The sequence below is a fragment of the Thunnus thynnus genome, chromosome 17, assembly GCF_963924715.1.
Source record: "Thunnus thynnus chromosome 17, fThuThy2.1, whole genome shotgun sequence".
Classification (NCBI taxonomy): Eukaryota; Metazoa; Chordata; class Actinopteri; order Scombriformes; family Scombridae; genus Thunnus; species Thunnus thynnus.
Window position 1 is genome coordinate 25,629,743 of NC_089533.1, and position 144,179 is coordinate 25,773,921.

The following is a 144,179-nucleotide window of genomic DNA, read 5'->3' on the forward strand; positions in this document are numbered from 1 at the left end:
GGTCCATCCTGCAGGTCTGGTGGGCCGATACCACTTCAGCCCCAAATGTTTTGAGCCGAGCCCCGCATATTTTTGGTCCTCAAAACTGGTATTTTAATCTGACAGAGCAGAACTTAACATGGAATGTCAGAGGGAGGGGGAGAATTAATGTGCTGCACATTACCAGTGACATACAGGCAGTGGATGTATTACAGGCAGTAAAGTTACTGTTTACAGTGAGCAGAGCGCTTTTCAGTATTTCAGGCTTTCCTCCACCTTTCAGCACAGATTGGTCCGTAATGGAAACTGCAAAGAGTAAAAGCCTCAGTTTGTGTATCTTTAGTCAGCAGAGGTGCACACACACAGAGCTCTCCCAACACCACAGATTAACTTTCATGTATTTTGCTTCGTTTACTTCTCTGGTATTTTACATCTATTACATAACCTATTGAAATGTCAAAATACAGCTATTAATATGACTCAGGCAATTCTGTAACATGTCAAATTAATGTCTGAATCTTACCAATAATGTTGTTCAGGTGTCACTGAATGTGACCCCCGAATAGCCACTTGACCTCACATGAAGAATTGATCACATTAACAGTCCAGCAGATCCTTATGTTTGGTATGTTAATAGCAAAGAGGATAATTTTCAAGGAATGGAAGGCTGCCAGCGCTCCTTGTTTCTCCAGATGGTTTGGGGAACTAGTCTTAGGGATCTCAAGAGGCTTCAAAGCAACACACAAGGTTTTCATGAAAAATTTGAGAGTATCTGGGGCCCAATTATTAGACACCTTAACTCTTCCACTTGTTATCAGAAGTCCTTACTGTATGATATCTAGTTCTGCTGCTTTTTTTTTTTAGCCATACACTTTTTTTAAATGATATAGGCTGAAACGTTGTATTTTTTCTGTCTGGTCTGACTTTTTGTGTTTGTTTTATTTTTGCTAATTTTACAAAATTTTTTGTGTGATGAAAATTAAATATAATTTTAAAAAAAAGAAAGAGTTCATTCATGTTTTCCACAGTTAACACCCACAATCTCACCGCCACCAATCGCCACCAGTGTTTTTGGTCAATGGAGAAGAGATACACCAGCTTTACCTACAGCATCAGATCGCGTTGTAAAATCTGTATCATTGTAGCCAACTCATGGTAAAACATAAGCCTTGTCTCTGGAGTCTGTCCGAAGGAGGAATACTCCGGTGGATGTGTATTTCCGAAGTCAGAATTAAAAGGTAAAACAGGTAAAACCCAAGCAGACTCTTGAGTTGTCTTTCTGTTTGTGGTTGTGAACTGGATTGAACTGAACTTTTTTGGGGTTATGGGGAAAACAAACAGACACTGTAGGACAAGTTCCACACACATCAATATTGCTTTGCTTGCTTGATTTAATACACCTATTAAAAACTGAACAGAAGTTGTGGTCTATTTGTTTTTGCAGTGCTGGCACATATGTTTCATTACTTGCTATTGGCTTTATTGTTTTGTATGGTTTGACTGAGCTATTTTCTTTCTATTTTATAATTATTATTTGTCAGATATGACTCTGACTGGTACCACTCTTCATTTAAAAGTGTCAAACCCGCTACACTTAATACTGCATGTGTTGTGTTCATTGATTCACTTAAGTTTATTTATTCATGTTCATAAAAAAACTTGTACTATATATAGTTCCCTTACTCTTGTGATCAAAACCATTGACCTGAAGCACAATTCTGAGGCTGTTCTGTAAATAGTTTTCTAATAAATAACTATAGCAACTTCTGATCAACATAATTTTAGGCTTAAAATACCAACTTTTGGTTAGAACCACCCATGTCCAGTTTAAATCCCACCCATCCCAAGTATGGATATGGATACAGATAATTTAGTTGGTTGAACAGATACAGATAATGGTGTACTCGCTCATCTCATGTCAGTACTCATGTTAGCATCTGGCAAGTACCCTAAAGTGAGTACTGAATACTCATACTCAGTCTGAAAAAATGGTATTGGTGCATCCCCACTCTTCACTACTTCCAACCTCTCACAGATTTAGGAGTTGATTTTAGAAGTAAAATGCTTTGTGAAATGCTCTGTGTAAGAGTTCTAAAGTTAGGAGTGACATGCCCATGATTTTATGAGCTGCTCCTAAATCGGCAAGTTAGGAGCTACTTATAGCCTTAAAGTGATAATTAGAATTCTTACAAATATATCTGTAGTTACTGCTCCATGTGAGTGTAATATATCCACAAGGTTTGGTCTACTAACTCCTTCCCTGTCATGAGAACAAGAGCTTCACAGGGAGTTTACCGCTCCAAAATGAATGAATACTGACCGGAAAAGAATTATACAGTAGATTCTACATATCTACGATATCTACATTGTCCATTTTATATATCCTAGATTTAGTTTTTACTGGTCAGAATGACATTGTATATATCTTGAACTGAAATTATAACTAGTCAAAATCATGTAGATAACTATAATCTTACTTCCGGATAGTCCAGTTTAGCAAATATATATTAAAACAGCTTGCCATAGGGACGGAGTATCCAGCAACCACAACAACCGGTGCTGCTCTTGTCATTCCCCATTCAAGTGCATCATTAGTGTTGTCATTTTGTTGATGAAAGCAAACATGTAGCCTAAGCATCTATTAAAACCTCGGGCTGTCTAGTCTTTTAATCCTACAGCTACAGCATAAATTTACAAAATCTAAAATAATTGATTGCACAAAGCTCAGAGTCTGAGTCAGTGGTTCTCAAACTTCTCACCCCCTTAGATACTATTAAAATTTTCTATTACATATTTCTGTCCTTTCAAGTTTTGGTAAGTTGGCCATATCAACATAACAATATTGTTATTCTTTTTCAAGAGCTAGGTACTGTTTGTTATAGCCTGATTTCTTAAAAATAATAATCGATTCATCATAAACATTATTCATACAGACAAGTGATAAAGAAAAAAATCAACATGAAGTGTCTTAGTAAGGTGTTGGGCCACCACAAGCTGCCAGAACAGCTTCAGTGCTCCTTCGGGTAGATTCTACAGGAACTGCCCATTGGTCCGAAAGCCCATTATTCCGTAACCCCATTAGCTCGAAAAACGTCCCATTAGACCAAAAGCCCATAGTGCTACAGCCTGTTATCCCAAAAACAGAAGCTCACTAATCCGAAGGCCCGTCGCTCTGAAAATACACACTCTTGATTTGAGTTCAGTGATTGCCGGTCTTACTACTTCCCAGACTCCGTTAACATGTTACACTGTTTAACAGATAATGTATAAATCATAACATACGACTTTGTATCTGACTCCTAAAGAAAGACTTTTCATTTCAGCTGATATTTAACTTTAACAGCTCTTCTGTGAACTAAGTTAAATAAAAGTAAGATGTGTAACGTTTCTGTTTGACATTCCGAAAAACCTCCAGTCAGCACATCCACACAAGTTTTATAATGTGGTTTCATTAAGTCAAGAGTTCTACTTTGTGAAACGTGACACCCAATTCATCAGAAGAACCGAGTAAATGGGGAAAAGTCTGTTTGATAAGTTAATTTACACTTTAAATGACCGATGATGAGGCAAATAAAGTCTAGAAACTGTTTCCTACTGTTAGAAGAAAATCTCCATTAACATATTGTTAAATTTAACAGAGTCAAGCTTAATGGTAAACATCCACTCCGAAAAGATAATTTATGATTTCTTACCACTCGTGAACAGACGCTAACTCATTTGGCAAATATTTAACATTGGTATTAATTTCAGTTCCATGTAAAGTGAATAAATGTGATGCTCATCTGCCTTATTGACACAGTTTACACATTTTTATAACTGCTCAGTTATTAAATCAAGAGTTCTACTGAGTGAAACATGACGAAATTTAGCAGAAGTCTTCAGTAATATATAAAAGTCTGTTTTTCAGGTCACACTATCAGTGTCTGACAACCAATAATGATGCACTGCTGTTATTTATGTTTAGGTGTTCTGATTAAGCTACCGCTGTCATCTTTTTCCTTTATTATCTTAGTGTATTTTGACATGATTGTTAAAAATTATGTTTTATAGTGTGACAATGCTGTGATTAAGATTTAGTTAGGTTTAGGCACAAAAACCAATTGGTTACGATTACAGAAAGATCATGGTTTGGGTTAAAACTTGCACATCAAAGGAGAGTGTGTCAGGGTGGAGGGTGAGTGGAGCAGGAGGACCCAGATGCAGAGACGGCAGGCAGGTTGGATACGATGCTGAATATTTAATGAATAAACTCAAAAGTCACAAGAGACACTGGGACCAGGAACAAAGACCATAAACACAGGAAAAAACGCAGGGAAAAAAAGTCGGCACATACACAGCACGAAAGCAGACGACTTGACAAAGACCAAACTGAAAACTGGACTATAAATACACAGGGTGATCGCAAACTAGACACAGGTGAGGGAAACGAGACACAGGTGAAACACATGAGACAATCAAACACAGGAAGTAAAGGTGACAAGACACAAGGAGAAAATATTTCAAAATAAAACAGGAACTAAAGTAAATAGGCAACAGGTGACACAACAAACGGGCAGACTGGGGGCAGATAAACTGGGAAGACACTAGGAGCAGGGCTAGGCTAACCAGGGTAATGCAGGGCAGGTGAGAGGAGGTGCACATAAACACAGGAGGAACACACTAGGGAAACAGAGAAAAAAACACAACCAGGCAATACAAATGCAACACTGAAATTCAAGAGAACAAAATACACAAGAGTCCAAAAACCACAGAAAAAGTCCTGGTAAGACGTGACAGAGTGTGTATTTTCAGAGCAACAGTCCTTAAAGGATGTCACCAAAGAACTAAAGAAAAAGCTGTTGATGTCAGTCAATGTGCCTCTGTGCTTGAGTCAATTGATGAAGTGCCAAAATCTTGTGGAGAATACAGCAGGGGAGAAAGTCAGCTAAGTAACATAGCGGTAGGAAGAGAAGATGTGTCGTCTATCTTTATATACAGTTAATAGGTTTAATCTTCACGCCCCATCACCCAGCCCTTTTACCTAGACTTAGAACTGTAACTCAGAGCTCAAAAGTTGGAGTTCAGGAGGAGCAAAGGCAGCATAACTGACTCCCAGAGGCAGTTTTCAGTTTTATAAACTCAATGTAAAACAATTTACTTTGAAGATACAGGATCTGCATTAACCTTATATTTACCATTCATCAGTTTCCAAAAGGATTAGATATACCTCCTTATGCTGAAAAAACCTTTACACAGCAATGTTTCTTGTATCTGTCTCATCCAATAGATCTATTATTGCCCTCATTTGATCAACAGCACCACCTGTTGGTTAAATGGTCATGACCTGTAAGCACTGGAGCAAGGTTACTGAGGTTTTTGTAGCTTTTTTCCATCCATCAAAATCCACATTCAGTACCTGCTCGGAGCTAAAGTTAACACCAGGCCTGAGGACAGGCAACAAACCATTTATTATGTTAGACAGATGAAACAAACTGAGCCATGATAGCAACAATTCAACTATTGGAATATATACACTAATATATGTAATCCTTCACAATGTAAACACATCATACAAAGACATTTTGGAATGCTAGAAAACAAGGTGATATATCCACCAAAAATGAAACAAAAAGAAACTTGCTTTCTGCAGCAGATGTCTACTTGTACAATAAAGGGTTCACTCACTGAACATTTTCAAGTTTCCACAGGTAAATGATAACAGAGTTGTTTCTCTCTCTCACACACACATAAACTGTGTTGTAACTCAGCTAGAGAACTATGAGCCTGACAGTGAATGTGAAAACAAAAGACAAACCATTAGTAATAATTGTCCGAAACATAATGTGACATTATTTTTCAAAAATGAGATTTTAAAAAGGTGAGGAAATAGAAGTACCAGGCTTGGAATTTCAGCATTTTAGGGGCAAGGCCATTTGGCTATTTATGCCTCTTACTAAAACCTACCTACCCTACCCAAGTAGTCTGATTCTTGGTGTGGCATTTTCAATGAGCTTGATGCTGACCACCTCTTTCTCTGATATGCCTTTGTTTGTGCTTCCATCAAAGTGCACCATCAAGGTGCAGTAGAATGGCTAACACTTTACCAGGGCATGAAGATGGTCTCTCACGGTCATGGATTGTGTGTATTGGCAGTGTCTTTTTTTAACATTTGTAGTGTGTGAAATATATGGTGCTGCAAAGTTTTTCTTCACCTGTGTGCAAAAGGCCCTTTCCGTGACCCCTTTTATAGTAGTCCCTACATATGATACACCCGACTTTGTAAACGACACCATTGTCTTTTTTTCATAGCAGAGCCAGTCATATCCCCAGGAGTCCACTGTATGGGCTCTTGCTGTCCTGGTTTTGGATAGGTCTTTTGATGTCAGTGGCACTGGCTCATCTGTTGGTGTCACAGCCAGGATTATCATTTGGCCTGCCTAGGTTCCTGTCTTTGCCTCTTGTTGTGTCTCTCCCTGTGCTTCTTGTTGCATCTCCATACTCTCCAACTGTCTCTCTCCCTGTGCATCTACTGTCTCTCCTTGTGGCTCTTGTCTCGCCTCCCTGTGGCTCTCATCTCTCTGTGCCTCTTGGTGTCTCTGCCCTTGTGCCTCTCCCTCTGCCTCCTGTTGTCTCAGTCTTTGTGCATTTCCTTGAGACTGACTGGCCTTACTTTGACTGCAAAACATTGAGGGATATATAAATCAATGGAATTGTCTGGTTTAGTGATATTCTGTATCAATCTAAATAATAGTTATATTGGTTTGTAATATGGTATGCTCACTCACTCATGCACCCTTTCTCTCTCACACAGACACGTACACACTCTGAGAGGGAATTTAGCTAGGCTACCTGCAACCTAGAATATATGGAATATGTCCCAATGTTGCTGTTCAGCAGATAAAATTGGTAGCAGTTTAACGTTAGCTGAAAAATGGATGAAAAAATGAGTTCGACCTGAGTAGACAACCATAGTTGAACCATGCAACTCTAGAACCCACCGTTTTACAAAGTCATCCATTTGCATGCACTTTGCTGCCGAATCTCACAAATGTTTTTCGTTAATTTGCTGCAATCTCTTAAAACGTGGTATCGTGGAGCACCGCATCTTTACCAGAAAAGGCCCACATTTGACTTGGGACATTTGGGCCACATTTTCTGTTTTACATGTGGGCCATTTCAGGCTCACATACATTTTGTCTGGGCCAGAAGAACGTCAGCAGTGTTGCATCATTGCCTGAAGTGGCCCACTTCCGTATGCTATCTGCTAGCGTTAAGTGGTATTAAAAACGGAGGTTTGATTCAGTTAAGCACTAAATAAGCCAGCCATCTATCTATTGATAATAGCTAGCTTGCTTACCTGCATATAGTCCATTGTCTGTTCTTTTCAGTTGCACTCCGTTTTCTTGATATTCCAAAATGAATTCAATGTAGAGTGCCAATGTATTACTACTATATTTGTACATAATACAAGTATTGTATTTAGTGAAGAGTACTTTTCACAGAAAGTCTGAAAGCTATGCCAAACCATTTTTTCCCTCAGAAATTCTGTTTGTCAAATTTGTTTCTTATATGGCTTACACGTAACATAAGCAATTTGGTAAATTTAGCCAAAGTGAAAAGTGTGTGAATATATTATAATTCAATCCTTTAACACAAATTTTAATACAGTTATTTGTACAATGCTTGAACAAAGCTTCAAAGCGCACCTCAAACTGATTTTTATCTATTTCCAACGTCCATTCCTTGTAGGTCATTTAAGAGTTCACTCATTATTGAGAGTGATAATAGATCATATGTTAGCTAGCTAGCTGCATATTCAGACCAAATCAGGTGTTGCTGCGCACTGCTGCAGGGTTGTACGTGGTGGTGTGCGGGGACCCATCAGGCACCCATCAGACAGCAGTTTGATGTCAAATTCAAAGAGAGAGTTTTGTAATATGCGGAGGAAAATTAAGGAGCGAAAGCTGCGAGAGATTTTGACACTGACCCGAAAAGAATCAGATACTGGAAAAAACAGAAGCATGAGCTGCTGTTAGCTGACAAGAGGAGAGCACGGCTAGCTGGAGGTGGGAGGAAGAAAGTTAGCTTGGAGCTAACGTTAGAGAGACAGCTGATTGATATTTCACTGTGCTGTAAACTGGCTATTAATGTATATATCCAGCGTAACGTTACCTCAGAGTTGTTTAGTTTTTAACTGACACTGGCCATATTTCCCCTCCGGTACTTGACCGGTCATACTTCACACAAGTTAAATTGAAATGTTTGTGTAATGTCTCACAATAAAAGTCGGGAAATGAAGGCTTTTATTAATAGCATAATGCAGTAACAAAAATTTAACAGAGCAAATAGAAGCAGATCAGAAAACAGGGAGGCTTCGTACTAAAATATGAGCAAATGTACTTATCAAACAAGGGAATTAGGAATAAAGGCCTCTCTCTAATATAAGCCTGCTTCCAATAAAGGCCTGGTACCCCCTGCAGTTGAGGTAAATAAAGGCCCCAGTCACTATTAGAGAAAATATGGTATATCATTTAACCCTGACTTCTCACAAGACAATAAAGTTGGTTGGAGCACATGCAGTAACTTACAATAGTTAGCCAGTGTGATAATTTTGTTTTTTTCTGATAATCATATTGTAACAATTCAGCTCCTTGTCATGCATAACAAAGCACTGTAAATTAGACTAAATAAGAGATTCTGACCTGTTAGTGACTGTGAATTTAGTCTGAGCTCATTAATCACGTGGTCGTCAACAACAACCTCCATAGCTATTTAAATTTGTGACTTTGGTGACTCCTGGTGGTGGTATCAAAACAGACTGAAAAAAACACATAGGTTGCACCACTTTTCACTTGCATTGCTCTATTCTTTTCTACAAAGAAAAACAAAGAAATTCTACACATAGGGGCATTAAGGTATGGGAACTATTGCTTAAACTGAAAAAAGAAAATGCAAAAACTCAAACCACATGCCTTCAGATTTTCCAGACATATAGTACATGTCTTTAAATTTCAAAAAAAAAAAAAAAAAGGAAATTAGTACATTTCAGTAATCATCCTTTTGAGGCAGCCATCTTCGTGCTTCATGCTGCAGGCCTGTTTTTCACAACAGGAGGCTGGGAGTTCACGCTTCAGTCTCAGTGTTTCCATACTGTCAGGTCCCCTCCTCCTCTCACTGGTTTAATACAGGCTCTCAGGACGGGGGGCTCTGTGACTCTGTTTCCCATTTCTTTCCATGGTTCCTCTTCCTGTTCCTTTCTGCCATCACCAAAGCCGCCACCACAGTGACCAGCACGGTGACAGTGATAACGAGTACGGTGGCGGTCTCTGCGATGCAGAGCTGGCTGTCTACCCAAGCCAGCGAAGCCCCGGCCAGCTGCGGTGGGTCCTGGCACGTCACATTGCGGTAGTCAACAATGTGAAGATGGCGAACGTGCAAGATTTTGCTAAAGACGCGATGCAGCTCACAGTCACAGCTCCATGGGTTGCCTGGAAGGACAAGAAAAGTTCATGAAAAGGTCAAAAGGAGCTAAATAAAAAAAATGCTAGTGTAGGCTCACAAATGTGCAGAGTCAAAAGGTGATCAGTCAAAAAAGAAGGCAGCATTCACATACAGTAAGTGTGTCAATATCCTGAGGTGTAGTGTCCCTCGAAATCAGAAATATACTTTTTTTTAGTTTTTTCCCATCATTGTATCTGGTTTCCTGCACCTGGCAAATACAGGATATGCATACAACCAACTTTCTGCTATTCTAGCTACTCTACCGTACCACATTCACATTACTCTCAATTCTAGCAGTATGCAACTTTTCAAAGTCATTTCTAAGACATCACATCACTGCATTTAAATATGACTACCAATGGTGATGGTGAAGGTGGAAATGTAAGTACATTTACTCAAGTACAAAATTGACACACAGTTTTGAGATGTAAGACGTAGATGTTAATTTACTGCATTAAGATGTAATATGTCACATGATATGATTTAACACAAAATGTTCATGACAATGAGTAAAATTTACAATATACTGTGCAGTACTACTCTGATTTAGCATTGCACTCCTCCACACTCTATGGATTTGACATGGAGAAACTAAGATAAATGGGCTGAAAGCAACATACAGACCAGATCCATTTTTACCAGAACAGTTTCATTTTTCTACAAACAGATTTCTATAATCACATAAAAATCCTCATGACAGTCACTTCAAGTACATATTTGAATGCAGGACTTTTCAGTTTTTTCCAGTATTCTATGTCTAATCCTCATACAACTGAATAATGAAAAAATACATATTTTAAATAAGAGTAGTGCATCTCCACAAGATCAACAACAAAAGTCAAAAACAAAAAGTTAAAAAGGAGGTGATTAAGATAAGAGTATTAGTGACATTAGAGACCTGACAGCTGGATGTGTGTAGCTGTTGTATGCAGGCTGATGAAAGTTTTAAACTTGAGGTGACGCAGGTTGTTTCCCTCCAGAGCCAGAACAGCCAGGCTGTAGAGAGGAGCCAGAGCATCACTCTCTATCTGAGAGATGTTGTTATTATTCAGCTGGAGCACCTGCACAGACAGACAGGTTATAGACAGACAGGTATAGAGACAACCTGGTGCATACACAGAGTCATTTCAATAGTATTTTATTCACCTCTAATCCAGGCAGCATATCCAGGCTCCCCTGCTGCACCACAGACAGTCTGTTGTTGTGCAAGTAGAGCTGTCTGAGCCTGGAGAGGCCCCTAAACACACCAGGGCCGACCGACACCAACTGGTTATGACTGAGGTCCAGCTTCTCCATGTTGTCCAGATACTCCAAGCTGACAGCAGGAGGAAAGGACAGGGTGAGACACAGAGACAGGCAGGCAGACAGGAAGCTCAATCCACATGTGCTGAACGCTGTTGTCTGTAGCTTCATCTACTGATGGTTCAACTTGCATGGCACAGTGGCCCTGATACACCCATAGCAAACTGGTGTGTTGGATGAGAGGGTGGATAAATAATAAGGAAGTGGGACAAGCAGCTGGTTCTGAAAGTATTTTTTACTCACTTGAAATCTGCAACCGTTTTTTCCAGTTTGGTATGATTACTTACCCTGAGACATTTACTATCTACAGGCCCTGGTTTACTTTGCTTAAGTACCACGCAAGTATTCTGCAAAGTGGACCTGGTGCACCACCTTGTATCAAATGGATAATGGGTTGTGAAGTGTGATAAACATAAAGTTCCTTTGAAATGTAATTCTACCAAAATCTCATCAACGAAAATAAATTACTTTGAGGGCAAAGACTGTCAACATGAAAAGAAGAGGACATTACATTTTTATGAGCAAATGTGTGCCAGTCCCTGTTCTGAGGAGGAGCTAGAGGAAGCTGATATCAATATGGAGTATGATGGTGGAAGATGGATAAACTTCTGAGGGCAGACAGACAGACAGCTACCTGTATCCAGATATATGACATAAGTTGTTGTGCTCCAGTCGAAGCTCTCTGAGAGCAGACAGACTGGTGGAGAAGTCGACAGGGAGAGATTTTAACTGGTTCCAGCTCAGATCCAGCTTCTCCAGGAAGGACAACGAGAAAAATGCCTGGAGAGAGAGAAAAACAGACAGACTTTCTTTTTTACATTCCTCCTTCCCTCTTTCCCTCCTTCCTTCACTTCACCTCTCCCTCTTTAATCTTTTATCTGAGCAATCTTTTATCCTCCATTCTTTTTCCCACCATCCATTCCAATTACCTTCTGTTCTTTCATTTAAATTGACATTTCAACTGCGTTCATAAAATACGGTGGCACTTCAAGCCGCACTTAACTAAACTTTTTGAATCTTGGTCGTTTTTAACGGTATATTTTAATCAGACGAAGGATTTTAGAGAAACAAACAGAGCAAATAGTTCACATATGTGCTGAACTGTGGGGGGCGATCTGTAGGGATCACAGATCAACTACGTTCCGTTACCCAACTACCGAACAGTGTCACAGAAACACTGATTTTTATCGTGAAACTGCTTTAGTCAGTGTTTTTACTGGTTTTAATCACCGGGCCTGTTTGTTTTGGAGATGAGACCTCTGCAGGTAATTTAGCTCCTGGTAAAAATCTGCTGAACAATGATGGAATCCTAACTGAGAGAAGCTGGTTAACAATTAAGACAACAACTCCCATGATCGCACGTTGCTTCACAATGTCATCAAACTCCGTCTTTGTAATAGTTTGATTGAGAGACCCCTAGCAGCAGAAATGACATATGCGTTTAGTGTAACATGTTTACAATACAATTTTAAAAAGAGACAAACATAAATTTTCCTCAGAAGATTTTGCCTTCTATAGTTCTCCATCCCTCCATCCTTACCTGTGGTTGGATTTCTTGTATCTGGCTGTGGGTGAGCACCAGCACCCGCAGGGACCACAGTCCAGTGAAGGCTCGGGTGCCAATCTCACTCAGATTGTTTCCTCCCAGCTCCAGCAGCCATGTGCCGTGTGGGAGGCCTCTGGGAACGTGCTCGAACCCACGGGCACGACAGTCCACTAGTTCAGCGTGCTCATAACAAATGCACTCGTGTGGACACAACCGCAAGCACTCAACCGATGGAAAAAGGAATGGGGGGGAATAAAAGGCAAGAAGGAGGAAGAGTAGGACAGGGAAAATGAGACACATACTTCCTCGGACAGCAGGAGGAGTGAGGGTAGCTTGCTCGGAGGAGTAGTCAGCAAGTCAGCGTTGAGGAAACTGGAAATCAAAAAGCAAGAAGAGTATAATTTTTAGTTTACATTTAAATAGTTGATCTGATAAAGGTTTGGTGGATCTAATACATGATTAAAGCTGTATTTAAGTTTGGGGTTTTTTTGGCCACTGTGGGCAGCAGAACAAACTGAAAACACAACATTCGTTCATTAAGGTAAATGTATTTGCAAACAATTACATATTTACATGTCAAGTAGACACATAACAAACTTAACATTTATTTGGAGTTGAGTTTCTGGCCATCTGATGAATGTCCAATATTCACTCTCCTTTTGGCTCTATTTTGGTCTCCACCAACTCCTGAGGCAAATATCTGGCTCTTTATCTGCTAAATGCTCCACTATGTTCACCAGCTGGTTGCTGAATTTCTCTGTGTGCAATTTGGTAGCTTACAGTGTATGGAAGCAAATAAGGGTCATTAATATTTTAAGCTTGTGAAATGGTTTGTGAATGTGTAATAAAGTTTTGCAACTGTAGAAATATTTTGTGCATGTGTGAAAAGGTTTTGTGCACACAGATATAATTTGATTGTGTTATAATGTTTTGTAGCTGTAAAAATATTTTGTGTATATGTGATTAAAATTTGTGCAGGAATATTTTCAACAGTGAGGTTTCACAAAGTCTGAGAGACGGTCACACAAATTTCCCACTTGTGTGTACAAAAGTGAAATTACATGAGAGATGGACACACACATTCGCTACCTTTGTGTGCAACACTGAAGTTACAAGCTACAAATTACGAGTTACGAGTAGTAAAGTTTTTACAGCAAACGTAGAGTCAATCTGTCCAATCAGAGGGCAGGTGGTTCCGTTGCGTTCATCCCGCCGCAGGTCCTGAATTTTAAGATGGGCGATGGTGCGGGCTCTCCTGTGACCCAGGTGGGTTTAATTGTACTTGAGGATGCTGTAGATAATAATGGTAAACATTTGATGTGTTGTGTATTTAGCTTGCAGTTAGTTTGCTGTTATTGTAAGGCAACAAAATTGTCCAAATGCATATTTTCAAGTTCAGGAAGGCTGCTTTATGTACCCAAAATAGAACAGTAATGTAGCTTTAGGATGTTAGCAAATGTCCACTAGACTTACCAAAGCAGCATCAACACTGGCGAGGAACTTTTCAAGCTGAAGGCAAACCAAGAATAAAGACATGTACCCTAATTATACATAGTTAGACATGAACACTGGCCCACCTCTTTGTATTTACAATTTTGTGGATTTAGGACAGTCAAGCTCCTGTGGGATTATAGAAGATTCATTGTAAATTTGACAATAGTATCAGGTTCATATTGACTATTAGCCTCATGGTTGTATACAGAGAACTGGATACAGCGTTGGGCGTGGGACTCCGGTCATTTCTATGAATGTTACTCAGTGGTGTATGAAGCCAAAAAGGTTTGACTTCCCGGCTCTTCCGGGATCATTGGGCCTACAGCATGGATGTATAAAGAGAACTGGATACAGCGTCGGAGGCGGGGTCCCGTTCATTCCTATAAAAGTTGCTCAGTGGCGCATGAAGCAAAAAAAATCGACTGAATGTACTTTCATACCCGGATCTTCCGCATTGTGCAGCCCATAGAGCATGCGCACTAGTGACTTTTGCTGGTTGAGTCGACTACTTCCAGTTTAGCCCTCCGGCTAACTTGAATGGGGATAAAACTATTCAATCATGCTTTTGAAATGTGATCGGACCAAATGGATTTAAATCTGAAAGTGAGACAAGTCATTTCGCGGGGGTTGTGACGCTCAAAGAAATTTATCCACTGATTTACAGACGTCTCTTTCACAATGTAAGTCTATGGGGAGAGGTCTTTTTGGGCCAGTGTGCATCATGTGACATTGTAATTAAACGGTTTGGCCGCTATGTCAAATTTGCTTCAAAGCCTGGCACTCTTCCTGTATCCAGTTCTCTTTATACATCCATGGCCCATAGAGCAAGTGCACTAGCATTTCCTTTAACCCCGCCTCCCAACTGTTAAGGTTGGGAACAGCTCAAACATAAGAGGTTGGCTCATTCACATGAACAACAGTTTGCATGCTCGTAGCACCACGTGTTCATGAGCTTGCTTGCTTGTACCATGGCTCATACTAGTAGCCACAGCAGCTAGTATTTGTTTATTAGGCAGCAGCACTGCCTAAATTATGTTAATTTAATAATCAATCTTTATGTACTATGTCAGATGTATTGCTAATGTCCATGCAAATTGATAATAAAGCCTAATATTGCACAAAGTTAACGTGTATTAACGTAATATTGTGCTTTATTACAAGGTAATGGTTGTGCGGTCTGAACTCTTTAGCGTTTGTGTGCAATGGAAGTGGATAGATGCCATGGATGTATGAAGGAAAAACCCACTTCTCAACTGGCCAGCTGGCTATCTTCTCGCTTCATGGGTTTGTCTTTGACATTATATGTTAATTATGTGGTAACACGATTGGCGTGATTCCTCTTTACCATTACTGATGCTAGATGGTTAATACATAGATTATACTTAAAAGTTTGGTGGCCAACTGTATGTTTCACTTTTGCTATGTAATAGTGCTTTACTAATCCTGGACATCCATGTGTAACAGTACTGCATGCCCAAATATCAATTTGCACGGTCGCATGTGTAGACTCATGTTTTAAATGTGATTGACAAGCCTAACAATGTAGATCATGCATTTTATTTAATGTTATAATAATCTGTCTTTGTCAGTTTGTTTCCCAATATTGTCACTCTCATTGTTTTGTTAAATGCTGATTATTTTTCTCTTTTTTCACTGACATCCCAAAGCTTGGTGGCGTGCAGTTATCAACAGCTCATCCATGCATCCATCAAATGAATTTATCTGAGTCTCTAAAGTGGCTGGGCAATATGTTAAAACATAAATCTCACAATGAGTACCTACCTTCTGGTAAAACTGTATACATCTATAATGTGTGATAAGAATCGCCAAAACAAGTACAATGGGTAACAATCTTTACTGATTTTACCTCTCAGTACATGTATGATCCAAAGTAGTGGTGATGTCATAAATCATGCTCATATCTACACTTATAAAACTCAAACACAAGATAAACTCCCCCCCTTCAGTGGTTGAAATTAAAAACAGCCTTCTAGTGTCAAACTCTGCACATACATCATTCTGCACAATGAAGCTCAAACATCTAATGGAGACAACAAGAAAAATAACACTTTTGTCTTTTCAAAAATATTCTGTACTCATTTTCTGACATTGGGGAATAAAGAGAACAGACACACCACCAGTTGGTGAGGCTGGGGAAGATGAGTGGAGGCAAGGGAGGAGAGGCAGGAGGAAATAAAGGAAGAACACAGAACATGAATAAACAGAGTGATGAACACATATTTAAAAATTGAAAATATATATAATTACACTACATACAAGAGGTGGAGACATATCCTCACACAAAGAGGACTGCCCTGTCTTATTTACAAGTTCTTTTATTGATGAAAATACACATCCTGTTGAGGCTACAAGCTGGTATGGACAACTGGGACCAAATTTATACAAAGAAAACTTGAAATACAAACTTTACTCACTTTGGATCATAGCCTCAAGAGACTGTGTGATGCTACTTAAAAAAAATAAATTTCCCCAATTGGTGAAATGAACTCCATCTTGCAGAAATATGCCAGGGCAGTGAAACTTTATGCAAGGATGCCTTAACACGGTCTCCACCCAAATCCCTGACAAATGTGGCCATCACTCTGTTCACCCACATTCTGGCCTTGTTGAGCTTTCCTGGACCTGCTTTCCTCCAGTGATGTCACTCATTGATGGAAGATAGGATAGTTGTCATGGAGGAGCAGCAGGTCCTGCTTCATCATAGTGACAAGCTCCACACCTTTGATGTTGCCAAAGTTGTTGCCGCCACAGTGGATGAGCAGAACAGCTGGAATTGTTCTTCCTCTCAGGGACTGATAGAAAAAGGGGAGAAGGTTCATCCATCTCAGACCACCTCAACCAAACCACCACACACAGCCATCCAGCCCCTATAAGCCACACTTTTGGACCTAAATAGAATTAAATACATTGAAATTATTCAATTTATTATTACGCATTAGTCGTTAAATTTGGTTAACGACTAATGCGCTTCTTTAAACAAAAGCGGTACAACAAAAGTTGTACTGTTGTACTGTTTCAAAGACTACAAAATCTTAATTTTTTAAGGCTTTAATAAAAAATGAAACAACCCCCCCCCCCCAAAAAAAAAAAAAAAAAAAAAAACTGTGAATACTGATAGCTGCAAAACTTTAATCTGAACGTTTGGGATGGAGCTGTAGTAATATGAGAATGACAACTCATGTCTACTAGCAAATGGGTTTTATCATCAGGTCGCACAAAGCTGCAGAAATGTCTGCTAACACAGCGCTGCTTCTCACGGATGTATTTAGCAAATACACACAAGGTGAATTATTTACTTATTGGCACAAGGGAAGACTGGATATTACTCATGTTTTAATGGTTATTCTAGCAATGCTTACATTATTAAATCAAACAAACTGAAGCAGAGCAACAGTATGTAATAAGGCCGAATGATTGGTTTGCCTTGATTGACAAGTTGCTTGCCAATGTTGATGCTGCTAGGGGACATTTGCTAACATCCTAAAGCTACATTACTGTTCTATTCTGGGTACATAATGCAGCCTTCCTGAACTTGAAAATATGCATTTGGACAACTGCGTTGCTTTACAATCACAACTAAGTGCAAGCCATATACGCAACCCATTAAATGTTTACCGTTATTATCTGCAGCATCCTCAAGTACAATTAAACCAACCTGGGTCACAGGAGAGCACGCACCATCATCCATCTCAAAAATCAGGACGTGCAGGGGGATGAACGCAACGGAACCACACTGCCCTCTGATTGGACAGATTGACTCTACGGATTCAACTGTAAAAACAGTCAAAATTCGTACTCGTAACTCGCAGTTTCTAGCTTGTATCTTCACTGTCCTACACACAGGTAGGAAATTTGTGTGTCCGTCTCTCAGACTTTGTGAAACCTCACAGTTATATTGTGCAATATTCCTGTACAAATTTTAATTACACATACACAAAACATTTCTAAAGCCACAAAACATTTTTACATGTGCAAATGATATCTGTGTGCACAAAACTTTTTCACACATGCACAAAATATTTCTACAGTTGCAAACCATTTCACAAGCTCAAAATATTAATGACTGTTATTTGCTTCCATAACAGTGGAGCTTTTTAGCTGAAAGCAGCTGCCTACTCTGGAAATTGTGACTGGAAACAAGAGGATGGAATTTGGGGGCTGAAACACCAAAACAATGAGCTAAGAGAGTCAAAATAGCTCTGCACAGATAAAAAGGACCTGCATTGTTGGGTGACAAGCAACCTCTGTTACATTACACATAGTAATTTTATCAATTGTAATAAGAGATTATTGACCAGTGGAGCTTTAAAGTTTAAGTGAGACTAAATTTTTCATCTGTGGTTTGATGTGTTTCTATAGATGTTGAAGTGTCTTCCTTCACTTCAGGAGGGACTTGATTAGTGACATCATTATACTGTGGTACTTTGTTGACATCAGTGGTGACGGTAATAGTAAGTAGACAGTAGTATATTATTGTTATTATCATTATTATTATTATTAGTTTTTTCTTTTATTCTGTTATCTTTGAGGTTTTTTGGCAACACACACCACAACAGCATTTCCAATTTCCCCAAAATAATTTCTTCGCTTTGTCCCTTAGAATGGCCCTACAAGCACACATGATGTCTACACATGCCTACATTAGAAGAAAAAGTTCATCATTACATAACCAACTTTTTTCAGATCTTTCTTGTATTTGTTACTCTTGTTTTTGACACAGGATTTTCATCAGATTTTTCCTGCCTTTCCAATCCAAATGTACTTTAAGTACATAATCACAGTCATTAAAAGCAGAGCAGAAGAAGGGATTAAATTCAGCCTGATGACACGCGTTTCACACACACGCACACACACACACACACACACACACACACAGTGACATAGTATAAAAGCAATATAGCATTTATTTCTTATTGACTGGAAAGCAGCCAAAACTTCATAACACAGTCAATACAAATGCATAAATAATAAATAAAATAATTTTAAAAAAATGTGTTACATAAAAGACAATATATTTGTTCCTGATAATACATTTTTCACACTCATAAAACTGGAGGAAAACCAAACAGACTGTGAAAATTATTACATGTATTATGTGCGATTTTTTTTAAGACAAAAACTGCAACTAACTACAATTACAATCCAAATCACAAAGAGTAAAACCCAACTGAAACAAAAATCATTTGGTCTGATTCCATCTCTGATGTCTCAGCCTGCTGTTTCCAAACTCCTGACTCACCTCCTCTACTGATGAAGAACCCAGACGTCTCCATCCTGGATCACAAACCTCTACATGTCCTCTGACTTCATGGGATGACAGCTACACAAAGACAGATTGGGGGTTGATGGACAGAGAGAAAAACAAAGACAGAGTGATGATGGCGATGATGATGATGTTGGGAGACTCTCAGTGCGGTCAGCTGTGTCAGTAATCCTCTAATCCCTCTCCAATCACCAAATGTTTCCTCTCATCCCCTGAACTCTGGCAGCTTGTCTTGTTTTCATCTGCTTTCAGTCTCTGTCCCCCTCCCTCTCATTTCCTGTTAATACCACCAGGGAGACTTGGTGTCCTTCCATCCGTCTGTTTCACTGACTTTAATATTATATACAGACTGTTAGCATCTTGTTGAGTTAATCTCCTGGCCCTGTCTTATGGAGGGGCTCCATATCAAAATTTTCTTTTAAGACCATAATATTTTAATTCATGGTGTGCCCACATTGTCCATTTTCACTTCAATTCAGGTTTAACAACACTATTTATTCCTGAGAGAGCAACTGTATACACAATAGCTGGGAGAAGAAAGGAAAAACACTCAAAATCACAAAACAGTCAAATGCTGAGATTAAAAACTATCAATAACAGAGGTGATATTGTTCCCAACTTTGCGTAATTAAGCAATTAAGCATTGCTTGATTCTCGTGCTCTCACAAATAATAAATAACGCTACAGATTCTTCTTCATTCTATTTGGGTTTTTTTCTATAGATTTATCAATATTCAAATGATGTAATGTCATGAATGCAGACACTCCGACACAGTAGGTGGCGTAACAATACTTTTGACGTTGGTTTGCGACCCGCCAATAAACACAGAAGAAGAAGAAAACGAAGTGCGGAAGTGGTGGTTGTTTTGGGCACTGTGCCATCCACGCACAGTACACAGTAGTACATGGAAAAGACATGGAAAATGAGCAGTCTCCTCTGTTTTTGTAATGTTGGCCGTGACATGAAGTCTTTTTCAGGGAGTGTGTGATGTTAACGGAGCCTGAAGAGAGGAGACGTCAGTGACGCAGTCCTGCTAACTTTCAGCTAGCTTTAACTGCAGAGGAAGGTATGTTGTCCAAGTTTTAACCACATGACTGCATAAATAAACCGTGACAACACCTCCTTTACCATCAATATAATGAATTTAAATTAAAATATCTTTATAAGCAGTGGTTCAGTTCTTGTTGTAGTTGGATAAAACGAGAGAACTGCTTCTACCTGCAGTCTAGCTCAGCTTTGTATTGAACCTTCGGAAGTATCTTTCTCTCTTTTATTAACACTTCATTCACATGTAGTTTCCCAAAGCTACTCTCTTGATAAAAGAGCTAACATTTCATTTCACAACTTCAAAGGGGGACTTGAAGTCACCTGTTTTCATTTTGACTGCATTAATACTGCATTTATACTGTATATTTCAACTAATATTTATTTATTTATGCTATTCTTGATTTTTTTAAGATATTTATAGATCCCATTTCTCAGCTTTATTATTTATACTGTTGTAGTATGATGCACTTTTTTTTTTTTTTTTTTTTTTTTACATATTTATTATCTTTATTATTTTTCTCTTTTTTATATGTTATTGTTCTATGTTGTAGTATGATGCACATAGTTTACATATTTCTTATTTTCTATTCGTTGTTATGATTTCTCTATGCTTAGAAAGTTTGATAGAACTTAAACCTTTATTGAGGCGACATTACAACCTTCATTATTCCATACGTACATATTAGAACTGTGGTGAACACGCCCAATTTCAAGAAGAAAAAGTTATTTAAACATTAATGAATATACAATTGAATTTCAATATTCCATTAAAGAAAAATCGCAAAAATGTTTGTGTATGCTGTCAGTTATAGTTCTTAGAAAGAAAGGAAATATATAAAGAAAGAAATCTTTCTTTCTTATTAAATTCTTATAAAGGAAACAAAAGGAATCAGCAAGTCAGACTTTTAAAAAAAAAATTGGAAATCGGAATCAACCAAGAAATTTGCAATCAGTGAATCTCTAATTAGAATCAAAAGTTCTGTTGAAGGACGGGTTCACAATTTTTCAAGAATGTCTTATAACAACAGTCAGGTGTCCATATGAACCGTGAAAGAGGTTTTCCTCACTGTAATCATTCCTCCTGTTCATACTGGCCATACTGGGCGCCAAAATCCACAGTTGATCTAAATGAAGCTTCATCAGTCTGAGTTAGTCATATCAAGTGGATATCTGACACATTTACAGTCTTTTTAGCATCAAATTCCCTCTTTGTGTTTCCCTGTTGAGCTGTGGTGCAAGTATAGTAACAAAAAGAGGAAGTTTGGCACTAAAAAGACATTGAAAGATATCTACTTGATTTGACTCATTTGGATGACTGAAGCTTCATATTAGCTTCAGATAAACTTTTAAATACATTTTTGAACAGACTGTGGATTTTGTCCTCCATCACTTCCATTGTAAGTGCATTATGAAGGGATCTTCTAATGGTCAGTATGAACAGGAGGAATGATTACAGCAAGAAAAACCTAATTCAATGTTTATTTGGGCTTGAAAAATTGTGAACCCGTCCTTTAACCTTTACCTAGGGGCCACTGTGACCTCCATTCGTCCATATGTACATATCAGAATCAATAGTTTTTGTTAATAATAAATATATCCTATCTTCATAATTTTGCACAAAAAGACTTTTGGAAGTCTACAGAAGAACAATTGAAGATTTGTAATGTTTATAACATTTTTAATATATTTTAAAAGAAAAGAGCAGGAAACATTTAGGTTTCAGGTTCTGACATTCATTCATTTGACTGTTTGTTTCTCCCCCATCACTGACTCTGCTGAATAGTTAGCAGCCATACCAGCACTAGATGTTTGAAGAAATACAATATCATATAGCATATATAATTAAATGTTTAAACTAGCAATTACAGTAATAATCGATCACTTTAAAATATGTTACTTACTTAGCTACAAAGCTACTCAGGTATGTCAAATACATTTCTATAGGAAATGCATATGGGTCATTTTTTAGGCACTTATGGGAAGTTGGGTTGATGATGAAACAAAAACTTATAAAATTGTAAAATTTTGATTGTAAAACTTGACTGCATAGTCCCAGTTTGTCTCTCTCATGCGTTAACATGACATTCAGGATAACATGACAATCCTCAAAGACTCCTCTGTTAATCTGGATGAAAAAAGTTCAGTCTGCTGCACAATGAAGAATATTTTTACTCCATTGCTCAAGTTGCAACTCTGTTTCCTGACCCAAACAAAGATGGTAGCTGGAAAGTCAAATTGTACAATGTGAATCTAAAGTTTTGCTATCTTTGTCTATTCTAAAGTTATTTTCCATTCTTATTTAATATTTCATTCATATATTCAATTAGTGTTTTAAACAACTTTATGTGTTTTCTAAAATATCATCAGAGATTTATCTGTCACACTAACTGATGCTTCACCTCTCGACTTAAATATAATATTAAATGAGAGACAAGACCAGGGCGACTGTTTGCCATGTCTCCAGTGGATTTCACTATTTGTCCACTTGCGCTTAAAAGTAACATGTAGTTGTGTTGTGGTTGTGCAGCAGCCATGGCGGAGGCAGGAGCCCACCTGACCTCCACAGCTGTGAACGAGCAGCCGTCAGTGTTTGAGGTCCTGGCACAGGAGTCTCTGATGGAGGCGGTCAAACCTGCACTGAGACACGCCGTGAAGGTGAGCGCTACACCTTCACCGTTGAAGTGACTGTTCACTAAACCCCTCCTCCAAACAACGATTGTTCAATCATAGCTTAGCGACTGTAACTAGGCATGGCAGGCCTGTCAAGCTTTGCAGTTCTCCTCATGTTGAAGTGTTGTACATGGAACTTGAAGGGTGGTGTCTATTTAAACAAAAGAGCTAAATTGTAAGGAGTAAATTATACAGTATGTTTATCTGCTGTAAACATTAGCAATAGCATGTCTGGCTATTTGGTGTGGGGAAGTTTACGCCTTAGTAACTCCAGCCAAACTTGCGTTCGATAGCGTTTCATTTGCCAAACTCATTTCCTCATCCTCAATTTAAAAAATACATGTACTTATATTAAATATATGTATGTCAAAGTATATGTCTAATCACCTTTTTGCTAGTATGTTTTTCTATAGAAAGCATCCAAAATTGTGTTAAAACAAACTACATTTGATTTAAGTTTTATGTATTCTACTGTACTATGATACTGTGGCTAACAACAACGTGTCTACATGGACAGTCAGATGATGAGGATGCTAACGTTTAGTCTGGGACACGCAGCTTTAGCTTCAGTCTTTTCGCACAATATCATAAAGCCATCAAGTGCGTATTTATCTTTTTACAGGGTTCTTATTTTAAAACAAATAAACTGGAAACATTTAAATAGTCAACCAAGTTTTCCACCAACTCATTGAGTTTTAGCGTTAGCTTACGCTAGCTGGCTACAGCTAAAATCTGTTAGTTAAAATCCTTCATTGTCAGCTAGAAATGACGAGCTACTCGTGCTAACCTCTGTCTGACATCAAGGATTGTGACAAAAATGTCAACTCATTTCATCTGCTGCTGTTCTCAATGTAAACTGCATATGTGCAGCGTTTGAAGGAAAAGCTTAGCAACAGTAACTAACTGACAGTATCAGTCAAAAATACTGTAAAGCTTGTCAGTGTGCCTGTTTTTACTTTTGAGAATGTTTTGTCATTGCGTAAAGCAGTTTAAACTGCATTCGTATAAAATTCTGCTTCACAAATAAACTTCAACCTTGACTTTAATCTTTTACCTTCTCAGGTTCTGGCAGAGTCCAACCCGTCCCGCTTTGGCTTTCTGTGGCGACGCTTCGATGAGCTCTACCTGCTGCTGGACCTCCTTCTCCAGAACCACTTCCTGTCTCACTGTAGCGCCTCCTTCTCTGAGAACTTCTACGGCCTGAAGAGAGTGTCAGGCGGTCGAGGACTTCCTCTTCACCTGGGGTTGCACAGGAAGTCACACTGGCGCTCTCTTCTTCTTCTGTGCGTGATGCCGTACCTGCGGGCCAAGCTGGAGGCCACGCTGGCCCGGCAGAGGGACGAGGAGGACTTCTCCATCCGGCTGGCGCAGACCAGGAGCCAGAGGCTGTACCGGGCGGCCGTGGCGGCGTACCCATACGTCAGCTCAGCCTGGCAGGCCTGGGTCTTCTGCCAGCAGCTGCTCTTCGTCTTCGGAGTCGCCAAGACCCACAGTCCTCTGCTGTGGCTGGCCAGGGTCAGACTGGCACGACTTAATGCTCAAGATATCAGAGACATGGAGCTGAAAACCAGCAGAACTGGAAGCCCAGCTGGTGGGAGGTACATCTCAATTTCAAGCAATTCTAAATGTCTGTCTCTTATTAATGTTAAAACAATAGTTTATCCAAAATGTCAAACAGCTGTAACATTTCAGTATCCATCTGCAAATGTACAATAGACTGATGCCCTGCTTTCAGTCTCACAGGAAGCACTCTTTTGTCCTTGATCAGTACTTACGTTTATAGATGATAATGGTTGGTGTTGGGTCATGGTTTGTTTAGAGTCTGCCATCCTACTGAAGGAGGCCAGATTTGTATGTAACCAGAAAGCAAAGCCGACCTAAAAGACTGAATTCAGGGCAAAAAAACCTCCTACTTTAGTCCCAAACAGTCAGAAAATGCTCACAACTTGAAAACACATTTTTATCCTGTACTGCAATAACTAAAACCAACAGCTGCCTGGAAGGAAGAAAAGCAATAACTGTGTGCTTTGGAAAATAGTGAACAGGAATTGGAAGTGTATATGATTTGTACTCATTGGGCTCAGACATGCAAATTCACTGGCACTGCCAGTTTTTAAATCTGCCAGCTGAATCAGAAGTCCTGGGCAGAGAAACTGACATGATGTCAGATGTGCCCCTGAGCAAGGCACTGTTATGAACACTGTTATACAGGCTAACAGAGCACCATGTTTGCACTGCAACGTATTGCGCAGAGTGACTCAAAAACATTTATATACTTGTGCAGATTTGTACTAAAGTGAATTATTAAAGAGAAATTAGACTATTCATGTAGTTGTCCTTTCTGCATAGGGGGAAAATCAGTTAAGAAATATCAAAAATATCAAGCTGAAATCAATTAAAATGAAAATAAACAATTAACATATACATTTCAGTAGTTTTTAGGAAAATTCTTTCACTCTTACATTTTTTAGCATCTAACTATATAAAACTATTCACTCTTTATGTCTTCTACTGTTTGGTTGTATGGAGAGATTTGGGTTAAGAATATGAAACTCTTGTTGAACAAGGCTTGATGTCAGACAAAGACCTTAAATCCTTCACCCACAATGCATTGTTCTTCTTTTTGCAGCCTGGTGCAGAGAGCGTGGTGGTTGATGTCACAAGCAGCGAGGGGTGCAGCCGTCTCCCTCTCCACCTCCCTCTCTCTGGGTGTCTTCTTCCTGCAGTTCCTGGAGTGGTGGTACTCCTCTGAAAACCAGAGCACCGTGAAGACCTTGACCTCCCTGCCCGCACCCCCACCCCCCCTCCACCTGCAACAGGAGGAGAGCTGCTGGGATTCTCCGTCCATCTCCTCCGATCACAGCGAAGACGCTCAGCTCAGCGCAGCCCGGCCCGACCCAGACAGCAGCAACTGTCCGCTGTGCCAGAGGCTTCGTACAAACGCCACGGTGCTGTCCACCTCCGGCTTCGTCTTCTGTTACCGCTGCATCTACACGTATGTGAAAGCCAACCGCCGCTGCCCAGTCACCGGCTACCCCACCGAACTGCAACACCTCATCAAGATCTACTCGCCAGAGAGCTAGACCACATGTTCAACTGTGACCACATATTCAGGTTCAGCTCCAGCATGTTTGGAGGATCTTTTTCAGAAACCAGTGGCCTTGTTTTTAAAAAGTGAAACTTTCAGCTGGTTCAGGAGCTGCAGCTTTTTCTAATATTGAAATATTTCTGTTGGAAAAGCATAGTGTGATTTTTTTTAGCCATTCTAGCAGCATGGCTCTAGAGATGGAAATGTCGGTCTGCTGGTCTGTCAGTTCTCCACTTTGCTTCAGACTGAAATATCTCACCAACTACTGGTTGAAGTAGAAGGTTTGTACAGACATGTCCCCTGATGCTGCCTCTGGTGCCTCCAGCAGCTCACGATTTTAGTTTGTCCAACACTTTGGTTTATGTCCAAATACCTGCAAAACTAATGACATTCCCATCAGCCTCAACTGTACTTTTATTGCTAATTAGCAAATGTTAGCATGCTAACATGTGAACACGGTAAACATTATACCTGCTTAGCATCAGCATGTTAGCATTAAGCAGAAAGCACCACTGTGCCTAATGGCTGTAGACATGTTCTTTTGTATTGACTTCACAGACTCACGGTTTTTGATCAATTGTACAGTGATACAAGCTAATTTAGATGTGATGCTAAAATTCTATTTCAGCTCACATCACATTGAATATTTTAAAAATCTGTATTAAATAGATTCCTCAGTGGTATTAGGGTATTGATTTTTTGAAACTACTGTAACAGTACAAATGCTGCCTTTGGTGTATATAAGGGGAGTTACCTTTTGCATTGGCTGGGAGCAGTTGCAACCAGGGACACTCCAAGAAGTAGGCAAGAAATAGTGCAGCACGTATGCTCCTGTGAAATTTTCATTTTTGTACAAATTAAATAAAGTTATATTGTTTAAGTGTTAATTACTGAGCTTTAGAGGTGCCCTTAGGTGTTACCTTTGAACAAAGCCACGCTAGCTGTTCCCACCTGTTTCCAGTCTTTATGCTAAGCTAAGCTAATCGGCTGCTGGCTTGAGCTTCATATTTATTGCAGACATTCAAATGGTATTTACCTTCTCAACTAACTCAAGAAAGTGAATCAGCATATTTCCCAAAATGTCGACCCTATAAGAATATTTAGCTGAATTTCACATTGTGTGTGGAATAGGAGAAAAACTATCGTTATGAGTAATGGGAAATGTAACAGGCAGTCAGTGAATTGCTTTATTGAGTTTCCAGACAAGTTTAACAACAGGCCCACTTAAAAAAACAACAAAGAAACAGATAATCAGGATCAACGTCACAACATTACAGTGAGAGTAATAAAAAAAAAGGGCTTCATTAAAATGTCCACAAACCCCTGAAATAAAACAGAGTGTGAAGAATCATAAAGAGTCACCTTCCCTTTTTAAGCTCCTGGCTGCAGCCGAACCAACACAATTCATCAACAAGAAATCAGGACAAGAAGAAAAACGGGGCTGAAACAAGTATCATCATCATTATCAATAATAGTCACAGTAATAGATTGCTCGAATAGCGTGTATTGCACATGTGTACACATATATGCACTTTATATACATGTGAGTCAGCAAGAACTAGACACATGTTGTATTGTTGCAACAGGAAAGATTGGAAAAAAAAGAAAAGAAAAACGACAGCACGGACAGAGAAGAATCAGGAATGTGCTTGTGATCAGTTCCAACAAAACAGCGTTTCGAATTTTCAGTCACGAGCCGGACGAGAGAAGGGTAACACAGCGAACGACTCTCCTCGAAAACAGGAGGAGGTAAAAGAGAGAGAGGAGGTGACAGTCACACTGATACTGAACCTCCTCTGTCCCACTCAAAAGTCCAAAAATACCCAGAAAGACCCCTCCCCAACGCATCATAGCAGGACACTACATTTACACCACAGTATCAAACATATCAAGAAATATACAGTATTAAGTCATATAGCAAAATAGTCTTGAGTGTGTGTGAAAGTGTGCATTCCACCTCAGTGTGTGTGTGGGTGGGAGCAACAGTAAAGCTCTGGACTGCGACGGCGAGGTTTTTGTCACCCTGACGACACAAACCATCAAACTCTGTCAATACTGTCAATATTGTATTGTTAAGAGTTTTTAATGTACACGATATAAACTCTGCTGGTGCCCCTTCTTTTCAGTAGGCCTCAGGACCAGAGCCCAGACGGCCATGGTGGCCCCTCTGTAACGCAGAACTCCAGTCAGTCTCAGGACAAACCGACCAATAACAGCCTCTTAAAGCTTCAGTCCGCTATCTGTGCTTCTGTGTGCCCACTGGTAGCTGTGCAAAATCAAGCGACCACCACCACGTAAAGGATAACTTTGTTTGCTACAGCTTGGGTGTTATTTTTGTAATATTAGCCATCATTTCTTATTACACCATTGTACCCGCCAAAGTAACTGCTGAAATCTCAGAGCACAGCAGCATCGCTACAGCTTTTTTAAATGATCTTTCCTTAAAGGCGTTTGCAGTGTTGCAGTTGTGTGAGGAAAGGTGCGGGGATGGAAGGGGTTTCAGACGCTGTTTGATGATCCAATGAGCACTTGGGTTGAAACCTACAGACGCCTCGAGTCCAATAGGGCAAGAAACATGAGCGATCAGACAAGTCAGATTGTAAGCAAGCCAACAGTTAAGGCAGATTATCTAAATTATTGGTTTAGATCATCTGGGCATGGCAAGCCATGTTGCCTTGAAGTTCCCATCAAGTACAGCACATCATAGAGACCGAGAAACCAACTAGTACTCCTGTAACTCGAAGACTATCTGGCTCCAGGTATTCTGTATGTCAGTTAATTTTGGCAATATGATGAAACATAACTTTATTTAGGAAAAAGCACCATGTGAGCACAATACAAACTATAATGATAAAGGTGTTAGAACCAGGTTTCGACACAGACAGGGCCATAAAATGACAGCATGATGCATAACCCAGTTGATATTGTACTCAAGTGGTGCAAATTCACAAACAAGTTAGCAAAGTAATCAAATCACCAAAAAGCAACTGAGACAGTGAACCTTGGGCTTTTGGGGCCCCTAGAGATCTCTGGTTCCAGAGGGGTCACCAGATAAATCTGTGTGATAATAGACGAGTTAGAAATTAACAAAAACAAGGAATTAAAGATTGTTCTCAAATCTTTGCTTTTTATTGTGAAATTTTGGATCATTTCAGACCTCTAATGATGATTCAAATGAAACAATCTGAAAATCACTCTTTGGTTGAACTGCTTGCAACTCATAGACATATTAAACCTACAAATGGATGTAAACATACTTAGCTTCTCTTTAAAGGGTCACAAGCCAAAAAAAGGTTTGGGAACAAATAATGTAGCACTTAATTTGGCAGGGAACGTTCTCATTATGTCAATTATCCCTCATTGTGCAGTGCACAACAGTGTGCACAGCTACGGCAAATACAGTAAGTCTACATTGAACTGGGAAGTTGGTTTTGTATACTGATGGATGTTTACAACAGACAATGGGTATTCACTTAATTTTTTTCTTTCAAATAAACTGTGGGGTTCGATAGTCTAACTACTTGTGTTTCTTGACCTGGAGAACTCTTTTTTTTCTTGCATTCTGAGATCTCAATTATTAACTTGGTGAGTACAGTGTTCTTATTACCTGTGGGAATGATGGCCAAAACTACAAAAAGTAAGGCCCAAGTTGTAATAAAACCAGAATATATTTTAAGCTGCAGTTCCTCTCATGGCCACTAGATGCTGCCCAAATGACTGTGAAAACATCACAGTCTTCACCAAAAATAATCTGAATTCATTACTTGTTGGTGGTAAATTTTAAAAAATATTGAGAGAATATTAAGGCATTTTTAAATGGGGTATAAATTGCATGATGGACAGGTTTCTCAGCTGTGGTAGTTGCCGCTTGCTGGTCCCACCACAGCTGTTTGTTTTGTTCCTTTGTGCCTGCAGGAACTCCACTTGAGCTCAGCCGTCAACTCTACCACACCATCCAACACTACCGTCTGTGATGGATCGTTTTTGTCTGTTTTAGACATCTTGAGTTACCAATCTGTCTTAATTCCACCATTAAACCCCCCAACGCAAGCCGCTGCCATTACTGACTACAGCTTTAATGGATAAAATGGCCTAAGTGTTTACATTAATACAGAAAGACCACATTGAACCACCTGGAAACACAGCATGATAAATCAATCAATTGATCGATCAATACTTGCTATCCATTCCACCTGACAGGTAATACACACAAACATCACTCACCCATGTGTGTAAAGGTAGAGGGAGCTCTACGAACAATGTAAGCGAGTGAACTGGGAGGCCGTGACGCTGTCTGCTGTGTTACCATGGCAATGCTGAAGCAGGACGTTGAAGTCTCTCTCTCTGATCCCGTCATTGCTGTCCTATCATTGTATTGCTTTGAACAGATGAGACCCAGAGGTAGCAGCGTAAGCTACAACACTCGCTACACCACAGAGGGTCCTGGGTAATGGAGTTTAGTGAGGTTGACGATTGTGTCCGGCAGAGTTAGCTTACTGACGTCACTCATTAGTGTTTCTGAGTTGAGTTTCTATAGATGTGGTCCAGTTCTGAGTCCTCTGTGTCCACTGGGCATCTTCAATGAGCGCAGAAGTAGCAAAAGGCAGCTTACACCTCCAGCGTGTCAGTTTGTGAAAAGTGATACCGGAAAAGAAAGCACATCTATCAAAAAGTTGAGCTGTGCTTTAAGGTGGTCAAACTGAAAATGCAAAATGCTCTTAAAAAGGAGCTGGAGGTTGGAGCACTCAGTGAAAACCACGAAAATGGTGCTCAGAAAAAGAAGCCTAGTGAACACACAAACTTTACTGTAGTTAGCATGTTTGAGCCATGGTTCCCAGCAGTGAATGGGATATGTATGGAGGTCTGGCTGTATCTTTGTTAGCTTGAACAAATCTTTTAACATTCATTTAAAGCATTGATGAGTTCTGATAAAACAGGTTGCTAAGAAACGGTCCTCAAAGTTTAACTGCAGTGGTTTGTTGGACAATTGTAACATCATTTGTCAGAATAGTCCTTTTTAAAGCCTTAAAGCGCTATGACAGTTTTCAATTGAATGATACTTTCTAATATAGTTGCCAACTCAACTGTAGTTTTTTTTTTTTTTTTTAAATGTGTGGGTTTTTGTTGTTGTTTTTTTTGGTTGGTGTAACAGTGTTACCAACCGCTCAAAAAAGTTGAGTGTAAATGGCACTGGAGCAATAAGACCTCGAGTTCAATTTTCAGTATTCCATCTGACGGAACAATTACTCAGTCCTGTATCACCATCTCCCAGACATTTCAGTCACTGAATGGCTCATTAGCCCTGATCCAGGTACAGCAAACAATATAACATGGTCACTGAGTGGATCTTTAAATCTGTTACAACAACAATTATGAAAATATGAACTCACTGGAAGGTAGGCAATCTTCTTAGCAACTTAAAATGTCAGGTGAAAACTAGATGGCTAAAGAAGGTAGGAAAGGCCGAATTTACCCTGACCAAGAAAGGTCTCATCTATTAAAGTCAATACAAACCATCAAGGATTGTAGGACGTCTTCCTCACTCACTGGCTGGAGTGCTGCTTAGCAGTGGAGCTCTCAGTGCTGCCACTAGTTGCATCCTGAGCACACTGCAACTTCCTGCAGCATCTTTGATTTTTGACCTTGGTCAGGGTAAATCAGGTATTTTTGTTATTTTAAAACTACCTGATGTTTTTTCTCACCTTGTAAGTCATTAAGAAAATTGCAGACTATCCAGACAATTTGTATTTTCAACATTCTTGCTATAACAAATCAGTGAACTGCACACTGACTAAAACATCCGAGTTACAGGAGATGATGATTCGGGGCCGTGATATGCAGAACACAGTCAGGGTAATGAATATCATTAGCCATAGAGGAGATAGTTAACTCCTTGTTGGACTACAAAAATACATCATTACTGGACCAACCTATTTACCCAGTCATGACCTTTGACCTTAATATCCTCTTATGTGTAGTTGCTGCTGTTTGCCTGTGGAGGGCAGCGCTGCATGCCTGGTCCTACCAGAGGAACTGGAGCTCGCTGATCACCTCCAATAACAACAACCACCATGACAACAATATCCAGCCGTCCTCAACATCTGTAAACAAACAAACAGGTGGCGGTCTGATGTCATTAGACCGTGTGCTTACTTCCTGTCAAACAGCCAAACCTTTAAAACACCAAATCTCCAAATAGAATATATTCATTACTCCAATCTGATTGGATAAAACACTGTTTACATATATATGTAAACATATAAAACACTGTTTATATGTATATGTGTGTGTGTGTATATACATATATACATATATATACACACACACACATATATACATATATATGTATATACACATATACATATATATATACACACATATATGTATATATATATACATACATATATATATATATAATATTATTTTTCTTTTTTATACAAAAAGAGAAAGTATTTTGTGTTTTTATACATATATGTATGTACAGATATAGAAAAGAGACCACACCGAGTCCACTGTGACGTAACCGTGGGCAACAGGACAGGAGACAGTATTTACACCAAACAGGAAAAAGTACAACAAAAAAAAAGGAGGGATGTGGTGGTCGTTGTGGTGTTTCAAAAACGTGCCACAATCCCACAATTCCCTTTAGAGAAGGGACGGGGCTCAGGTCACATGACTAAACCGAAATGAGTGACAGAGAGAGAGAGGTGGTGGTCTGAAGTGATGCAGTTTCATTAATTACATATTTAACAGAATGAATACTGTGTAAAACCGACCTGATCCTGAGACACTTTCACCAGATTCCATAAAAGTCGGCTTGAATATTATTATTAATGTTACCGTTAATATTCAATGGAGATTTTTACTGGAGATTTCTAATGTGTGATGATGGTTTTAGAGGCTTTTCTCCCTCAATAACCATTAAAGTCTGTTGGGAAACCAGGGAATACCTGGCATGAACATTGTCAGATTTGAAAGAAAATACAATTCTTTGCCACTTTAATACATTTCTGAATATACAGTATATATATTCATATAATTCTCTCTCTCCGTCTCTCTTGTGGTTGCTAAATAGTGAGATAAGGACAAATTAAGGCATCCAGATGAAGAGACAAAGAATGAACTGACCGACTGAAACAACAGCTGTATATGTGTGTGCGTCAGTGTGTTTCTTCAGTCCTGATTGGCTGGTTGGTTTGCTGAGGTGCTGCGGTGGTGGAGTTTTGTGGTTTCTGATTGGATGGTTGGTTTTTGCGGACAAAAAAAAGGCACCTAGTTCCTCCTCCTCCTCTGCTCATTCATAATTGTTTATTCCTCCTCCGCTCAGCCTGTCTCTCTGACACACCGGCAGACCGACAGGCAAGAAGACAAGTCGTCTGCTTGGTGTCTGACATTTTATTGGGATTTCAAATCCGGGTTTGCGACAGCCATCGTCCCTCTGTGGTGACAGAGGAGTGGGGACAAAAGAAAAAGACAGAAGGATGATGGGCGGGTGGAAGGGAACAATTCAGTGGTGCTGTGTGCTAGAGAGGAAAGAGAGGACGGCCTGGAGTCACAGTTACACTTGAGGTGTATCCTTGCTGACCCTCCCCTCCTCTGGTTGCCATGGAGATGCTAACAAGTCGTCTGCTCCTCCTTGAGGCTGATGAACCAATAGAAAAAGAGATGCTGTCACAGACCCCGCCTTCTCCTGCCTCTATAATGTTCTCCTCAGCCAATCGAAGTCCTCCACAACGGCACAGTTCCACCCTGTGTACGTGCGTGTGTGTGTGTACCGACACACACTCCGCGGAGGAAGAGGAAAAGGAAGAGGAAGAGGAGGTGCCAGAAGGAGGTGAATGTGGAGTTCTTGTGTGCTTCTTGTTTGAGCTCCTCCTACAATACAGGCTCTTCTTCCATTGGCTCCTCTGTGGACCTGCGGGCAACAACATGAAACAACAGCACTTGTTAGAATAAAAAAGAAATAAATATTTGTATGAAGCTGTCAGGAAGTGACCGTCGCGCCCCGCTGACCTGCTGGTTTCAGTGTTGTCAGGAACAGAGCCTGGCTGATCAACGTCAACACTGAGGGACGCCATGGCGCTGACCGTTTCTGCCTCGTCCTTCTCTGATTGGCCCTGAGCACCCAGGGGGCCATCCAATAGCGAATGGCCGCTCGTCTGGAGACATGACCAGTGTTTACCTGGAGGGACACAGAGAGAGACAGACATACACAGGGAGTGAGACATGTAGCTTCTCATCCTGTGTGGTCACTGTATGTGTGTGTGTGTGTGCGCGCGTCTTACTCTGGATCTCTATGACTCTCTCCAGCGAGGAGCAGGCTTTTGGACATGGCTTCTCCTGAGGCCACTGAAACACGGAGTCACACTGAGAGAGACAGAGAAAGTGTGTTAACTGAAAAGCATGAAATCAGCTGTTCAAGAGATTCAAATACATCCAGCAAATAAAAAGCTTATCATTGAGGAGTCTAATACCTCTGACTGGAGGCTTATTTACCTTCCGTCACATCTCTGACTAGTTTACCTTTTTGGGAAAATCAATTATTCTCTGTATGTTGGAAGGAATCTCATGTCTGTGTGTTAAATGTGGAACCGGACAAGGACTGGAAGCAGGGGGAAAAAGCTACCCTTACTCTGTCTAAAGTATAAAAACACAATGAATCTTGTTTAACTGTTCCATTAACACAACATGTAACATGAGGTGGCAATGTGTCATGTTGTGTAGGCTGCTGCTTGTAACCACCATACACCAGCATTTAATATCTGACCAGTTTTACATTATAACATACAGTGTGAAGGACTGCCAGAGCTGGAAGGCAATGAGAGACATTCTTCTGCAGCTGTTTAACAAACATTGACCTTTATTAGCTGCTATTGGCGCTGATTACAGTACAGTAATAACTAATTCTTCCCCTCAAAGTCAAAGCTGACTGGTCATAAGAGAGTGACTGTGTGCTAATACAAGATTTCTTCATGCACCAATGGAGACCATTTGGTTTTTAATGTAGTTACACTACTGCATTAAGCAGGATTTTCATATGGACTTCTGTCTTGCGAACAGATGGATCAACCACACAACAAAGATCAGAGGGTCTTTTAAGAATGTAAATAACGTTACTTAATAACATACATCATCATACCGATCAGTCGAGTATCAGTGCTCTTGGAAATGATCATGATAGAAACATCTAGCGACTGCTAGAATAAAACTTTTGGATGCTGTGCATATTCACTAACAGCACCTAGCTGTTGTTTGCCAGGAAATAGCTCCCCTTAACCCACCAACTGTCAATTTTACATACATATCAAAACTAGTGAGCTGTAGAGGTGTTGGTAGGTGTGTTTTTCCACTTTGGAAAGAGCAAGGCAGGCTAACTACATCCAGTTTTCAGTTACACACTTAACACACAGATATGAAAGTTGTATCAATCTCCTCCTCTAGCCTCAAAAAAGAGTCATATTTCCTAAAATGTGAAACTGTTTGTTTAATCAAATGGATATTTCCATATTGTTGCACTGAACAGTTATAACAGCTTTAGTTGGTCACCTCAAATGACCACAATAAAGACTGTAGCACTTGTCTTTCTGGCAGTTTAATATTTCCAGATTGTTCACAGGGATGAGAGAGGCTGGCGTGGTTCATGTTTGAAATGAAAACATTCATAATTATTGATGATATTCTGACTCTCTCTCTTTCTCACCGGGTCTCCGAGAAGCGCCGAGACACAGGCCTCTGATGCGTCACAGATGGCGGTGAGATCATGACCGCCCTCAAGCGCCATGACAACCCGCCCACCTGCCAGACCCATCAGCAGCTGCGTTAGCTGACCGAAACCTGCAACACACACCAGTCACAGTTAAGATACGCTAATCAACTGTTAGCCAGTCATATCAGTGAGATATCAATCAAATCCTCCAGCTCTTCAATGTGAAAAATGGTGGTTGGCTGGTCACCACGGTAACCAGAATGGTACTCACACTTGGCAGAAACATTGTAGCCTCCCAGAGGAGACTGGTGACCTTCCACTGCATCAAAGCCTGCGGACACTAGAACCACATCTGGACTGAACTGCTGGGCGATAGGCATCACCACACTCCTACACACACACACACACACACACACACACACACACACACACACACACACACAGTAGAGGTTAAGTCCCATAACAACTGCATTTTTAAAGGCATTTCAAAATACATTTAAAAAGATAAGAATCTAATAAAAATGTTTACCTAAAGGCAGTGAGGTACTCAACATCACCCATAGGGGGCTCTACTCCTCCAGTCCATGCTATGTTCACATTAAAACCAACACCTGCACCTGATCCCACCTGAGGCAAGAGAGAGAGACAGAGTTGTTATTAAGCGTCTTTGTTGTTCTTCCTCTCTCTCTCTCTGATCTCTCTCTGTTGTTGTTCCCCTCTTCTTGTCTGTGCAAGTCGGCCATGGGAATGTAAAATATGAAACACCAAAGAAACACCAATATTTGTGGATTAAATAAATGACTTTGGTTGTACTGGTCGTTTAAAGTCACCATGTGAAGCAATGTTTTGATAAGCAGGTTCTTGTTTTGTTCGTTCCTGTTGTGCTCTACTAGCAAACGCTCATGCACATGTATGTGAATGTGCACACAGAAGAAGAAGGCAGTGTATGTGTATGTGTGTGTCTGCATACCTCCTCAGGTGCTCCACTGCCAGGAAAGAAGTTTCCGTCATCGTAGCGATGGAGGGAGATGTAGAGGACATTGGGGTCACTGTAGAAGGCCTGCTGGGTGCCGTTGCCATGGTGAATGTCCTGCAGTGACAGGTCACAGCGGCATCAGAGAGAAGGTCAGTGGGGTGATAGGATACAAACACTCTGAACACACTGGGTTTGGACAGCATTTTAGTGAGATTAGTTCTCTTCACCTAGATCATAGAAGCCTGTGTGGGAAATGACAGAGTGATGACGCAGTGAGCGCTCGGTTACACTGACTGGCTGTTTGTTCTCCTCTGTGTGCATATCTCTGTGTTGTGTAATAACAAACAAAGGGAGCAAATCTGGTCAAAACAAAACTGATGTTGCAAACTAGCTGCCAGCTCGGTTGTCAATCCTTTTAATGTCTTCAATCCAACTTCAATCCCTCCAGGATCAGCCACTACAAACTGAAGCTGTCTGGCCAAACACTGTTCAAACCCACACAACTTTATTTTTTTAACTCTAGTGTGGATCCAAAGATACCAAATGTGTCAGGCTGAACTTTGAGGGGAATGTGTTTAAAATGATGCTGTCAAATGATGTCAGACAGGGCCAAATAAGCTGGTACATGTGTATTGTGAGCCAATTGGCCTCTCACAGCATGGAGGAGGGAATAAACCAGCTTTAAATTACACTTATTGTAGTAGCGCACATCATCTTTCTAATCTGCAGAGTTTTAAAATACTAACTAGACACTCAAATTATGAGGAAGAACACTTGTTTCTGCTGTTATATGGAAAATGAATCAGCTGAATTTTAATGAAGTGGAGGATGTGAGACAAGTGAGAAAACAATCACCTGGTTTAAGGTGAGACAGTTCATTTGGACTGTGTGTTCATGTTTACTGCCGGTTTAGTTGTGTAACAATTTTGGCAAACTCCTGTATAACAGTTTGAAGTGAGATGCTTGGAAGCTGTCAGTCAAAATTAAGTTTGACACATTCTGCAGCGCAGTTATGACTTTAGATGGAAAATGCTGCGTTTATGAGTTTATTCTCTGAAGGAAGTCACAGTTTTCATGCTGTTGAGTCTGATTTGCTGTTTCCCCGCAAGTGATAAGCTGGTTTTATACAGCAGCGACACATACAGTACAGCAGGTACTTATGAGTGAAACACTGTCTGTACATTGTAGTCAAATATCTGCAGGTGTGACAGCAAAACAGCGAGAATTTCATTAAGCTGCATGTATTGAAGGTTTCTGGCTTCTGCTGCTTTTCATGCATTTGACCCCTTATGATAATAATCATATTAACTGTGTTTTTACCTAAGAATAAAAATCACATGAAAAAAAAGGAATGAATGTTGGATCATGATGCAACAGTTAAAGCCTTATACTGTTGTTGAAATATAAAAATATTGTTTTTTGTGAATAATGAACACATTAAAAAAATGTAAACAAGAATGTTTACTTCTTTCCCTGCTACAGTTGGAAATGCTGACAGACTGTGTGTGTCTGTGTGTGTGTGTGTGTGTGTGTGTGTGTGTGTGTGTGTGTGTGTGTGTGTGTGTGTTGGTGCTAACTCACCCAATCCACAATGAGGATCTTGCCAACTCCCAGTTTCTGCTGCAGCAGCTTGGCAGTGATGGCTACTGAATTGAAGAAGCAAAACCCCCTGTACACACACACACAAAAAAAATAGTATAAACTGTTAGTCTTCACCAAGATGTGAAACAGTATAATATGTTGCTGTGTAATAATAAAAACTGTTAATACTATCTTGTGGGTGTACTGACATGGCAGTGGATTCCTCAGCATGGTGACCTGGTGGACGCACTACTGCAAAGCCATTCTGTTACAGAGACGGAGAGACAGACACACAGAGTGAAGGATGGTTCAGTCGAACGTTTATTTTCAGTAAAATGTGTGTGTGTGTATTTCCATGTGTGCGTTACCTTCAGCTCCCCTGCCGCCACTCTGAAGGCCAGCTCGATAACTGAGCCGACCGCCATGCGGACCGCCGCTGACGAGTGCATCTCATTCCACACGGTGTCACTGTCCACCTGCAGGGGGCAGCACAGAGCTCAAACCAGGGCTCAAACACTGAGTATTTATACTGTGTAGAGAGATAGAGAGACAGTCTCACCCCTATTCCTCCACAGGGAAGAACAGCGTACATCTTCTGGCTGATTGGACCTGAAACAACCAATCAGAGTCCAGGTTACAGGTATTCTAGTGTGTGGTGACTAGGATGCATCACAGAGAAGCCAAAGAGACCATGTCACACATAAGATAACCTGATGCCATTAAATATGACAGATATTTAATATGAAGTGAAGGTAAGAGAGGTCAAACAGACAGACGTGGTCTCTAGGAGGGTGCCATAATATCTTGCTAATGATAATTTTGGTATTAATACAATTTTTTCACATGATATTAACAATGATGCCAGCAAGCATGGCTGGTAGTGATGCCAGACAGACAGACAGACAGACAGACAGACAGACAGACAGACGGGTACCCAGCAGCTTCTTGTGGTCCAGTTTGTGTCGATTCAGCGGACTGGTTCCATAGAGCAAAGTGTGGAACTCTGAATGGACAGACTGGATCTCATCCAGAGACGCTTTACGCCCACGAATCCTCTGCTCACACACAGACAGAGAGGGAGAGTGAGTAAGCTTTTTGCACATTTTAAATTTGCACGTAAGAAAATAATAATATAATGGATATTTGGCTATTGCTGGAAATAACAAACTATTGTACAAAAAAAAGCTCTTATACATGAGATGGAACATTGGTGTATATATGCAGAGACGATGAGTTTACAGTAAATGATGATGATTAAACAAGATCAGTATGCGCCAAACCAGCAGGACACATAACATGTGTGTTAACTGCCATGAAGGTTTGAAATTCACTCCCTTTTCTGGAAGGTGAATATTAGTAGTGTATTGCAGTGCATGCTGGGAAAGCCTACAGTGTGCACCAAGCAGGTAGCTCCCGGTCTGAAAAGTGAAGCCAAAGCAGAAGTGCCTTAAACTTGCATTCTTTCTAATGGCCAGCAGGGGGCGACTCTACTGGTTGCAAAAAGAAGTCAGACTGTATGGAAGTCTATGAGAAAATGACCCTACGTCTAACTTGATTTATTACCTCAGTAACACTTTCCTAATGAGTTTATGCTCTCAGTCTCCAGTTCCAAGTCTTCTTCAATACAGCATGATGTTCATTTTGTAAATTGGAGTATAAGCATAGCTGCTGCGATTTCACAGTTTGTTTTCAGTTTATGAAAGTTAACTCTAACATCATGGTCGCCTAAAATAGTCTTGTTCAGCGTTTGGTTGTGCTAAAAGACCCTCTAAAGGAGTCAGCTGTTCAGTTTTTCCAGTAAATACATTTAGTTTTAACAGCAAAGTTTAGCATTAATAAGCATTAGTATAAACATTATCACAGCAAACCATAGACTGTAATTGCGCTGTGCTAACCGGTGCTAACCAAGCTAGAAGCTTGTGTTGGGGTCAGCTCCACCCTCTCATCCAAATATGGTCACTTCTGACCCAAAAATCAAAGATGGCGAAGGTCAAATTGCTAAACTCATGGCTTCAAAACAGCAGTCCACCAACCAATGGGTGACGTCACGGTGACTACGTTCATTTTTTTTTTTTCTATGGTGTGCATCAACCATTACAATACAGCATTGTGGGTGTAGCTCTGCACTGAGTACAAACATCCTGTTTGCTAACTTTTCAATGTGTGTGTGTGTGTGTGTGTGTGTGTGTGTGTGTGTGTGTGTGTGTGTGGTCTAGTTATTCCTCATGTTGCGGGGGCTCACATCCCTTGTGGGGACAAAAAGCAAGTCCCCTTGATGTAAATCATTCATTTTAGGGTGAGGACTTGGTTTAAAGTTAAGGTTAGTTTAGGGTTATGATAAGGTTAGGGTAAGGGTTAGGGTTAGGCATGTGGTGGTTATGGTTAAGACACCAGGAAATGAATGTGAGTCAATGTAATGTCCTCTGAAGTGATGGAAACATGACTCTGTGTGTGTGTGCATATACCTCGCAGCGGCCCAGCAGGCCTGTCTCCTGCAGTCTGGACCAGATGCTCTGCACTCTCCCAGCATGCTCTGGGTGGATGTGAGCGTTGCCACACACACACTGATGCTTCAACATCAGACTGTCATATACAAGCCCTGGAGTGAGAGAGGCAGAAAGTGACAGAAAGGCAGAGAAAAGGACAAGTTTATCATATATTCTCAATTAAAAGCAAACGCTACGCTAACAGCAGGAGGTGTGGCCTCGCAAAAAAATAAATAAATAACACAGGACTGAAAAACTTTACATGTAATGGTTTGCATGGTAAATTATCATATGTTCCACAGCATCAATTACCCCAGTATAACAACAAATGTGTGTCAATGGTCCTCCATAATGGGATTGTGTTTTGTAGTAACACACAAGCACCACAAGATGTCAGAAGCTACAAGTGAAATATGTGTGAGACATGCAGGATATAGACTTCACCACATACATTTAGTAGCCATACTTCTGTAAGACGTACAGTATATATGGCCTTTGAAGGAGAGTTTTGCTTAGTTTAGGCGGAAATAGACAACTTTTTTGCTTTAACTTATCATTATGAAGTACATGTTGATTGCACAGTGTAATGGCTATAGAATACTGACACAATCGGCGTTTAGATTGGTTCCCTATGAGCCTCGCCTTCACCGTGCAATTCTGTCTGCAAGCGGGTTCCATCTCCTGGGAAAAAACGAAGGCTCAATTTACAGCACAAAAGAAGTGCGTCAACCACTGCTCACCCAAAGGAGGAAGAGGATAGTGCTTTTGTTTTATATCTGCGTATGTTACGTTTTTGATCCGGTTGTCTTTGCGACAGCGGCGTAAACAATAATACTGCTTGGAAATTACATTATATTACAAGTATACAGCACTCATAATTTACAAATGTTATATGTATTCTTTGACACTTTTGCCGTCTGTCTTAACACACACATATTGTTTGATTTTGATTGTCTGTGTAGCTTTACATACCGTACATGATAATAGGCTGAGTACAGTATAGTATGTTACTGTAATATAGTTACATGTTAACTATAAAATGATGTCATATGAGAATTTACATGCAAATAGACTTCTTGGATGGCTGAACGATTATTTTCTTTGACTGTTTAAACCATATGTGTTATATTACTGCGTGTTTTCCAGGCGTCAAACAGAGGCTAAGGTGGTGTTTTAACATCCTGGTCCAATCTACTTTAATGATGTTTGGCTCACGCTGGGCCGTCCTGGAGACCTGAGGGTTTACAGTGCTGACCACACAATTCCAACAGCCCTGGTTCAAGTTTGGCCAGGGTTGTTTGTTGCATGACACATAAGCTTTTTACTGTTGACTCTCTAATAGAGGCATAAAATTCCCCTGAAACTACTTAAAAACACAAAGTTTATGATGATAAATTAGAATAAATGATGTAGCTCATGTTCATAAAAGCCTGAACTCCTGCAGGGCTTTTAATGTGAAATAAATGAAGAAAATGTTGTGTTTGTACTGACAGCAAACAGTAGATAAATACATCAGAGCAGGGGTTTCATACTTGAACATGAACCTATATGCTTATAAAAAAAGGAAATAAAAGTAGGATAAACAGAACACTACTTGAACGTATTTCAGTGAAATCATCAGAACCGTCAGCCAACAGAGACTCAGCTCCCTGTTGCTAAGCAACTAGCATGGTGGTGTATAGTAGGCGGACTGACGCCACTGATGTAAAACTCTCGTCCAATCGCAAACCAGATGCAAACACGCGAAACTGACCGGTGGTGAAGAGGTGTTTGATGGGATTGACAGTGGCCGCAGGGGAGGACTGCGCTCTTCCCAGAGGTCTGTGGGGCAACGACGACTGGAACACACCCAGCTGCTGCAAGGCCTGATGGGAAGGAGAGAAGGGGGAAGAGAGACGGAAGGATGAACGAGAGACAAGAGAGGGAGAGAGAAAGTTATGATTCATAGAAAAAGGATGAATCAGAGATCGGTCCATTCACTGCGATGACGGAGGAGAGTGTGTGTGTGTGTTTATAAAACAGCAGCCTGTCTCTTTCTCTGTCAACACACACACACACACTGAAATTACTATAATTCTCAGTAATGTATGATTTCATAAAAATCAGTGTGTGAAAACATGCTATACAAATTAAGATTGACATCTTGACTTATTAATAGACTGAAATTGGCTGACTGATTGATGGAAAAGGCAATACTAGACTTTTTATGAGGATGTCATGAACCATTACAGTCTTAGAGTTTAGTTTTCTTTAAACTTTAAGCAGTGCACACACACACACACACACACATACACACACACATTCTGTAGTGTCTATATATAGGGAGTGTTGCTGTGCTCCCTGCTGCGAACTGGGTGACTCATCATGTGTGGGTGGGCACTAAAACACACACACACACTTGACATATACAGGCATACGGGAACACACACACACACACTCACACGCAGCGGTGAGTCCAGTGGTTGAGTCATCAGCTGGTGATGTCACTGTAACGTCAACATACACTCACCGGCCACTTCATCAGGTACACCTGTGCAATCTAATGCCATCCAAAACAAAAGCTCTGCTGTCAGTTCTACTTTTATGAAGCTTCAATACATTTTCAGTTTTTGTTGACGTTGTCAGAAAGGTGATAATTCTGCTTTATGTTTATTACTGAGGTCATAGTGGGTTGAATGGTGTTCCTAATATTTTGTCCACTCCATTAACATACATAAGGGGAGCAAAATATTAGAAACACTTTTCAATATGATGCATTCCAGTGCACCACCACCACCCACTACAACCTCAATATAAACAAAGCAACATCATCACCTTTCTGTCAATATCAACAAAAACTGAAAATGTATTGAAGCTTCATAAAAGTAGAATTAATAGCAGAGCTGTTGTATTGGATTGCATTAGATTGCACAGGTATCCTAATAAAGTATCTGGTGAGTGTATATATACTATATATGTTGTGTATATATATGTATACACGTAAATGAGAAAATGTCACAAAATATGCTGTATTGTACAGTTTTATATTCACATCCCAGCCTTTTCTGTTTCTGTAAAATGTCAAAGCTTTCTTCTGATGACTCATCCTGTACTTGTGTGCTTCTAAAAAAAAAAAATCTATCCAGTTAAACGTGATCAGACATTTTGGACCGATCCATTCAACCCTCCCCTCCAATAAAAGCTGCTTCATCCTTGAGCACAAACACCACCCACGATGAACACGGGTCAGAGGTGTGTGTTTGGGTGTGATGAAGCAGGAAGAAAAAAGATCATTGAAAAAAAAAAAAGCAGTGAAGTGCGTCAGTTAGGGTTGGAGGACAACATGTGACTGCACCTGCTGATGTTTAACGCTCCTGACACACCGAGACAACCTCAACCTAAATACATTTCCAATAGCATGAAATGATGTTACGCTGTAACACTATTTATAACAGCACTGATTGATTGTGTGGCCACTTGGGGGAGTTGTACCAAAATATAAACACAACACTGACACATTGACCTTATAAAGTAGTTAGGGTGAACGTGTTAGCAAACGCTTGTCTGGTCGCACATCCAGCAGACACAAAGCCACATTAGCATTCGTTTTAAGTCGTACTTCTGATCACCTGACTAATATAAGTCCAATATTCACTCTCTTTCTAGCTCTGGTTGGGTCTTCACAACTCCTGAAGGAAATATCTGTCTCTTTTGCTGCTAACTCTCTCACTAACTTTTGTCTGTCTACTGTTTGGAGCTCAGCAGATAGGGTAAAATAGGTTTGTAAGAGCATTGTCACTAAAAACAGCCTCCTACTAGTGCTGTAAACAAGGAAAACAATTAACTTGCAGGCTGTAAAACCAAAACAATGAGCTGAAAGAGGCTAAAACGCTCCATAGCGCTGAGGGGAACTGCAGAGTTGGGTGTTAATTCTCTGTGAATTTGTCACTATGAATGACCTCTTTGACAAAACACGTCGTTTCATCCACTGATAACATAAAAACAGTGATGAGTGCAGCTTTAAATTCCAACTTAAATTAAGTTTAATGTTTTTTTTTCTGCTAGAACACTCATATCTGCTCTGTAAATCACACGTCCTGTGCTCTCTGTTGAGAAAAAACATCTGTCTTCAGTTTGTCAGTGTAGTGGAAGGAATTCTTTTCACACAGCCAATTAAATCATTTCATTTTACACCGTATTTGCATAAAGCGGTGACCTCGCCGGTCTATGATTGGCCGACGGTGACGCTGACTACCAGCCAGACAGCAGTCTGAGACACAACACAACAAGAGCCGCAGACTTTGAACAACAATTTCATACGCTTTCCAGATAATGTCTCTTTCACAACTGCCAGCGTGAAATCGCCTGATTAAAATATCAGAGTGACACCAGAGTAAATAGGAACGGGTTTATGTGGAGTGAATCACACAGTTCTCCATTGGCGAGAGAGCGTTACTCGATCTTTAATAAGGTTTATATGCTGTATATCTAAAAGAATAATATGTTAACACCATTAAAAGTAAAAAGCTTTTAAGCTCAAGTTTGAAGAAAATATTTTGTCAAAACTAAAATTGAAGACACAGATGCACATTAAACTAAAGTTTGGCCCTGAATCATATGTTTCATGTCACTTATACTTACTAGAGACTGATTATAAGCCAAAAGAAACAGTCAGTGTTCACCTAACGAGATAAGCCCTCGTCAGACATAACAGAGAAATCTCAGATCACGGATGGAGTCCACGCATAGTCCGACACCGCTGTTCAAACTGCATACACACTTCAAACTGGTCAGAGTACAACATTATTAAGACAATATGACAGCATATTATTCAAGCACACTAAGTCTAGGAAAATATGCTTTTGTTAAATTTTGGTAAATTAAATTAAACGCATGTACTTTTCACTGAGGGAAAATAATAGGAATGTTATGTAATGAGCTCACCAAATCACAAAGTGTTGTTTCTCAGAATGAGCAGCACCATAAGAGAAAAACCTAAAAGGAATTCTTATGAGTGATACACTGCAGCTCACGACGTCTACGCGTGAAAGTAATCGTGGGAGGGTGAAAAACACCTGAAGTCAAGTAACAGGCTGACCATTAGCTGCAATGAGTCAGATAACTAACGCACAGCAACATCTGTAGCAGACTGAACACAGTGAGATAAAAACAGCAGGAGGTATGTTGATGATGCGTTTGTGTGATTCATTCCTGTGTGTGATGATGCTGTGCAACCAAAATGGTCCCGGTTTGACACTGACCTGGACCCTTCCTTTCTGACGTACCCCCATATCACTATCACATGAGCTCAAAAACCCTTCAATGAATGAATTGAAATGTGTTTATTTCAATTCATTTAAAGTGGATTAGTTAAGTAACACTACAAAAGAGTGGCTATTGTTACAATATGTTTTTCAGTTTAGTTTTTCTCCTGATCACAATTATATGAATATGTTTCCTCCACAATCAGTAGCAGATTCAGCCTCTGTGTTCAGACACAAACCTGCGTGTAGTTCCCCCTCTCGTCTTCATCCTCCCTCAGCTGGATGACATCGTCATCCTCTTCCTCTTCGTCCAGCTCGCTCTCGGTACTCTCCCCTTTCACTTGCATGGCCCCGCGCTCCTCCTCACCCTTCACGTGCACACCAACTCGCTCAGAGGGGGGTGTACTGTCGTCAGACCCCTCTTTCTGAAGCCTGATTGGTGAAAAATACAGAGCTGACTTAAAAACAACATTCAGATGTTTACATTTACATATATAGATAAAGATTAATTAGTCATTGATTCTGATTGGTTTGTAGAAATGCCACACCTGTGAATACCCTCCCCTTCGTCATCCTCCTGCATGTCATTGGTCTCTGTTAGCTCCTCCTCTGTCTCCTCTGGGTGAGTGGGCGGCGGCCTGGGAAGGTCTGCCCCCTTTGATAGCATCTACACACACAAGGTAATGTTAGTGCATGACAATGTGCACTTGTAAACGTGTGTATGTGCATGTGTGTGTGTGAGAATATTTGTACCTTGTAGTGTTTCTCCAGGAAGTGCTGGTGTTGCTGCTGAACCACCAGCTGCTGCAGGGCCTGTGGGGACTGGGGCAAAGGTGCACTCTGGGTTCGAGCCAGTGGTCGATGGCGAGGCAGCTTGTTGACGGCCCGCATGCCACTGGACACGCCTCTCTCTGCCGTAACCAGCGGCGACTGGCTGTACATGGGGACTGCGTGGGTAGAGGGTCATAGCATAAAGACAATGAGTTGGACACTATGGGTGGACACTACTGTGGATGTTTACTTTAGCGCATGTGTGTGTGTGTGTGTGTGTGTGTGTACGTGTACCAGCTAGCATAGCAGTCTGTTGTCTGGCCTGCTCCAGCAGTAGTACGTGTTGCAATAACGAGGAATGGGAAGAGTGAGAGCTGGGAGGCGGAGTCTCCACATCATGCCCCACCCCTGCAAAGAAAAGCAAAGAATAAAGAGAGTCATTATTAGTTCCAAATAATACAATATATTTTAAAACTAATTACAAGAAATTAGTATTTTGTTTTCCCTTCATACATAAATGACACTGTGTCACATGTAAATTTATGTATTTATATGTAATACTCTATATATAGTTATGAACTGTTGTAAAGCTTACCTGCAGGTAATGACGATGTGGAGAGAAACTTCCCTGTTAGAGCCCCGCCCCCTCGCAGTGATTGGATGGCTTGCCGCTCAGCCTCTTGCTGGTTAGACAGCTTCTGGGGAGGCTGTAGGGGGGGCATTACCATATTTACCACACAGATAAGTATAGGTCACCACCACAAAATCACTAATGTGGCAAATTTTGTATGGTGTAATGGTAACTGCCAGTCATGTGACATCTTTGGTCCTAGCCTGTAAAACTAAAAAGAAACTTTCCTGAGAGTTTCTTTCCAAAACAAAAACAGTCTTATTGTTTTCTATGGGAGCTAGTGTCAGATATGTACAGTATGTTTGGGCCTAGTGTGTGTTGAGTTGACCCACCGTGATGTGTGTGTTGGCAGGGAGGCCCAGGGAGATATTCGGCAGGGATGGCGAGGTGTAGAGACTCAGTGGACTCAATGTCCCATCAGCACCCAGTGTCTGATGGAGAGATCGCAGCTACAGACAGACAGACTGGTTAGCTTAGGTGTCTTGCTCTGTGGAATTTTAGCAGTAGTTGGGAGGGTGGTTGGATGGTTATACACTGTAGATTGATCCAGGTTGCTATGGTAACTTGTTTTTATCATCTACTGTTAGCACTGACTAACAATATCTCTCTCACATCGAGTCAATTCACTCTCTGGATCCTCTTTGTAGTATTGCCTTCTTGGGGCTTAGCTGTTTATGTGCAATAACTATCGAATATTCCGATCAAACACATCTGCCAATTAACAAAATTGTCCAGCTGTTTGGTCCCACTTCATGTGTACACCCCACTTCACTTCTTGTGAGCCAGCATTTACAAGTTTCATTATCTATGTTAATATGGACAGAACATTTCCCAGAAACAATGATTCTGTGCAGCAACAAAAACAGGACACCTCGACAAGAAAACTTCCACAACACTCCAGAAACTGTAGATTTTATTGCTAAGATGAACAGGAATGAGAGGAGCATGTGTAACAAATGGATGCAGCAATAGCATGAAAAGAAATTAAATTAGTAGAAGGATTACTTTTCTTAAGTGACCGCTCAAATTCAATATGATTACTACTGACTACTGAGTCTTGTTAGCTTCGAGGCCCACTACTTGCTCACTGGGCATAATTCCATGTAGCCTTCTTAAGTATTTGAGTATTTGATACAGTATTTTATCCATAATTAACATCTCAATAGTCAATGGTTAGGTCTCATCCTCCTTAAAGCATCATTTAACCTTTAATCAAAAACTGTACCTGATAACTTCTGGCCAGTCATGAAATTGTCATTTTTATCTAACAGCCTGCATGGAGTTTCCTTCCCACAATTTGTCCCTTTTTTTAGATCGCAACAACATTTTGAACAATGGTTTCAGGATGCACCACAGAACTGAGTCAGCTATGCAAAGCTTTCTTGTCTCAAACATGTAGTGTGCATTGAGGCATTAGATTGGTTTGTTTCATATCTACAACGTAGATCAGTTTCTATTGATCATTTTTCATCTTGTTCTGCTCCTATCTCTTGTGGTGTACCCCAAGGTTCTATTCCAGGCCCAATTGTAATTGGATGTAAAATGCTGGATGGCTAGAAGTTTTTTGCCATTTCCCTCTAGTGGTTTAGCCAGTTTTCTTGGGCCTCTATCTTCAAATATCCATACACATGCACACAAGAAATCTGGGTGTCATTTTTGATTCTGCTTTAAAATTTGACGAACTTTGTCATTAGTAGTAGTTTTTCCCACATGTGGTCTATAGTGAAAGTAAAGCCTTTTCTCTCTGTCAGCTATCCCTGCCATGTATTTCAAAATGCATCAACAAGGTTCCTTTACTGATACTAAGAGGAGAGACCAGGTCTGCACAGTGCTGGCCTCCCTTCACTGGTTACCTGTGAAATACAGAATTCTTTTTTTTTAAGATTATTTTATTTGTTTTTAAAGCAATACATTGACTGGCACCAGCTTATTTCTTAAGATCCACCTTTTTAAAATTACCTTTGAGTCCCCTTAATTACTTATAGAACTATACAAGTGCTTTAATTTTGTCTGTTACAGTTATTTGATTACTTATTTTCATTTTAATTATTCAATTGTATTTTAAATTTATCTGTAAAGCCCTTTTAAATGTGCTCTACAAATAACCTGACTTGACTTTCCTTGAAGCACAGTGAACTGTAGGTGGCAAACTCGAGCTGCGTGTCCAGTATGAAGACATGGATGGATGACTGTGAAAACGAGACCAGCCCATATACTACATGAGTTGGTGAGAATAAATTATTTTAAATTAAAGCCTCTGTGTGGTTATGTGTGTGTGTGTGTGTGTGTGTGTGTGTGTGTGTGTGTGTGTGTGTGTGTGTACCTCTGTCTGTATGTTGGGGACTGATCCCGTGTTGCCATTGGCGATAGCTGTATTGGAGCTGTTGGGACTGCTGGGACCTGAACCTGGAGCGCTATTACAGAGAGAGGAGACTGGTCGAGAGACACAGACACACAGAAAGAGAGAGAGAGAGAGGAATTCATTCAAGTTAATTCATAAAATGTAATATCACAGAATGTATTAACAGTTTACATACTAAACACACTGCTACAAAGTTATCTGTTTATTTTCAACTTTGTATTTCTTTCAGTATGAAAAACACTGTCATTAAGTATCTGTGTGTTCACCTGATATCTCTATGGCTCTCTTCTTAAAAGTGCTGATGACGGTGCCATCCTTCCTTCGCAGGAGTGGAGAGCTCCGCCTCTCTGCCACCTTCTGCTTCAACCGTGAACGCACTTTCAGGTTAGGTTCTGAGACTGGAGAAAAGTCCCAGAGAGACAGAAAGGAAGGAGAGAATAAGAGAAAGGGAAATTTAAAAAGCGTAACCCTACTGTCTTATATTGCAGTCTGTTTGGAATATAGGAGAAAGAAGAATACATTTTATGTCAATGTGGCTGCTTTTGTGTTTAGTTGAGTTTGCCTTTTTGTGTGTTTAATCTGTTGTTATTTTTATCTCTCACTGCCATGTCATTTGCATTTTCATCTCTTTTGTAACATGTTTCATTGCAAAGCAATCTGTTAAGTGCACATTTTGTTTGGTGGAGTATTTTGTTGAGGTACTTAAAGGTGCCTGGTGATTTGCCAACAGGAAACTATCAGAACAGATACAGGAACACAGGGTGCCTGGTAATCCTACATTAAATTTTGGCTGGTTAGGTTGCTTGCTGGATGAGCAGCTAGGTGTATTTTAAGGCAGCTTCTGTCAAGGTGAAGAGCAAAGACTCATGCCCAGTTTACAAGTTGGACATGGGCATTAAAGGATTTTGCATAAGTGGTTTAAATATCAATGTTGTAAACCAACATCTCAGGACACATTGGAGGATATTTACTAAGTTTGCCACAAATTACCATCAGAGGGAAAATTTTTAGAGGGAATTTTGTACTAAAAACACAGTAACTTTAGAAGTAACTCAAACCGCTGAAGCCTCATATTAACTTCAGATAAACTTTGGGATACAGCCACACAAATGAGGACTTTGGATTTTGTTTCCTATCACAAAGTACATTGAGAGGGGATCTTCAAATGACCAGTATGACCCGGAGGATGATTACAGCAAGAAGAACCTGTTTCAGTGTTCAAATGGGCACCTGATTATTGTTTTAAGACCTATCTTTTAAGAGGAGTCAGCTGGAAACATCTAAAAGTCAGCTGAAGTCAGCATTTTAAACCAACTAGCAGCTAGAAAGATAAATCAACTGTTGCTGGCTAGAATTGAGAAGCTGCCTTTTATTACCTCTGTCTGAAATCAAGTACCCATCCTTTCAAAAATGACTATGAATTTCATTAGTAAATATGCCACCGCTACATACCAGTGGACAGAACCAGTAGCCCCTTTTACACAGCGTGTTCAAGGCGGGAATGTTCTGCCTCATCATTCTGTATAAAAGGTACGAATACGGAATAGGGAGTCATTGTTGTTCCGCCAATAAGCCAGCAGTGGAGATAGTCACATTGCCACGTTTAGATGGAAGTCTGTGTGTAAAAGGGACAGCCGGCATGCCAGGACAGGGGTGTGACATTTTGATGATGCGTTATGTGTGCGACCCGACACTGGGGGGATTTAAAGATCTCTGAAGAAACAATTAGCGGCTAACTAACAGCAACCAAGATGCTAACGCTAGCGGCTGATGATGCTGTTGTGTTACACGTCACACCCATGGGTCACGCCTCTGAATCCAGAACGCAGGCATGCTATCTAAGATCACACACGGAGGCAGCATTATACCGGTTTTGTTTGGTTCAGTGTAAAAAAAAGCAAAGCCGCCATAATGATGGGTCTTCTTTACGGCAATATTGCAGGATCTCTGTGTAAAAGGGGCTGGTGAGTGTCTGTTATCTCTAAGTTTGAGCTACCTCTTCCCTGGTGAGTCAGACTGAGTCACCAAAGCAGGCACACACACACACACACACACACACACACATATATATATTTATATATGTAAAAACACACCAAACTCCACCTCCGCATAGTCCTTCATCAAACCTCTTTTACATGACAAGTGACAAATCTCACACACACACTTCCTCCCTCTGTCTCTATGTGTCTGTCCTACCTGTCTTGCGGAGCGGGAAGTCGTCTTTGCCCTCGTAGTTCCCCAGCAGCGGGGGCAGTTTGTAGGAGGGAGGTGTTCCTGGGGTGTTACTCTGCGGAGGAGAGCTCTGCTCCAGGGAGGTGTGCTGGGCTCCCCTGCAGACACACACACACACACACACACACACACACACACACACACACACACACAAGGACAAAGCAAGTTAGCTGGCTGATGAAACAGTTTCACAATATTAAGTGATAAACTCTTGCAGCAAAGTCATTTTCTGGCAACCTGCTGCTTCGTGTATTTCTGGTTTCATTTAGTCATTTCCCACATTTCCTAGAATGCCTTTCCTGTTATTCCCTGTTATTGTAAGTGTGGAAATATTTTCTCTGTCCCTCTTCTTCGATTGTTTCCCCCTCTATTATTGCTGAATGTTGACACAGAATGGATTTAGGAAATAGCTTCTCAAGGACTGACACTGAAACCTGACATTTTCTTTTGATGTCTTAGATCAGTGAAACATTTCCAGCTATGTTTGGCACTGCTGAAATTAACTGGACATGACATCATGTCATCTATAGCCCTTTTCAGACAAGGAATCTGTTACAGTGATGGCTTTTTGTCATTCAGACATAGGTGTCTGATATGTAAATGTGTGTTATGGCTTAATTCGAACATGACAGGACTGTTACGGAACAGCTACGATGAAAACCTTTTTTGCTCTGCGCTGTGAGGGAGACTGATTCGACATGAGAGGAATCTCCTAAACAACTTAACACGTTCACAGTGTTTCCTCCACCCCACCCATAAATAGAGAAATCAGCTGCCGGATTGAATGGATTTTTTTCATTTGGGAAGGGGGCATGTTCAAGCTAAAACGGGGTGTTTTATTTTACACCTCTTTAAGGAGGTGTAAGACGACGGCACTCAATTCATACATGTCACATTAAAAGTGTTATGGAAGTGTGGAAGGTCCACTCTAGTAAGATCGCTGTCCTCACTTTCAAACAGAAGTGACAGTAATGCTTTAGATTATAGCCTGCATACATCCAGCCTAATTATTCCAGTCGTTTTTTCTGTAAAATGGGAATAATTCGGCTGTATGATGAGGGCTGTAATCTAAAGTGTTTTCAAAGTGACTCAGGAGCTTATTCAGACATGAGACCAACATTTAACACTGCCATCACATGTATGTAGCGTGTTTGAAAGTTTAAATCTCACAGTTTAAATTTGGATAACTGTTCAAGCCTCATTAACTGGACAGATTGTGCCTAAATACTTACTGTCCTGACAGTAAACTGTCACACCAGGCAATGAGGAGAGATCACACTCTCTGTGATCTGTGACTGATAAAACATGTTCCCATTCATACAGCGCAGTTTACTGTAACTGTAATTCTATAAATAGCCGTTAGCACAGAAGATGCAGCTTAGCATTAAAAAAGAAACCTACACCATCATAAGAATAATGCAGAGTAAATAAGTTTGACACTGACTTCTATATAATTTTACAATGATGTGACTGATCTGTCTGAGGACATGTTGTGTTCTCTGCAATCCTCACCAGCACTTTGGGGAGAAGGAATGGTTTAGTCCGCAGGTACCGGGCTCTTTCTTACTGAGAAGGAACTCCTGCAGCTTCAGCTTCACCTCTGTACTGGCAATGGCACCTTCCAAATCACAAAGAAGCACACAAACGCAGTAAGAAAGCGAGTGAAGGCAGCTTTTCCGGACACTCCGCCGTCTTGTGCAGAGCGTGGTAGTAACAGCAGAAGTACGAGTGTAACCTACTCTCTTTGCCTTTCTCCTTGTTCCTTAGCAGTAGCAGCTGTTGCTCCAGTCGCTGTTTCTCCTGCTCTTCATGTCTTTGTTGCTCCAGTTTCCTCTTCTGTTCGAGCTCCTGCTGCCGCTTTGCTGCCAACAGCTCCTGTTGTTGCTTAAACACACACACATACACATTTTAATGAATGACAAATAAACCAACTGACTAGCTGAATCATTATCAGGCTCTTAGCCAACAATTTATACAGTAGATAACAGCCGGTATGGATCTGTTGTGAATACCTGACTTAATACCTTCAGGTGCTCCTGCAGCTGGACTTCATGTTGTCTTGTTAGTACTTCGTGTTTTTTCTGGAACTCTGCGAACAAAAGTTGTTTCTGGAGTTCCTGCTGCTGTTTCAGTAGCACAAGTTCCTGCTGGAGCTGCTGCTCTCTCAGGGCTGTGTCCACCCCAGCTGCACCCCCTGACAGAGACCCCACCCTAGGCTCTGTCCGCAGGTCCACTGGGCCTCCTCCTCCTCCTCCTGGGCCTTCTCCTGGACCCCCACCTGGGAAAGCAGCGATGGACTTCACTCATCCTGACTCGATTGCTGATTTTGTTGTTCTGTTTGTGTTTTTCCATATCTATCTGTCTGTGTGCTGTCTGTTTTTTATACTTGTTTCAACTTTCATAACTCTGCTTTGTAGTTTTGACTGCAAGCTCTGGACTTTATTTTTCTCTGCATCACGTTATCATGTTCTAATCCTACCTTTCTTTTCTACCAGCAAATGTGGCTTGAGAAAAGCACTCCAAACAATGGTTGGTTACCCACTTAACCGGCCTCTGAGGTAAACTGACACAGTGGCTGTCTACAATATGGAAACTAACCTTGCTGGAACCATTGTGAAACCATGTCTAGAGATCAACCAAACCATTCAAAGACCACAGGAACTTGCTCAATTGACCCCTACACCCAAAAAAAAAACAAACAATACAAAAAAAACTTCATAAAGGACAATTAATGGATAGGTTCAAAATTGCTAAACTGGCTGTTAAAAGATCCCCCTGTGGTGTGTGGACAAACTGTGGATTTTGGCCCCCATCACTTATACTGAAAGCACATTTGAAGGGGATCTTTTAATAGTCCGTATGAACAGGAAAACAGCAAGGGAAACTTCTTTCAGTGTTCATATGGACACCTGACTGTTGTTTTAAGACAGACTTGAACAATTGTGAACCTATCCTTTAATGTCAGAGAGGTGTGGGGGGGTAGAGGCTTTCGGACGTTGCTTAATGATCCTACAAGCACTTTGCTTGAAGCATACTGACACCTTAGCACTCTCAAAGACCCCTGGGACCCCTTCAGTTGCCCAAGAGCCATTTACTCAAAACAACTTACAGCACCACGAGATACCAAAAACCTAATTAAGAACCTCTTTCTAAAGCTGTATACTCGTGTATAAAAGGAGTTACGGCATAGCTACAGCACTTACGCATTTAGCCGCCTTCTAAAAAAATCAAACCACCGATCAGGTATATCACGGCTACAAGGGCTGCTTGTGTTTTCTCCAACTAGTTTCTGATGCCGGTGGAGATTGTTGAGAGTGATGAAGACCATGTTTAAAAAGTTGAAAACGGACTCAGTAGTCTTCTCGTTTTTAGTAACATATCTAGCGAAGCCATCTTCACTGCAAACCCTCTGTTCACCTAAACAATTGCAACTGCACTGAGTAGTCTCCCATTTGCAATATTTTTTTTTTCCAAGCACCTGATAATTTTATCCTAACCATCTCACTCCTCATCTCACTCCCCTAAACCTAATCAACCTAACCAATGAAGGCAACAAGCACTAGCCAATCAGAGGCAGAGTGAGGCAGAGTAGGGTGGGTCATTCTGTCGCCATCCTAGGAACCACCCACCCCGCTCGCTCTCACCCATTTCCAACAATGGAGGCCATCCTGCTAAATCTTACAGTCGTATGTAAGTTGGGAGTATGTATGAGTAGTTTTAGTGGGTTTGGACTTAGAGATACTTGCAAAGCATGTTAGGTAATTTTCTTGCCAGCAAATTTGTAAATCATTGTGCAATGTAAATATTTAAAACTAAGATAGCAGTCAGTAGGAGTGAAAAAGTAGGAGTGTTTTTCAGTTAAGAGTTAGGTTAGAGCTTTGTCTTTTTATTTCAACTTTATTTCTTTGTCAGGGAAGTTTAGGATTGGGATTAATGGATTTTTGTTTGTTGTTTTAGGCATAGCTCAACTCTGAAGCTTTTGAAAATAAACTGCTACATTGAGAACTTTGATTGCTGAGAGTTCTTGGGATCGGCAAGAGCCGGGGCTCTAAGCATGTTGTGTCCAGGTTATGTCCCTTATACCAGGGACATAACTATATGACACATCGCTCTAGTACTGCCAGGGTGCTATCAGTGAGTGAAATCTGACGCTGAACTATAGATCAAAACCAACGCTGTAGGTATCTACAGCGGGGCTCCAGTTAACCCTTTGCAATCATGAATTCTAAATAAGATCAACTATTAGCTCCTTCTGTAGCTCCTGTATCTACTGCAATGAGGTACACTGAAGGATTTATTATTTAATCCAGAGATGTTTGATTGGTTTCATGCATTCTGTGAAGTAGCTCTTGAACCCATCCAAACACCCTTAGAATCCCCTAAAACCTCTTAAACTGTCCGCTGATCCACTTTGAGGAAGCCTTTGACCCACTAAATCCAACCCCTCCCGGAGACATGGAACCCCCCTCAAGGACTCTTAGAGGACTCCCTACTCACCACCTTCTCCACCTCCTCCTCTCTGCTCACTTGCTGTTCCTACTGGGCTCTGCATGCCTGATGGGAGGCTGCTCTTCACCTCCACTACTGCAGGAGAGAGAGAGAGAGAGAGAGAGAAAGAGTGATTGATTAGTCTGGATAATGTTGTGAGGGACATAGCAGACTATTACGTCATTTACTGCAAACACACACACACACACGGAGAGGCAGTTCCCATTTCATTCAGATGAGCTGTGATAGTGTTGTAAGAAGTGAGGAACACAGCGTCCTGCTGCCTAAAAATAGCCACAAGCCTAGCATTAGCCTAGCATTGGATAGCACTGACTTAGAATTACCCCAGTGTTACCTTGGCATTAGCATAGCCAATATTCTGCATGGCTAGGCTAAAGGACACTGCAGAAAATGTTAACATGTGCCATACATACTAATAGAGACAAATTATTAGAGAAGCCTGCTGTTATTTATAGCAATATGGCGGAAATGAAGAAAAAACAAAAGAAAGAACAATGATAAGAAAGAAAAGATGATTACAGGAACAGCTAAGGCACTCTTGCATTACATAAAATTGTGTAATAAGAAATGTGACCGATGTGGGACAAATTTACCACCTTGTATTGATCTGGATTTGGCACCAGAGTGGCGTTAGCTGACATTTCACCTTGTGAAATAAAAGATATGGTAACTGTCAACAGAATAAGAGCTTTAACCTGTCAAGTGTAGTGAGGTCAGGTGGGTATATTTGCCTGATGGTGACCTACTTGGTTGGAAAATAGCAAAAAAAAAACCCACCATGTTTTGGGAAGGATTGGCAGTTATTATCAGTGTTGGGCAATAACAGGTCACAGTAATGGGATTATTTTCTCAGTAATGAGTAGTGTGAAGGATTACAATTTGAAATTCAGTCATTACATTGCAGTTACTAATCCCAGTAACACTACTTTACTTCAACAGTTTTGGGGTCGACTTGTTTGCCATCTTACTGGCAGTTTCATTTAGGATTGATATCAGCTTGGTCTCTGTGAGTTCGGTGGACAGACTGGTCCGCTACTGGTTGGTAGCTGGAGCTGTGGGGACACTGTGAGGAATGGTGTTTATCCCTCCAGAAGAGTTCCAGAGACTTGTAGAATCAATGCCAAGGCTGAGGAACACCACTCTTCAAAAACATATTCCCTCATTTGGTGTTTTGGTGATGGTGGTGGAGAGCGCTGTCTAACACGTCCAAAATCTCCCAGAGGTGTTCAACTGGGATGAGATCTGGTGTCTGTTAAGGCCGTAGCATATGATACACATCATTTTCATACTCATCAAACCATTTAGTGACCCCTCGTGCCCTCTGAATTGGGGCATTGTCATCCTGGAAGAAACCACTCCCATCAGGATAGAAATGTTTCATCATAGGATAAAGGTGATGACTCAGAACAACTTTGTATTGATTTGCAGTGACCCTTCCCTCTAAGCGGACAAGTGGACCCAAACCATAACCGCAAAATGCCCCCAAAAGCATAACAGAGCCACCAGATCCAGGAATACATCAGGAAGATGGCCCCCAAAGATCAACTGCTAAGTGAATACCTCAAGGAGCAGAAACCTGATGATGCAGAGGAGAAGGAGGTACCATCATGGAGGGACAAGCCCCTACACGGCATGTACCACCGACAGATAGAAGAAGTGGCTGATATCAAGAAATCCTACCAGTGGCTGGAAAAGGCTGGATCATGACAGCACAAGAACAGGCACTTAGTACAAGATCAATAGAGGCAGGGATCTACCACACCAGACAGGACCCCAGGTACAGGCTGTGCAAAGATGCTCCTGAGACAGTTCAGCATATAATAGCAGGGTGTAAGATGCAGGCAGGAACAACGTACATGGAACAACATAACCAAGTGGCTGGCATAGTGTACAGGAACATCTGCACTGAGTATGGGCTGGAAGTCCCAAAGTCACAATGGAAGACACCTCCTAAGGTGGTTGAGAATGACCAAGCCAAGATCCTGTGAGACTTCCAGATCCAGACTGACAAGCTGGTGATGGCTAACCAACCGGACATCGTGTTGATTGACAAACAACAGAAGAAGGCAGTGGTGATAGACACAGCAATCCCAAGCGACAGCTACATCAAGAAGAAGGAACACGAGAAGCTCGGAAAATACCAAGGGCTGAAAGAGGAGCTGGAAAAGATGTGGGGAGTAAAGGCAACAGTGGTACCAGTGGTAATTGGAGCACTGGGGGCTGTAACCCACAAACTGGGAGAGTGGCTCCAGCAGATTCCAGGTACAACAAAACTCCCAGGCCTCTGGTAGAAGACCCCAGCTTGAGGAAGACACACTACCATCCCCCATGGGAGGGGGGTGAGAAGGGGATTATATATATATATATACACAATATATATGTGTATGTATGTTTTCTCTTTTTTATACATTTTTGTCTTTTGTTTTGTTTTTTATGCTTTTTTTGTTCCCCCTATTTCGTTTTACTTTGTATGTCTTGACTGTATGTGTAAAAATATACATTTTAAAACCGATAAATATATTCAAGCAAAAAAAAATGCAGTAATTTAGGTTTTTTCAGTATTCATGTACAAGCTACGATGCTAAGACTCAACAGCTTCAAATCGGAAGCTCCCAATCAGCTTAGCAGCTCCAATCAGCTTACACTGATCACTGGATTTGTGTGTGAGAGTGAGTAAGTGAGTTTGTATGACGTCATTTGGACTATTTTCTTAGGTTGGCTCTTAGTAGGGCAGAGAGCAGGTCAAGAGACAGCACGTTAACATACTGCCTGATAGACAGACAGGGGGCGCAGAGAGAGAGAGAGAGAGAGAGAGAGAGAGAGAGAGAGAGGAGGGAGGGAGGTCTCAGCGTCTCTTCACCATCAGAGCTTATCGATGTGCGCCTGAACGGGGCAGTGACCCTGACCTGCCACATGCCTGGCTATGGTCTCCTGGCCTCAGCTGACCCCTGCTATTGGATCAGACTACTTCCTAGAAGATGCCACACTGCAACGTGTTGGTGCGTCAGGATATTTCCTTTCTGCTGGCCAGGGAGGAAATTCAATTAGGACCTACCTACGGTGTAGTCTGACCTTCGACCTTTCTAGATATGAAGCTGTGGGAGGGAGGCGGTGCGCCTTGCTGCAAGGCTCCTGCTTTGTTTTGCTTGATCCCAGCTGGGATTGGTATATTCAACCTGCTGCTGCCAAGCTACTAAAGCTTCTGATTGGTCCCCTCCCACTCTTTCGCACACCCTTTCAACCAATCGGCTTTTGTGTCCCACGTGGGTTGTAAGCTAATCAAACATCAACACACAAAGTATGGCCAAGCTTATTAGCCCTGTCCTGGAGGACTGTGACTAGCTAGAGGAAAGATTTCATCATTTCAAATCTTTCCTGTCTTTAGACCCGACCTGACCTTTGACCTCAGACTTTGACACAGATAAAGAGAAATGTACTGTATATATAGTGAGAATTAGGGTTGCATTACTCACTCAAATCCATTGTTGTAGCTTGGTGCAAGCTCAGATTTTATTCCTGACAAAATCTTGTGGAATGAATATACCCCCTTCCCCTACACACATACACACACACATACACACACACACACACACACACACACACAAAGAACCAGTCCAGTTTCGGGTTTGTGACGGTTTAGTTAGCTCAGTCACAGTGGCTACTGCATGAAAAAGTAGGTTAAAAAAAAAGTCCAAAAACTGCGAGCTGATGGATAAACAAGGCCGTGTGTCTCTGTGTGTGTGTGTGTGTGTGTGTCTGTGCATATGTGTGCAGCCACTCACATCTAAATTACCTAAACAAATATTCTGGCATTTCACTGTGACGCACGTGTCTCCCCTTCCACTACAACACACACACTGTCCCTGTGTGTGTGTGTATGTGAGAGACTGGTCTGTGAGTGTGTGTACAACAGTCCGTTTGGCAAGAGAGCAGCATTCCACAGCAGCCAGCGTCTGACGTCAAACCGAAGACATTTATAGTCTGGTAAACACACACACACACGCACGCCCGCACGCACACGCACACGCACACACACACACTAATGTACAGTCTGACAAAGAGGCGGGGCTGAGGTAACATTTCAGTCAATCATATCAGTCTCTTACTGAATACGGCTCACTGCAGTTACACACGGTAATTCATGCACCAGGACGGATGCAGTAAAAAGAGTGAAAGACAGACTGTGCATCCAGTTTGTCCAGTCAGTGAATCCTGGTGGAAATCAACATAGACTTGTGATTATACCTCGCTGCTAAAAGGACTCTATGAATCACACAAATGCAGCACAGAGGACTTAAAATAACAAAGCTTTTTCACATAGTTGGCTAATACTGATTATGTCAAGATTATGAATGAAGCTTAGAGCTGCGTTCCATGTTTGCACTGCTCAGGTAAACTCCTAATGGCACTCATTAAGGCAATCCTCCTTAAACTGGTACCAAAACAATACTTTCTTAAAGGGCTACGACAACTAGTTTCATTCCCAATTCATCTGCCAAAAATTGTCTTGATTAGTCGATTAATCATTTGCTCTATAAATACAGTAAAATAATATAAAGTAATGTAGTAAAAAGGTCCATCATAATTTCTTCAAGCACAAGGTGACGCCATCAAATTGTTTGTTTTCCCTAAACCAACACTCCAAAACTTGAAAATCTCATGTTGATTATAACGTAAGACAAAGAAAAGAAAGCAAATCTCCCCGGTTGACAAGCGTGAACTGGGACTAAGAGTCAACAGACACGCTAGCAGCTCTGTGAGGCTGCGCTGCTCTGAGCTAAATGCTAACATCAGCATGCTTACAGCGGTGACAATACTAACATGCTGACCATCTTATTTTAGCGTGTTAGCACGCTAGCATTTGCTAGCTGAGGTTGATAAGAATTTTATTAGTTTTTCACATATTTCGTCATAAAGTGTTTTGACCTGAAGTTGAAACTAAATGAAAAGTCAAGAAGTCACCGGCGTTATTACAATTCATCCTGAGGGGACATGAATTTCTGCACTAAATTTTATGCCAATCCATCAGATAGCTGTTCAAGATACTTCTACAATTACAATTTACAATTTAATTTAGCAGACACTTTTATCCAAAAAAGAAAGCTTTGACCTGCTGGTGGCAGGTGGGTCACTAAATTCATTAAGATTCATCCTCTGCAGACTATGAATGCATGAACCAAATTTCATGGCAATCCATCCAACAGTTGTTGAGATATTTCAGTCTGAACCAAGTTGAACAAATAATCAATTATCAAAAAAACTGTAGATTATTTTTAACTACTCTTTTCAGATCTTTCTGATCCCTCACAAACAGTAATATAATAATGTTTTTTCAACACAAGCCTTTTTTCCCCGTTCAACAAAACAAGCAAAACTTCTCAAATGAGAAGAAATCAGTATTTAACTTTGTCTTGACAGCAGCAGCGGCACAACTTTATCTAAATAAAAAAGTCTAAAAAACAAAATATCAAAGAATACATAAACAAGACTGAGAATCTGACAAAGCATTTGATGCATGAAAGTTATTAATACTCATCTCTAGAGAGACATTGCAGTCAGTGACTAGAAAGTGTGGAGTTCAGGAAAATGAACTGGCAACCATTTTAATAATCATTTCAGTAATTTTTCAAGCAAAAATGCCCAAAATTCACTAGTTTCAGCAACTAAAATGTAAATATTTGCTGGTTTTCTTTGTCATTTTTGCTAAAAAAAAAAAACTGAATCTCTGGTCTGACTAAACAAGCAATATAAATGTGTCAACTCTGGCTCTGAGAGATTGTGATTTTTCAATATTTTCTGACATTAAATAGATCAAACATTTGATCCATTCATCACAAAAACAATTGTCTTCAAAATAATAGCTTAACTAATAACGAAAATTGTTAGTTGGTGTATTCAACCAATGTCCTAAACCATTGGAAAAGGCTAAAAATGATGGTTTTATCCATGTCTGGTGAAGATGCTACATAATGCAGCTCATATAGGCTGATATAAACATCACTCATCACAGGTCAAATATTGTCTTAAGTCCTAGCTTTTCTTAAAATAATCAATGTGGACAAAACCAAAATGATCCAACACAGCTCAACTATAAATTGACTAATGAAGAAAAGGCTTCCACATAATCTTCCACTGGCGAGGTAAGACTTTTTTTTTTTGGGACTCTGGAATGCACCAATTCTGCTACAATCCCCCAACTGGGAATTTCCAACTTCTGCCTTTGACAGGAATGCTACGTGTGCCTGTTTTAAAGCAACTGTGATCCAGCCTATATGCAGATAATGAAAGCTCTTTCCTGCTACACAGGAAGTGCTTTATGTGTCCAGTTAGTTTGGGATAAACACAAAAAGAAGAAGCGAAGAGTTAGCATGAAGAGACAAAGGAAAGCAGTCTCGGCTACAAAAAGTTCAACTTCATCGACACAAAATAGAAACTGTGACATTTATTTGATTGACAGATGATGCAAACATCACAGCGATGGAATAAGATGGAGACTTATTGGTCCTATAGTCGACCAGATGTTGCCTGTTGTTTTTGCAGATGGTAAAAGCTTGATTTGAACGTGTGTTTTTGCTCCTTTATCTGTTTCGTATGATTACATTTACCATCTATAGCCATCATCCCACAATGTCAGCCAATAAAAACACAAAGATGTTCCACCGTGTGCTGGCAAACATGAGTCGCTGCTAATATTTTTTAAAAAAAGCACAGTTCAAACAGACACAAAGGAGGAAGACAGAGGTGTCCAGTTTGGATGACCTTTCACTCTTTGTCTCCCTCATTCTCTTTTTCTGTTCCTATTTCATATTACTGCCACTGCTGCTGCTGCTGCTGCTGCTGCTGTTGAGAGGTATTTCTGGAGACCAATATTCCTCTTTTTTTTTTTTCCTCTCTCCCTCTCCCTGTCTTGTTCATTTTGCGTTGCTAAAAGAAAATAGGCGCTATGATGTCAGCCCTGCAAAACACTCTAAAAAAAGCCAGCGGAGAGAGAGACAGCGAGGGAGAAAGAAAAGACAGAGCGAGGGAGAGAGTGAGGTAAAAATAGTATAATGGCTGTGTGTACTTTAGACAAATTAGAAGCTTAGAGAGAGAGAGAGGAGTCACATGTGTAGCGTTGCCATAGAGACTGATGGGTGGGTCAGAAGTATTATGGGCTGGCAGACTGTAGGTCATCCACAGCGGATGCTGTCTGTTGTGTTGCACCAGGCTTAATGCCTTTGACAACATCTGGTTCAATCAATTACACAGTAAGTATGCATATTTTCAAAGCTGCATGAATCAATATTTTGATATAAACAAAGGGTCAAGTAACCGTGTAATATGAAAGGAGTTGCTCATAGTGACACACCCACCGAAAAATTATCAACAAAACTGCAGTTTTCCTGTGCTGTGGGGAGAGTTTTGGCATCTTTCAGCTCATTGTTTTGGTTTTACTGCCTGCAGTTTTACTGTTTTGGCTGAGTCTCACTGCTCTCATCAACCTTGTTTACAGCAGGAGCAGCAGCAGGCGACTGTATAATGAACTGATTATAAGCTACCTGTCCAGCACCAAACAGCGGACAGACAAACTTCAGCATGGACTTCCATTCATCAGGTGGCCAGAAACACCACTTCAAATAGATTCTAATATTGTTCCATATCAGCTGGATGTGTAAACAGGAAACTGTTTGCTAATACGTTCACCATATCAACTCTATAAGGTCAAACACTTGTTGCAGCAACTCAATGAATTATCACTGCTTTAAAGAACAGAAACAGAATCATTAATAGAACAAACATACATCATTTGAATTGTTTCATTCAGTTCATTTGAAAGATTTGTAGTTTTTATGCCATTAATGCAATTGTCAGCCTCACATGAGATGCTCAACGCTGTGAGATTGCAGCACTGCTTCTGCTCATCTTGAGTTGAGTAGTAGATTCAGTTTAATGCTGGATCTTAAACATGCTAATTTCTTCTTTTCTAGTCTATTATCAACAAATGATAGAAACAAGGTCAACGGTCACACAAGGGGAAAAATAATCCTGGTTCTCTCTAAATGCCATATTACTCAAAAATGATGCCTTTCCCTTATGAATATAAGTCTCAGTGGGCCTGTTAAGCCTAAACACACACACACACACACACTGACCTGGGTTTGCCAGTCAGCCAATACTGTAACTGCAGCCAAACAGAAGATTAGAGTGATTGTACGTCTTTCTTGCGTTAACTAACAACCTGTTGGCATCAAGAAGTGGCACGGAGCCACGCTCAAACCCAGCTCACCTCACTGGGACCTTCGCAGGTCATCCCCCTCGTCTCTCCTCGTGTTTCCTGTCAGCATCACTAGTGTCACTACCATAAAAAGGCAAAACAAATCTAAAAGATTTGACAAAGCACAAGAGTGGTCAAAAAAGTTCAAAACATTCTCAAACAGAGATTAGCAGTAGTTCCTAAAATGACTAATAAGGAGCAGTCTATAGTAAAGTATTCTGAGGAGATTGTGACTTATAAAAACAGTGTCTGGGGCATTCTTGCTCTTTTTCTCTTGAAAAAGTGAAGAAGAGCTCCTTCTCTTTTCCAGATGTGCTTCATGGATCCACTTTGCTTTAAGACTGAGGAATTCCTGTAATATTCCTTTGTATTCCACGTTAGTGCTGAAATATTTAGTCTTTTAAAACAATTAGTCAACTGAAAACCAACCAGCAACAACACTGATGACTGCTTCATCATTTATGAATGAAAAATATCAAACGTAAAGATCTCTTGCTTTTCTCTGACATATATATCAGTAAACTGAAGCTCTTCAAGTTTTGGAATGTGGATTGGAGAAAAGCAGACATGTGAAGACATGAAGACATGGGAAATTATGATTTTATCAACTGAGCTATTAAGTTATATTGCATTAGGAAGCATCACAATCTAAACAACAACAGATCCGACATCCTCTATCGTCTGACCATCGAATAAACTAAGTAAATAAATTCAACACACACACAAAACAACTAACACCTGAGGCAGAGCTACAGACACAGAGTAGATATAGTTCAGACAAATAGAATTAGTAGAATCATAATGTAGAGAAGCAGAATGACAATATTAGGTAAATATAATAAAAGTAGAAGTGTAATAATAAGTTAAAGAGTTTCAGGCAGATTGTAAAAGTGTTTGATTTATTTAAAAAAATACTTGACAGATGAATTGATGATGAAAATAATAATTAGTTGTTCATGTATAAATGTGATTTGTGTGCTGCAAAGTGCTGTAAAACATCAAAGCATTCAGTGGAACTTAGCATGTCTGCATGAACAGCTTCTGTGATACACCGAATGCATCATGTGAAAAGGTTCTGAAGGTCAGCGAAACCCTATTGACAAAAAGTTCTTAACAGACATAAACAACATCTACATCTGTTACGTTTCCATCCGAAAGCTTTTATTCTGACGCCCCATCAAACCTCCAGCGCACTCCCCTCCCTCCCTCCACCTCTCCTTTCCCAGAGATGACTCACCGGCGGTGGGCATGGCAGTGCTGGAGCCCCTGTTGCCACTCAGGAGCTCCAGAGGCTGGTGGCTGTCTGTGCTGGCGGAGGAAAAACAGGACTCAGTCTCATAGATGGTCTGCAACATGGCGCACAATCCTGACACCGTGGGATGTAACAGCATGCCAAGACAAGAGGCAGCGCTCTATTTTGTCACAAAAAAAACACCAGTCAGTTCCTCTTCAAGAATACCGGCATGGCTTCTTTTTAGGGCTGAAGAAACTGAAATGCTTTCAGAAAAAATAGGTAATCATGGGTTACTCATTCTGGGATGAAATGAATGAATCGGTTCGAAAACTTCCAAACTTCCAAATGTTTTCTGTGCGATCTTTAAAGTGATTGAAAAATGACTGTGAACTCCAAAGAAAATTCCACTGTGCTTTATTAGTGTAAACCAGCAAAGATTAAAGCCTGATTAGGCTCCGGTCTGGGTTTGATTTGCAGGTAGCTTCTGTCTTTCAGTTTTTCCTGCAGCTTGCGGTGTTTCTGGCTGTTCAGCTCGCGGTGTGATGACCAGTCACTGACACTTAGAACAAAATCCTCTTTTCTGATGCTGTGGCTCAGCTGCAGGTTCCAGAAATCCTCCCCCTCTGCTAGGCTTGAGGAATGAATCAAAGTGAAAAGAGAACAGCTTCCAGAGTCAGATTTAGGGAAATACTGCCTTTCTTCAATCACCTGGAGTCCTGATCCATGCAGAGGACTTTGCTGCTTTGGCTGCTGAAATAGTGACAGTTGCTGGTATGTTTTAGGATGTCACTGCTGCAGACGGGAGAACAAAAAAGTTTGTTTCCTCCGTTGCACTGAACCCTCTCAGAGTCTCAACCAGATCGAACGAGCAAAACAAAACCAGGAGGGAATAAATTTAATCCTGTCACTTAGCGCAGCCAGTAAAACTGCATTTCCATAAGCCGAGGAGTGATGGAAGGGATCGGTTCCCTGTGTGCCGTCAGCGTGCTTCAGGACGGACGGGAGCGGAGCCGCTGCAGACTCTTTCACTGCTTCCCACAGCTAACAACACAACACAAATACAGAGACGAGGAGAGAAGCCGAATTCCCCTGCTCGGTGCATCAAAGGATCCTCATGCTGTTCTCCTCCTGGCGGACGAGAGGGAGAGGAGAGGAGGAGGAGGAGGAGGAGGAGGAGGAGGAGGAGGAAGAAGAAGACGAGGAGAGGCGAGGACGTAAATAGCTTTGGGAGAGCGCTCCCCGAGGTTCCATGCTTCCAAAATTAGAACGAAGCGCTGAGAGAATGACAGAGAGAGGGAAATGGAAGGAAGGAGGGAGGGAGAGGGAGAGAGAGCGGTATGATAAAAAATAAAAAAAATAAAAAAAAAGAGAGGAAATGTGAGGAGAGGGCTGGAGAAGACGAGTAAGAATCCTCCCAGAAAAAAAAAATGAACAGCCGGGGGATCACACGTTGTCCTCTTATCCTTCGCTCTAAAAACAAACGAAAAAGACAAGCTGCTGCAGAGTGGAGCTCTGTACAGAGACCAGAACCAGCTGCTGGTCAGACGGCTAATATTCACTGTCTGACAGTCATTGGCGTGTGTGTGTGTATGTGTGTGTATGTGTGTGTATGTGTGTGCCTGTGACGCTCTTTGAGCTGCTGAATGAATCGAGAGAGAGAGAGAGAGAGAGGGAGAGGAGACAGGAGGAGGAGGGTGAGCGAGAGAGAGAGAGCGAGGGAGAGAGAGGCTGAAAGTAGATCACTGGGTGGAAAGGAAGTTAGACGGATAAACAGAAAGTCAACAATTTCAATTTAGTGAGTGTCTCAGTATACACAAGCAGAGATGAGAGAGAGAGAGAGAAAGAGAGAGAGAGAAAGAGAGAGGGGGGACAAGTTCCATCCTTCCATTTACCTCCATTCATTACTATCTTTGCTGCATGTTTTTTGTTGTTTAACTGGTTGCTTTTTGATGATTAAAAGGACAAGCAGGGGAGAAGAGAACACAGAGAAGAGCAGAGAAGAGAACACAGACAAGAGAAGAGAAGAGAAGAGAAGAGAAGAGAAGAGAAGAGAAGAGAAGAGAAGAGAAGCATTTACTAACACAGGAGATGGGGGGTTGATGGAGGGACTATAGCTGAAAATAGCCTGCCAGGGAGGAGGAGGAGCTAGAGATAAAAATAGACAGGGAGAGAGAGAGAGAGAAGTAAGCCTACAGCTCTGGGGTGGGGTGGAGGAGGAGGAGGAGTGGGTGGGTGGGTGGGGGGGTTGGGGAGGAGGGGGGGAGTGAGACGCACAGCGCTGTCATGTTTCTGCACCGCACTTCCCAGAGATCACCCGTCAATCAAACGGTGTAGGCGGGATTGTGACTCTTCTTCCTCTGATTTTTGTGTTGATGCAGTATGGCTCCATGTAGCCGCTATAATAAGGGCTTTTTTTAACCTTCGCACCTTGATGAAGAGTGTCATTGGGGGTTTTTTTGGAAATACTTTCCCCTTTTTTGCAGATATTGAAAAAGAATAAAATTGAAGCGTATTAAAGAATATTGAAGCATGCATTAAAAGACATAACATGTTTTTGATACTCAGTGCTACAGACACGTTTTGATTAGTATATAAAAGATATTGAAGTTCAACACTCTGCTCTATATGTTGTAATACAGCTAATTTTTTGGACATTCGATTAAAAAACCATTTATAGATAAAATAAGCAAATAGCAGGGTAATTAATGTTTTTTTTCCAGGCACAAATCTACTTGCCCAAAGTCAATTTTTTCTTGCCTCTATGCAAATAGTTTGATTTATTAGCGGTTATTAAACCACAACAAAGACTGAAGTTAATTGTCATGTTTATTTAAGTAAATGAAACAGAACAAGGACTGAAAATTCTTGCATATTGAAAATGTTATGACCCATCCCCTGTATTTCACTCAACACTAAATTCTTTTGATCAGTTTCTTTCAAACAGTGGAACAGACTCTCTAACCTGATGGCGGATACGTTTTTTTAGACTCATTTCTTCCACTGCAAGCTTCCTGATTTCCCTCTTTAATGTTTCTGGTTCTCCAGAGTATTTATGGCAGTGAAACATTACATGCTCCGCTGATTCCTCTATTTGACAGTGCTCACATAATCCTGGGGGATGTTTGTTTCACACATCACACTACTGGCCTACTCAATTCTTGCGCCAATGGGGCGTGCCAATATTCTCTGATGCCTGCGAGGGGAGGGGGGAGGGGGGGGGGGCTATGCTGTGTGCCAGAGGACGAGAATATCATTTATGATATGACGATGATTGAAAAACAATGATTGAAACAGTTTCTTGGGGGGTTTTTTTCAACTTTTTTTTAGCTCGAGTTAGCCCGATGTGGCGTTTTACTTGTCGCAGGCAGTCGGGTAAGTCTTATTGTTGAAGCATGCAAACTGTAATGTCTGTTTTTGTTAATCCAATGAATTGAATACCTGACAACAGATCAAGGTACTTTGTCACATTCTCACAAAAATCCTGTCCAATATTGCCATAAAGCAGTCACTACTCACTAATTAGCAACGGCCCAATACAAGCAGAGATACAGATCCAGCAGCCAGTAAGCCCGGCTCTGTCCAAAGGTAACTAAATCTGCCCTCCAGCACTTCTAAAGCTCACTAATTAACTTGATATATCTCATTTGTTTTGGGGTTTTTTGCCAAGGAGTAGTCGATTGTGAAACCACAATCTATCATCTTTGAATACTTCGGTTATATTTTTATGAAAAGTTGTTTTCATCCAACAGCAGCATTTTTTAGAGGTGTGTTGCACCTGGGAAATGTCACGGAGAATCACAAAAAGGAGGCTTTATAACCGAAAGCTGCGCTGCTCACTTCGCTGCTGTCAGTGTGGATATTATTAATTGAAACTGCTGGCTGCTATTTATAGTATTTGTTTGTTCCATTCAGCAGTTCAAGTCCTAAGTGAAGCTGTGTTTCAAGCAGTAGGTTCCAATGTTTGAACGGAGTGTAATGGGATGTCTCTGGCTGCTGGCAAACCCAGAGTGCATGGAATATAAAAAAAAACAAAAGGATCAGAATGGATCAGACTTTATGTAACGGCTGCTAATACATTAAAAAAAACAAACTCTTGAATGGCTCCGGTACAGATGCACTTCTATTAGGTATAATGCGGTAGATGATTTTGTCAGCTATTCATCTCTCTCTGCTCATTGTTGCTGCTGTAATGACAGTTTCCTTTCCAGGACTGATAATACTTCATTGAATCATTTTATCATCACCTTCATCCCCACCTCCTCCTTGTCACCTTCATCACCCTCATCATCGTCACCTCCTGTGTAAACAGCTCTGTGTGGCCTCAAGCAGATTTAGGTATGCTTCAGTATGACTCACAGGCAGAGAGACTGAATACATAGAGAGAAAAGAAAATGTAAATGCGCAAAAACACATTTCTAATGTCCTGTATTGTCTCACGTTGACTTAAGCTGCTGCTTTCCTTTTCTATTCTCCGGTGCTGAGATTATTTATTAAAGACATGTTCCCTTATCTGACATCATCCTTTCAAATCACTTTGGGCAGCAGGAGAGACAGAGAAAGATGCGACTGACCAGGCAACATGTCTGACATCTCAATGGTCTCACATACTAAACACATCTGCTGAGGGTTTGTATGTGTGTGTGTGTGTGTGTGTGTGTGTGTGTGTGTGTGTGTGTGTGTGTGTGTGTACTGCAGTAGCTCAGTGGATGACTCATCTCTGCGTTTCTATTTGAGGCGCATCAACCCCTGGAGTCACATTGCTGTCTGTGTGTGTATGTGTGTGAGTGTGTGTGTGTATGTGTGTGTGTTCGCGTTATGTACTATATCTGTATCCATGACAACCAAATTACAGTCAGTCAACCAATCACTCGGTCCGAGACAAAAGTGTCAAAAAAAAAAAAAATATCTGAGGAGACCTTACAGGTGTCTTAGTGAATTCATTAATCTGCTGTGCGTTGACTGTCAACACCAGAATACAGCTGAACACATATGTAACATGCTGGATAAGGATATGTCTGTATATCATGAACCTACCGCACCGCTTTATCTGTTTTAAATGTATCCACCAATACTCACTGACTGCAGAACAAGCACAAATCACACCCATGGCTCAGTTGGGACATACCTCCATGTTTTAGGGCTGCTCAATGATTTTTAGCATCATGTTCCCCTAAATAATCTTATGATCTCCTCTATGGTGTCTTTGACTCCAAAAACGCAAGCGATGTAACATTTTTGATGTGTGATAAACATGACAGAAACCACAAGGATATGCATCAGTTTTTAAATCCCCGTTGGCTCCTTTAAATAAAGCTAAAGCTAAAGCTAAAGCTAAAGCTAAAGCTAAGCTAAATGCCAACTTCAGCATGGTAACATATTCAAATGAAAATGGCTGTGTCAGAAATTCTACTATATAGTATGTTTTATTTTATTTGCTCTACAAAGTGTCCTCAAACATTCCAACAGTGGAACTAAAAAAGAAAGTAGTGAGGCGAGTAAACTACTTTCTGCTAACAATCTCTCAATGCAATGCATCACACTTTATAGAAGCAAAAAACTACAATCGTGCAACTCTGCACCTGTCACTGGTTACGCAAAATGGTGATGATAAGCGTCCGAAATCTCAATTTACTGCTCAAAGCAATACGAATAAATACATTGAGTTTCTGAGGACCTTCCACAGAGGAACGGACGAGCAGATTAAAGGATGGATGCAACAGAGAAATTTACAAAAACATGTTAAGAATAGCCTCCGCTTTTACCAATAACTTAAAAGCAACACTGAAAAGTGAATGTTTATGTTGTGTATCATGTTGACATATACACTCACCAAGGAACACCTGCGCAATCTACACTGTTCCTAAAGTGTTCCTAATATTTTGTCCACCCCATTTACATACATTAGGGTGACAAAATATAAGGAACACTTTCCAACATAATGCCCTCCAATAGACCATCACCACCCACCATGAGCTCAATAATAAACATAAAACAGAATTATCACCTTTCTGACTGAGAATGTAGAAGCTTCATAAAAGTAGAATTCATGGCAGAGCTGTTGGATTGGATTTGATTGTACAGGTGTTCCTAATAAAATGCTCGGTGAGTGTACATCCTGTTGTTCCACTAACATGACATCATCAGCGGCCGAGAGAAAGAATATACATTACATGACATTACGTTACATATACAATATACATTACAGGGTCCAGGTCCTTCACGTGAAACAGTTCTGTTGCCACAGCAGCAAGTGACATTCAGCCATATCACACACACACACACACACACACACACACACACACACACACACACACACACACACACACGCACACACACACACACACACACACACACACACACACACACACACACACACACACACCTGCTCATCATTTAAGTGTGACAGAGAGGAGCAAGATACAATATAATGATATGACTGATTGTGTTATTGAGCATGCTGCAAGCTGCTAAGTGCTGCTTGACAGCTTCAAATATTTCAGACATTCACACTGTTAACCCTCGGTCAGTACGCTGAGCTGCTGGCTCAATAAGGTTTCCTTTATAAATGACTTGGCTGACAAGTGCAACAACAAACCATACAATAAAGTAATCCAACCACAAGAAAAAAAAGGCCAAAGCTTGCATTGCTCATATGGATTTTCACCCCAGGGATTCAAACTAGCAACATACAATCACAAGCCAGTCTCTGACATCTCAGCGACCATCACCACTACTATCATAAACTCCATCATTAGTTATAGTATTAACCACAGTAGCTGTCTGAGATTTATAGAGACTTACCGGAGCTGTGTGATGAATTCATGAAGGTTCAACCTGGACTTCCCTCTCCAATCTTCTCTTGTGTGTGTGTGTGTGTGTGTGTGTGTGTGTGTGTGTGGGTGTGTGTGTGTGTGTGTTAAAGTGGGTCCTCAGAGTCAGCCATGTGTTGGAGGACAGACGACGGACAGACAGGCAGATGAATCAGACTATCTTCTCAATGTGGGCTTTTCTGCAAAAGAGAAAATTGAGATGTGATTTAGCCACAGAGATTCATCTTATCTGACCAATATATTGCCTTTATAAAAATATAGTCAGTAATGACAGTAATAATGATATCATAATGCTAACTAGCTTACTACATACAGCAGTGATCTAACCCAGCGTTACTTCCAAGGCTATGGATCATTTCATTCTTTGTGGAGTTACAGGTTATGTTTATAAGAAGCCCTGCTCATGATAGCACACCCAATGTGTAGCTGGTCCTGGATGCTACTATATCAGAGCTGAGGATAATGTTAGCAGCTTTGTCCTTCTCTTTATTGGATTTGAGAATGTTTACACTCCTACAACACCAGCCAAACTCGTTATCTGAAACGGCGTTATGTTCGCCAGACATGTTGGTTACTTATCATCCTAAACACCTTTTCTGTAGTAGCTTTAAAAGTGAAACATACTGTTAGAAAATACAAACAATGAGGCGTAAATATAACCTCTGTCTTATATTTCCAAGTATGTAAGCCAAGCAATCACACGGTTACTTTACCATGAAATAATTTGATCTTACATATTCCCTTAACACTTATAATACTAGGACTAACACTGTAATGTTTCTTTATTTCTGTGTCTTCTACATGCATCATCAACTGGTGAGGGTGTTGGCTTTTTGTCTGGGACGTGCAGCATTAGCCTCAGTTTTTTAGCACGATATATGCAAAGCCAACAGCCATCAAGTGCATATTTAGGATCCTTTTACAGGGTTCTTGTTTTGAAACGAGTCAGCTGGAACCTGTTTTCAAAGGACTCGCAGAGCTAACATTAGCTTATTAGCTTAATTAGCTAGCTAGCCACAGCTGATAAAATCATCTAGAACGGTTGTCAAATCGACGGTAATTGGCTAGAAATGAGAAACTGCTTTCGTCTATCTCTGAAATCAAGGAGCCATTGTTTCAAAAGTTACTATGAATTGCGAGTGGTAACCATTATCATTATAACTGCATTGAGAGAATGGAAAACTTAGCTCAAGGTTTTCATTCCTACAAGGGGAAATATTAGGACAGGGTTTATAAAGCCCATATGAGTACTGCTGTCCAGCCATTAAAATGTGTTTCCTGGTGGCTCGTCCTCACTGTGTGTTCTTGTTTGGCCAATGGACCAGGATATGATGGAGGGAGAAATGTGCTTTAATGAGTGACCAGTATTCTGTTGTGGAGTCAGTAAAGGTTTTTGGTTTCAGATGATAGGATCATATCCAAACAAGTCTGATCTCTGATCAGAACCAGGCACCTGAGCAGAGCTGGACGACTGATTACAGATAATCACGTGTTAAGATTTGGGTTTTCACTTGAGTCTGGGCAGGTCTGCAGGGTTCAATGTTTAAGAATAACTGATGGAACTCTAGGTTTTCAATTTTTTTGAATCTATACTTTATTACAAGAGTGCACAAATAAAATTTCAAGCTATATGTTTTCATTTTAAGAGAAGGTTGCTGATCCATACTAATAGATCATTTCATCTATTTAACATTTAATCTAATTACACATCCTACTTCTCAAGGCTGGATATCTATTATTTCCTACAGCTGCCTGAGTGTAATGTTATATTGTTATATTATTAATTGCTCATTCTATTTCTGTATTTATTTTTTCAACTTCTTAAATCCTGTTTTCTATTAACTTCCAGTTTGGAAATGAAGATAAATGGACTTCAACCAGTTCCTACTGTAGTTATTATATTATTAATAACTGCAATAATCTCCACTACAATTATCTAACAATTTAATCTAATTTCTTATTTATATATATTTGTTTCATCCTAATAATTATTTATGTTTTCTTACCTTGTAGCCTGTCCCTTGTGTCACTCTAACATGTACATTTACATCTGATGTGATTTTATCTTACGTTTTCTCTGACGTTTTGTTAGTTTTTATAATGTTACTGAAGAAATTATACTTCATTTCAGCTGTATTTTTCTTATAACTTAGATCTTATAATCTTAACTTATAACATGAAATAGCTCTCTGACCTCCTAAGGAGGCCTGGAACCATAACCATATCTGGTATCTCACTGGTCTTCATTTCTGAACGATCCCTCCCTGCGTTGTGTCCTGAACAAACATGTTTCAACAGGAATTACATCACATTATGGAAACAAGCTGCAGTTTCTGGAGCTCCCTGATCCTCTGGCACCACCTTCTGGTCTTGTATTGCTACAGTAGACAGTATGTGCATGTAGGTATGAGAGAGGAAGAGAGAGGAACAGGATACACCAAAAAAAAAAAACGTCACTGACTCCGACATCCTGAATCATTGTCTGGAATTAATGTCAAAGGACCGTTGGGTGTGTGTGTGTGGACGTGTGTGTCTGTGTGTCACAGATGAGGCTCAGGCCACTTAGTTGTAATGTGATTTAAAGGAACATGTTTAGCACTGATCCCCACCCTCTGTTTCCACACAAACACACACTTGTTTGTTCTTCACACCACACATAGAGTATACACTCACACAGACAGCAGCAATGGCTGGTCTGTCTGAGGTCTGTTGGCTCTGAGTTGAAACACAGATCAGAGTCGTGTAATGTTTTTATTTAAGAACGGTGGATTCATCATCATCATCATCATCATGCCACCTCAAAAGACCAGTGCACAGAGAGTTACCCACCGTTTACTGGCCTGTAACTGCAGTTGAACTACTCTGAAATGGTTTACATGTGCAGTATAATGACCCACATTTACAAGTAACTGGTTACTTGTAAATGGTTGCTGAACTGGTTACTGTTCTATGGTTTCCTTGCACAGTAAACTGGTCTACACAGTTTAAAAAAGTCCACTTGTACAATGTAATACAATCTAATACAACAACCTGCAATAAATGGTATCATTATTGCATGATGGTCAGGGGTTTTTTTGGCACTACACAATAACCTCCTTACATGAAGGTTGACACTTCCTGTGAACATTCTATCCTCAAACTATCAAACAGGATCCAATTATTCAAAAACCTACCAGATATTTACAACTTCACTGTTTTGTTTCCTTCTCCCTGCTCTCGTCACATGGTTTTTGAAGCAGGCAGCTGTTTTTCAGATAAAAAGCTCTGAAAAAACACACTGTTCACTACCTGCTCAGCACCAAATGGCAAACAGACACAGTTAGCAACTAGCTGGTGAACATAGTGGAACAGCTAAAGAGCCAGATATTTCCCTCAGGAGTTGACGGAGACCGAAACAGAGCTAAAAGGAGAGTTATTATTGGACTTACATACATTCATCAGCTAGAATGGACTAAATGAATGCTACTGTTGCTCTTTGTCTGCTGGATGTATAAATAGGCAACCGTTTGCTAAGTTCACTATATCAACTTAAGAGATGATAATATGTCAGTGTTGTGGTCACTGTCTTGTTTCTGCTAATTGCTTATTGCAGTTTTAAAGGTTTTATTTGATGGCCCTTAACAATATAAAAACACTGAAACATCCCAATCCTATTACACAGTTTGTTAATACTTATAGCCTACAGAATTTAGAAAAGCTGTCTTAACATTGAACCCTGAGTATTGCCACACTGGTGCAAATGCATTTCTTTTAACAAGCTGATTTTCTACTATACCCTCGCTGAAAGCACAACATCTCTACAAATAAAAACATTTTAAGTGGTAGCCTACGTAAAGAGGAGGGATGGCAAAACCCTGGAGGAAACAATACAGTCACTATTTACATATTATATGCCATTAGGGTTGCAACTAACATTTATTTTCATTATTGAGTTCATCTGCCGATTGTTTTATCAATTGTTGGGTCAATAAAATGTCAGAAATTGTGAAAAATACACACACACACACACACACAAAATCACAATAACAATATCCTAAAGTCCAAGATGATGCTTCAACTGTCATGTCTTGTCTGTCCAACAATCCAAAACCCAAAGATAATCACTTTACTATATGTATATTATACTATGTTTACACAAAGAGCAACAGAAAATCCAGAAAAAGCAGCTGAGAAGCTGCAAGTTTGTCAGTTTTGCCTTAAATATGTATGATTAAAGGATTATCAAAGTACATTTTTTTTCAATGAAGTTAGCTTGGACTTATCTCTGTCAATGGACTAATTGATTAATCTACTAACCAGCTCAGCTCTATATGTTATGGCTAACGTCCACTGATGTTATTAATAACAGTAATATTTTTAATTCAGCTCTAAGCTCTTGTTTTGACAATATCCAGTTGAAACAGACTGCAGGTGCATTTAGTTTAATAAAAATAGACTGAAGGACAGTCTGGTTGCTTGTGAAGGTGAAAACAGAAAATAGAATTATACATCGTAAATGCACACTGTAAACAAGCTAAACTTTTAAAACATTTAAAACTATAATTAGCCTGGATCCAATGGGACGGTCTATCATTGGCTCTGGTCCAACTGGATTTATGCTGCCTTTACAGTATGTGGCTCCTCTCCAACTCTGCTAAGTCCTGAAAGAAGTCATAGGAAGTCAGTGTCACTACAGCAAATGAGCCGGGTGCCGTGGTAACAGTGTCAGGGCCCAGATAATGGGATGAAACGCTGTGGGTGTGCGCATGTTTGTGTGTGTATGTGTCTCCCTGTGCGCATTCAGTACTTAGGTTATGTCGCTAACTAGCTGTGACAGACTAACCTGCTGGCCAACTATTCCATTAGCCTAATGACATGCATACACACACAAGAAGAAGAAGGAAAGAAAGAAAAAAGAAAGAAGAAAAAGAAAGAAACAAACAAAAAAGAAATAATCCAAAATAGAATAGAACAACACTTGAGTCATGTGTCTCTGTGCTTCTCTGGAACAAGTTCACAATGTTGCCAAAGCATCAAGAAATATAAATCTCTCCCTCTCTCTCTCTCTCTCTATCTCTCTATCTGCCGCCTCCTCCTCCTCCACTTCACACCATCATTTCCTAAAATACCTGGCCCCTCCCATTCTGGAGAGGAGCAGGAAGTGCTGCCTGGCAACCAGGGAGCTGGCTGCCGTGGTAACGGTTCACCTGAGCACCTCTTCCCTAAACAAACAGCAAGAGTGAGCAAGAGAGAGAGAGAGAGAGAGAAACGGGATGTAGAGTCAAAGTCATAGTCGGTCTCTTCCAGTATTTGTTTATAGTCTTTTTCTCACTTGCTCTCACTTGTTTTCCATCACACACACACACACACACACACACACACACACACACACACACACACACACACATACACACACACACACACACACACAAAGCGGGTTTAGTGAAAACTCTGAGTCTGTTAACCCTGAGATGGGTTGTTTTCAGTTCCAGAAAGAGAGGTAACTTAAAGTTGGGGTCAGTTACCGTGGTAACTGACGCTGTGAAGCTAACCTGCTTCACCCAGGTTTTCTTTAACAAACCTGAGTTTCTCTCCGTCTCCTCCCTCTTACAGAACTAGACACGCTGTTTCATGTCCTCAGTCATTCAGTCCGTATCAAAGCGCATACAGAAGTGCGTTCATTAGTGGAGGTTTACTGTATGTTAGTTTGTTACTGAAGAACTAAAGTTACCGCTTTTATGCACATCAGTTATTCCTTAAAACAGTGTTTTTTGCTCTCACATTCAAATATTACACAGTGAATTCAGCCTCGGCTCAGAATAAAACCTCTGCTTGTCCTTCTTTTTTGTGAATGGAAGTTCTTTCTAAAATCGACTGTATTTTAACCTTGACACCTTTTCAAGTGCAAATCACCAAACACATTAATACTGGACCAGACTGTGAGCTTACAATCATGTCTCTCTACGTCTTTGAGCTTTTTATTTTTTTAAAGCTTTCACTATATTTTTCATCTTCAGTTGCTGCATCCTGTGTTTCGTCCCTGTTAGATTAAAGATGAACAAATATATTTAAAATGTAATGTAGCTGCAGCCTGATACACGGTCAGATCCACCACGTTACCGTCCGTTAAGGAAATGCAAGTCTGCACCGTCCACATATACATGCATTAATATCTCTACGTCCATTGTATTAAAATGGAGGCTCTGCCTTTTATTTACCTGTTGCCATGGTGAATCATAGTATCGCAGCTCTATTGATGATGGCTTTTTTCATTCATCATGAACGAGCTTAACTCAGAGTGAACATACTCACAGTTGATTGAACTGACTGATAAGACATTGTGGAACTGAAAACCCAAAGTTTCCCATCTCAGGTTCATGCAGAGCTCCAATGACCAGTCAATTCATCGTCAGAAAATGTAGCATTTCAGTCATTTTACAGGCAAAAATGCTTGATTTGGTTCCAGCTTGTCAAATGTGAGAATGTGCTGCTTTTCCACGTCTTCATTTTATAATAAACTGAATATAAAAATGAAAGAGGGGATTATCACACAGCGAGGAAACTCCGCTCTAGACCAGCAAAAAATGAACTGACATTTACTGAAACATTTTCTGCAAGTGGGGGGAAATCACACTTTGGTTAAACTGGCCAGTAGACATATGGAACAAGTGACAAGTGATCACATGCATAATTTTAGCAAGCCAAAAGGGTTTTTAGGGGGTTTTCTATTGGGAACCCGAAAGTAACCTTAATATCTTTGGGTTTTAGACCACTGGTCAAACAAAGCGAAGACATTTGATGATGTATTTGAAGGAGGAATACTAAAGGACTGATACAATACTCACATACCTTCTGTATGTTTAAATTCCAGCGAGTTACTGCTCGCTGTAATCATTCCTCCTGTCAACACTAGCTGTGAAGTGAATCCTTCCCAGCAATATGTGACAAAATCCCTCATCTTTTACAAATGGATTCAAGTTCATCCAAAGCTTAAATGAGGCTTCAGCAGTCTGAGCCAAATGAAGTGGGCATCTCCTTCCCAGTAGTGGTGTGGAGGTTTATTCCTATAGGATTATTGTCAGCCTACATCTGAGTATCACCATGTACTCCTCTGCTGCGCTCAGCAGGGAAACACTATCCAGGAAAATACAGAAAACTATCTAGTACTGTAAAGATTGTCACAATGGAATATTGACTGATTTTAGGCTATTTGACTATTTTGTCTCCTATTTCTTACAGTGTAGTCACATTAGGGGTTTCATGGCCCTTATAGACAGGCAGCATCACGTCATGGAGAGGCAGAATGATTACAGCTAAACAGCTAGACCTTGTTTGTCAAACTATTTCCAAGGAAATTAACTTTGACACTTCAAATAGAAGTCGGTCATCGTGAAAAAAATCTGGACACTGGAGGTAAGAGTCGGTGGCATGGCCCTTAAAGCTCTTATGTAACTAATGGAGTGACCTTTGATCTTTGACCTCTGGGCTTTAGTAAAAACCCCAGTGCATGATCGAGCTGCAAATCCCTCTCCACAGTGCTTCAGACCAGACTATCAGCAGCTGGAATGATGTGAGGGTCCTTCAGGGAGGAGGAGCAGCCATGGATGTATTAAACTGGATGGCGCCCCATTCATTCCTAAGAAGGTTGCTTAATGGCATATATGCTTAAAAGAGTTCTTCCATAGTTTTGGACCCTTGTCTGGTTAAACCTACTGTACCAACTGGCAGAATGACAATAATATCTCAACACAGCTGTCTGTGACCTTTTGTTGTATAGTGGATGTAATGGCTCAAACCCTGATACAACAAAGAGTCATTCATGAGACAGAGAGCAGATTGTTGTGAACAGACCTCTACAACAGCTATCACAACAGATCTATCTATCTATCTATCTATCTATCTATCTATCTATCTATCTTATCTGCCTGGGTATGTGGAGGTTTGGTGCCTCACAAAATGTCAAATCTTGGCAGACTGATGTGCTGTGATTCAATGCAGCATTTTAAAGGAGAGGATTCACTGATTAAATGCCACCTACCCAAATATAAATACTCTGTAACTGAACATTTGCTAACCGTATATCAAGACATTGCTTGTCTTTACATCTGGTTTGTCATCTTTTACAGTTTTTCTACTATGTAATTGTGAGATAACATTTTTAACACTTCATATGCCGGGAATCCTGTGTAGTGATGTCATGAAAGTGATGTATTAGATATCAAGAGCATGTTTGTTTTCTGACACAACATACTGTATGTTTAGTTCAGATAATAGCTAAAATATAAAAATAGATGTATGTTCCCAGGAATGACAGTAGCCTGGAGTTGTGTGACAACAGAAACAGAAGATGTACTGTATGTCAGTGACAGAACCTGAACTGTGTGACAGATTACTGTACCGACACATAAAAGATCATAGGCGGCGTCAGAGGTGACAGGGCTGGTAGTGGTGAGAACAGAAAGTGTGCCAAGACAAAGCAGAAATATTCAGCTATGTTTCCAAAATTAATAAACATTTTATTTCAGTGTGATTTTTTATGTAGGGCTGCAACTAACAATTATTCCTATTATCTATTAATCTGTCAGTTATTTTCTTGATTCATCGATAATTGTTTGGGGGGTGAAATGTTAAAAAACAGTCTAGAATCTTAAGATGCTCTATTGCCTGTTATGCCGGAGAAAAACAGCAAATTCTCACATTTAACAAGCTGGAACAGGAAATATTTGGTTATTTTGCTTGAAAAATGACAGAAACAATTAACTGATTATCAAAATCGTTGCCAATTAATTTCCCGTCAATTGATTAATGGACTAATTGTTGCAGCTCTGTGTTTATGTAAAGAGCTGAGATTAAAAACTACCAACGATAACCAGTATACAGAAAAAAGCAAAAAAAACAAAGATATATGAAAATACCTCTTTCTGTCAACATGTTCCATCACAACAAAATGTACTTTTTAAAATCCCTGTAAATCCCTGTGTGGCCTTCGACTGCAGACGTCCCAGAGTGGCGATTTTTGCAGTGAATCGATTATCAATCTGTCACTGTTGACACTAGGTAATAATACATACGACCCATACTGAACTGTGGTTTTGTTGCATCATTGCATAGTGCCCCTTTCTGTTTGATATGTGTGCTGCGTCTCCAGAGCAACAAGTCGGTGCGTGTATGATATCTATATCCTACCACTCATGTATGAATAGAGAATGTAGTGCCATTGAGGCATGGCATTATGGTGGATGAGTACTGCAGAGTAAAGTAACACTGTGGAAATCCCCACCAAGCTGTCATCTGTTGGCTCCCCATGTTAGCTATCCATTCTGAAGCCTTATTACCAGCTTCAACACCATCACCCCGCAGTAGCACCCTGGAGGGTTTGAGGGGTTGCGTGTCAGACACAGAAGTAAACGTCCACTGCTACAGTTCGAACTGTCATCGAGAAAGTTTTCTAATCAGCATTCCCCTCCTCTGGATGTCCCATTTCCTGGTCAAGGTTGAGAGATTCGTTGGTGCTGGCAAAGTTACAGTATTTGCTAGGAAATTTCCCCTAATTCCCAGTATATTGGTTTCACCTGTGCCTGTGTTTGAAGTACCGGACAAGCTACGGTGAATGAACTGTGCTAGAGCTGAAAATTAATTGGCAACTATTTTGATGATCGATTTGTTTTTAAAGTAAAAATGACAAATACAGCCCCATCTTTTCAATTTTGAGGGTTTACTTTTCTTTGTCTTGAGTGGTAGTAAACTGAATATCTTTACAAATATTCTATACAGGTTCAGGACTGTCGGTCAGACAAGACATTTGAAGAAATCATTTTGTGCTTTGGGAAATTGTGATGGGCATTTTTCACCATTTTCTGACTTTCTACAGACCAAACAATTAATAAAAAAATAATCTGCATTGATAATGAAAGTCATCATTAGTTGCAGCCCTATACTCACCTCTGATGATGTAGCAGAAGCCTAAATATTTACTAATTAATATAACAATTAGCATCAGGCTGCAGCCCTTTTCACTAATACAAGATGAATTTAGGCTTTGTTTAAAGTGCTAGATCTAGCACTTTTTCACTGGCCAAACTGTGATTGTAGGCATTTTTAAAGGTACACTATGCAGCAGAATTTGTCGGCTGGTGTTTGTAAACACACCAAGCATTCAAAGTTGGCCCCTCCTCCTCAGCCCAACGAGCAGGTAAGTGAGAGTGAGAGAGAGAGAAAGTGAGCAGTGGTGGTGAGAACACAGCCGTGTATCAGATAAATAAAACGTTATTTTCTGATTGTTTCACGGTAGTTATGTTCTAAAGCTCAAGTTAACCTCCGCACACCTCTGCAATACCCTGTGGGAAGGTGATTTTGTGTGAATGCAGAGCTTCATCCTGTCCGCTGTGGCCTCTCTCTCTCTCTCTCTGCTCTGCGTGTGTGTAGCTCAGCTCTGCTCTCGGTCAAGCAGACACACAGACCTGCAGCTCTTTATACATCCATGACACAGAGACAGAGAGCAGAACAGAGCAGAGAGGAGAGACGGAGACAGCCATGAAACCCGGACACTATGCTACAAGTCCCGATTTCACACCCTGAGCGCTGGAGGCTACACACCCAAGTGCCCAAAGGTTGATGCCCAGAAGCGACCCGAACACAGCAAAATAATAAGAAAATAAGAAAATACAGGCAGTGGGCAGGGTCTCTGAACATATATATACCACCACACACTTCTAGTGGCTCATAAGTTATGATTGAGAGGGATTACTTTCATATGAGTCTATACATTGTTTATTAGGAAAATCCTGCATATTGTACCTTTAAAGCAGCCTCACAGCAGTAGATAACCGTGCTGACCACAAGACCTGATTCCTCTTCTTCAACCAAGCTGTGTAGATGCAATGAACATAAATTCCATCTCTAAAAGTATCGCTATGCTCAACTTTTCATACTTTTTTCAGTACAAAAGAGTTCTGTGGTTTGGGACCACTGGGCACCCAAAACTTTGCTGCTATTGTTTAATAAAAAAAAAGTTTTTAGCACTTTTTTGTTAGTGGATGAGTTTCAGATATTGTAAGGGAGGAAAGGTAAAAGAAGACATAGCCACAGTAAACTAGTCAAACCACAAAACCGCCTACAAAATATTGAGAAACGAGGTCCAATTTCAAAGCAGGATTTGTCAACCTGATCAAAATCGCAGAGACTTGCAAAATGATATTTTGGTTGTCTGTGGATATCTTACTCATTTGACTTTATTACATTTTACATTTTCATTTCCAGAAACCCGGTTGGTTGGTAAATCTTACACAGCAATTTCCATTACATGTTTTTTTTTTTTTTTTAATACATGATGGCAGATGCTGATTGTTGGGTGTTTGCCATTCAAGTGGGAGTAACAGTTGCAACTACACGTACGTCATTCTCCTCTGCATACCCTCTTTGAAAAAATTTGGGCTTGTTTGTCTAGAGAGCTGCTGTAATAAAAGACACCACAGTCTATTTGCAGTTTGGGCTTCTTGTCTTTTTACCTGCATCTACCTTTTTCACCTCATTTCTCTCTAATTTATTCTACAGTAATAATCTCAAGGGCCATACTTGTGTGGCTTTTTTTTTGTAATTTAAAAACATGACAAAATCAGCAAGTATTGCTTCGCTGGTTTGGGCTTTTTTAACAGTCACTTTGCCTCATTCTAGTGGCAACCCAGGTAGGTGGCAAGTGCCAGACAACATCGCAGTTCAAACGCAGCTTGACAGCAAAATGCACAACACTGTGCTAGTGATATTTTTAAGATGGCAGACCACATGGAGAACAATACCAAGAGCACACCATAAGGTAAGAGCAGTATTTCATACTGAGCATTAAAACTTCATCATTTAGAAACTGCTGCTGCCCTCACTGACATTGCAATTCCAAGAAGAGTCATCAAAATGCCAGACAGCTTCAAGATTTGCAACGTGAGAGCAACGTACCTGTATGTCAGCTTCTTATAAGGACCCTCATTCATAAATGTATGTGTAGATTGGAAAAGGTAACATAATAATAATGATGTATTATTTCTATTATAATACACTGATTTATAGCCACTTTTGAAGCTTGGAAGGGGAGTTCTGGTGCTGGTACTTGCTACTGGTAGTAGCTATTACAATGTCATTTGGTTGGATGTTCTTTACTGGTAACCACTGGCAAGTAAATGCTGTCTTCTAGCCATCCACTAACCATCAGTGCATTCCTGTCTGTTCTCTGTTAGCTTTAGGCTTGTACTGTAGATGGTGGCTGGTTAACTTTTAGTTCTCAGCTAGTAGTTGTACCCTAGTTAGCTGCTAGCTATTAACTTAACGCCTGGCCAATAACTTCTAGTATACAAGTGGCTGTAAACTGTTACCTGTTTGGTTGCTAGTTAGCTGTTGTATTTCTCAGCTTTATGTCCTTTAGCTAGCTGTACTGACTCTGCAGCCATTCTTCAAGAAACCTTTAACTGTCTGTCGGTTGGTATATCCTTCTTGGACGGTGACACACACACATACATATACACATACACGCACACACACATACACACACACTCCCGTAAACCTCACGGTACCGTGGATGTCGGCGGCTCCTCCTGGAACGAGTATTAGCGCAGAGGTCGCTTCCTCCCGGCTTTGGTTTCCGCCGAGGCTCGGTGTGTCCCCCCGTAGAGCTTCTCTGCGCGTTTATTTCACATGAAAACGGGTAATTTAACGAGCAGGACGCGTCTCACCTCCTACCGTTTCACCTCCTCCATATTTACAGTCAGTCTCTCTCTCTCTCTCTCTCTCTCTCTCTCTCTCTCTCGCTCTCCCTCTCCCTCTCTCTCTCTCTCCCTCTCTCTCCCACCAACAACAACATTATTGACGTCCTCCTCCTGCCACGTGACCAGTCTGCTGGGGCTAAAAATAGACTCAATAGAAACCAATGGAGGCAGACAGACAAGGCAGAGATAGACAGACAGCAGACCGAGATACAGTTTAGTTATAGTCTTGCTTGCCTTACTTCACCTCACTATCCCATGTTTCCAACCTGCAGCTGTTGACTTGAACTAACTGCTTGCTGTCCGACCTACAGATAACAGGGCAGGACAGCACACGGAAAGACTTCCAATAATATTCCCAATAACTTGAGCAATACAAGTCATTCAGAGACAGTTAGTCGATTAATCAACCGGCCAATCAACAGACAATAAAAACTATTTTAATAAACAATATTTTTTGCGTAATTTATACCCAACATTAAACTTTACAGCCCCTCAAATGTGACAATTTTCTTCCTTTCTATTATCAGCAGCCCATGTCTTTGCCTCTCATTTATTACCATTAGACTACCTTCGTGACACACAGCTAAGCATCCGATTTTATGAGAAATAAATACCCAGGAGGTGGTTCAACATTTTCCGGCCATTTTGGGGGTATTTCCAGAATCCTCAAAGAAGCTTCTTATCATCTAGATTAAAACATATTCTGTTTGATGCACAATAAAAGATTAACCCGTTTCCCAAGTTACAGGAGTATTTTCTAATCCATATAGGCTACTTTATGTCCTTGCTCTTTTGGCAAAAGACCAGCAAAGTATTAATGCATTTTTTAGTATGAAAATATAATATAAAATATTGGGAAACTACACTCCGACCAACATAACTGATAATAGAAATGCAAATTTTAGATTCAAGCTGCATAGGCTAAATAGAGGATAGAGATTTCATTTCTGTTACCATCTTTGTTTGGATTAGGACAAAGATACAATTTGGGTTAAAAATCATGAAAAAGATGGAATATTTTTCACCCAGATGCTTACAGTCTGTGAGGTTTCTAGAAACACCAGAACAGCTGTAACTACTCAAAAGACTTCTGGGTTTTTCAGGGATTGCCTGGTTGTTAGGTGGAGCAGAGCAGGTGGACCCAAACACAGGAGACTGCAGGCAACAGGAACTTAGAATAAATCTTTATTGAGATGTGAGTGCAGGCAGAGCAAAACTGAACTGAACCGAACAAACGACCCAACAATGACTGAACAGAAAACCAGGACTAAAATACAAACTGAACTAATGAGGAGAATGGAGAACAGGTGACTAGACAGAGAACAGATGAGGAGCTGACTGGCTGGGGAAAACACTGGGAGCAGGGAAGGACTAACGAGGCTGATACAGGGCAGGTATGAAGGGAAATGCAGGACGGGGAGGAGTACATGAACACAGGAGAGAAACAGTGTGTGTGGGGATCAGAAACTTAAAGCTAGTGTGTAAGGGAAAACGTGATTGTCAGCACAGGACTGAAGTTTCTGAACCAGGAGTCTTTTAAACTCTGAGAGACAAAAAAGGGGAAATGGGTGAGGAAACACAGGTGAGGGTAATGAGGTGATTGCAGTGATAGCAAGGTCTGGAGAGAAGTCTGAGGGCATTTGGTGAACTGGTGGAGAATGGCAAGTCTGGGGAGTAGGAAGAACGGACATGGCCAGGGAGCTGGGGATGGGAGTGTGTGGCTGCAGAGAGGGACTGAGGAGCAGATTGTGACGCTGGTATTTATTGTTCTGAAAATCTAATGCTTATATTTATGACCTGGAAGTCCCTAGGGGCTTCTGAAAGCCCTATGTTTACTGTGTGACAGTTTTTGCTGATCTGATAACTTTGTTTGGGAATATGTAAGCATAATAAGGGCCATAAGGTGGGACCTGCTTACTTGCTCTTAAGGCCCTATCCTGAAGAGGGTCTCCATATCAAAATCCAATTTTAGGACCTTCATTACTATATTCCAAAATGAATGTGGTAATATCCAGGTAATACCTGCAGACATTACACAGAGAGTGGGAGGACCAAGGTTAATCCAGCCATGGCTTTTATTTATTGTATATCAGAAGTTGAGTATTTGAGAGTTTGAGAGAGTTTGTTGACCAAAGCAACTTAAAGACAGAGTAAATGATTCATCAAAAAAAGAAAAAAAAAAATCAACACACTGTCAACAATGAAAGCACGGTGCAAATCCCAGGGAGCCTGCATCCAGATAGAAAGCTCCACTATGCATTCAAAGGTCACATTGGCTTGACTACTGGGCTGCCTGTTGAGATCAAAAAATGTTGTGCACATTCACAACGGCAAACAAGGAGGCTGAGAAGTAGAGAAAGAGCCTGTCTGATACTGTATGTATGTTCACAATAGAATGATAACATAAAATATTATTTACAACACCAACAATAAGCACATTTCTAACAACCAATGTGTCTTAAGATGCTGTAGAGATGAGCAGTCTATGACTGTTAAATATTTACACATTGGAATATTGTGTTTCTAGTGTTGCTGTAATGCAACACGCCTCTGTGATCACCATAGTCAGATTGGATTAACCTGTTAAGGGGCCCCTGTTGACCCCTCACCCCTACTGTCTATGCAACATGTACAATTATTCCATTTAAATAAACACAGGAATATGAAAGATATTAGCACTAACTGACTATTTAAGACCCTCATCATGTCAGTTGAGATTCTGTTTTAGTTCTGTAATAGTCTGTGGTATATACGTTGATATTTAGAAAGAACTGAAGGGTCGTATTGGATGCCAGATTTCCATAATTTAACAATGGTATTCATTTTTCTGTTCTACAGTCTCACTCAGAAGAACACTCAGATGGGCATGAATCTTTCCCCGCTGTAGCATCGTGAGCAACTGTGTCGAAAATAATTCTGGTCACTGAGAAAAAGTCAAAGGGTACAAACTGTGCACCAAACAAGTCTTTGCTGAGAAACAAAAATATATCATGGAACAGAGCCTATTGAAACAGTAGCGCGGTGGGACTTCAGCTCCATTTGGGAATAATCCCGTGAGGTTTAGCAAAACTGATTTAAAAATATTTTTATTGTGACACGTGCAGGTGAAAATAACATAAAATAAGTGACAAGATTTACGACGGAGAAAAAAAAAGCTCAATCTCACTTTCATTTTCACTTTGAATCAAATCATTGTTTACAATATAGGGAGAGGAGAGGAGAGGAGAGGAGAGGAAACGAGAGAAGAGGAGCGGCACAATCACAGCTGACACTATAAATATTTTCACTCTTAGCACAGATACAGAGAGATGAGGAGGAGGTGGAGGGAACAGAAAAGACAGAGATAGGGGAAAAGGAGAAAGGAGAAGAGAGAGAGGAAAAGGTAGGAGAATGCGACAGAAGCAGGGAGGTTGGAGAGGAGATGAGGGGGAAGGAGAGACCAAGGAGGGAAGGAAAGGAAGTTAGGGGGTGGAAGAATGGGAGGGGGATGACAGAGGAAAGATGCAGGAAAGGAGAGGAGAAGAAGAAGAGAGGAGAAATATTCTGCATGAACAGAGGAAAAGAAGAAGATAGAAAAACGAGAGAGAGAGCGGTGGAGGTGGAATGAAAGGACAGAGAGAGAGTGAGAGACAGAAATAGAGAGAATGAGAGAAAGAAAGGGCTATTCTGGTAATGATGTTGTTGCCATGGAGACGCTGTCCTCAGTCAGACTACTCCACAGGTGCCTCGTGGGTATTTTTAAAGGACTTCACTGATTGGTGGAGGTCTTTAGAACAGAAGGCTATTGATTGGTTGACAGAGGTGAAAGTCAAAGGTCATCTCATTGCATCCCATTACCCTCCAAATGCTTTCTCATCTCCTCCCGTTTTCCATCACAGTTAAACAGTACACATACTCACTGTGTTGTGTTTAAAGCAAAAAGCCTTATTCTCCTGCTTTTTATCCTGTGAAAAGAGAAAGATGCCGTTGTTTTCAACAGATACCTTAAAGGGCACCCTCCCTCCCAGTATATTTAAAAAATGCAACGGAGGAGTGGAGGGGAATGAGAGTAGTGGAGGAGTATAGAAGACGTGGTCTGGTAGCTACATAGTGTTTGATGCAGGGGGTGCAGGGACACTGACTGGCCACTGCTCAGTGTACCATTAATAGTGATGTAGTAGAGCTAACTAGCCATGAGGAGCTAACGTCTCCACTCTCTCAAATCCAAACAGACTCATACAGTTAAGATCATTCTGTGCAGAAAAAGCAGTTTTTTCATTAGTATTGTTTGTAAAATCACCTGTATTAACATGATATACAAACAAGAAGCTACATGATGATGTGTACAGCACAAAAACAGTATGTAGTTCCTCTTTAAAGCAGCTATAATCTTTTTTTTTTTTTTTTTAACATTGAATCGCATGTGTGAAAGCGGTTGCTTGTAGTGATGAACCCACAAAGAATTATCACATCATCTCTGCAGTTCCTCTCAGCTCTATGGAGTGCTTTGGTGTCTTTAACTTTAACGTTTTGTAACATTACTCTCACCACTCTCATCAGCATTGTTTTTGGATGTAACAGGCTGTTGTGTTCAATGACAAAGCTCCAAAACCTGACTGTAACCTACCTGACATCAAACATCAGTGGAGCATGTAGCAGCTAAAGAGTCAGAGCTTAAAAAGAGAGTGAATATTGGACTAACATTCACCAGAACATGACCCCTCAAAAATACCAATGTTGCTCCGTGTCCCCTGTGAACAGGCAACTGTTGTGTTGTGTTTGCAGCTTGTTTCACTTGCCTCTAAATCACCAAAAATCTTGCAGCTTTTAAGAACACATTAAGCCTGAACAGAATTTTTTTTTATATGTGTACATTATTCTACAATTAAAAATGAATTCCATCAGAATTATCTGAAAGATAATATATTAGTATTACAATTAAATATTAAAAAATGAAACTGAATATTATTAAGTCTGCATTCGTTCATTCATTGATTTTATTGGTCTCTTGGGTGTAGTTGAAAAACTACAACGTATTTCCCAAAAGTTTCTAAAAGCCCTGACTCTGTTTTAACCCTTGCTCTGCCTGGGATTCTGGTACAGTCACCAAATTCTAACTGGTCCCAGGTGATACAGGGTGGACAAATAGAAATGTATAAAATTACACACTATTTCTGTCCTGAAATCAGTGTTTCTTTAACCGGGACTTGATGCTGCACCAGTGAGTGGACATAAACTCTCAGACTAATACAACTGTCACAGGTTCAAACCCACACAAGTAGAAAAGTGTCCAGTCATACTGAAGGAGGACAAAAGACTAATTATTATACTGGAAATAAGGTGGGCAAAATGAGCCCACTGGTGCTATTAAAAGTTCTTAGTTATTTGTTAAAGATAAGGAGAGAGAATGACGAGAAAAGACGAATGAATAACCTCAGTCAGTATCAGAATCAGTATGTGGCACACACACACACACACACACACACACACACACACACACACACACACACACACACACACACACTCACACACACACAAACCACAGCAAAAGGAGCAGTGGTGAGTCAGCCCCCTATGAGTCACAGGAGAAATCAGAAATGTCAGACAGAAAAGGAGTGTACGCACACAGCAAACACACACACATACACACACACGCCTACAGCCACCAATTTCTGACATTAATGAAGATAGCCTTGACAACCTCTGAGTTAAAGTGAGAGCGGAAGGCTTGACACACACGCACAGACACGTACACAAACACCTGACAAACTTGTGAGTGAGTTTCAAACCTGTAACACAAATCCATTTTCCAAACATGCTTCCTCCTATTTAAGATCTAATATGATGATAACAGCTATTTCCCCTTCACAGATTTTTAGACAAATCTCTGATTGAGGAAGGAATCCTGCATAACTTTACATAACTGAGACCCTCAAGCCCCCCCAGTGGGTCCCAGGACCCCAATCTGAACAGCAGGGATCCTGCTGCTGCACTAAATGCTGCACTTCAGCCTGATCATAAACTGAATTATCCAGGACTGCAGCGCCCTCAAGAGGAGAGGAAGGGAGGGTGCATGTCTTGTAACTGACAGTCATTGCTGATACCTCAGCTGCCCTTAGAAACATTACTTGAGTAAATGTAATTAGTTATTGTATTTACTATGTTTATCGTGGTACTTGTACTTCCAGTGCTTCCATTTTAGAAGGAAATGTTGCAACCTTTACTCTAATAGGAAGGTAGGGAAAATACATTCAAAAATGACAGCGTCACTTCCATGAATTGGGGAAACGTTTTTTAAAGTCTGTATTAGTTTGTTGACTCATCATGCAAAACCACCAGCGTCACGCTTTACCCGGCGGAATATGAAGCAGTGGAAGATCAATCTGGACCAGGAACAGCATTATAATGCTGCTCACATGTTGATACATCAGCAATAATAACACAAAACACACAATCATATATTATGTTACATTCTGCATTATGATACCTTTAAGCAAATTCTGCTGATAACACTGTAATTTTTAATGTAGGAATTTTACTTCAAGCCAAGTATTTTTACATAATGGTAAGTAAAGGTTCTGCATACTTCTTCCACCACTGCAAACATTATTGTGTGAATGACTATTATTATACTGATTGCATAGTTATAACATGTAGAACTGCTGGACTGTAATGAGCCCAAATCATGCTCCACTGCACAATTGAATGGAAAACAGTAGAGGTGGATTTTATAATCAGCATCAGTACTATCAGTGGAAGTAACCGTAATAAGAGTAGTAGTAGTGGTAATAGTATTAGTTGCAATATCACACCTGTAGCAGAGATAAAATACTTTATTATCCCAGTGGAGGAATTAGTCTTGGACATCACAGTGTCTGCAGTATGAAGATGTAGGTGCTTATGGCAGAAGTACTGGTATTAAGTGTTAGAAGTAGTGTTAGGTGCATTAATTCAGCTGATGATGCTCGCTCCTCCTCTAATGAGCAGCTATGATTCACAGCCAGACCCTCCCATCCTCCTCCTTCTCCTCTGTCTCTCCACCATCTCCTCCCAGCACCCTCACCCTCCACCCCCACCTCCACCCCAGCACCTCCCACCCCCCACTCCAGTGTTGTCAAGGCAACAAACCTTTACACCAGAGCTGTTAGTCATCAATCTACGCAGTCCCCCCCTTCTCCCTTGGTGTTATGCTGACGTTTCATTCACGAGTCAAATTCAACAGCTCCTTTTCATTCTTAATTTGTTGTTGTTGTTGGTTTTTTTTTTAAATTTTATTTATTATACATCTGTGTCTTACTGCAAGAAAATGATTGTATATAATATGTAGCGTATAATATTGTGTGTTATATGTAGTCTGATACTGCATTTCGTTATTTCCTCCTTTACAATCCTGCTGTCACATGGGTTGGGCTTATTTGGGAGGGAATCCAAAACACACACACACACGCACACACACACACGCACATGCACACGCACCGGGAGAGGGAGGAGGGAGGCGGATCTGTAAATCCAGACTCCAGGACTTCCTCAGCAGAGCAGAGCTGAGCCTACAGCGCAGTAAGTATCAGCTCCTTATTATTCTTGTTCATTTTCCCAAATGGAAACTGTCTTTTTAATGTTCCTGTCATCATCAGAGTGTAAGTTAAATAATATCCTTAAGATTAAAATATACTGTAGTCATGTTGGCTCCTACTGTATCACACCGCCAGGTAACAGGTGACAGCTCACTGCTCACTGTCGGAGTTAAAGCGTTAGCCTACAGTAGCCTGTTATTTCCCCTGGAGGGTCCACTTGTGCACTTGTGCACTTGTGTGTGTGTGTGTGTGTGTGTGTGTGTGTGTGTGTGTGTGTGTGTGTGTGTGTGTGTGTGTGTGTGTGTGTGGTAGCACCATCCTCAGCCTGACAGACTTTGTGAGGTTATAAAAATGACCGTTTGATTTTTGCTCATTCCTGCTCTTGTCCTCATTTAACTCACACCAGTTTCCTTGCGACACTTCCTGCTATGTGTTCTTAACGTCATGTTTGTTTTGCATGACTCTTCGGCTGATAGAAAGCATGATAAAAGCAGCAGATGTGGGTCCCGTGTCTGTTTTTCCCCTATTAAGCACAGTTTTATTGTCGCTCAAAAGGAGCTCTGAGCTGCTTATTCTCCTGTTAATAATGTTCTCATTACTCTTCAATCAGGACAAATTGAGTTAATTGTGACTTTTATATTCTTTTTGCAACATTTTTATTCCGTCAAACTTGATTTGTATCAGCACTTTATACAGTTTAGTGGAGTTCTTAAAGTACATTTCCTCAGTAAAGTAGCCTTCTTGGCCTTTATTTAAGTATTTTTTAAATTTGATTCTACTTTATACTCCAATACATTTCAGGGGGAAATATTGCACTTTCACCCCACTATGTTTATCTAAAAGCAACAGTGACTTTCAGAATTTTTACATCGAAGAAAACATGATCAGTTGATAAAATATGATGCGTAGTTATAGATTTAATTACACAACAGTATATATAGGCAGTTAAAATAGCCACCTTGACCAACCTAAGGATAGTTGCACAATTTTTCAAGTCTGTCTTAAAACATCAGTCAGGTGTCCATATAATAATGATAATAATAATAATAATAATAATAATAATAATAATTTATATAGCACCTATAAAAAACAGAGTTTACAAAGTGCTTTTGACAGACAAAGCAGAGGTAATACAATACAAAAGCGAAGACACATGACACAGAAAGCAATAACAAGTCTGACATTAAGAAGACAATGAAAAACAAGAGATGAAAAGACGACGGAAAGACGATAAAAAAGACATCATCACATAAAAGCAAGTCTGTAGAAATGAGTTTTAAGAAGTGATTTAAAAGAAGTTAGTGATTCTACTAACCTTATCTCCTTAGGCAGGTCATTCCAAAGCCGAGGGGCCCTGATGGCAAAAGCACATGAACAGTGGAAGATGTTTTCCTCGCTGTATTCATTCCTCCTGTTCATACTGGCTATTAAAAGATCCCCTTCAAATGTGCTTTCAATGTAAGTGATGGACGCCAAAATCCACAGTGTGTCCACACAGTCATTTAGTGCAAAAATGTATTTAAAAGTTGATGTGAAGCTTATATGAGCCTTCAGCAGTCTGAGTTAGTCATATCAAGTGGATATCTGACACATTTACAGTCTTTTTAGCATCAAATTCCCTCTTTAACAAAAAGAGAGACTTACATTGTAAGTGCATCATGAAGGGATCTTCTTCAGTATGTCAGTATGAACAGGAGGGAGGATTATGGCAAGAAAAAAAAATATTTCAGTGTTCATTTGGGCACCTGACTGTTGTTTTAAGACAGACTTGAAAAATTGTGAACCTGTCCTTTAGAATGCTCTTACATGCTAATGCTTAATTAAGAATTATGATTGTTATGCTCCAATAATATGATGATATTACACTGAAAGGGGTCACTCTTCTGAGTTTTGTCACTTTAAGTACATTTTGTTAATTCTGTACCTTTACTTAAGTGTAATTTAGAAAGGAGGCCTTTTACTTGTAATTTACTTAAATAAATGATCTGAATACTTACAAGTAGGCCAATGCATTAATTAAAGTGCTGGTACTTTTTTAATTGTTGCAAATGAAATAAAAAAATGTACAGACAGACTATAAGATGTTCAGGTTTATCTCTGTTACTATGTCATAAATATTACAAGCACAAGAATGTAAAGACATAGACAGACAAAAAGAAATAACTAGTTAGTTGTATGAGTTATATGAAGGGAGGATCAGTGGTGCACCTTGGTGCCGAGGTATCAGTCTAGAAAGGTGTTTATCCAGAAAGGTATATTGTTCATGATACTCAGTAGCTTGAACAGCATCTTCTCTCTGTCACCTCCACCAGAGAATCAAGTTCCACTGGAGGATTGGAGCAAGCCAACCTGATGAGCTTGTTCCTCCTGTGGTTTAATGCCTTTACAGCACATTCTAGCCAGTTATCTGATTTAAGACTCATCCATGTTATTGCAGCTGATAGTAGGGGATCATGGTAGCTGGATTTATCTCTAAATCTTGGCCATGGCAACTATTTTTATTCTTTTTTTCTATTGTTTTCTTGGTGTATGAAGGCACTGACATGGATTCACATTGTGGTCAACCGTAGCAGCCCAGGCTGCATTGACTGTATAGCAGTGGAAGCTGATGGTGATAGACACAGTTCCATTTTTAGACAGTCATGGACCTTTGGCTCTTGTGAACACACCAGAAAACTGTGGAACACTCTTCAAGTGAATCCTCTTAAGCATGGCCAGACTAACCTGTTAAGGTCCCAAGTGCAAAAGTTACTCTTCATCCCCCGTTGAACCCACCTTTGACACATGGCCCTTATACAAAATAGGCCCTAAAGACTAGAACTAACCTCAGTTGGTATTGTGCGTAATGGTTACAAATTTTCCTTCCTAAATTGTTACATTTCATGATTTTAGTTCCACTCTAAAGCTGTACTGGGTTAAATTCTGCAACAGTATATGAGGGTTAAAGGATTAAAAATGATCCAGTTATCACATCTAGATTTCTGCAAAAGAAACCAGATCACTTTGTCATGTTACACTGTGTTTATCTTTCTCTAGCTCAGCTTCCTAATTTAATTACTTTAATTTTGTCCAGCAAATGGTACAGCCTGCGGCACCAGTCGTACTCAGTAATCTTTCTCCTTTTCTGTCTCAGATCATGGATGATTCTGCTCCACGTGCTGGTCGCTCCATGTTTGCGTGGCTGGTGGGAGGGTCACAGGTCCTGGGTCTGGCGTCAGTGGTGCTGACTGGTGTGTGGGTGGGTCACTATCGCGGAGGTTTTGCCTGGGATGGCTCGGCACGGGAATTCAACCTGCACCCTCTGTGCATGGTGCTGGGGCTGGTCTTTCTGCATGGCGATGGTGAGTTCACACTGATCAGTGCAACACTGTCACTCTAGGAGGAAACCACAAACTGAGGTGATTCCAATTATAGATCTAGATCTAGAAGTCACTAGGTTCACTGCATCAAAAAATGCTGCAATGCTGTATCTGTGTGGTGTTTTTATTACAGTTTTATTTCTCATCACCTGTTTCAGTCCCATGATTGAATGTTTTCATCTTCCACTTCAGAGCACAAAAAGTAGTACGAGACTATAAAGGTTCCAGGATGGATTCAAAGTTGAAATAATGTAGTGAAAAAATTAGTGCTTTTACTGTTAGCACTATTAAAAAAATAATGGTAAAACAAAGTAAATATATAAAAAGTGATGGCCATTTTTCACACCATTAATGCAAAGTTCTGTTTCAATTTGTCAACAAAATTATAACCATACATGTTTAGTTAAGCCTAGCCTAACAGTTAACATGTTAACATTCTAATGTTCAGACTGTTAGCATGCATAATTAGACTTAGAAGACTTTAATATCCTCTGAGAGGTAATTTGTGGCACAGCACAGAACATATCAGATAAACAAAAACAATAGTCCAAGATCATCTATAGCAGCCATCATACATATCATCACAGTCCAGGCAGGCATTTAAAGTGCATGTCAATAACTATATTCCAACAATAAAATAATGAGTAAATAGTGAGTATACTGCACATCCCCTGTGTATCCATGTATATCACATCCCCTCGTCCATGTATTCAACATTGACGGCGTGTTACTACATCAGTGTTAATCTTAGCATTAATCTCAATGCACTGCTGTGGCTGAGTGGAGTTCCCCCATTCATTTTCTATGGGTCGTGAGTGACTCATTTATCACAACACTGTGGGATAGCAGATGATGCATGAATGACCAGCAAAAAGCTGAAAAAGATAAGTGGTGAATCAGGAGGTTTAGTCTTTAAGTTGAGGATGGAGAAAATCTATATTACAATATCTGGAATCCCTCTTTTGCACTATGCCCCATGAGTGATGCTCTGGTCGAAGTCAGAAAAGTGCTATTCAAATAAAGTCTGATTCATTCATTGAGTGATAAACCAAAGTAGATGCAGAGTCATAGGATCCCTAAAATAATTAGATTTATCCTCTAGGGACCTTGCATATCTGTAGCAAATTTCATGGCAAAAACTCTCGAACTTGTTGTAGTGCTAGATGAAAAGTCAGGGGATCACTTAAGTCAGCAGGGTTCATCCTCTGGGGACCACAAATGTCTGGACCAAATTTCATGGCTTTCCATCCAATAGTTGTTCAGATATTTCAGTCTGGACCAAAATGGTGGACAGACCAGCATTGCCATCCCAAGAGTCATGTTACTAGTGTGGCAAAAAATATTAAAATAGATTGAAGTCCTTGCAAGAAATAACCACTGGTATCTTCAGATAAACCTGACTGGTCTCCCATCAAGTTCTTACAGTAGTCATGGTTACGATGCCTTATTTTGGGATTAACACTAAAATTGAGTAACACAGGAAGCAGAGGTGAGCAGAACATGGATGGTGTATTTTAGTTAGCCAGTTAGTATGTGAATGTGGTTATGAGTGTGCGCATGTGTGTCTTAGCCTCAAGCACTGTGATGCTGACCTGTTGTATTAAGCTAACACTACCCAGACAACCCTCAATCCTCGCTCCCCTACCCAGCATGTCTGATTTATACAGAGAGGGAGAAATGGTTTGAATCATTCAACCTGCCACTCTGTGTGTGTGTGTGTGTGTGTGTGTGTGTGTGTGACATATCCAGTGAAGCTTTGACATAGTGGCCCAGCAGAGAATTGAACGAACGACACAGGAAGCGCCAGTCAGCCAACTGCAGAGATTTAAATCCACCCTTGACCAAATGAGGCACTTTTTATAACTGAGCCCTCTAGTTTGTCTGTGTTATACTGCTGCTGTGTCCCTTCATATTTATAATATAAAATGTAGACCATTTGGACCAATTTAGTTTTGTGATGGACCTGACTAAAAGGCAAATGGAATGAGATTGCACATCTGCAAGAACAGGATGTTGCTGCTTAAACATCGATGCTTCAGTATTAATAATCTAACAATGTCATATATAATAACATATCAGTCAGAAGGATGAAATGAGTACTTTTACTTTAATACTTAAAAAAACTCTTACTGATAATACTTTTATTTAAGTAGGATTTTTCATGCAGGACTTTTACTTGTAATGGGGTATTTTTACATCGCTGTATTGGTGCTTTTACTTTTACTAAGTAAAGGATCTGAATACTTCTTCCACCACTGCCTTTATGTCTACTTTTATCATTCTTCACACAACTACTTTTTTAATTTATTTTTTGTGTGTACAGCCAAGTTCAACACCATGAATGTCTTTGAGGAGAGATTGTCCACAAATATTTGAACAATGGTGTGTCTCTCCTCTGTATGACAGCAGGTTTTTCATCCTGCCTTCCATTGTGGCTGTTCTTAGTTGCTGAAAATTTTAGATTGGCAAGTTTTGTGGCGAGCTGCTGTCCAAATTTTCGCTGTCCGGGTTTTCTATGACTTATTCATCTTGACTGCTCATGCTCCAGTAAATCATGGTGACGTCTGTGGTCCCTGAAGGACAAAGTGAGATATCACCATTTTCCTCCTCTTTAGCTTCGCTCCTGCAGCCCTGGGTACTTTTGCTAATGAGAGTAACCACATTAGTTCAACTGGTTCAACAGGACAGCTGTCTGTTACAGAGCCTGATTGAATTAGAGCGATAAAAGTAAAGGTCAGCTGGATATTAGCGAGCCTGGGGGGGATCCTCACACACAGACACAAAAACACACACCTCAAAGCTTATTTGTTGCCTCAGGCCACATCCACACCAACATGGTTACATCTGACAACACATCTTTTTTTCTCTATAATTTGTACCCACACTTAATCTGCATTTTTGGCCACTTTGAATATATTTTAACTCCTGGGTTGTGCAGGGTTTTCGTGGAAAAAAGAACTCACATATGATGTCACGTGATCAAATTTTGGGAATCTGGCACACCTTGCTCTTCGTGCTCATTCTGTAAACACTGGCCACTGGCATTTTGCACTGAAAAAAGTGTGAAGCTGCTTAGTGGAACTGGTACAAAGCTGCTGGCTTAGGTAGCCAAAAGAAGGATTTGAAATGAACACAAGTAGCAATTGTGTAAAGTTCAGCCTTTTACTTCAGTAACGGAAAATACATCTGGGGGCTCAGTGTCTGCACACTATGCATGTATGCTCTCATCTTTACACCCTCTACAGTATATGTACTGTAATTATCACATGTCTCTGTCATATGTTCATCATGTCTCACACATAACTAAATACATTCACTTTATTAGGAACACCTGTGCAATCAGATACAATCCAATACAATTGCTCTGCCATAAATTCTACTTTTATGAAACTTCAATACATTTTCAGTTTTTGTTGACATTGTCAGAAAGGTGATAATTCTACTTTATGTTTATTATTGAAGTTGTTGTGTTTAGTGGTGGTGTACTGGAAGGGCATTATATTGAAAAGTGTTCCTAATATTTTGCCTCCCTCATTTATGGAGTGGACAAAACATTAGGAACACCATTCAATATAATGTACCCCAGTACACCACCACCATTATTGACCTCAATAATAAACAAAGTGGAATTATCACCTTTCTGACAATGTCAACATAAACTGTAAATGTATAAGTCTCATAAAAATAGAATTTATGGAAGAGCTGTTGTATTGGATTGCATTTGATTGCTCAGGTGTTCCTAATAAAGTGGTCGGTGATTGTATCTTGTAAATGTATGGACACCAGGATTGTAAATGAATATGAATGCATTATTTGGATATGAGCATATAATGCACCTTAAACAGACATGAACAGCAAATTATGAGCTCAAGTTCAGGACCATTGTAAAAGTGCATGCAAAATGGTCAAGAGAGCTTTTTCAGAATTTTGTCAATAGATGTTTATAGACACTACAGGAACAACTTTTTGTCACCTGGACCTGCTCCCATTGCTTGTACAACCTCCTCACAAATGAGCAATATGGTCTAATGGTTTTTGAACAATGTTTTAAGAACAAGACTGGGAGTTTACAGCCATGCTAGCAGCTCAGTGAGGTTTTGGTGCTTTGAACTAAATGCTAACATCAGTATGTTAATAACATGCTGATGTTTGGCAGGTATGTTCTCCATCTTAGTTTAGCATGTTAGCAAGCTGACATTTGTCAGCTGATGGGAATGTCATAAACCACTGGACAAATAAAAAGTGAAAAGTCAGAGGATCGTTAAAGTTATTACAAATCATTGTGAGGGGGACATGAATATCTGTACTAAATTTCGCCGACATTGCCAACAGGCTAGGCAGCTAACAAGGCTAAAAATCATGCAAAGTGTAATTTTGACTTCCCGCTGTTAAAACCTTAAACTCTGTTTTCACCTGGATTTTATTTTTTAGGTTGGTGTTCAAACACAAATTATGGGTGGTATGTGGTTAAAATACGACGTTATAATAATTATTTTGTATATTTTTAAACTAAAGCATATGTATGAGGAGCATAAATGGCAGTAGAAAACAAATGTAGCTAATAGAGATTTGTATATATTTTTATATACAACATATAAATCTATATATTATAATTTTTTAAATGTTTTTTATAATGGACATAATTCATATCAGTTTTCTAAAATTATTGGTAAATTCACTCTGCCTCTAACTATGAACTCCCCCCACCCCCACCCCTTTTTCCAGCCATCCTGGTCTACAGAGTATTTCGTAATGAGGCGAAGAGGAATGTGAAGGTGCTTCACGGCATCATTCACCTGTTCGCCCTCATCATCAGCATCATAGGTGAGAGAGACAGAGATGTGCGAAAGACACCTACATCAGCCTATGTCTGGCACCTGGATATGTTTTCTTGAACTCTTAAAGCTGTGTGTGTGTGTGTGTGTGTGTGTGTGTGTAGGCATTGTAGCTGTATTTGACTTCCACAGATCAGCTAAGATTCCAGACATGTACTCTCTACACAGCTGGTGCGGCATGGCTACCATAGTCCTTTTTTGCATACAGGTACACACACTCTCACACACACACACACACACACACATGCACACATACGCACACACACACACACACACACGCGCACACGCACACACACACACACACACACACACACACACACGCACACACACATACACACACATGTGGATTAAAACAATTACACTCTCAGTTTTTTAATCTGCCCCTTTTTAATCTTGCTCTTTCTTGGTCTCTCGCACCAGTGGGTGATGGGTTTGCTCTTCTTCCTGTTTCCTGTTGCGTCGTCATGGTTACGAGCCGCGTACCTCCCCATCCATGTGTTCTGCGGTCTGGTTCTGCTGGTTCTGGCCATAGGGACCAGCCTGCTCGGCATCACGGAAAAACTCCTCTTCAGCATCATGTATGTCTTTATCTGCCTGTGTCTCCATTTCTCATCATTATAGTAACATATTTTCTCATTTACCTCTAGTGGTATCTAATTTTTTTTAAAGCAGTTTTGGGGTTTGACATTTCAGTTAAATTTTGAGCTTTAAAAAGAGTTGACATGTCCTTTGAAGTGTAAGCACTATAAACAGTTGAAGTATAATTGTTGAAAGTATTTGGAATTTTAGTTTCAAGTTTAAACCCTGTTGGCATGAGTAGTCAGTTTGCACAAAGCTGAACTGGTGATGAGTAAGAGCAGAAAGCAGTTGTCTGTCATTTGAAAAGTAAAAGGCTGTGCCGGAAATCCCGGAAATCCCTGTTTACAGTCTGACACAGTCAGAGATGAAAGAAGTCAAAACTTCAGTTGAAGTTGAAACGCTGGTGATGGTTGAAGCTGGGAGAAATTACCTGGAAACTGCTTTGAGTCAACAAATACTCCAGCACGTAATTCCCTGTAAAACAGCAAAATGATGTTGTTACACTTGGGTTTTTGTGTGGATTAAAAATATTAGATATTAAGCTTCAGAGATTCTGTTACTTTTGGATAGAGCCAGGCTAGCTGTATCCCTGTCTGAAGTCTTTATGCTAAGCTAAGCTAACTGGCTGCGGGCTGTAGCCTTATATGTAACGGACAAGTACGAGAGTGATATAAGCACATTGTGTAATAAGCACATTTTCCAATATGTTGAACTATTCCTTTAAGAATTAAACTGTTTGTAGTGGTTAACGATATTGGCCCAATATCTAGAAATCTATCTCCCTTTCTATCAGAAGTAGCTCATCTATGTTAAGATTTTGTATTGCTATTTGAATCTCCTTTGTGCCTGTTTCTCTATCTTCTGAATCTCTCTCGCTCTCTCTGGGCCCAGGCCAACCTACTCTGCGTTCGCCCCAGAGGGGGTGCTGGCCAACGTCTTGGGGATCCTGCTGGTGTGTTTTGGGGTGCTGCTGGGGTACTTGATCTCCAGGGAGGAGTACAGACGCCCGCCCAACCCAGAGGAAGAGTCTCTGTCTGTCCACTTCAAGACCCTGACTGAGGGGGGGTCACCAACAACACCCTGACCTCAGTCTGATGTCTGACGCCCCTACATCTGGATACAAACAGTGTTGTGCCAACAGACTAGCTGTGCTACCAGTCTATGTTAATACTTGTCAGAATTACAAAGTTTTATCATAAGGACCATAAACAAGGCCAACGGCAGAAAAGACTGAGGGCGAATTCACAAAGAACGGTTTGTGGCTGCTGATAGCACCATCACTTGCAACCACAATCTGCCCCGTCTCAAGGTCTGATTCACAAAGATATTGCACTAATGATATTACAGCGCAAACACAACCATAAAGTTTTGCAGTTGACTTCAATTTGCCCTTGTTTTGCGTCTGATTGCAATTATCCATGTGGCAATGTATAAATGTTGCCTTTGTGCCAAGGACACAGTAGGAAGGACAACTGCAGAGAGAAAGAGAAAAAATATATTTTCAGTTCACAAGCTACAAGTCCTGACCAATGAGGTGCAGAGGCATTGCTCAAAACTTCAGGCAAGGAATTTAAATGTGACATGATCACTGGAAAGTCTGGGTATGACACCCCTTATAAATGCACTTCAGTTACCACCAACTCCTGAAGACACTAATAATTTCACTCTAACTGTGTGTGCTCTTCTTAGTGAATTGGACTGTTTTTGCAATGATGCTCATTTCAATAGAAAGGGGGGAATTTTGTGCCAAGTGTATGCATATTACCTAATTTAAATACATGCAAATAGCAAAGGGACACCAAGACAGTGCAGTTTGGGGTGCACTTCACCCTTTGTGGTTGCTTTGTGAATTACATGGTTTGTTTTTGTCTTATCTGTGCAGATTTAGCAGCTACAAAAGCTGCACAATCCTTTTGTGAATTCGCCCCTTAGTTCAAAGTTTTGGTTCATTATAGCGTATTTCATAGATTACTGAACAGATGAGTTACCTTTCACCCAAAGTTATTTATTATTACTTTTGTTAAACAGAATGAATAGAAGAAGCCTAGTAAAGTACATAGATTCTAGCAGAAAGAAAATGGTATCACACCAAATCAGATTCAATATATAAATCAGTGTGTATTTTTAGAGAGAAATAGCAAAGTGTCCTCATTTTGAATGGCTTCAAATCCTGTATGTGTTGAAAGTATTTAGAATTTGCAGAAATTCACTCTAAAGCTGGATTTATGTTTGATGCAAGAGGTTAACTTGAGCCCTGCTGTAGATACCTACAGAATAGGTTTTGATTTACAGTTCAGAATAAGATTTCAGAGAAGATTATTGACTCCTTCCTTAATATTATCTTCAATATTGGCTTGTTGGAGATAACACAAGAAGCTAATCCCAGTTCTTGCAGTCTCTACATAGTTTGAGGCCTCTGAACTTTTGCATGTATCTGCTGTAGGAACAACATAACCCTTTAATGCAATATTAAGCATAAATGAAGCTTAAGAGTGTCTGCAGCTCAGAAACTGTTTGTCTGGGAGCAACTAGATCTCAAGATGGGCTCCAGCAGTATTGTATCTATGGCCTTGGTACAAAAACTGAGAACTAAACTCCGACCTGACTGAACCTGACTGATACTGCCAAATGTTAGACCCAAACCCAAGCCAAAGCTATATTTTTGCTTTATTTCACTTGTTACTGATCATTCACTAGGCTAATGCAATGCATTGGCTACACTCTGTCTCTTTCTCTCTCCCCACAGTTACATAAGAAAATAACAAAACCCTAACCTAAACTGGGACTGAAGACTGAAGAGACTGAGATCAGGCATCACAGTCCTGCATACTGGTCAGAAGTTGCCACTATTGTATAGTTTGGCTCTGTTATACACCAAAAGTCAAACTGACATTACACTGACATTTGACCTTCTCCTTGATCTATGTATTTTACTTGGGACCACCCATGTCTGATTTCTTGATATTTCATCGTTTTGCATTTATCCTAGAGCATAATTAAAGATTTTTGAAGTTCAAAAGCTGTAATATCTGAAAAATTCTGCAGCTGGACTTCTGCCAAATGATGATCAAAGATGAATCAGTCTTCAATGAACTGACAAAACTCTATTGTGAAATTAGTAAGACTGCGATGAAATGTATTAATGTAGAAGTGCGTCATAATTGTAAACTTTTAATGTCCGCATCAAAATGTAAGTGAGTCATTTGTTCTCAGATTAAACCATCATTAGTGACTTTAAAGGTGGATTACAAATCTATTGATGGTATTTCTAAAGTCATAAACTTTTAAAAGTCACAAGGAAAGGAAAGTTTAGCTTTTGTGAAAAATGATACACATTATTCTTTGCACTCTAATAAAATCTGTCCTTTTATCTGATGTTCAACAGTATCTGTGTCTGAACAATGGCCATTTGTGAGAATTTGTTTTCCCACAAAACAGAGCATAAGCAAAATGTATTCCATTTGTGTATCGCTAAGCCGTTTGTGATTAAGTAGGGTGTCTGCTCTGGTTGTATTCAGATGTATGTTATAAGAGTTTGGTTACTTAATGCACTTTTACCAATGTTAAATTCATATCTTTGAATGTGTTGAAACAAATCAAAAACATGCAGCTTTTTTTTGTTGTTTTTTTGTCCTGACTTACGGACTCCAGGACTACAGTGTTGGTGCCTAATTGAAGCTTTTACAGAAAATTTGCCTTTGAAGTCACTGAAGCCCATGTATTTTACATTTGTGGATGTTGTTTGTCTGTACGTAATATTTGAAAATAAAGTCTTAATCGCATTGGAACACTACAGCGACTTTTTTCTGCCATTGTGTTTGGCACCTAGACTTCTGATATAACTTTACTGTAGATGTTAAAGCTGTATTTAATAAGACCAAGAATCATTAATCAAGCTAGCAGCTCTGTGAGGCTGTGCTTTGTGATAAATGCTAACGCTACCATGGCAGCATGCCCAAAATGATAATACTAACATGCTTACCAGTATGTTTACCATGTTCACCATCTTAATTTAGTGTGCTAGCCTGCTGATATTTCCTAGGGGGAATGTCATCAGTTTTGAATATTTGGTCTTTAACCAGGTGCACAAACTAAAATTTAATGTTTAAAAAATTAAAAAATGAATTTTTTGGACAAAGCCATGCTAGCTGCAGCCACTACTACTTAAAGGACGGGTTCACAATTTTTCAAATCTGTCTTAAAACAACAGTCAGGTGTCCATGTGAACAGTGAAAGAAGTTTTCCTCGCTGTATTCATTCCTCCTGCTCATACTGGCTATTAAAAGATCCCCTTCAAATGTGCTTTCAATGTCAGTGATGGAGGCCAAAATCTACAGTGTGTCCACGCAGTCATTTTGTGCAAAAATGCATTTAAAAGTTGATGTGAAGCTCATATGAGGCTTCAGCAGTCTGAGTTAGTCATATCAAGTGGATATCTGCTACATTTACAGTCTTTTTAGCATCAAATTCCCTCTTTGTGTTTCCTCGGACAGTGTTTCCCTGTTGACCTGTGGTGGAAGTATAGTAACAAAAAGACTTTGGCACTAAAAAGACTGTAATGTTGAAAGATATCCACTTGATTTGTCTTATTTGGATGCTGAAGCTTCATATTAACTTCAGATAAACTTTTTTGCAGGAGGAGGACTGTGGATTTTGTCCCCTATCACTTACATTGTAAGTGCATTATGAGGGGATCTTCTAATAGTCAGTATGAACAGGAGGAGCAAGAAAACCCCATTTTAATTTTCATTTGGGAACCTGACTATTGCCAAAAGACAGACTTGCAAAATGTTAAACCTGTCCTTTAAAAAGCTTCACATAACCAGAAAGAGATACAGAGAGATGCACATTTGTCTTTCATTCACCTTTATTCCTGTTTGTAATGTTAATCCAGCAGTTATTTCACATGAGCTGATTAAAAACACATTCAAGTTGTTTTACATGTTTAATAATGATGTTCTTCTTATTGTTGTAACTGTCCTGGATTTTAAATATTATCATACACACAGTGAAAAAGCCCACAGTAAACCTACTTATAAGGAGCCCACTGACCCTGCTCTGTTCCAACAGCAGTGTTTTTTTTTTTTTAACTTGGGGCTTGGGACCCCTATGTAGGTTAGGGGCTAAAATCCTGACATCTTTACATGTACAGCACAACACACTGTTTTATTGACAGACCTGTTGTTTGGTTCTGCAAAGATGTAAATCAACACTGATGCACTATGAGAAGCTGTTTCCAAGCTGTATCACTTGAATCATTTTCATCCAGTCTTGTACATCCAATCAACTTGCTTATAATGTTTTTCATGATTCTAACTGTCCAGAATTATCACCATTCCAGCAGGCAGACTGTGAAAATGGCTTGTGAACCAGAGTGATTAAGTATTACCACATCTTCTCACAGCTGGAGACTCCTGAGCAGTCAGAAAAAAAGGGCAGTGGTGAGAGAGACCGTACCGTGACAGAGAGGTCAGAGGTCATAGGTTCAACAACTCTGAAATCAAGATTTCAGCATATCTGAAATCAAGCTGCTGATTTATTAGAAACATAAAAAGAAATGTACAAAAAACAGGCATTCATGTGCATAAAATACATTTTAAAAAATGAAAGCTTAGTTCCACTGTCTGAATATCGTCTGTTAGTCACACCCCGTCTTGAAAACTAGCCCCTGAACTGTTCGCTAAGCCCCCAATCCTTTGTTATTATGGTTACGACTGTCAAGCTTTCCACTCTGACACTTATTACTCGAAATTTCTAATAATTTTTGAAACAATGGGTCCTTGATTTCAGAGGTAAACAAAAGTAGACTTCTGATTTCAAACTGTCAACCATTGTTATTTCAGACGGAAAATACAGCTTTTGCAGGCAGATTTTATCAGCTGTAGCTAATCAAGCTAACATTAGCTCCAGGAGGTGGCTGAAAATGCCATCTCCACCTGAATCATATTAAAACAAGAATCTTAATATGTACTTCATTAGTTAAAGTTGGTCAAAGATGTCCTCCTTGGCCTAGCAAGTAATGCTACTACTAGATTACTACCCTACTGTAGGGTAGTAAACTAGTAGTTGTGTAGGATTAAACAGTTTAATCCATTCCTTACACTTTTGCTCTTGTGTTTTTGGTTATGAAAAGGCTACACAATAATACACCACCCTCCTAAGTCTTTAAATGTTGAGTATCTTACTACAGCCACACGCATAGTGCTTCAAAATGTGCAAAAATACTAAGCTTGACAGGCCTGCCTTGCGTAGTTACAGTTGCTAAAGCTATAATTGGACAATGTCTGTCTGGTGTAGGGGTTTAGCAAACGTCAGTTGGCTTCTCCTTAAGTACAGACAGTAGCCAGTCACCAGTTCATGGGGCATGTAAGCACTATGTTTCCATGGCAATGATTATAAAGGGCCCTGGTGTATCAGTTAAGATCCTTGTGGCTTGCATAAATTAGGACATTTAGGACCAAAAGGTCTTTATAGAAAAAAGAAAAATAACTACCTGAAGCCAAAAAAAAAAATCCAAAAAGGCATTTTTACAGGATGTTCATTGCAGATTGACAGATTGATGCCATCATACACAAGCAGAACAGATGTTAATCTGGAACTTTTAACTCTTCTTTTTTTTGTCTCTTTGAAAAGAAGGTTTCAGAGTGAGAAGCCCTCAAAATAAATTGTAAAGGCAAATCCAAGAGGAATATACAGTTTTAAGAGAAACAATATTTATACAGTTTAATACAGACATAACTTAAAAAAGATAAATATCACTTATTTTTGTTATATATACAGCAAGTCAGTGCTTATTCAATGACAGCATCATCCTAGTTTCTCAAACTATGGCTTGGGTATGGGTCACTGACCAGCGTCTGACTGGCACAAGTTTTAGAGCCTGGATCCTGCGGTGACTGTCTCCAGGTTTCCAGTCATTGTATCATTTAAGCGCTTTAGAATTTAAGAAGAGAATCCTCATTAAAGGCGTACGGAGCAGACAGAGGTGATGATGGTGCTTTTGTGTCTCTCTTGTCTGACTGGATGTCACCGTCTAGAGTTGTGGACATGAACTTGGCAGAAAACTCTAGAGCAGTGCATTATGGGCATTCAGAGACTTCGGTTTCAAAATGTAGTGTAAGCCAGAGATGACCAGGGACGGAAGGAATGATTTTAGGAGTCTTTTTTTCAGGCTTCCTACTAATTTTCCTCTTTTTCCTTGTGCTTTGTAATGGCTGGAACACTCTCATCCTCCCCTCATTCCCTTTGTTGTTGCTTCTTTTCTATGTCTCTGGCTGGTTAACTGACAGATCTGACCTTTAACAGGCAATATCTTCTATATCGAACTAATATGTTTACCTTCTTCTGCATCCCCCATTCTCTTCTGAACAATAAAGGAGTCAATATGTTTCAAATGAAGTGCTAGTCTTTCAAAAACACATTCTGACAAGCCCGCCCGCTTCACGCAGCGATTGGTCAGGTGTGTGCAGGTGAAAACGTAGGCAGAATATGAACTTCTCTCTCAAGCTCTCAAGTGTGTGCTGTTTGCCATTTCAACGATTATTGCGTCTTGTTCCTCTGTACGTCGCATGAACTACACGTTCTATGAACTACACACTGTACAAACTAGTTAGTTTCAAGCATAGTCCGGCCTTAATAATCCCATAGTCCTGGTGTATCTTGGAATATACAAGTGTGCTGAGTTCTTCATTAACACTCCTCCCATGTCTCTGACTTAACATTTAAACTTTTCTCTATACATTGGACTCTACAAAGGGTCTTTTTGGTTTGACAGGAGAGGTAGGACCTTTCTGCCTGTCAGTCGGTCTGTCTGAGCAGCCATGGATCACTGGCAGTGTTCGAGCCAGCTTCACGTCCATGAAGGAGGGATTCTGACTGGCAACCTGCACCGAGCCTTCACCCTGAGGACCGTTGCCTGGCAGCATCCCATAGTAGTCAAGCTGGTTGTCATGGAGGAGATGACCGTTGTGGGCATTGTTGTTGCTGCGGTTGTGGTACGCGATGGAGAAGGGCTGTGTTTGATTGAAGTCTGATTGATTGGTGGGAGTTTTGCCAGGAGAGGTGACGACCGTGTCCACTGAAGATACGGCCCAGGAGCGAGAGGGGCTGAGACAGGACGCGGAACTAGGAGGACCTTGTTGCTGATACTGCTGGTGCACCCTCGCTGTCTTGTCGATAACACCCATAAAAGGAGTGTTCCTAGATGAACGGCCTGCCTCTCCAGGATAAGTCCCACCTCCTACCATACATATTTCTGACTGGGGAGAGGAGATCAGAAAGAGATCATCATGGTAACCAGTAACCCCTCCCACAGAAGCCAGATCAGAGGGTAAATCCATGTGCTGGGCGGAAGCTGAGGTCCTGAAGCCTGGGCCTAGATTAGCTGGCTGCCCACCAGCAAGGCTGCCGCTGCTAGTGGAGAAACGGACGCTGACATTCTGGGAGTGGATGAGAGGCCTGGGGGGAGGAGCCGGGGAGGAGGTTGGGTGGGCACTGAATGGGCGTCGTAGCCCCCCCTGGTGGTGGTATTGATAATCATGCGATGATGGGAGGTTATCAGGTGGCCCCATTGTTGCCTCCGTAACTTCCATGGGGTAGTATGCTGCTTTGGATTGGTTGCGACTGAACTGATTGGCCTGGCCAAATCGATTTATCCCTGCCCTTTCCCCTCCTGCTCCTCTCCCATAGGCAGATGCAGATCTCGCCTGGCAAACCAGGTCAACATCCACATCATCTAGTGGATATGAAGCTCCAGAACTCAGACCTGCCTGGACCTGCAGGCTAGGCCTGATATCTAAGGGGCTCATGCAAATGCCTTCCCCCAACTCAGCCAGTTCTTGGGGCAGCTGGCCAAACTGGGAGTAGGCAGAGCTTCCCAAAACCATGCTGGAGTGGGTTGCGGAACTGGGCTGACTGGTTCTGACAACCTGGACTTTGGTTGGTTGCAGCCACTGGCTGTGGACAGGGTTCTGCTTCTGAAAGGATCTCTGATTGGCCAGATGGTGGTGCTGCTGCGCTCCCTGGTTCTGGTCTGAGTGGTGGAGAGCTGAGACAGACTGAGGATGGTGGTGCAGAGCTCCAGATCCTGACAATGCAGGCATACTTTCTGACATAGGACTGGCTCGCTGCTGATGTTGCACTGGGGAAGTAGGAGGGCTGAAATGGTGATAGGAGGGAGGAGGAGGAGGTGCAGAGTGACAGGGAGAAGAGGAGGAGGGGGAGTGGGTGGGACTGGGGACGTGACGATACAGGTGAGTGGGGGAGAGAGAGGAGGGTGATGGCACCCCAGGACGGCAGTAGGTGTCAAGACTTTGAACCACAGACGGAGGGTGGAAGGAGGAGGGTGGAGGAGCATCTCCTTCCTTGTGACTCCCCTCTTCTTCCCTCTCCTCCCCCTCTTCCTCCTCCTCTTCCTCAGTAAGCCCCTCCCTGTCCTGCACCTGCAGACAACCTGAATCTCTGCTCCTGGCCTCGTTGATGGACATGGTCACATTTTGTTGATAAGCATGATGTGATGAAGAGGGTGGTGGGTCTTGTTGTTGTTGTGCAACCTGCCGACACTCTTCCTTGACCCGGGACAGCAGGCGCTGGATCTCCCGGTTGGATGGGCACAGGCGGCTGGCCTCAATCAGGTCCTCCAGGGCTGCATTAAACTGTCTGAATGGTGAGAGAGAGTGAAAGCAAAGACAGAAGATTTCAGAAGACATAAAGAGAAGGTGCTGCAATAATCAGTGTGGAAGTTCAAACAGACTCTTTCTACCAGCTAGTAACCTGAATTTGTTTCGCCTTAACCCTCACTACTGGCTAGAACCACAGGCTCTCTGCCAGCAAGCCCTCTGTAGTGCCTCCTCAACAGCACTGTTAGCTCAGGAGAGTGGGAGGCAAAGGGAGTAAATTCCTACAGAAAATCTCTAGTTGGGACCCCACAAACAACCAAACGTCTTCTGTTGTCAGTCTCTGCCTCCTGGCTGATCTCTAGTTGTCTTGTGCAGCTCTTCCTCACTTTAATTAACAATTTCTCACATCCGTCACCTACAAACTTTCTAATATCCATGAAAATTGATTTGACACTTGGGCGAAACACATTAAAATACTTCTATGAACCAGCAAGAACTATTTCCTCTTTCACAGGAAGTAAGGGTGGAGTGATGTGAAACTGTGGAGACTATGGAACTCCCAAAGTCCCCAAAAATGACCCTATACTTGAGTGGATCATGTTTTTATGCTTGTGAGCAAAGAATATGTGTCCCTTAATGGCAACTGACTTTCATCTGGACATCAATACACAGACTCTCTTATCAGATTAACACATAAATCATTTCAAAGGAGCGGTTCGTGATTTGATTAGGGTTATTTTGTTCCATTCAAGCACATGTCCCTATGTCGCTATGGTTACCTGCGGCTGCGTTTGGCACGAGCTCGGGCATAAAAGGCCTCGTAAGATTTGGCTTTTAGCTCCAGTGCCCTGGTAGCAAACTCCTCAGCAAGGGCAAAATCCTGCAACGAAAAAATAATTGATGATGGTATGTCAAGATGGAGGACAGACGATTGTGAGAGATGAGATAATTTGATTATACTGTATGTTTTTTTCCCCCATGTGTACCTGTATGTGTGTGTGTGAGAGAGAGAGGGAGAAAAAGAGACTCACGTTCATCTTGCGGCGGCAGCGTGACATGTTGAGGAGCACACACACTCTCAGCTGTCTGAACGTCTTCAGCTCATCCCCTGGAAACTTCTGGAGAGCCGACTGATACGAGTGAGCAGCTTCTCTTACTTTACCTTGCTACAAAGAAACATACACACACACACACAAAATAATTACAATATCAAATAAATGTGTGTGTGTCTGGTTAAATGTGTGTGTCTATGTGTGTTACCTTGTACAGTCTGTCTCCCTCTTGGATTAATTTACTGAGCAGAACCATTAAGATGTCTGGTTTAGAGGTCGCCATTGCCCAAGTGGCTGGTCCTACACGCACACACGCACACACGCACACACACACACACACACACACACACACAGTGGTATCAGCAAAAGTCTTACAAATGTTTTATTTGGTTACTGTATGTGTTTACTCCAGTTTGTCTGTTTAGTGGCTGTTTGTATTTTTCAAAAACCCTTAACTGAAAAAACATTTCAATGAAATTTGGTGGAAAGGCCATTTCTCTCTACATATACAGTATTTTCAGCCATCTTTACTTTTTTTCTAAAACAGTTTTGCCCCATTCCTCCATAGTCCTCCAATTAAAAAAACAGTTAAACATCTTGAGAAATATGCTTATTAGCTTTCTTGTTGAGAGAAAAAGATTGATACCACTCTCATGTCTATACGATAATACAGCTACAACCAGCGGCTGGTTAGCTTGGTTTAGCGTCAAGTCTGGAAACTGGGGGAAACAGCTAGCCTGGCTTTGTTGAAAGGTAACAATACTACTACTTGTAAATCCAAATAAAGCTACTGTCATGGCGTCATACAGGAAGAAACCCTTATACATCTTAAGTCTTGAATCTATAAAGATTTAAGTTTACCACACTGGCTCTATCCTAGTGTAGATATGCTAATATGGTAACAAAATTAATAGGAATAGTCTTTTTTTTACCTATCTGGGCTCCCTTTTTGAGCAGGGCGATAACCGCTGAAGTGTTTCTGCAGCCGACCGCTCGGTCCAGAGGACGCATCCCGCTACAATCCACATGCTCCACAGAAGCACCGTGATCCACCAGATGCTGCACCTAACACAGAGAAGGACACAAACAAGGGAAACATTTAGCATGTTTTGTTGATTTACATTTACATGTTGTCATTTATCCAAAGTGACTTACAAGCGAGGCAAGACAATCAAGCGATAGAGGACAGTGACTCAAAAGAGCCGTAGTAGTTTTTAAAAAAAATTAAAGTGAGAAATGACCGGAAGTAAATAATTGGATAATAAATACCCATAAACAACAAGAAAGTAATGCGACAATCAACAAAGTGCAAAAAGGTTAAAGGGGGTCAAATGTTCATGGAGGAGCTGAGTTTTCAGGCGTTTCCTGAATGCACCAATGGAGTCAGCAGACTGTGTGGAGCTGAGTAGGTCATTCTACCATTGCGGAACCAAGAGGAACGAGAAGAGTCTTTCACAGACCAGAGTGGACGGGAGGGGACATATGGCCTGGTAAGTGACTCAATATCAGAGGGTGCAATTTCATTGGTCGACTTGAGGGCAAGCATCAAAGCTTTGAACTTGATGCGAGTCACCACCGGGAGCCAGTGGAGGGAGATGAACACATATATATGACATGAAAATTTCTTTTTTTATCACAGACTCTCTTTACTATTAAGAATTCTTGACACTCTTCAACAGGAGGACAATGCAGAGTATGCAGAACAGGTAAGGTAGAGACAGAGACAAACTCTCTTAAATATGGCAAATACAATGACGACTTCATCTGTTTTACACACCACTTCTGGGTCACCACAGAAGGCAGCCAGATCCAGAGGTGTTCGTCCACTGCGGTCAGCATGCGTTGTGGCTGCACCCCTCTCCACCAGCTCTCTGACCAGTGGGAGCTGGCCTTTCAGACATGCCCAGCTCAGCGCTGTTAACCCTTCCCTGTCGGTCTGGTCGAGAGAGGCTCCTGGAAACAGAAAGAGAGACAGAGAGATTCTCATTGTCCTTTCAGGTCAGATATACTGTTGGGGTCAGAGGTCTGCATTAGAATTAGACTAGGGTTTAAACTGTGTGAATGAATCAACAAAATCATATCCTATATACCATAAAATCTTTGCAGGGAAACTGGTATTTTTCATCCTGGACCCCATCTGTATACCCATATTGTTTATTGGGTGTAATTTTTGTTGGGTGAACAATTGAATTTTATGGTGATGTTGCTACGCCTGCCATCTATGTGTGTATGTGTGTGTGTGGTTTATGTGGCCACCATGCCAGGCTATGTTCAGCAGGTGTCATTTTTAATGTTACTGAGCATGTTGGTGCCAGTGTACCTCTATCCATACACTTGATTAATGATGCTGTTGCATCTGTCAGCTGTGTGTGTGAATATGTGGCCATCATGCTAGGCTATGCGATGCTGTTAATGTTCATCTCGGTGCCTGTAACATTACCCCTGATGATGTATACGGCTTGTATGATTAAACTGTGGTGCATTCAGGCAAGTATAGTTGTAATGGCCTATTTTGGTTAACATACAATACGCGTTTCAGAACGTATTAAGCATGATTGGTCTTGCACGGGCTAGGCCCACCTGGTTTTCTCTGTGCCCACCCACACTGTGATATCTGCCTATGCTACTGGTACAAAGGACTGATAGAGAGGAGGTCCCTGTCCTGGTTGTCATCCAGGGAGAGAGAGTGAAGAGGGTTGACTCATACAAGTATCTTGAGCAAGCAAAATGCAAAGACGCTACAAATTCTAAAATGTGGATGCTTCACACACATCTTCAACCCGGCAGCTCAGGAGATCTATATAATCACCACAGTATTGAAGAGGGCACCCAAGGACCCAATTCCTCCTAATCTATACTTCAATGTCATTTTTTTGCAGATGATACAATTTTATATGCCCCAGGCTCCACAAGCTTGAGTTATGGCCAACAACATGTTTTGTGAGGTCACAGTGACCTTGACCTTTGACCAACGAATTCTAATCAGTTCATCCTTGAGTCCAAGTGGACGTTTGTGCCAAATTTGAATCCCTCAAGGCTTTCCTGAGATACTGTGTTCATGAGAACGGGACGGACGGACAACGTGAAAACATAATGACTCTGGCCGTGGCTGTCGCCAGCGCTGAGGAATAAAAATTGGCAAAGTAGAAGGAATTGGAAATAATTTATGAATGAAAACTGTATTTTGATCAAAGCAGCAGAGTGGTGACATGGCACTGTTGTACTGATGGGAATGTACATTACACAGAATGAAGCAAGGCACCAGGCAAACATGGAGGAAGTGTTAAAATAGCATGGACCTCTAATTAAAACAGGAGCAGATAAGAAACAGGGAGGCTTCTTGCTAAAAACAAGAAATTATGGCCTGAATTTAATACAAGTCTGTTTTAAATAGTGTAATAATAATAACAATAGTAATAATAAGTAATAATAATAATTATTATTATGGTAATGTTTTAATTTACAAAAAAATAACAATGGTATTTATCACAGTAAATTTTGTTGTATTTGATTTATTTGAGTGAAAATGAATATCATTCATGGTTTCATTCAGTTGTTGGTGTTGTTGCTACTGAATGATGAGGTGGTTGCTTACCATGATCCAGCAGCAGCTGGGCGGTGGTCATATGACCCTCTGAGGCTGCCGTCATCAGAGCTGTTCGACCCTGTTGGTCGACCATGTTAACCTCAGCCCCGTGATTCAATAACAACTCCACCACCTGACCCAGAGACACAGAGCGAGACAGAGACTTGACATTTCTGGAGCAGGAATCGAACTAAAACGTGTGTACTCTATATATGTATGTGTGTGCTACCGTACCTGCCAGTGGCCCCGTCTCACTGCGCTGAAGAGTGGTGCCACACCCCGTCTGTTGCCTGTCTCAACAGCAGCCCCCTGTTCCAATAGGAGCCTGCAGACAGGCAGCCTGCCACTCCCTGCTGCTGCTGTCAGAGCTGACAGAGAGACAGGCAGGTCAGTTTGTACTCTGATGCTTTGGCAAAGTTGTTCTTGTAACTTTCATGACAATAAAACCTTTGAATTGAACAGAATTGAACTGAATTGAGAGAGAGAGAGAAACAGAGAGAGAGAGAGAGAGAGAGAGAGAGAGAGAGAGAGAGAGAGACAGACAGACAGGTGAAACAGGTTTCTAACAGCTCTAATCAGCATTGAGGTACAAATTAAAACCTGATGCTTTTTACTGAACAAACAAATATGCCACTGTTTGTTTTGTTTATTTGCACAGTTTTAAATCATACAAATGACAAATACTAGTGAAAATAATATGGCGAGAATAATTGTGAAAATTAGGGAGAGGAAAGAAGCCATTTTTTTTACCATTCACACTGTTACAAATACATACAGTATGTATGATATGAAAAAATAAGCTATTTTAATTTTGCTCTACTTGTTCTAAAATAAGACATTATATGATCTGGAAGATTCTCCTCTTTGAACTGTGTCTTGTATATAAAATTACATCACATTAATATCATATATTGTAAGAAGTTGAGTTTCCAGAAATAAAGGATTAGTGTGGGTTGCAATTCTAACAGAGCGTTTTTGGAGAAGAAAAAAATGTTGCTCTCTCCAACTCAAGTTCTCATTGATTATGATTCTGAGGAATTTAGTAGCTGAAACATTTCTTTATTCTCAAGTGAGATCTTTGATTAATTTTCACAATATTAACTTATTTTTAAAAAAAATATTTAGTAACAATGTATTTGTTTTAAACTACTGCATAAGCAGATAAACCAGAGTTAACTTCTTTAATTAATGACAATCAATTGAAATAGTACTTCAGTATTTGTAGTAGCTTGAGCTTTTTTGAATTCTGATAGCGCTGATATAATTCACATATTTTGTTATGAAACTAGTAACCTGAGACCATTGTGTTGAGGTGATTTGTACTGTAGTGTGCACTTTTCTCCACTAGAGGTCAGTGATGTTCAGCCCAGCAGCCACTGACTTTTCACTCTTGTTCTGAGTTTTGAATGCAGCATAAATGACAAAGGTGAGCCAGCCAACCTGAATGATGTCAGTGACGTTCTAACTGATCATATAGCATAAAACACACACCATGTAACATAACGTATAGCTTGTAAAATATACCACAACATATTTATAATGTTGTTTCACCTTCCTTGAATGTAATGTACCTACGCAACAACTAGTAACATACAGAATAATTACATTTCTGTCTTAAGCCTATTGTTGTGCAAGATCGTAGAAGTACTAGTTGTAGTATTTTTATAATAGCAGAATGACAGTCTTGCAGTATCCACATTTCAGTTTTTACCAAACTTCAAGAAATGTCAGGATTTTAGAATGAATTGCTGTGTTTCCTTCAAGTGTTCACTACAGTTTACAGTAAACAGGACCACTCTGCAGCCAACGCAGCACAGAAACATGCTTCCAATTGTGGAGGTGAAGGGTAAAAACACAAATGAGCTACTAATTATGCACCAGAGTGGCTCTACACTGGCATGGATAAATGTATGCCTTCATTTGCCTGAGCCTGCACATTACAGGGCACTGCTGTGTTTACAGGCTCATACATGCTGTAGTTGTACATGTGTTTATGTGTGCATCTGTTGTCTGTCTGATAAAATCAATAGTATTAGTACAGCATTGGCAATAGTCCTGAAGTATTCAAATACCTGCAGTGGCAACATTTTAGTAGTAATGAGTAGTACAGTAGAAATCATGCAGAATGAGTATTTGTTGTGTAGTTGTTGTAGTACCTGTTTCTCCCCACAAGCTGTCAGATGTGTTGATTTCAGGTCTTTCCTCTTCGTCTGCGTCTTCCTCTGGAAGATCCAGTAGGTATGACACAACCTACACACATGCACAATAACAAATGTTATAATCATATTGCAAATATATTTTCATGATTCAGTAACACACGATATCTTAAACATGTGTGTTTGTGTGTGAGAGTTTAGATCACCTCTGCGTGTCCCATGCTGGAAGCTGCAATCAGAGACTGCTGCACCGCTTGGCCCCTGCTCACCCCCCTCTGGCCGCAGCAGGAAGTGCAGCTCCAGTCCGCATGCTTCAGCAGGAAGGGCAGCACCTCGAGGTGGCCCCGCTGAGCCGCGTGCACCAACACACACCGGCCCGAGCTGTCCACATGACCCACCTGTGCACACAGAGAGACAGAGACTTAGAGGCAGCGACCTGTGCGCTTGGAACATGGCAGTGCCACCACAACTTCATCTCCACACACACACACACGCACAACAGACATCCTTTAAGTCAATACCATAGACAGTTTGTGATAGTCACATGATAGTAACTATTACACTACTACCACTGGATGGCACCAAATGTACATAATGTTTTAAAAATCCTTCACATGGTGAATTTGAATTCTCAAAGACAGACAATCTTAGCAGGCAGACACATAGGCAGCTACCTTAGCTCTGTGCTGACTCAGCATGGCAACAACGTCCACATGTCCAGCTGCAGCCGCGAATCCCAGCGCAGTCAAACCATCATGTGACTGAGCATCCACCTACAAAAACAACACAGAGGCCTTAGGTGTGGTCGCAGTAAACTGACACAGTCTTCCGATTACAACCCAGCACCATGTTTCTTCCACCACTCTAACATTTATCAGTCTCGAGGCCACTCTGTATTGATGGTATCAATTTAAGTAGTGAGCAGTTCACTAATGACTTTATTAGAAATGTTTTAGAAACACAATACTACCCTCATCAGCTGAAAAGAAAATACGTTCTTCAAGAATACAGAAAAGAAGAAGAAAGGAAAATGAGGAAGCGATATTTCCCATCCGAAGCATGAAAGATTGAATTGGAATAATGACTCGTGGATTCTGTGAGAGGGATATTGAGACGTTTAGAACTAATTTTCTTCCAATGTGAATTTGTGCAGGAATTCTGGCTTTCGTTTCAGAGCTGATTTCAATCCAAGGATATATTGCTGCATCCTATATGGTTTGTAATTGAATTTTTTATAATAATAAATAAATTATAAAATATGTCTGAAACATCCTGTCAGTGCTATGATAACACCAACCTTGGAAATCTCTGTAACACTAAGAAAAAAAAGCTTTTTTTTTACCTGAGCTCCGTGGTCCAGCAGCAGTGCCACGGCATCAGAGTGGCCCAGGTGAGCGTGGACGCACAGCAGGGGGGCGTTGTTGAGGACATCGCTCCGATAATCCACATCAGCCCCGCCCAGAATCAGCAACCTGCTCACCTGGACAGGTAGAGAGCCAAGTTACAGTCTACCTGTATAAGCATGTGTGTGTGTGTGTGTGTATGTGTGTGCAGTGTGTTACCTTGATGTTAGGAGTGTAGAGGTTGCGCAGCGATGAGAGAGCAGGACTCACGCTCCCTGTGCTGTAGGACAGCCACAGCCCTTGCAGAACTGAGGAGGAAACCCCAAGCTTCTTACTCAGGCCCTGGAGACGAGAAAAGATGCCACGACAACAAACAGTTATGCACATGGATAATAGCAGGGGTTAGAAAAGTCACTGCCGCAAAGTCATGATAGCTTGTACATGTATATATTTTAAGTCTTCAGCATTCAGGCATTAAGTTGACAGAAAACATCCAAATTAGGTTATTTTGTATCTTTTTTACACCACTTAAACGGACATCCGTGGGCTCTAGATAGCTAATATGGAATTCTTGTGAGAAATGGAAGCAAGCAGCAGTTACAACACATGCACAACTGCACAAAGCACACAAAGCACCTTCCCTTGTAGGTAGTGTGAAGTGTATCACAGATTATCGACAGGCAGCACAGGTTAAAATCACTAAAAGCATTACTTTTAATGTAATGTAAGAAATGCCTGCTGTTTGCCTGCTGCACAAGTAAAGAGCACATAATCTATCTTAGTGATGATATATATTAGTGATGTCAGCATGTATGAATAGTCCAAAATATAACAGACATTAGATACAAATATAATAGATATGAGGAATGATTCTCAAGATGACATCACTAAGAAACCTGTCTACAGCCTCCTGAAACACTTGACTTTGTGTGTGAGCTCACCTTGTAGATGTGAGCTTTCAGGATGTGATGACCCAGCTCCAGCGTCTGCTGTCGGTTCAGCTTTCCTTCCTGTCTGCAGAGCCAGAAGGCCAGGAGAGTGTGACCACTCCTAGAGACAAACAAACGGAGATCAGACTCATCAGTGAAGGCGTTTCTCTCTCTCTCTCTGTCTCCCTCTTTTCCGCTTCTCGCTGCCTGTTAGTGTACCTGGGGTCGCAGAGGAACCTGTCGTCCTGCCCCTCCTCCCTCCACACCAGCCACTCCCTGAAGGAGGCGTGGTTTAGCATCCTGCTGCCGTCGCTCCGCCGCAGCAGGAAAGAGGAGAGCTGCTCCAGCCGCTGCACAAACTCCACCCATGACAGTGTTCCTCCAGTCAGAGCGCCCGCATTCACCACCTCGAACAGCTGGAGGAGGAGAGGAAGTTATATTTCAAGTTTATTTTTCTATGTTCATATTGTCAAAGATGCCAACAAGACTCTGTGAGGCTGTACTTAGGCTTATGTTATGTTATGCATGCTTATGTTTAGCAGGTGTAATGTTCACCTGTTTCAATTTAGCCTGTTAATATTTGTTAATTAGCACTGAGCACAGCTGAGGCTGATTGTTGTGAGTGTCATTAGTTTTGCAGGTATTTGGACATGAATAAATTTTGACCTGATGATGGTGCTATAAGAGAAGTTAAGGCTGTTACAATTCATTCTGAGAGAGACAGGAATTTGTGTACCAAATGTCATGACAATGCATCCAATAGTTGTCAAGACATTTCACTAAAAACAGAAATGTCAGCCTCATGGTGGTGCTAGAGGAAAAGTCAGGGGATCATCAAAGTCATGCTAGCCATGCAGGGGTTGTATTTTGTTGTCTTTTGCCCAAACCAATCAGTAGTGAGTGACAGATCTATCCTGGTGACATGCTGTTCAGTCAACATGGAAACTGCATGTATTGCTTATTGTTTTATATTAAGAGCTGTCAATGAACACAACACCAAACCTATTTAAACAGCTGAAAAAAATCAAAAATCAAAGCATGGTTTAGAGGTTTGGAACCAGGCAAGCAATTTGAATATTTCTATATAAAAACATTCACACACACACACACACACACACACACACGCAGACACAGTGATGGCGTGTACCTGCTGGTCGGTCAGTGGGTGCAGTGATGCTACAGTAACGTTGAGCAGTGGTAGAACTCTCTGAAAAGATGACTGGGTGGGAAACCGCATGTTGAGCTGCAGCAGGTAGACCTCTGCTAGACTCACAGGAACAACCTGTACACATGCACAGACACACACACACACACCTGAAGTCTTCCTTTTTACTGTATATCCAACTGACTATGTCTGACTGCACTGGTACATAATTAAATGTCGTCTAAATGAGTCATTGAGTAATTTATTGGTTCATGTTGAAATGCATAAATGACAAAATGAGTAACATATGCGAAAAACTCAACTGACTTTCATCAATATACATCATCTGATAATTCAACTGCTTTTATCTTAATCTTTAAATGACGGTTCAACTGCTTTCAGCACTTACTCATCAAGTATCACTTTAACCGCTTTCAGCCTCTTCACATCAACTGATGCTTCAACCAATTTTTCTTTTCAACTGACATTTGAACAGCTGTCAGTGGTGGAAAAGAACTAAGTACATTTACTCAAGTACTGTACTTGAGTACAGTTTTGAGGTACATGTACTTCACTTGAGTATTTCCATTTGATGCTACTTTATACTTCTACTCCACTACATTTCAGAGGGAAAATATTGTACTTGTACACAATGGATAATTTAACAAGATTTTAAAATATGACAGAGATGAAACCAGTGGTTTCCGACATTTTTGGCCTTTGACATCTTACAAAAAGCAGTGTGTAGTCGGGGTCACATTACAGATGCCAAATAGTGATTTATCCCTCTAAACCTGCAACTTTCAGCACAAGGTTTAACATTTAGCTGTTTCTAGTTTATTAATGTAGAATGAATAATAAAACTAAGTGACTATGACAATTCCAAGGGAGGTAAGTAATTATCTATTATAAGAGTAAGAGGCAGGTGAATAACCAGACTAACTTCATTTTCCTTCATCCTTTTTTCATTTGACCTTCACTTCATTCTATTCTTTCTTCACTCCTTCCTTCCCCTCCCCTTCCTCACCTTAAAGCTGGAGCTCTTTAGGACCAGGTATCCTCCTTCTATCAAGTCCAGGGTCAGTTTCAGGTAGAGGTACGAGCCTCTGCTCAGACTCTTCAGGTGGCTGATCAGCTTGGCCAATGCTGTGTTGTCAAGGCGACCATTACTCAGTGACACGTTGCTCTGGATCTCAGCACTGCTGTGGATACGTTGCATCAGGTAACCCTGAGAAAAAAACAGACAGACATATTGAAATGTGGATAGACAGACAGACAGACAGACAGATACTGTAAACAGGCAGCCTGTGTGCATGTTACCTGCAGGTCCTGGTCTATGGCGTTGTTCTCTTCCATCCTGTCTAGAGAGATGTGGTGAAAAGGTAATGAACGAGTGATGTCCTGTTTGAGAGAAAGACAGAAAAACAGACTCTGGATGAATTAGCTTCAGACAGATGACATTTCAAGCAGGCTGAACCCTTCCTACACTGAGTGAACATGTTTTCTGTGCTCTAATTGGTCTTGATTTCAATTCTGAAACTGTAAAAACATGACAAAATGTTTTTTTGCTGATAAGACAGGCAATCACAAATCGTCACATTTTTGAAGGGAGTTTGATGAACATGGATGTGGCTGGGTTAAACATAAATGCATATATATTAGTGAGAATGTAACAGTTTCAGCAGCTTAAATGCACGATTTACTATTCAACAGCTGTCAGGTTTTGTTTTGTGAAGTCTATTTTTGCTTGTGTGTGTGTGTGTGTGCGTGGGCGTGCGTATACCTGCTGACTGGTCCTGACAGTGGTAATGACCTTCAACCAGGAAGGAAATTTCTGGACGTTTCGGGTCAGGAAGGAAGTCAGTGTGTCACCGTAGTCCGGCCGGTGGAACTCTGCCTCATTGAGGCCGTCAATCAGTATAATAAGCCCCGCCCCCTCCACATGCAACTTCCTCTCTGGAGAAAAACAATATAGAACAGCACAGATTAAGTACAGTTCCTGGCCATTATAGAATAGAATCTAGCAGAATACAGTAGAATCTGTATGCACCTCTGTAGAGAGTGTCTAGTGGTTCTAGTATTCCTCTCTGGAGGGCGGAGCCCGGATCCTGGATACAGGAGCGCAGACTAAGTGTGCTCTGTAGCTGTGGTGACCGGTGCAGCAGCTCCCGATAGGCTGACAGCTGAGGGGCGTCACTTAGCATCGCCGCCATGTTGTGGACGAACTCCGGAACCAGACAGGTGTGACAATTATCAGCCTGACAGAAATGATATGAGACTACCTGCAAAGACAGACAGGAGGAAATATGTGCATCATCTGTGGATTTCAGTAAGACCTCGAGTTTGTTATTGAGGATTTCTTTATCAGACTTTCAAGTTTCAGTAGAAATCAGTAGAAAAGTGTACTGTGTAACATCCATATTAATCACCAGCAGGCTACATCCAGCATCACACTCTAACAATTCCTAGGCTAAACATTCACAAAGACTGCAAAGAGGGTGAAACAGTTAGCTTGGCTCTGTCCAAAGTGGGGTGCATGGGAACTGGTATGTTCACTAGTTGCTTTGGACAGAGCCAAGCTAACTGTTTCCCCCTGCTCCCAGTCTTTGCTCTGAGCTAGGCTAACCAGCTGGTGGTTCCAGCTTCATATTTACCGTACAGACATGAGAGTGATATTAATCTTCATCTCTGCAGCCATGGCAGAGATTTGAGCTCTCTGTATTACTGACTTATTATTACTGATGCATATATGTGTAAACAACAGCAGTTTTATTAAAGTTGCAATTTTAAATACTTTATATACAATCTACTTTATGTACTGGGCCTTTTAATCTAAAAAATCATCATCTTGTATAAACTGATTATATGTTTTGTGTTTAAAATCTGAATCTGTAAAGATCTTAGTGAGTAGTAAGTAAATAAAGCCGGGATGCTACCTGTCCTGCAAGCCTCCTTAGCGCCTCCTCCTGTCTCCTCTTCATCTCTGGAGTCCCTGGACAGCTTCCTCCTCCTCCTCCTCCTCCTTCATCTCCTCCTCCTCTTCCCAGGGAATCGTGGGAGAAAGAAACAGATTCTACATCTGGAGTGAGGGAGCAGGGAAGAATATCAGAACTTTTCAACGTTTTAAATCTCAGTAAAGATGTAAACACACAAACCAAGTCTCTTTGTCTCTGTGACTGCTACTTTATTTACTCTTAACTGCATTTCTACTGCTCTGGTGTATTTTTCCCACAGCATGATTTAATGGGTTTTTCTGGTGGTTGGCTCAGCTATGTGTCTAGTTGCCGGTTGTGAGTGTGGCTGATTTTATTGGGTTCTGCATGATGACTCAGCTGTCTCTTCCTGAATGACTAAGGTTGTCTTCACGGCTGGAATAACTCATTGGGGGTCCTTTGGCAAGCATGTGATATGTGATCCTGCCAACAATCTGCTCTTTTACTCTCAAGCTCTGACCAAATACAGGGTATAATGTATAAAATGAAGCAGGACCCCTAGTTTTTATTAGTGATTTGTGTCTGGGCCTGAAATCTAATTTAAATATCATGTACAAATACATGAGAGAGCACAGGTCCAATCACCAAAAATTAGGGGTGTAATTCAAATCTACAATCTGTATCTATATTTGTTGATGTCAAACAAATATCTGTATTTGGATTCATACCAGAAGAAGGCCGGGCTTACCCTACACATTATTGGTAGTCATGCAGACTGTTTCATTTCCATGTTTAAGTGCTTTTTACCGTCATTTATTCTCCTCATACAAATATGTGTAAGTCTAGCTGCCAAAACACAAACCAAAAAACATAACATTTTGACCACGTATTAATTCATCAAATAAAAATTTTATCCCACCTCCAAAAAAAAGACAAACAGTAAGTCTAAATGGAGTCTACAAAAAATCCGTGTAACGGTAAATGAGGAATAGAAATAGAAAACGCTTTTGTAATGGAAAAATGCAATCAGAATTGCAAAACAAACTAGAGGTGGTGTGGAAAGAGGCCCAGATAAATGTGAAGTTAGTCTGAAGTGTGGTGCGAAGTGAAAAATGAGAAAGCTACTGACAAAAATCTGAAAAGCCTTCTTGGCCATTTTGCATGCGCTTTTGAGATAGTCCTTAACTTCAGCTCATTTTTCTGTCTACTGTTAAGTCACGCAGGGTGCCAGGCTTCTAAACTGGCTCATTTGGTAAAAATAACACCAGTACAACATCAGTCAGTCTTTATCCTTCCCTGCCGGCTTAAATATGGACAAACTGGTGAAAAGTTATTTAGGGATGACGCTCGCTAAATGTCTTAATAATCATTATAAATCTATCAACAACAAAATGACAAATTTATTCTGCTTTGGCAAGTTTTACGGAGTGTATTTTTATATTTAAACTGATTTATGGAAATTCATCCAAAACGGATACTATTCTAAAGAGTAGGTTCTGCGGATTGTTGCAAGGTGTGCATGATGTCTGTGTGTTTGAGTGGGTTTGTATCTGTGCAGAAACTCTGAATGATGGATTCATATTTGTTTGCACCCCCACCATGAATCCACAAAGAATTTCCACAGGCTGGCATGGCTGTGCCTGTGGACTGGATTCAGGCTTGTGGGTGTTTTATGGTGTCATTTTTACTCATTTCTAACTTTGAGAACGCACATAAAACGAGGTGCCAATCAATGTGACCTGTGAATGCGAGTCCATCCAAAACACAACTCTTCCCTGATACACCACGCTTTATTCACCAACTTGCCTTCATCAGGGTGATGTCTGAGGTTGTTTCCAGTTTTCTCATATACTGTACAATCCATCGAACACTCATGTGACTGTGAACAACTGAAATCCAGTTGCATTTCATGGAAATCCAGCCCTGAAATGAATAGGACCTGAGAAGGGACCTTGTCAAAGAGAGGGGGAAAAAGAGCATAAAGAGGGAGGGATTATGGTTTTCCAAATTAGGCGACTAGACTTGAAGACGTGAAGAAGTTTTTGAGTTTTTCCAGTTTCTACTGGATTATATTTACTCTCCAAGAACAGGATTTTTTGGGGGGAAATTTCAACTGTAGATTAACATTGAAATTTGTTAGGTATATTCAAAAATATTAAGAGATGCGAGATTATACCGTGTTTTGAAAAATCAGGTTTAAGAATGAAGTTGAAAGATCACTGAAGGCTATCTATATGTTTATAAGTTTACAAGTTTATATTTTGAGTATTTTGTAAAAAGTATTTTAAAAGGATTATGGTAATGTTTTTTTGTATACTTTGTATATATGGTAATCTATAAGTCACATGACTGCTCATTGGACTGTCTATAAGGAACTATAAACAATCTCTAAGACCTCCACAATGAAGGCAAGATAATCAGTTGGTAAATGAAGCATGGTGTTGAGAAGAGGTGTTGAACGTGTTCTAATTTTGGATGAGTACTACTAAAACATAGGTGACTTGATTGATATCACAAGCTATACACATCTTTTTTCTTTTCTGTCTCTCTGCTTACGTTTGGGCATTGTCTGGTGGCTAGCAGCGGTCGGCCACATGCGGTTTCCATGACAACTGAGCGCCACCAGACGGGCAATGATGGCAGTTTTGCCAAAGCCCATGTTGCCAACAATAACCACGCCCCGAATGGTTGATGGGTCATCGCTGCGGAGACAGGCGTCTACTTCTTGGAAAAGCCACTCCCTGCCGGTGAACAGCCAATCAGATGAGAGCCCGGGAACCTCAAAGTGGAGGGGCTTCAGGTTGAGAGATGGAGTGAAACGAACTGCAGGAGGAGAGGGGAGCACAGGAGTATGGTAATACTGCCTATAAATGAGTTGTGTGTATGTCTGTTAGACACACTTTCTCATTCACTTGAATAACTGGTACTGTATGTATGTGTGTGTTTGTACGTGTTTACCTCTGTGATCTTGCTGACTACGACTCCCGGAATTCTGTCTGGGCATTCTGAGGGACGTCCTGGAAGGGATGTGTCTTTGCTGCTCATCCAGATAGGCCAGATCTTCAAGATGGGCAGAACTAGTGGCTAGAGAGAGAGAGAATGAAAGAGAAAGTCCTGTTCATTTACTGCACAGACAAGGTTATGTGACTGGCATTTGGAGCTCTTCCAATCATCAGTACAAAAGATGAACAGCTGCATTAGAAAACATCTGGTCATTTGATAAAATGTCAAAGGTACAAGACTGTGTACATAAAAAATGTAAGAAGAGAAGTTAACTACAACACACAAGGGGCATGTTAGTACAAAACATCCAATCACAGTGCTTAACTAGCAGAGTGCATTTTTACATTCTGATTTATTTAGAATATTTTGTTGTGACGCACCACACAAAATAAAACCCCTCCCTACCAAAGAAGAGTTGAATATCACTAAATTGTCCCTCTCGGCTCCCTTACAATAAAGATGGCGGCAAAGCTAACAAAAACGGGGATTTATTTATCTTGTATCCTACATGCCTAACTTTAGTGGATCATAACATATTAAGTATGGAATTAATCAACAGGTGCTCCGGTTTAAGATGAGACCAAACTTTTCTCTGGATGTCAGTTTTTGAGCCATGACAAAGGCCAAAATGTGGCCTGCAACAGACTTGTTTTTACATAGCCGATTCCTGGAAGTGCCTGTTGCTGCAGTTGTTGATCACGTGTGGCCCCCACCAGTTGGTTTAGAGGAGTGAGGAGTCAGCAGTCAATGGCGGTATAACACTTTATAAAATAGGTTTTTCAACAATTATGAATCACTGAAACTACAAGAGTTTCTTGAGTATACAGTCATAAATGTGCACCAAAAATATAAGGCTGATAGGCTGCTAATGGCAAGTGGAAGCTAAAGTTTCCTTTACATTTAACATACATTTAACAGTTTGAATCAGTTTACTTTCAGAATCTTGGTAAAATTTGGATGAATTCAGTCACTGTTGTCCACTATATTATTCTCAATAAGCATGTTGAAGTTGCCACAGCTTCTGTGCTTCTGACTGGCTTCTTCTCCCTATGAATGGCAGCAGAAGCTCATGGGTATTGCAGTATTTAGACCCACTGTCCATGCCAAACTGTTTGTTCTCACAAACAAAGTTGAGATAATTAACACTGATGGCCAGAACAAAAACTAGGGAGCAGGATTTTAGAGGCTGATATTGATATTAATGTTTGAGAGTTACTGATAACTGATAATTATATATCTGGTAGGTGTATTTTTTCACTTTGAACAGATCCAGGCTAGCTGTTTCCCTCTGTTTCCAGTTAAGCTAAACTTGGCTAAACATACCCTGAGTCCAGCTCCATACTTAAAGTTGTAGTTTAACATTTTGGGAAACATGGTTACTGGTTTTCTCGCTGAGAGTCAGATGAGAAGATTGATACCACTCTCATGTCTGTGACCTACATCCAGGAGACGGTTAGCTTAGCTTAGCATAAAGATATGAAGACAGGAACAGGGGGAAACAGCTAGCCTGGATCTGTCCAAAGGTAACGAAGTCTGCCCAGCACATATGAAGCTAACTAATAAATACCATATATCTTTGTTTGATCTGTACAAAAATCTAAATGTAAAAACGTCAAGCTGTGGGTACACACTGGACAATCATGGAGTGCAGTGACTTCCTAGATTCTCTGATGGTTGCCTGGCAACCTCATGGTGACAATAAGACTCCTTGAAACCTTTCTCTAAATGGTGCATGAGTGTACAGCTTGTGAATCATGAGCCACTGCATGAACACATAAGACAAGTTAATATCTGAATACAACCACACACAAAACCCAAGGTTTGAAAACAGTGAAAGGTCTGTTCTAGACGGTGGTCTGAGTCCATTACGTGACAAAGCTAAGTCATGCACATTAGTGGTTAAAAGTAATTTTTTAAAGAGAAAGAAACGCCTTCCTTTTCTTTCTTTTGTTAGTGAAGTGAAGAACATTTGAAGGATATTATCTGAGGAACGGAGTGTCTGACTGCCACGACAGACGCCATGAAGCTGATTCGAAAGCTAACAAAGCACTGACAAATGTTAGAAACTTTGAACTGTGTTGACTCCGGACAAAACAGACTAACAAAAACTCACCAACAGTTCGATCCAATCAATCTAGTTACAATCCTCTAACACCACAGCGAATGTCAGCGCTGGCTGTGCCTCGTATCCTGTGTGTGTCTGTGTATGTCTGTGTGTTATGAGAAACGTCACACATGTCACTTCCTTCCTTTCCCAAAGCACTCATGGTTTACAGTTTTTACGGGACAGAGAAAGAGAACAAAAGAGGAAGGGAAGATGAGATGTGAACATGTTGCTGTTTTTTAGTCAGGTTGTTTTGTATCTACATATAACAAACTACAGACAGCTGGATGGATCATGCAGCTTCAGTATCACCTGGGGTCTGTATCACACATCTGTATCACTGGTGATCCTCGATACACAATACCATCAGACTGTTTATCAACCGGCTCAGTCAAAATTTTAGAGGAGTTAAATGCTAGAATTTTGTCTCGACAAAATGACGTAATGCTGACTGTGTTGCTAAAGTTGAAAAGACACAAGTGAAAAAAGACACAAGAAATGAATGCCTGATAAGATCTCTCTAAGAGAAATGGGTTTATTATTAACTTGGAGCTAATTATAGCTGCATCATTTTTTTTTTGGCCACTTGAGGTCAGTGAATCAAGCTGTAAACACAATGCTGACATATTATGATACTGAGGCTTGCAGTATCAGTGACATCTTTAAAATCACTTTTCAAAACTTATCTTTTGCAAAAAGTCTTTCATTAAAGCTGGCACACTGTTTTATTACCATCATGTTGCATCTGTTTTATTATTATTATTGATTTTTATTGTTTTTATCTTATATTATTGTTAGGACTTGTATTCAATTTTTACCTGGTTCATCATGTAAAGCGCTTCATACTTGTTATTGTACTTGTGTTTTGTACTTGATAATTATATCATCACTTCATAAAGTTGAAATAACGTGTTAGCAAAACCTATTTACACATCTAGCAGACACATTAGAATTCATTTGGAGTCATGTTTTTGTCCACCTGATGAATATAAGTCCAATATCCACTCTCCTTTTAGCTTTGTTTTGGTTCTCATCGAACACATCTGGCTCTTTAGCTGCTAAACGCTACGCTACGTTCTCCAGATACTGTAGCTATTAACTGAGTGTGTGCTGTTTGGTGCTGAGCAGTCATATAAAGTCTCTTCATCAGAGCTTTTTCACTGAAAACATCTGTCTGCTGTTGCTGGAAACTGAGCAGCCAGACTGAACCAAAACAGTACATTTGCAGACTGTGAAACCAAAACAATGTCATTTGATCCATTGTTAACATAAAAATGTTGATTAATGCAGTTTTAACAGATTTTTTTTTTCTAATAAAAAGGCTACATTGGGCATACTTTTCATCATCTCATTGTGACTAAAAAGATTTAATACTCATAAAGTTGCCACATGTTACCTCAAGTTGTAAACTATCTGTTTGTTAAAAGCCCAGTGCCTGTATTGTATCTCTGACATAATTATTATGGAAAGCAATCTATAAAAATGTCTCTATTGTGCTTTATTATTTTTAAACCTGCAATGATGTCATGAAATTTGAGCAAGCACTACAGCTTCACTATCTCTAGTGAGCTCCCTATAGTTGAGTGGGAAGGAGTGATACATTTCCTTCCTAACAGGAAAGCGTGTGTGGGAGCACACTGCAGGACTGCTACCACTTGATCCACACGCACACACACACCCACGCATGTCATCCATCTTACCAGCAACCGAATTGGGGCGGGGCATGAGGTAGAGAGGGATGGAATGGGTGGAGCCAGAAGAGCGGGCGGATTCAGGTCCTCGGTCTGGGTGGAGTTTGTTGAGGCTGTAAGTGGAAGCGGCCATGCTGTCCTCCGCCCTGTACAGGAAGCCTTCGTTCACACGTCCTGCCGCTACCATACAGGAAGAGGAGGTGGAGGACACCACTGACCGCCCCCCTTGCCGCCAGAGGTTGAGGCTGCTGCCATGGTAACCGTCGCCGGGGTGCTTGGCGCCGTCGTCCCGCTCAACTGCCGACTCAGCAGAGTAGCTGGTCAACGTGGCTGCAGGAGAGAGAGTGGGAGAGAGACAGAAACAGTTAATAATGTAGCAGTGTAAGGGTTTCTTATTGAGGAAACTGTGCAGTATCTGACCTATAATGCCACTGTCTCTGCTCTCCAGGGTAGAGGTGGGGGAGGTGACGGAGGCGTGGTTGGAGGAGGCGTGCTTGTTGTTGCTGTTTGCCTCCCCCCCAGCAGGAGGCTGCAGTGTGGAGCAGGGTGATGTGCTGCTACTGGCCAGACTGGAGGAAGGAGAGATCCTCTGTGGGAAAGAGAAGAGACATAAATATTTATAAAGGCGTGTACATGCAGTCATGTATCTTCAGTTTGTTACATTTTTCTTTTTACTGTTATTATTCATCATATATTATTCAATGTTTGGTTTATATGTGTTCTTGTTTCTCATGGTTTTGTCTTTTATGCTGTCTTGCTTTAGAAACAATGGCTTTTATGCATTTTTTTGTAATTTTGTTTTGAAAGAGAGAGAGAGAGGGAATATACAGTGTGCAGTTTTGGGAACAAATAAATGTAATTTAATGTCCGTGTTATGTGATATAAAATGTTCATAGACTATATTCATACAGTATTAAGAGTATGCTAATACAGTATATCTAAAATAAAGTGGTAATATAAGGTGTAATGTGAAGCAAGACTTATTGCTATTTATAGACTTGTACTCTCAATGGTGGAAGGTAACAAAGTACATTTACTCAAGTGCTGTACTTAATTTCAATTTTAAGGTACTTTTACTTGTACTATATCCATTTTGTGTTACTTTATACTTCTACTCCACTATATTTCAGAGGGAAATATTATAATATAGTACTTTTCTACTCCAATACATCTATTTTACAGCTGTAGTTAGTTACTAGTTACTTTGCAGATTAATGATTTAATTAAAACCTATAAAGTGAAGTAGAGAGTAGAAACATTACAAGTGAGGCAGATAAGATTTTTAAAATTTATGTTAAATAAATAATTAATTCTGCAGGTGAGGTCAAATGTAGTAAATGTTTTTAGGTAAAAGCAAGTTGGAAAAGGTGAGTTGTAAGCTAAACATATCCAATATGATTATTGTTATACAGCACATTAAACTAAAAATTAGTATATAAAATAGAGATAACATGTTAATGTAAGTAATAATAGTCCAAAAATAATATATAATATTCTGCTGTATAATTTTTACTATTATTATTTTAAATCTATAATATGTAACTATTCCACATTAAAATGTCTAAAAACAACTAGACCTATGTTATATATTATGTTGAGTTGTGTACTTACATTATCCCAAATGTTTCCAACAATTTTCAAACCCAGAGAAATCAGTAAGTTTAATCAAGGTAACGGTCTGTTTCAGTTGGTTGTCAGTCAATGGCGTCATACCTCCTCTACCAAAGAGTATAGTGCACAAGATGCATGCGCCAGCGCTGTGTTTGTCCACTACAATTGCATCTACAAAAGAGTATAAACCTACAAGATAACACATCGACGTTGTGACTGTTTGCCACAATGGCATCTACCAAAAACCTTATACCTTCAAGATAATACGTCTGCATTGTGGTTGTTCAGCAGAAACTGTTATAAATGGACTTTTATTCAGTTTTACGCCACATTTTTATGATAAACTTTTTAGATCTTTGTCATTTTTAATTATATATTTTAACTGGATGAAGGATTTTAGTCATTGGACGTCTGGATCTTAAGTTATCAGAGAAACAAGTGTTTCCTACAACAGAGCTTGAAAATGCAATTCTGTTCAGGAACCAACTGTCACATGAAACAAGATGTATTTACTGAACTGGGTTAGCCAGCTTAAACAAGTTTTACATCACTGAAAATAGATTTCCAAAGCATACTGAAATAAATGGAAACCTATAGCAGCTGGGAGAGCTGGGACAAAGGTGATTCTCAGTTCAGATTTTCACATTATTTTATTTCTGAATACAAATTATACTGTATAAAGTAAAAGTGACACTTTGTTATTATTAATTGTGCTTTGCCAAATGCTGGATTCAGATTCAGAAATGTCTCTGGTACATAATATGTAGTTAGATAAAAGGTATATACTTTACTTATATACAACAACACAACAACACCACCGACTGAAAATTTACAATACGGTTTAATTCACTTAACTACAGGACACCTCTTCAACCTTTTCTGTTTTAAACATTTTTTTGCAAGTGAGGCAGTGACTACCTGTCCATCATCCTGGGCATGGTAAGGTGACCCCGGCTCCCCACTGACGATCTTTTCCCCCAGCAGGAAGCCCAGCCTGGTCATCAGAGCATCAGCTGCCTCGTCTACAGTGGGGGGCGGTCCTAACTCCTCCTCCTCACCTGGAGAGCCGGAAAGAGGAAGAGAGAAAATGGAGGATGAGAGATGTTCAAAAGCTTGTCAGGTGTGGTGTCTGTTTTCCAGTCTAGTTGTTTTGTAGCGATTATCACAATTACAGTCTACTGCATATGGAAGTTCCTTAACAAGAAAAGCAAGAGCATACAATAAAGTTGAGTATTCAACAATCTGGGAGTCAAGATTTAAGAGCAAGTGTGACCAGAATTGTGAATTTTGAGCACACAAAATGAATTGTATCAATAAATTTACAACATACAAGACATTAAGTCCATTAAAGGGGACATATTATACACATTTCTAGGTCTATATTTATAATCTGGGGCTCTACTGGAATATCTCTGCATCATTTACAGTTCAAAAAACTCCTTATTTAACTCATACTGACCCTTTATGCAGCCCCTCTGTTTAGCCTCTGTCTGAAACAGGCAGTTTTAACTCCTGTCTCTTTAAAGCCCCCTTCCTGATGAGCTCACTCTGTTCTGATTGGCCAGCTCTCAGAAGCCGCCCCTTGGCAGACAACCGCTGGGTCTTGGGAGGCTACGTCAACAAACCATGCAACAAACTATGGTAGTAGGATTTCACTATTTTTCCTCGTTCTTACTCTAATTGTCAACTCATCAAATACATCTGTATATGTTCAAGCTGGAATCCCATCCGAAATATGAGAGTGGACAACGCAAACAACACATGGGAGAAACATTGGCAACAAAGGCCACGGAATGGACAGCTGTTTATGGGCATGCATGATGAGCTGAAATCTGCTCGTCTGCAAACGAAGTGCTCAAAGCAGGTTGAAGCCCTGACTTTTGACTTGCAGGGAGCGTTTCTACATATGTTAGCCTCAGGTTTTGGAACTTTGACCATGTTAAGCATAGATATTCAACATCATATGAGTATATAAATAATAGACAATGACAAAAAGCATAATATGTCCCCTTTGAACATCGGAAAATCTCAAAGTGCTGAGTTTGTAAATTATTTTTGAGGATCCAGCAGGAAGTCAGCTGGCTCAGTCAGCAAAGGACCAAAAATGCCTGGAGCCTGAGGAACCCTAAAAATCAAAAAATCCACCCCCAACCCCCCCCCAAAAATTGACATATGTGCCCTATGAGTGACTTTGGAATGAATAGAGTGCCCAAAGATTTTCCTGTGAATTAATTCTATAAAATACTGCTCGCTGCTGCTTTACAGGTTATGTACATGTAATGCTAAAGTTTTGATACGTCCAAAACTTGGATTTATGACCAAATACATGCAAAATGAATGACATTCCGATCAGCCTCAGCTGCAAACATTAGCATGCTAACACACTAAACTAAGATGGGAACGTGACAATTCACATCACCAAGAGCAAAAACCTTCACATCCATGTAGTCATGTGATCCATAATTCATATAAAAATATTGATTTTAGTCGGTTTTGTATTAAATTTACCAATGTATTGGTTGGGCTTTATTTGTTTTGTACCTTTCTTTGATATATTTTCTTTTTGAGCCTTGCAGTCAAGTAACAGCATGGTCACATGATTTGAGTTTGCAGTGGTAGAAACGGAAACTGGTAACTGGAACAAAGTCATTCAACATTTATTGTTCTCTCGGTAATGAAAACCTCTGTTTCTCCCATGTAAACCCCACCCATCTGCTCTGTTGTCCTGGTGACCTGGAGCCATGCTTCCTTGTACTAGGAGATTGGATCTATCCAATCAAGACGGAAATAGCTATTAATCCATGCAATCAGGGGTGGTTATGTAAACAAAACTGAACCGTAAGAGATCTTAAACACCCATAAAAAAACATGATCTCACTAACTGGTGCAAAGCCCACTGGGATGACCGTGTGAGCGTGTGCATAACAGTGATTGATCTCCATATTAATATATTCACTATCATGACCCAAATATGCCAAGCATAGACACACACACACACGTGCGCGCAGACACATACACGCACGCACACACATGCACACACACAAGAATGTAAGCCACAGCATGAAAGCTCATACTCTGTCTCTCTCTCTCTGACAGTCTATAATTATAGCTATAAATTGCTGACTGGTGGACTAAATACTAGAAAAGCATTGCATGTGTGTGTGTGTGTGCGTATGCACGCACATACATGCAAGTGTGTGTGGTCAGTCAATGACAGGGTGTGTGTCATTTTTAGAAGAAGAAAAATAAAATGGAAAGATCAGATACAGACAGCACAGACTTTTCCATTTCTGTCTCGTTAACTACTGTAGCTTCTAATTCCTTCCATCCATCCTTCTCTCCTTTCCTTCTTCCTTCACCTTGTTCCTTCAATCCTCTCCTCCTTTTCTTTCTCGCTTTCTTTCTGACCAACCTTTCTTTCTACCTTCTTTTGTGATTTCCTGCCTACCTTCTCTCCTCCCCTTCGCACTCTTTCCTAAAGATAACGTGATGTAAATGCTTGCCTTTTTATAATTTTGTGATTAAAGCCGAGAAATAAAGTACAAAGGTTTCAGATAGCACCGTAAACAATGTGATACCAAACCTGCTTATCAACCAGCTGAGCTGTCAATGACAAGGCATTAATAAAACAGTCAGTGTGACATGTTTCAGAGTCTAAACAAAAAATCTCTGGACATTCCTCCTTCAGAAATAGTCTGTATGTTTACCAAAGTGCATTTGTACACACTTCTTGTGAGAAAGAAAGCAGGATTTAAGCCTCACTGTTCATTCTTCGCACAAGTACTTCCTTCATTTTTGTGTATCGAAAGAATTGTGAAGCATTATCTCAATATCTGAAAAATTATGATGTCTCGCTGAACTATAAACACTTTGGCTTTCAGACATTGCTGTTTCCATCTCCTCTGCTCTGTTCTGCTCTCTGTCTCTGTGTCATGGATGTATAAAGAGCTGCAGGTCTGTGTGTCTGCTTGACTGAGAGCAGGGCTGAGCTACACACACGCAGAGCAGAGCAGAGCAGAGAGGCCACAGAGGACAGGGTGAAGCTCTGCATTCACATAAAATCCTGCGATGTGGCACCTTCCCGCAGGGTTGTGTGGAGGTGTGGGTGTGTTTATTTGTGCTTTAAAACGTAACCGCCATGAAACAATTGGAAAATAAGGTTTTATTTATGTGATTCACAGCTTTGCTCTCACCACTGCTCTCTCTCTCTCTCTCGCTCTGGTGTCCAACCGAGACGGAGGAGCCAACTTTGAATGATGTGAGCTTACAAGCACCAGCGATCAATCTCCTCAATATTACTGAACGCAGAAACTCCAGACTCTCCTGGATAATGTAACGATCCCGTAGGTTTATAATATGACCACTGTTTTCAATGATTTCAACTTCCTTTCTGAGAAATTAATAACAGTGGTTGCTGAATTCATTCAAAAGTGTCCCAGAAATGAAAAATAAACCGTTTCACTCTGCAGCTTGTAAAATCAGTTTTCTCAACACTGTAATCTTTAACTTCAGCCTGCCTTTAGTGATGCATGTGACCGAATTTTAAGCTCAGTGACTGTTTCTTGCTGAAATTCACCTTTGGGAGCTTTAGTTAACTTCTACCCCCAAATTTTTATGTACACAGTCTTATACCGTCTACTTTTTACTAAAGAACCACATATTTTCTAATGCTGCTGTTCATCTTTTGCACTGATCATTTGAATGGGAGAGTTTTATGCTGATCCAAGCTGTAGAAGTGCTCAAACTGTGCTCAATGTAATGTTGTCTATGGGTAAAATTAATGGGATTTTTACTTGTTACTTGTCAGATATTTATTTAGTATTTCAGACAAGGACAATGCCCCCTGATACCTGCTACATCTCATTTTGATGTACACAGGGTTATCACTCAGCCTTGAAGAGGTTTTTTGTTATGGCAGTGAGCTGATGGATAAATACATGAAATAATGATTGTTGTTCTCAAGGCTGCCAATTTCAGCAAGGCGAGACAGGCCGTTTTTTCATCCATGGCTCTGGAAATATGGAGTTCGCTTCAATCACCCTCAGCTAACATCAAGCAACCTGACAGTCAGACATGCCTTTGTTGCCATAAAGGCCACATAAGTCAGACTATGAAAAGGGGGGATTCACTTTCTATCTAAAAAGCTTGTTGATATTGATGATAGTCAGCTCCTGATATTATTGGTTTGAATTCATATTTGAGTGTAACTGATATATGAACACGCATACAGTATATGTGTGCTCTATGTACTATACACATCATTTAACAGCCACAGTGACTACCTGAGATTTTCACATAGCAAATACTACGTGAAGCTGCAGGGGAAGACACAGTAAGTGCCATTAACATCACAGAAGTGACAGCCACTATGTTCTTTTCACTTGTGTTGTTTATCCCGGTGGGCTGCCAGTAAGTATTTTGCTGCTGGTCTAACCCTCTAATGGAGAGCTGAAGATAAGTTCAGGGATTAAAATTAATTCTGTTTTTTCCAGCAGTGTTGTGAAGACAAATCATGGATTCATTTATGTGTTGCGGTCTCTAGTGGAGACGCTATTTCTGCGGTAGCAGAAACAAACTGAATGCATTCACTGAAGTGAAAGCATTGATATATAGGGTGATCACAGTCGGCAAAAATTAGACCATGTAAATGTGGAAGTTTAACTCAGAGCACTTAATGGAAAATAAAGTATTTCCACAGGCTGGATGTGATGTGTTGTGTAGTATTCATACTTGCTAGTTCATGACTATAAACAAACTTGAAATCCATGGTTTCTTGAATTTGAATCAAATGACATATACATAATTTAATAAAAACCTGAAACACAAGAAATGTGACTGTGTGAATGAATGAAAAAATGGAATTTCAGTCAGGAAACATTATGCAGAGTGAACCCAGTCCTGAGATCTGTGGCACACAGAAGGCAGACACCAGTCTTAAACGGTCTCAGATTGGTCTGCTGTTGACATGCCGCTCTGAGCAAAAACATTGGGGTTTAAAGGATGACTCCACCTTTCTGGGTTTTTCAAATGGAAACGCCCACTCAGCCATTAGCAAAAAGCACATGGGTTAAAGCCAGAGTGATAAAACACCCCCCCATACACACACACAGTTTGCTGACAGTGTCTTCCTAACGTGCTTGCTGTAAGTCAGGGCGCCAAAAGTTGTCCAGATAAACTACGAGCAATGATCGTGTGAGATCTATCAGTCCCGAGAACCGTTCATCTGATTTACTTCATACCTGGCGGATGTACTGCTGGGGACTGAAGGAAGTGCAAGTGTGAAGTTGTATGGAACTTATGGGTGTTCTGATAACAGCGCAGCCAAGTAAATTGGATTGGGGATTTAAAGGTGAAAATATGTCTAGTTGTATATCTGAACAGGACAAAATTTTGTGATGACATCATCAGGGTTATCTCAGCTTCAGCTTGCGTCTTCACATTTTTTTACTATAGATATGCCTGACAAACTTGATGGAGTTTGAAAGGAGCATTTAAAAGGCAAGGAAGGTCTAATGAAAAATGCTATCCATTGTGTTGCATTATGGGAAATGTAGGATCTAGTGTTTTTTGTGTTTGACCCATACTTGAGACTGAAAGTCGGGGAATTTTGGCCTCTGCTGCATTGATTTGGACCATTCTTTTCTTAATCTGTCACTTGTGAGTCCTCTAACTTTTGGAAAGTGCTTTAATATAGAATATGTTAGTAGTGTAGTAGATACCCAATTAGCTTAGATAATGGACAGAAAACCTGGAGAACATGTTTCAGCTATTAAGAAAGACTGATGACAGAAGCTCTGTATGGGAAATGACATTGAGCAATGAAAGCTAGTTCAACGGAAGCTAATGAGGAAGTAGAACAGGACTTTTTCTTCAGAAGCTTTTTCTTGTAGTCTCACAAAACAAATTTCACTGAAGTACACAACGCAAAATAGGATTCATTCCCATTTATAAATATGAGAGTACATTAGGCCCTAACACTGACATTAATATTGACCCTGGTGGAAACCTTTCCGCCTGTTGAAACAGAGGGACAGCGCTTCACTCTCACCTTCCTCTTCTCTTCTTCCTCTTCCGCCTCTCTCATCTCCATCAACCGGATGATCCACCCAATCCCGACACAGATCAGAGTTCTCCTCGTGGGTCAGACAGCAGCAGACGTAAAACAGCAACCCCCGCAGGAGGGAGGAAGCGTGACTGACGACCCCCACCGCCATGACATCTCTGCCGCAACTGCAGCCGTTCGTCGATCTCCATGTGCGACGGACGGAGGTCCGCTCATGCCGACACCACTTGGCTCTTGAACGGGCACATGCTTTCAAAATAGCCGCCGTGCAGTCCATAGCTAGCTGGAAGCCAGGTTTTGATTGGTTCAGAGTGTTTCCATGTAGAGGGCGGAGTCAACAAATCAAATGGCTGCTATTGCCACAGAAAACAACTTATTACTGTGATGGATGAGAACAAGCTTCTTTAACTTCAATTTGTGTAGTTTGTTGGATTGATGTTGTGCTGTTGGTCCTCTCCATCAAGATTTCTTGGTGACAGACAAAAACCTTTAGATGCACATGATGACATCACTACTCAGTGCTCTTCTCTTTGGTCCTGAGCTCCTCCTTCTCCAGAGTACACAAAGGAGAGAGGGAGAGAAAGATGAAGAAGGTAGGAGTGAAGAGATAAGAGGAGGGAGAGTCTTTCCAGGAAAAAAAAAACACTTAAAATACTCCAGTTTGAAGTCTTGTGAAGCAGAAAGTCTTAAGTTAACAACCAGGATGGTAAAACTTACGAATACTGTGGTAATATCCACGTATGTTTATACTTGGTTACTTTCAGAGGTGAAACCAGAATCCACACAGACAAGAACAGAACTTTTAAACTTGACTGCAACTCACAGCAGATCTGGATGATGTGGTCCACTGGTTTTTGTCCTTTTACCCAAAAAATGCAATCCTTTTCATTCACAGGTAGAGCCTCCTCAAAACTAAGCAAAGAGCGAGCACAACAACTGAAGTGTGAGGTGGAAAGAGTGAATGATCTCCTAGATGATATCCTCTTTAGTCAAAAGCACAACAAGTAAAGTTTCCAAGTATTCAAAGATTTTTTTCTTTCAACAGCGGAGCCTCCATATCTGGTCTGAAAGACGACCTCCCTCGTCTGACTGCACCGCAAATCAAAACTCCCCTCCTCCAACGAAAAAAACACACACACACACACACACACACACACAGGAGAGAGAGGGAAGGACTGCAGGAGGAGCTGAACGGAGAGAGTAATCTGTTACATGTCGAGCAGCGCAGGCAAAGTTTAGAAAGACAGTTCAGACTTTTTTCCTCTAACAGAACAAAAACACAGCCAGAGAGACAGAGAAAGGCTGAAGGAAGACTTGGATGAGGTCGGCAGAGCTAAGAAATCCTGCAATTACAGTGAAACTCCTTTTCCAAGAACAGAAAAGCGTCTGACCACAAATCACAGTGAAGATGGAAGGTCCGCTTTAGTCCAGAAAATGTGAAAAATGTAGAAAGCAAAGTACCAAACAAAGAGTTAGACTGAATTAAACACCAGTTAAATGATGTTTAGATGTTTAGCTGAAGTTTAAATTGAAGTCAGGAGAAGATAATCATCCGCTGAATGTTTCTGTGGATGATTAAATGTCATTCGTCTTTCTGAAAGCCTGAGTTATTTTTGATCAACAGAAAACCCTTTCAAATGACAAGAGGAAAAGAGAGAACGAGAAAGGGCAACAACTGCAACAACAAAGGCAGAGAGCAGTAACTGAAGCAGTGAAGTTGAGAAAAAAGGTTTGGCAAACTATTTAACACAAAGATGGCTTATATTCCTTCATTATATGCTTTTTTAGGCTGATTATTTCACCCCCAAAAATCTACTGACATAGAGCCAACATGATATCTAAAAATAGAGATAAAGCACACTGTTGCACTGCCTTTAGATAATCTTCACCGAATGCAAGCGAAAAACACAGTATCTACCAACAAAATGTGTTCCTTCAGCTTTTTTGATCATTGAAACAAGTTTAAGAAAAAAAACTTCCTTTTGAATAGTTTCAGTCAATAGCTGATTACATGTAGCTCTGTTTTTGCTAGTCTAACTACTATTTATATCCATATTGAAATCAATATAATACAATAAATTCCAATTTAATACATTTAAATATGACTTAAAGAAGCTTAACCTCATGAAACCGCATGAATTCCACCAGACTAAAAAGCTGAGATGGCAGCTACCGAGACCTGCTAAGCTAGTTAGCATTAGCAGGAGTTTACTTGATTTAGCTTCCGCATCACAAAGTTATATGGACCAACAAACTGAATTACCAAGAAGTGATTTCATTAAAGTACATATATTCTTCAATTACAGATAACAGCAAATTTAGTAAAAAACAAAAAAACAAAAACATATTAAACAAGTAATTTTAGCTTTACTTTTAGCAAAGGCTAGCCATGGCTATCTCACCAGCTTGCTAGTAACATGGATGTATTATAAGAGCTGGATATCGTGCTGCCGCTCAGCCTTGCAGCCATTTTTTCACAGTATTGCTGCGAAAAATCCCCTTGCAGCCCAAAAAGCAGTAGACCACCGTGGTTAAAGAGATGTCGGTAAAACTGTTGACAGGACACCTCAAACTGCAAGCAAGGTCATTTATGACTCTTTCTACTATGAATTTTTGATCCATGGAGGTTTTATGTTCGTAAAAATTTCCTCGAACCGAGAAAAGCAATTTAAAAATTTGCGACATTATCACAATGTTAAGTCTATGGGCCGAATGGGGAAAACACCACTGCGCATATTCAGGGGACCGCACAACGTGGAAGCAAACCCGGAGGCTAGAAACCTTTTTTTGGCATATGCGCCAGCCAAGCAATTCTCATTGGATTGAATGGGTGCCATTCTTGGTCCAGTATCCAGCTCTTATGCTGAAGCCATTGCTAGTTATTGCAGTTTTTTTTTTTTCTTTTTAGCTCCATTTAGTAATTATTGCAGATTTGAAAAGCTGTTTTCTCAGAAATTAAAAGATTTCTATGCCATAACAATTTATATTGTAAATATTTGTTTACTCCATTTTTCCTTTGTGAGGCAGAAACGACAGTAGGGAGGAGAAAGACATGAGGGAGGAGGAAGAAGATGAGGAAGGGCAGAGGGAGGCCAAAAACACAAAGAAGAGGTTAAGGAGTGAATAGAAATAAACTGAAATCAGAGCTTGTGTGTGTTTGTGTATGTGGGCATGGTGTACTGACTTTAAGAAGTTGCCTTGGCTCATGATAATGTTTCTGTTTTGACAGAGAGTGAGCAGTAGAGAGACACAGACAGAGAGTCAGAGAGAGACTCCACATGGTAATGTTTAGGAGAAGTGTGTCAAATCAACCCTGAGGAGGAGGAAGAGGAGGAGCAGCAGGAGAGGAGAAGAGAACAGAGGAGAAGAGAACAGAGGAGGAGCAGCAGGAGAGGAGAGGAGAGGAGAAGAGAGGAGAGGGGAGGAGCAGCAGGAGAGGAGTGGAGAGAGGAGGAGAGGACAGGCGAGAAGAGGTGAGGAGCAGGAGAGGAGAGGACAGAAGAGGAGAGGAGAGGAAAGGAAAGGAGGAACAGCAGGAGATGAGAGGAGAGTGGAGAGGAGGTTGGCAGGGGGCTGGGTTACATTTCTGTGTTTTCTCTCTCACTGAGGCACATAGGGACGATCAAATGAAGGGTCAAAGGTCAACACCCCCTCTACTGCCAGACACAGAGTAACAGGTCACAGCTGTGTGTGTGTGTGTGTGTGTGTGCGTGCGTGTGTATGTGCATATGCATGTGCGTGTGTGTGTGTGTGTGTGTGTGTGTGTGTGTGTGTGCATGTGTATGTACATGTGTGTGCGTGTGCACGTATGCATGTGAGAGAGACAGAGAGGGAGAAAAAAAGAAACTATTCTAGTGCTGGTTATGGTTTCACCTTGATTCTCTCGTCCCTTTCAGCCTCTTTACATTACAGATTAGATGCAGCTGTGTTGAAAGTGTTGAAATGTTAGGTCTGACCTAGCTGCAACTTTTACAGAGCTGGCGCCATCATCAGGTCAACATTTAAATTTGTCGAATACTTTGGTTTATGACCAACCTGCGCAACCAATGACTCTTATCAGCCTCAGCTGTAATTTGTGTTTAGAGCTAATTAGCAAATGTTAGCATGCTAACACGCTAAACTAAGATGGTAAGCATTATACTTGTGAAACATCAGCATGCTGGCAATAGCATTTAGCTCAGAGC

General features: G+C 40.6%; 5 protein-coding genes and 1 long non-coding RNA gene across 14 annotated transcripts in view; 3 read left to right on the forward strand and 3 right to left on the reverse strand.

Annotated features, from left to right (window-relative positions):
- Positions 1–7,891: 7,891 nt before the first annotated feature.
- Positions 7,892–19,824, reverse strand: si:ch211-237i5.4 (reticulon-4 receptor-like 2). The gene is made up of 6 exons (XM_067616001.1): positions 19,062–19,824; positions 12,302–12,679; positions 11,396–11,541; positions 10,606–10,774; positions 10,358–10,520; positions 7,892–9,446 (listed from the first exon to the last, which is right to left on the reverse strand). The coding sequence occupies exons 2-6, from the start codon at positions 12,605–12,607 to the stop codon at positions 9,151–9,153; spliced, it is 1,080 nt and encodes a 359-aa protein (XP_067472102.1). The 5' UTR covers positions 12,608–12,679; positions 19,062–19,824; the 3' UTR covers positions 7,892–9,150.
- Positions 19,825–19,921: 97 nt separating this feature from the next.
- On the forward strand, positions 19,922–26,778 carry pex12 (peroxisomal biogenesis factor 12). Of its 2 annotated transcripts, none has more exons than XM_067616000.1 (4): positions 19,922–20,152; positions 22,664–22,788; positions 23,866–24,401; positions 25,433–26,778. In XM_067616000.1, the coding sequence occupies exons 2-4, from the start codon at positions 22,666–22,668 to the stop codon at positions 25,884–25,886; spliced, it is 1,113 nt and encodes a 370-aa protein (XP_067472101.1). In that variant the 5' UTR covers positions 19,922–20,152; positions 22,664–22,665; the 3' UTR covers positions 25,887–26,778. The 2 variants fall into 2 exon arrangements, with proteins under 2 accessions (XP_067472101.1, XP_067472100.1); XM_067615999.1 differs by having other exon boundaries at positions 19,923–20,152; positions 22,661–22,788.
- Positions 26,779–27,064: 286 nt separating this feature from the next.
- hdac5 (histone deacetylase 5) lies at positions 27,065–85,519 on the reverse strand. 6 transcript variants are annotated; one of them, XM_067615986.1, is made up of 29 exons: positions 85,246–85,519; positions 72,678–72,885; positions 56,377–56,463; positions 53,892–54,157; positions 53,619–53,763; positions 53,392–53,497; positions 51,844–51,977; positions 49,914–50,045; positions 49,609–49,718; positions 47,618–47,734; positions 47,250–47,361; positions 46,949–47,062; positions 46,637–46,830; positions 46,432–46,550; positions 46,123–46,315; positions 42,394–42,505; positions 40,620–40,753; positions 39,089–39,209; positions 38,714–38,763; positions 38,523–38,630; positions 38,364–38,419; positions 38,155–38,242; positions 36,568–36,687; positions 36,127–36,224; positions 35,869–35,987; positions 35,592–35,725; positions 34,177–34,258; positions 33,905–34,073; positions 27,065–33,806 (listed from the first exon to the last, which is right to left on the reverse strand). In XM_067615986.1, the coding sequence occupies exons 2-29, from the start codon at positions 72,697–72,699 to the stop codon at positions 33,767–33,769; spliced, it is 3,282 nt and encodes a 1,093-aa protein (XP_067472087.1). In that variant the 5' UTR covers positions 72,700–72,885; positions 85,246–85,519; the 3' UTR covers positions 27,065–33,766. The 6 variants fall into 6 exon arrangements, with proteins under 6 accessions (XP_067472087.1, XP_067472088.1, XP_067472089.1 ...); XM_067615987.1 differs by lacking the exon at positions 85,246–85,519 and adding an exon at positions 85,048–85,220; XM_067615988.1 differs by lacking the exon at positions 85,246–85,519 and adding an exon at positions 74,901–75,332.
- A 7,331-nt stretch (positions 85,520–92,850) lies between these two features.
- On the forward strand, positions 92,851–105,551 carry cyb561 (cytochrome b561). Its single transcript, XM_067616004.1, has 6 exons — positions 92,851–92,973; positions 96,124–96,331; positions 101,075–101,173; positions 101,289–101,392; positions 101,605–101,762; positions 102,655–105,551. Exons 2-6 carry the CDS (start codon positions 96,127–96,129, stop codon positions 102,845–102,847), a joined length of 759 nt encoding a protein of 252 aa, XP_067472105.1. The 5' UTR covers positions 92,851–92,973; positions 96,124–96,126; the 3' UTR covers positions 102,848–105,551.
- Positions 105,552–107,281: 1,730 nt separating this feature from the next.
- The window catches only part of tanc2a (tetratricopeptide repeat, ankyrin repeat and coiled-coil containing 2a), a 54,042-nt gene continuing 17,144 nt past the window's right edge, over positions 107,282–144,179 (reverse strand). Inside the window, exons 1-27 of one of the 3 annotated variants that reach the window (XM_067615979.1) lie at positions 139,981–141,755; positions 133,851–133,990; positions 131,742–131,910; positions 131,331–131,651; positions 127,482–127,607; positions 127,080–127,346; positions 124,527–124,669; positions 123,641–123,872; positions 123,374–123,546; positions 122,911–122,991; positions 122,618–122,818; positions 121,594–121,728; positions 120,666–120,862; positions 120,459–120,567; positions 119,737–119,859; positions 119,517–119,654; positions 118,849–118,947; positions 118,381–118,572; positions 118,175–118,268; positions 116,253–116,386; positions 116,028–116,151; positions 114,210–114,385; positions 113,365–113,497; positions 112,641–112,732; positions 112,412–112,546; positions 112,160–112,260; positions 107,282–111,420 (exon numbers count right to left, since the gene is read on the reverse strand). In XM_067615979.1, the coding sequence (XP_067472080.1) occupies positions 109,497–111,420; positions 112,160–112,260; positions 112,412–112,546; positions 112,641–112,732; positions 113,365–113,497; positions 114,210–114,385; positions 116,028–116,151; positions 116,253–116,386; positions 118,175–118,268; positions 118,381–118,572; positions 118,849–118,947; positions 119,517–119,654; positions 119,737–119,859; positions 120,459–120,567; positions 120,666–120,862; positions 121,594–121,728; positions 122,618–122,818; positions 122,911–122,991; positions 123,374–123,546; positions 123,641–123,872; positions 124,527–124,669; positions 127,080–127,346; positions 127,482–127,607; positions 131,331–131,651; positions 131,742–131,910; positions 133,851–133,990; positions 139,981–140,272 (6,051 nt within the window). In that variant the 5' untranslated portion in view covers positions 140,273–141,755 and the 3' untranslated portion in view covers positions 107,282–109,496. Of the gene's footprint in view, positions 111,421–112,159; positions 112,261–112,411; positions 112,547–112,640; positions 112,733–113,364; positions 113,498–114,209; positions 114,386–116,027; positions 116,152–116,252; positions 116,387–118,174; positions 118,269–118,380; positions 118,573–118,848; positions 118,948–119,516; positions 119,655–119,736; positions 119,860–120,458; positions 120,568–120,665; positions 120,863–121,593; positions 121,729–122,617; positions 122,819–122,910; positions 122,992–123,373; positions 123,547–123,640; positions 123,873–124,526; positions 124,670–127,079; positions 127,347–127,481; positions 127,608–129,639; positions 129,753–131,330; positions 131,652–131,741; positions 131,911–133,850; positions 133,991–139,980; positions 141,756–144,179 lie in introns of those variants that run through there. The other 2 variants (XM_067615980.1, XM_067615981.1) reach the window with 2 other exon arrangements.
- LOC137201120 (uncharacterized) overlaps positions 142,107–144,179 on the forward strand; it is a 2,343-nt gene continuing 270 nt past the window's right edge. Inside the window, exons 1-3 of the long non-coding RNA XR_010932129.1 lie at positions 142,107–142,578; positions 143,023–143,106; positions 143,225–144,179. The exon at positions 143,225–144,179 is cut by the window's right edge and continues 270 nt beyond it. This is a non-coding gene — a long non-coding RNA (uncharacterized lncRNA). The remainder of the gene's footprint in view (positions 142,579–143,022; positions 143,107–143,224) is intronic.

Coding starts and splice junctions, on each gene's coding strand:
- si:ch211-237i5.4 (XM_067616001.1), bottom strand. CDS start 12,607: ATGTGTCTCATTTTCCCTGTCCTACTCTTCCTCCTTCTTGCCTTTTAT. Junction 10,775..11,395: donor TGTCATATATCTGGATACAG/GTAGCTGTCTGT, acceptor TCCTGCTGTCAG/CTTGGAGTATCTGGACAACA. Junction 9,447..10,357: donor TACACACATCCAGCTGTCAG/GTCTCTAATGTC, acceptor TTGTCCTTCCAG/GCAACCCATGGAGCTGTGAC.
- cyb561 (XM_067616004.1), top strand. CDS start 96,127: ATGGATGATTCTGCTCCACGTGCTGGTCGCTCCATGTTTGCGTGGCTG. Junction 96,332..101,074: donor GGTCTTTCTGCATGGCGATG/GTGAGTTCACAC, acceptor CCCTTTTTCCAG/CCATCCTGGTCTACAGAGTA. Junction 101,393..101,604: donor TAGTCCTTTTTTGCATACAG/GTACACACACTC, acceptor CTCTCGCACCAG/TGGGTGATGGGTTTGCTCTT.
- pex12 (XM_067616000.1), top strand. CDS start 22,666: ATGGCGGAGGCAGGAGCCCACCTGACCTCCACAGCTGTGAACGAGCAG. Junction 22,789..23,865: donor CACTGAGACACGCCGTGAAG/GTGAGCGCTACA, acceptor TTACCTTCTCAG/GTTCTGGCAGAGTCCAACCC. Junction 24,402..25,432: donor GGAAGCCCAGCTGGTGGGAG/GTACATCTCAAT, acceptor TTCTTTTTGCAG/CCTGGTGCAGAGAGCGTGGT.
- hdac5 (XM_067615984.1), bottom strand. CDS start 66,033: ATGCTGTTACATCCCACGGTGTCAGGATTGTGCGCCATGTTGCAGACC. Junction 53,498..53,618: donor CAAGGAGAAAGGCAAAGAGA/GTAGGTTACACT, acceptor GTGATTTGGAAG/GTGCCATTGCCAGTACAGAG. Junction 46,831..46,948: donor ACAGACTGCTATGCTAGCTG/GTACACGTACAC, acceptor CTACCCACGCAG/TCCCCATGTACAGCCAGTCG.